General features: G+C 57.1%; 9 protein-coding genes across 10 annotated transcripts in view; 6 read left to right on the forward strand and 3 right to left on the reverse strand.

Moving 5' to 3' along the window:
• Window positions 1–3,255: 3,255 nt before the first annotated feature.
• Window positions 3,256–30,005, forward strand: SRPK1 (SRSF protein kinase 1; the record flags this gene model as incomplete). Its single annotated transcript, XM_084275860.1, has 16 exons — window positions 3,256–3,358; window positions 3,466–3,526; window positions 14,815–14,933; window positions 16,655–16,763; window positions 17,168–17,255; window positions 17,446–17,533; window positions 19,010–19,116; window positions 19,780–19,945; window positions 20,619–20,644; window positions 21,136–21,349; window positions 21,608–22,033; window positions 23,467–23,567; window positions 24,365–24,472; window positions 25,764–25,833; window positions 26,539–26,631; window positions 27,535–30,005. The coding sequence occupies 16 exons, from the start codon at window positions 3,256–3,258 to the stop codon at window positions 27,717–27,719; spliced, it is 2,064 nt and encodes a 687-aa protein (XP_084131986.1). The 3' UTR covers window positions 27,720–30,005.
• Window positions 30,006–31,044: 1,039 nt separating this feature from the next.
• LHFPL5 (LHFPL tetraspan subfamily member 5) lies at window positions 31,045–34,725 on the reverse strand (the record flags this gene model as incomplete). The annotated part of the gene is made up of 4 exons (XM_084275910.1): window positions 31,045–31,143; window positions 31,358–31,388; window positions 31,551–31,787; window positions 34,314–34,725. The coding sequence occupies 3 exons, from the start codon at window positions 34,723–34,725 to the stop codon at window positions 31,372–31,374; spliced, it is 666 nt and encodes a 221-aa protein (XP_084132036.1). The 3' UTR covers window positions 31,045–31,143; window positions 31,358–31,371.
• Window positions 34,726–36,444: 1,719 nt separating this feature from the next.
• CLPS (colipase) lies at window positions 36,445–37,510 on the forward strand (the record flags this gene model as incomplete). Its single annotated transcript, XM_084275990.1, has 3 exons — window positions 36,445–36,540; window positions 37,099–37,221; window positions 37,306–37,510. 3 exons carry the CDS (start codon window positions 36,445–36,447, stop codon window positions 37,438–37,440), a joined length of 354 nt encoding a protein of 117 aa, XP_084132116.1. The 3' UTR covers window positions 37,441–37,510.
• Window positions 37,511–46,437: 8,927 nt separating this feature from the next.
• FKBP5 (FKBP prolyl isomerase 5) lies at window positions 46,438–72,740 on the forward strand. Of its 2 annotated transcripts, XM_084275905.1 has the most exons (13): window positions 46,438–46,461; window positions 52,841–52,933; window positions 53,688–53,783; window positions 58,747–58,875; window positions 60,730–60,874; window positions 61,116–61,258; window positions 62,365–62,479; window positions 66,778–66,934; window positions 67,622–67,712; window positions 68,849–68,932; window positions 69,451–69,636; window positions 70,495–70,734; window positions 72,315–72,740. In XM_084275905.1, the coding sequence occupies exons 4-13, from the start codon at window positions 58,771–58,773 to the stop codon at window positions 72,420–72,422; spliced, it is 1,374 nt and encodes a 457-aa protein (XP_084132031.1). In that variant the 5' UTR covers window positions 46,438–46,461; window positions 52,841–52,933; window positions 53,688–53,783; window positions 58,747–58,770; the 3' UTR covers window positions 72,423–72,740. The 2 variants fall into 2 exon arrangements, with proteins under 2 accessions (XP_084132031.1, XP_084132030.1); XM_084275904.1 differs by lacking the exons at window positions 46,438–46,461; window positions 72,315–72,740 and having other exon boundaries at window positions 52,918–52,933; window positions 69,426–69,636; window positions 70,495–70,721.
• Window positions 72,741–75,333: 2,593 nt separating this feature from the next.
• Window positions 75,334–82,271, forward strand: TULP1 (TUB like protein 1; the record flags this gene model as incomplete). Its single annotated transcript, XM_084275900.1, is given in 15 exon segments — window positions 75,334–75,380; window positions 75,848–75,893; window positions 77,312–77,447; window positions 77,539–77,688; window positions 78,223–78,366; window positions 78,515–78,596; window positions 78,598–78,716; window positions 78,832–78,966; window positions 79,157–79,239; window positions 79,428–79,601; window positions 79,935–80,047; window positions 80,491–80,599; window positions 80,816–80,914; window positions 81,164–81,335; window positions 82,138–82,271. Coding segments are annotated over 15 exon segments (1,743 nt in total).
• A 5,289-nt stretch (window positions 82,272–87,560) lies between these two features.
• On the forward strand, window positions 87,561–110,896 carry TEAD3 (TEA domain transcription factor 3). The gene is made up of 13 exons (XM_084275942.1): window positions 87,561–87,665; window positions 99,274–99,527; window positions 102,626–102,690; window positions 104,706–104,768; window positions 107,605–107,616; window positions 107,899–108,036; window positions 108,276–108,319; window positions 108,420–108,481; window positions 108,826–108,959; window positions 109,094–109,267; window positions 109,448–109,588; window positions 109,824–109,976; window positions 110,770–110,896. The coding sequence occupies exons 2-13, from the start codon at window positions 99,392–99,394 to the stop codon at window positions 110,881–110,883; spliced, it is 1,236 nt and encodes a 411-aa protein (XP_084132068.1). The 5' UTR covers window positions 87,561–87,665; window positions 99,274–99,391; the 3' UTR covers window positions 110,884–110,896.
• Window positions 110,897–115,801: 4,905 nt separating this feature from the next.
• On the forward strand, window positions 115,802–118,818 carry SMPD2 (sphingomyelin phosphodiesterase 2; the record flags this gene model as incomplete). The annotated part of the gene is made up of 10 exons (XM_084275913.1): window positions 115,802–115,851; window positions 116,119–116,215; window positions 116,400–116,476; window positions 116,737–116,830; window positions 116,921–117,010; window positions 117,370–117,452; window positions 117,670–117,802; window positions 117,879–117,983; window positions 118,099–118,255; window positions 118,475–118,818. The coding sequence occupies 10 exons, from the start codon at window positions 115,802–115,804 to the stop codon at window positions 118,816–118,818; spliced, it is 1,230 nt and encodes a 409-aa protein (XP_084132039.1).
• A 1,792-nt stretch (window positions 118,819–120,610) lies between these two features.
• Window positions 120,611–128,604, reverse strand: MICAL1 (microtubule associated monooxygenase, calponin and LIM domain containing 1). The gene is made up of 25 exons (XM_084275912.1): window positions 128,540–128,604; window positions 128,177–128,455; window positions 127,278–127,485; window positions 127,054–127,170; window positions 126,757–126,855; window positions 126,512–126,667; window positions 126,189–126,289; window positions 125,668–125,925; window positions 125,120–125,235; window positions 124,899–125,025; window positions 124,569–124,641; window positions 124,005–124,155; window positions 123,722–123,909; window positions 123,496–123,608; window positions 123,352–123,402; window positions 123,177–123,254; window positions 122,628–122,796; window positions 122,422–122,504; window positions 121,857–122,313; window positions 121,647–121,735; window positions 121,415–121,504; window positions 121,212–121,305; window positions 121,031–121,130; window positions 120,878–120,951; window positions 120,611–120,768 (listed from the first exon to the last, which is right to left on the reverse strand). The coding sequence occupies exons 2-25, from the start codon at window positions 128,435–128,437 to the stop codon at window positions 120,638–120,640; spliced, it is 3,384 nt and encodes a 1,127-aa protein (XP_084132038.1). The 5' UTR covers window positions 128,438–128,455; window positions 128,540–128,604; the 3' UTR covers window positions 120,611–120,637.
• Window positions 128,605–133,498: 4,894 nt separating this feature from the next.
• The window catches only part of LOC311201457 (uncharacterized protein), a 7,342-nt gene continuing 4,860 nt past the window's right edge, over window positions 133,499–135,980 (reverse strand). Inside the window, exons 10-15 of the mRNA XM_084275844.1 lie at window positions 135,707–135,854; window positions 135,217–135,269; window positions 134,494–134,544; window positions 134,278–134,360; window positions 134,080–134,193; window positions 133,499–133,759 (exon numbers count right to left, since the gene is read on the reverse strand). Coding sequence (XP_084131970.1) covers window positions 133,600–133,759; window positions 134,080–134,193; window positions 134,278–134,360; window positions 134,494–134,544; window positions 135,217–135,269; window positions 135,707–135,854 — 609 coding nt within the window. The 3' untranslated portion in view covers window positions 133,499–133,599. The remainder of the gene's footprint in view (window positions 133,760–134,079; window positions 134,194–134,277; window positions 134,361–134,493; window positions 134,545–135,216; window positions 135,270–135,706; window positions 135,855–135,980) is intronic.

Consider the following 135,980-nt stretch of genomic DNA (forward strand, 5'->3'; position numbering starts at 1 on the left):
TCCACCAGAACTAAAGCCCAGGAAACACTTATAATAGTTTTTCCAGGTTTTTCTAGTCCTTTGCTGAAATAATGAAGAATGGAGGAATTTAGTCACTTTGTTCTGAAGAGCCAGGAAAAGTATAGGCTTAGATACAGTTAGCACTGCAGAACAAAACTGAATTGAAGTTATATATTCTGTAGGTCAGCCAGAGAGTTTGCTGCTGTAGTTTCAGTGCTGAGGTGTGAGCTAGGATCCCACTGAACACAGCAGCATGTCGCTGCACCAGCAGTACACACGGCGAGGCTCCGTGCCCTCCTCTGGTGGATGATCCTGTGGAGCACACTGCCTGCTGTGAAGAGGTGAATTCATTTTGGATGGGTGGCCAGCACTCTGTACATTCAGACCCAGTTTTGGGGTGAAGCTTGGATTTAAATGGAGGCTCCTTTGTGCACAGATCCTATGCTCTGGGCTGAGTTCATTAACACATGAGCAGCTCTAACCTTTGGGTATTTAGTGGTTTCTGGATCTGCAGTAACAGCAAGGTGGCTCCTCTGAATTCTGCTGCTCCTGGCTGCTAAATTTTAGCAATAATATAATGGCCAATACGAATATTAATATTAAATTGTCTGTAATGTATTCCAGCAAATTCTAATAGTAATTTTTATATTGTTTTCATTTAAATTCTTCCTGCTTCCAGAGAGTTTCTAGACAAAAGCCACGGTACTGCATGTGTGAAGTGCAACTGGAAAGGATTTTAGTGAACATTACTGTGCAGGGTTGCTTACTGTAGAGGAAACAGAGTCTTGGAACCCTTGTACCTTTTGGATTGAAAGACAGGAAAAACTGAAAGCCTACATGGTATTGAGTAACTCTCAAACCACATATGCTTCCCTACATTGTTTTGGACAGGGCTTCCTGCCAAGCTCCTCTCAGCTGTGTTCAAAACAGAGGAACACAAAACCCACGGAGAGCACAGCCCCGATTTCCAGGTTCTGTTGGCTCTCCTACAGCAGCCTTGATCTCAGATGAAATGACGTTCCTAGCTGTTGGCACTGCTGAAAGTCCCCGTTGCACACTTAAGAGAGTCGGTTTGGGGTTGGTTGGGGGGTTTTTTTTTGGCTTGTTCAGCAGAATTCTGAATCTTTCCTTCCTCCTCCCATGACTCTGCAGAGAGTTGAGCAGCAGAGGACAACTCGGACGTCAGTATGTTCGTGTTCAAATTAGGGGCACTGATATTGCAAAACAAGCATCTTGCTGAGGGGAAGTCCAGACAATCCTGATCTTTTTCCCCTTAGGGCTGTGCGGTGCCTTAACTCTGCTCGTATGTACACAAGGCTTCTGTGTTCAGCCAAGCTCCAATCCCTGGACACAGGCTGTGAAGTGACAAAGCACGTACTTTACGCCCAAGGACTCCACCTATACCCCTAAGAAGCCACAAAAGTCAGAGTTCAAAGGCCTGTCTGTAATCATGTGTTTGTAGACAGCCTGATGTTCTCACCTGACCTACTTGCAACAACTACAGTCGTTTTGTGCACACAGCAGCTTTTTACATGTCCTTCCCCAGCTAAGGAGATGCTGTGGTGTTTTCCTAGCAGGGCAGAAACCCAGGCAGCTCTCCCACTGCTTTGAATTAGAGGATACAGGTCCCAGAACATGCACGTTATCATTAGAGACTGTGCAAAGTGTCTATAATCATCCCTAACCCTGTAGTTGTTTTATTAACATAATAAAAGTGGTGCATAAAGGGCTGCAGAGGACATAAAGCAGCTGGGGAACCTCAGGAGTCGTGTGGAGTGTGGCAGCAGCGGCAGTTCTTGGTGTGTCACGCCGCACAGGAAGCTGGGAGGAAGGACCAGATAAACCAGTTATGTATGGGCACAGTTTGAGGGCAGTTGTCCTGCTTTAATAGTGCCAGGCTGGTTGTGGAAAGCTGAGGGCACCTTAGCTTAAGCCTGGCTTAGCAACCCTTTGAGGGTGCCACCCCAGACTGCGTTTTCCTATCGCAGATGAGAGAAGCCATGGAAGAAACGTGGCAGGAGTCAGGATGCTCAGTAAGACCTTGCTTCTCTGCAGCAGGCTCCTTGCTCACACCAGTGCTGCAGGTGGTGGTGTCTGAGGGAATACTGTACCTGTCTGCACGTTGCTTCGCTGCCTTGCTTTCCAGATCCAGCCACACGCTCTCTGTGGTGACCTCACGCGAAGAAACCCGGCCCAGGCCAGCAGAAGTATGACACAGGCAGTAGTCAGGGCGGGTGTGAGCACACACCTTGCCAGAGCCAACTGCACGAGTCACTTATGACAAATACAGGTGGTGGGCTGCCTATAGATCGAGAGCCTTAGGAGCTTCTGGGGTCTGCTTAAGACTGTGAGTCCTTTGAGGCCTGAAGCTGCTGTGCGATGCCCACAGGAGGATCCCGCCATGACCGAGGTCTGAGCTCAGCGTTACCTTGAGCACAGCAGCTGTACAGAGGCTGAAATTCACCCCCGTCTGTTGCATTGAAATCTTGTGTTTATTATCTCTCACTGCAGGGGGACAGATGTACAAACAGCTCACGCCTGTAGTAACAATGGTGAATTAGGAAAAGGGTTTTTCTGTCTCCCACAGTTGCACACACACACACACACACACACACCCCCCTTTACCTCCCAACGCCAAAGGGCCCCACTCTCAGCAATGCTTTAAAATCCTTCATCCTAGAAATCAAACCCAGAGCAGACACGGTCACTGCTGATGGCCGTGACTCCTTCTGCTGGCTTCCCAGCAGGAACGGGGCTGAGAATCCCTGACAGAAGCCAGGAGAAGGTATCGCGTGTGTGTCACAGCGCAGGGACACCGAGGTGCTGGGGGAAGTGGAGCCCCTTCCTGGTGAGGAGAGGCGGAGGCAGCTGGGGCCGCAGCCAACACCCCCCCCCCCCCCCCGCCCCCGGCCTTCCCGTGACGACGCAGCCCGCGGCCCACGTCCCCCGTGGTGCCAGACCCCTCGGGAGCGGCTGTCCTGACGTCACAGCGCGTTACTCACCCGGCCCCGGTGGGTTCCCGAGCGACGCTGACGTCACAACCGACGGCGCCCTCAACACAAGCGCGACCCGCTCCGCGCCTGCGCCGTGCCGGCCATGGCGCTGCCGGCGGCCGGGGCGCTCCGCCCCGCGGGGAGGCGGGGCCGGAGCCGTGGTGCGGAGCGGGGCTGGGCTTCCCCCCTCGGCTCGGGCAGTTCCAGCAGCGAGCCCGAGCCCGGGGCCGCGGGGTGGCGCGCGCGTGCGGCGGGAGCGCGCATGCTCCGGCCGGCGCTGCCCGGCGTGGCGCAGGGGGAGCCGGCAGCGCGCAGGCGCGCGGGGCGCCCCGTGTTACCGGCTCTGTCGGCCATGGAGCGGAAAGGTGAGCGCGCGCGGCACCCCGCGCCCCACAAACCGCCCCCCCCCGCCGCTCCCCCTCCCCAGCCCCCCAGCCCCGTCCCGCCTCACGCCTCTCTCCCTCTCCCGCAGTGCTGGCGCTGCAGGCCCGGAAGAAGCGGACCAAAGCCAAGAAGGACAAGGCCCAGAGGAAGTAAGTGCGGCCTCCGGCTCCCCTCAGGCGGCGGCTCCCGCCACCCGGCTCCGCCAGCCGCTCCCGCCGCCTCTTTGTTCCCCCCCGGCCCGGCCCGGCCCTGCCCGCGGGCTGCCCGGCCCTGCGGCGCCGCGGGCGCTGCCTCTCCCGGGGCGGAGAGCCCTGGGGGGCCGGGCGGGCTGCTAACGCGCCGTTAATTGGAGACGCGTTTCGCGGCACGGGCGGGGAGCCGGCGCGGCCGCTGGCCCCAGGCGGCGGGTTCCGCCTCCCCGCTCCCCGCCGGGGATGGTTTTCCAGGGGATTCCACCCTTCCTCCCCGTCCCTCAGCGCCTGGCGGGCTGCGGGCGGGGCAGCGGAGCCGCCTGGATGGGTAAGGGGCTTTCCGTGCCCTCCCTTTGCCCCAAAACCGGATGGCGGGGCCACGGTTGTGCCTACCCGCTTCGTTCCTGCCCCGCGCTGTGCATCCCCTGTCATCCCCGGAGCCTCCCGGGCCGGCCTGAGCAGCCGGCTTCTCCTGGCACACACCATCCCCATCCCTGCTATCCCCCCTCGGAGCTTTCGCTTGAATCCTGCCCTAGGAACGCTGTGGTGTCTTGTTTACTCCTTCCTCTGACTTTGATGCTGCCGTGTGGTTTCTCTCCTGCCGCAGGAATTTCACAAGTCTTTATATGTGGTGAGGCTTTGGATGTAAAAATTAGAAGATGTCGAGTAAATGCTGAACAATGGCTCCCACCAGGCTGCTCTCAGCACTGCCCAGGGGCTCCTTTCTGGTGGAAGGTGATCTGAAACCTAGAGCTGGGTCTGTATGCTCAGTAAAATGCTGCTTATTTGAGTAAAGTCTCTGGTACATTGTGAGGTCCTGAGCTCACGGTGCCTAGGAAGCAAAGGCTTTTAGTAGGTAAGGCTGTGGGGCTGGGAGTTGGGTTATTCTTTCACTTCCCCAGGCAAATCATAAGGATTTGAAAAAAAAAAAGACAGACAAACCCAACACGAACTTTCTGGCTGTCTCCAGCAAGGATTCAGTTGGTTTGAGAAGGGGCTGGTGAGGGGTGAAGAACAGCAACGAAGGGGGATGAAGAACAGTAACTTCAGGGGATGTGCATTCTGTTTCTGTGTTGCTTTGCACATGTGTCTGGTATTTATTGAAAGCAGCATTAGGATGATTTTTGAAGAGCTCTCCTCTCTGTACAGCATTATCCCTGTCCTAATTTCTGAACGAGTAATCCCTTATTTTAATTCTGTAGCTGTTACTTATTTTCCTTGTCCAGCTGCAGACAAACAATACCAACCCTGCCAAATAGAGTCTGTGGTTGCAGTTGGAAAGACTGATGCCTGTGTAAATTGGGAGGTTGCTGAAGGGTAGTTTTCAGTGCTGGTGTGGGTTTGGGGGTGTTTTTAAACCCTTTCTAACCCCACTGCCAGAACAGGTTAACTGCATTGCTGGCTAGCTGTTGATTGTGCCACCTAGGCTTGAGCAGAGAACCATGCTATGTGTAAAATGCTGTGCTTATCTCAAACTCTTGTTTTCTGGTAGCATAGGTTTGCTAACGTCGCCTTCTAAGTTTAGGTGTAGTTCCATGACATTCATGCTATTTAAATGCAGAGCTTCTCTAGTTGAATCTTCTAAAATAAGCTTAATTGGATTGTTGCAATTCTTTTTTCCATAAAAATCCCAACTTACAACCACATAGAATGTCCTTTTAACATCTGAACTTCCACAGTAGCTTGGTAGATCACACACGTGTCACTTTTTTCTATATAAAGGGCAGTAAAAACATGAAACAAAAGGTTGAGGTTGGTAAGTAGTAGGAATTACCTCATTATGCATAAGTATTACAATGCAGAGAATGTCCTGAAGGGACTTAACTCAGAGTACCTTTTGCTTTAGAAATGAACTACACCTGCTTTAAGCTTTTGTATCAACCCAATCTGGTTAAAAAAAATCCAAACTAAACACTTGGAAAGGTTAAAATAATGGACAGTGTATAGAACAAAACCCCAAATTGCCACTCTTTTCATCTTTCAGTAGTTAAAATTGCTGCTGTTTTGGTTCAGACAGGACTAGCCTAAACTGATGATAGAAAAAAAAATTTAATAATTGCAGTTCCATGTATAAGATTTTCTTTTTTACAGGAAGGTCAACTAAGTTCCTCATTTCCCCACAGAGTCGGGATGTGGTCCCATCTCTTCCCATCCTTCCTGTCTTAAAAGCTCCATTTGATATCAGTGAAGGAGTGATTGCATTTATCCTAACGTGTTCTTTTGCAGAAAGAGAGCAAGCAAAATTTCTTGGGAACACAAAGATGAGGTACCTGTGTCTTCCTGCTTCAGTAAAGCTACCACAATTTATTTGTAAATCTGGAATGATCATTAAACCAACTGTCTTAAATCATTGGTAACGAAGCTTCTACTCGCCTAGCCTGCTCCTCAGTCCTGTGTCTGCCTCTGTGGTGTTGGAAGAGTATCTGGGCTGTGTACCTTTGCCCAGCTCCCATTTCTGTGAGAGTTGAGGAGGAGGAAGGACAGGGAGAGTGACAGCTGAATGCCTCAGAGGGACAATAAGCAAATGTAGGTAGAGGGAGATCCTGAGTTCTCGTGTTGACTATCATTGGGTTGCTTTGTGGCCTTGAGTGAAGTGGCTGCTTTTCAGTTTGTTCTCTTCTGCTGCTTTCCATCCAAAAGGCAGTGAATTAGAATGAAAATCTCTTTAAATTATTTTTAGAAAAGAAGCAGCAAGCTTCTCCTTGGCCTTTTCCTTTTAAGTATATGTCAGGAAATACACATGTCAAAGCTTCAGTTGCTAATAAAGCGTGGGGGGTTTGGTACGTAGGCTACTGTGATGCGTCCTGCTGCCAAAAGATAGCTTTGCTGTAAGCTGTGTGATGCCTGAATTTTATCATTTCATGAGGTGTGAACGTCTCTGGCACTAACACTCTCTTGATTCCCAGAGACACTCAAAAAAGCCTGCCTTGAAGAAAGGAGCTTGTGTGCTTACTGCTCAGACCTGGGGAGGTGCATTCAGGTACCTCGTTTTGCCCATTTATCAAAAATACAGCTGACTCCTGCAGTTCTGTTTGAGGCAGAAGTGTCTTTGAAGTTGGCAACACGTAGGCAAATGTGTTAGGGATAATATTTCCCTGTGGTCCTTAGGAATGTGGAGGAGCTGAGCAGTGTGTTCCTGGTTCTTGTGCGGGTTTTCCTTGTATGACTTACAGGGAACTGAAAACTGAATTCCTGTGTTCTGGTGTTTCATGAGCTGTGCAGGATGGGGATGCCCATGATGGCAGCAGGAGGAAGGAGTGGTGGGTGTCCCAACAGTTCAGCCCTTCAGCAGCTGTGACCTGGCTGCTCCTTGCTTTGTAGGCACCCTAGCACAGACCAGGCACGTGTGTGCATGTGATGCCATGGTGCAGTGAGGTGGGACGTGTTTAGGAAGCAGTGCAGGCTAGTGGGAGATTACAGGCTTGATTTTGGAAGACTCCCATGTTCTTTTTCAGGGGGAGAGTTGCTTTGAATTAGCTCTAGTGTGGTCAGAACACCCATCCCTGGCTGGGGTGATGCTGTGGACTATGCCATCTACATGCTTCCATTTGAAAGACATTAATTTCCTATGCTGAAAGACTGTTGTGCTGCATGAAAACCCTGAAGTGTGAGGAAGATCTGGCATTTACTTCAAAAGTATGGTTCTATTTGAAAATGCAAGCTTCTATTTGAAGTCAAATGTAAATACAGCTGTACTGTACCAGTGGCTCAGGGAATTTGAAATGGAATCGGGCGCTTGTGACTGTTAGACCATAATTGCCAGTAAAATGCTGTGGCTTTTTTTCTGTCTGCATTGTATGTCACAAACCCTTAGAAGATGAAACTGTTCTTTGTCCTAGGGAAAAAAAAAGTATTCTTTAGATTACTTCTGAGATTAAGACCCAGGCTTTAAAAACTAGGCTAAAACCCTAACCAGTTCCAAAGCAGTTGGAGACACGGAAAAGAAACTGAACAATTATTTCTGTGTTATAGGTTGTTTTCCCTGATACAAAGAAAATCAGCATATTGCCAGAACCAGGCTACAGGTCTGTATGATGTGTAGACAGATGATGGGCACTTCATTGGCAGGCCCAGATGAGAGAACATCATTTCATCTTGCTTCAGCAGTGGCTTTGGTGTTTCAGGAGGAGTTGGCTCACTCATGCACAAACCCAGCAGCTCTGTGTAAGGGGTGTTGAGCTGATTGTGCCTCAAAGCAGAACACTTTATTAACGTAAGCATGAGTAGCTACCAAGGTGGTGGCAGCCGTAGTTCCAGTTCGTTGCTTGTTCTGAACAATGGATGTGATCCAAAGTGCTTTCTTCCAATTCTGCATGCACTGGTGAATTATTAAATCCTTTCTTACAGACTCTACTAAGTGGGAGAGATTTTTTTTTCACAGGACTTTGAATGGTTCCTCCAACTCCCTCTACGTCTGGAGTGAGGACAGTGGCAGAGCTGAGTTGGTACAGTACCACTGTCCTGCTTCCTCTTCCCAAATGTTGCAGTATTCAGTACATTCAAGAAGCAGTTTGACAGTTATCTGTCATTCTTTGGTCCAGCTTTTGACTTGCATTGAAGCCTCGTTTCGTTCTTCCTCAGTGCCAACTGAAATACAATAGAATTGCTATGAAGAGAGATGAGGCAGTGGGTAATTTCCCCATCTCTGCACTCTGGGGAGCAGAAAACTCATGGTAGAGTCTGTTATTTTCCCAGCTTGTTATTGCATCTCTTGCTCATATGGCTTTGCTGCTGTCTCTGAGGAGCCCTGGAGTTCTGACAACCCTCTTGTGTTCTTCCTTGACGTCCCTATTCAAAACTGCTTGGGATCAGGATTTTGGGATTATGTTTTCCTCACTTGTCTTTCATAATTAACATCAGGACTACATCTTTGTAAGTGTTTTGAACAGAACACTTCAGGTGGAGTCAGAGTGTGTCACCCACGGGGGGTTTCATTCAAATCCAGAAGTGATTATCAAACTGTGACAGGACAGAGCTGAAGATCTGCTGGTTTCCATGGAAGTCCCTTGACTTGGAATAGCTGGAATAGCAGACAGTTCTACAAACAGCTCGTTAAGTGCTTGTGTGGGGGAGTGCCTACAAGGAGCAGGGAACTTGATTGCCTTTGTTTCTCATTAGCACCGTTTTCATGTGAAATTCATTACTACTTATCCTGAAACTGAACTCCCACTGATCCGCTAAACAGGAGTATGTCTCTCTTCACATTCTGAGCACTGGTCTTTTAAAGCTGAGTGTGAGTCTGTCTCTCATCCTCTTTAAGGTCTCACCAGTGTTATTCTGGCAGCAGCAAGTTGTTCTACAGCAGTGAGTATGGTGGATCTGCCATGCTGGCAGAAAAATGCCAGTTCCTTCAGAAAAACAGGGATGGAAGAGTGAATGGATTGCAAATCACAAAATAATGTGTGTTACAGAGATTGGTGGGATTTACAAGTCTGATTTATAGTTCCAAGTCCCTTCAAATACTTAAAAATTTCTCGAGCAGAGAAGTGCATGGGAACAGGAGGTAATTTTATACTTTCAGGCCTGAATTCACACTGAAACTTTGAGTGTAAATAGTTGTAATATTTATTGAACACTGGGTTTGCCAGCAGATCCACACGTAAGCATGCTGGAGGCTGGCACCAGGAGCAGTCCTCCTGACTAGATGTGCCTTAACATGATCTTGAAATTGCAGGCACACCAAGGAATAGTGATGAGATGCAGTCTGGCCAGCATGCTTACCTTAAAGAGACATTGTCTCCATGCACAGAGGGGAAAACAGGAGAGGGATTTTGAAATCCTGGCTTTTCACTGTGCCATATGGAACACTTTCCCTCTGAAAACAAGGAATCCTTAACAATACTTGAAGTGAGATCTCGCTGCAGCAGGTGTACAGCCCTGGAGAGCGTTGGCTGGATGGTTAGGATGAAAAGCAAGAGTCCTGGGGTGTGTTACAGTACTCTTACCTGTGTCTCCATTAGTATGAGCTGGATTCATCATTAGTCTTAAGTTCACCAAATTGAATCCTGTTTGGGGATGTTCCACAGGTGTAATTGGAGCTCACAAATGAGCAATGACAGTGGTTATAAAGACTGTGCTGCAGGCAGCTTAAAATCATTTAGGAAAGCAATTGCCTTTGGTTTCCTGCAGACAGGCGTCATCTCTGCAAATACCAAGGGACTGGCAAACAGGTGAAGAGGAGGAGGAAGGAGAACATCTCTTTGTTAGCAAGTATATAAGGAGGATAGCTGTGAAAAGCAGTTTGGGTTCAGTGTATGCTGCACCCCTTGCTTGGTGGAAGGGGTCTGGTCTGTTCACAACACAGAGTTTTGAAGAAGTTGCTCTGAATGCTTTTAAATAGGAGACCCAAACATGTCTCTTGAAGGTTTTTCTGATGTTCTTGGAGTGGAGAGAACAAGTTCTGAGTCTTGATGGTGAAGTTGTGTGTGGAGACTTGGCTGTGGTGATGGCTTCACTAGTAATTTATAGAGAACAGTGAAGGAGCCTGGGCTGGTGCTCCAGAGCACGAGGAACGCTGCCTTTTTCTCACACTGACTGTGTCACACTGGTGTGACAGCCAGTTCCCATCTTCTCATCCCCCTGATGCCCTTGGATCTACCCCAGTGCTAGTCTGTAAGAACACACACTGTGTGATTGGGGTGGCTTAATTGGGGCTTTTTTAACTTATTTCTAGCATGTGGACCAGAGAAGTGATTCCTTAGAACCTGGTGAGAGAACACAGAAGTGGTTTGTTTGTTTTCTTTCTTCCAAACTCTTTGAACACCACCTGTGACTGAAATCTTGGTTCCTGCACATAACCATTACTGGCCCTCCTATGCATTGCAGAGGTGAGCAGAGTTGCTGGGTGATACATCACATGAAGGAGGAGCAAAACCTTGTCTACAATGGAAAATGTTTGCACCTCTAATGTGAAGAGGTTTGGCAATGCTAACCTGTTAAAAAGGCTGTTCAAACTTCAAGGTTTTAAGGTGAAAATATTTTAGATATACGATCAGATCAATCTAGTTCTTCCTTAACCCTTTGGGTTTAAAACTGCAGGGCCAGCTTCAGAGTGTTTGTCACTAATAAACAGTCCTCTGTAGCTCTTATTACTTGGTATGTCACAGTGTTGCTGACTTGTTTCCCCTGTAGCTTACATAAACCAGCAGCATAAACAGGCACAGGAAATGGCTGGTAGTTCTGCATTGTCAGAGGGCGATGTTACGCGCCTGCTGCTGCGAAAAAAGTAGGCAGATCACCTTTTTGAAAGAAGATTTGACTCCTCCTCCTGCTTTTTTTGGTCACTTTTAAGGATAAAGGATAAGTTTTTCTTGTAACTCCGGATGGGGAGGTTTGGAATTGCTTCAGAAAACTCGTTTTTCCTTTGAAGGCCCTTTCTCTCCTGTGTGATTGTGCTGGCACTTCGCTATCAAAAGGGTTGGACTGTTGGCAATTACCATGCTCCTCATCCTCATCCCAGCTTTGAATCCAGTGGGCTATTGAATAGGCAAATAAAACCGGCTCGTTCAGGAAGATGAAACGAGGATCTGACTGAATTTCTAATTTCATTAGAGGGAAGATTTCAGACAGGTAAACATCAAGAGGAGGAGATGAGTCTGTGCTCAACCCCTAACGCTGAATTTGCAGGAGGATCAGCTGTGAGAGCATCCCCCAGCCTTGCTGCAAGGCCCTTTACCTGCAATGCAGTGCTGTGCATCTGCAGCTAGGTGGTGGAGGCAAATCCTTCTTCTCCCTCTCTCAAAAAGCACAAAGCTGCGCTGCGTTCTTCCAGGAGAACCAGCCCCTCTGCCTGCCCTTGATGTCCCCCTGCTCCCTGAACGCTGTGGTGCCTGATTTTTAATGGCTCTTTCGAAAACTATTGGGCTGACTTCAGGAATATCTTTCTCAATGGGAGGCCGTGCTTCATGCAGGTAGGTTACCCTCTTCTTTTCTCAATCTCCTGAATTTACAGTTCTTCAGGCATTCCTGAGGGATTCAGGACTTCTGGGGAGGGTCTCTGGATATGGGATCACACGAATTCCATAAAAGATCTAGTGTTTTACCTTAGCATTGCTCTTCCACATTGTTTTCCTTGAGTAAAACCCTGCTGTATAGTTGTACTGCAAATCCAGTTAATTCTGATGATTAATTAGCACATTGAGAGAGCAAAAGTAAAAGGTGATCAAGGTATTCCTTGGCAGAAAGGAGGTGGCTGTAAAAAGTATCCTAGAACACTTGATTTTCTTAGTGTAAACTATTTTTCATTGCCTCTTCATACATTTTTATCTGCACTTTGCACTGTTGCTGACAGCTGGTTTATCTGTCATCTTTAAATACCAAATATGGGTTTTTCTGCTGTTTTTCACAGCCTTTTGTGCCTTTGAGAGTGCTGGCTGTGCACAAAGCAGGCAGGTGAGGGTTGTGGGTTTCTGTGTCAGTTTTGGTGTTAAAACATATTGTGCTCTGAGTGAGTCTCACAGTCTGTGTCGGTGGGTGAGCTGGTCACTTTGGGAGAAGGAGGTGGTGGGATGTAATAATGTCTCATGAATTCTTGCAGAGGTGCAAATACCGTGTTTAGGAGTTGATTTCATAAGGGGAATGGCACCACAGAAATGTATGTGACCTGAATATGGCTCAGTATCACACTAGTTGGTATAATAGATGATAATACAGGAGTGAAATGCTTTTGGATCCCCAGGACAGACTCAGATGCAGGCTACAGGGTGTGTCGTGTACGAGGCTCAGCAGCACGATTCGTCAGCCCCTTCCTAGGAGGGGTGCAGAAAGCTTCCAGGAAAATGAGGGTTAGTGCTTCCAGTGACTTCTTCCTTGATGCATGAAATGACTATTATTGAGAAAGCATTTGGACTGCAGAGCAGCGTGATGCTTCTGTCTGCGTCAGAGGTTCTAAAGATGAATCTTCTCTTGAATCCATTCTAATCCCCTACATCTTGCACAGTTACAAAAGTAAAAAAAACCCTTGAAACAACATGGGGGAGAATTGCCCTTTCCTTTTTATGCTGTGGGTGTGGTTCCTGGGCTTAAATTCTCCTTTTTATCCAGTTCTGAGCTCTGGTTCTCCTGACCCTGTCTGTAGGATTTGTTCTGTATCACCATCCAATCTCCCCTTGAACCATTCTGTCTGTGGCTCTTTCCTGCCTTTGCTACCTGCTGTATTTTGGGGATAGTTTGTGACTTTATTCATAGCTCAGTTATCTGCAAAGGAATACAGTGCTTATAAAGCAGCTTTTTGACCTCCAAGACTTCCTCCCCACCCCAGTTTACATCTTCCTACCCCCTGAATCGTAATTCTGTGGCTCATAGGGAAAAAAAACCCTAAATACTAAACATTTTGGGGCTGGGTCAAGCAATGGGGTTGTTAATAAATGTCTCATTAGGCTGACAGGAGTGGAAAGGACTGTCATTGCAGTCTTGTTATATGGTTCAGGACCACTGATCTGTGTTGCTTATCTGTTACTGAATTAAAGGACTTACCAGCTCTGACAACTGAAGTAAATGGTGGGTGGTTTGGTTGTGCCTGAGGATGATCTTTGTAGCTGCTCTTTCCTTTAATGAACTTGAGTTCCAGATTGTAAATGGCTACAAGTTTAGTCATGGTCAGATTGGAATGGGTGACTTCTCCCTTTTCATGCTCTGTAGGTGCTTAAGATGGCTGTAGTTTTAATGGAGTTAATGTGTGAAGTCTCAGCAGAGCACACATGTAAATGCTGAGCGTTCATTCTGCTGTAGAACTACTCAAGATTGAAATACTAAGTTTGTCCTGTGGATTAAAATTAGTTAGTAGGGCCGTGATGTGATGCACAGGGCTCCAACTCAGTTACCAGCTATAAAAGCTGCATCTGAAAGCATATATGTTGGTATAGGCACTGGCAAAACCTGGGGCTGGCTCAGCAGCTACTCCTGGGAGGAAAACAGGTCGAATTTGAAATAGGATGGTGGAAAGCATCAGTTGTGTGTGCTGCACAGGAGTTTTGATACAGGAAACTTCATCTAATTCACCCTGGCAGGAAAGCTGACTGTAAGGAGTGTGCTCTCATGCTTGTATGTCATTGTGTCAAGACACTTGTCACCCACCCCTTTGCACAACTCCATCTTTCTTTCAGTATACTTCTAAAAAGCAGCTCTGGGTTAATATCCTGCAGTACTTTACCCTTAAATCTTGGCAATGCAAATGGACCACAGGCCCTGGTTTCATTATTAATGCTCTGTACAAAATGATACTGGGGGTTAAGCTTTGTCGACAGGTAACAGTTTGCTGCAATGCTTTGTAAAGTAAATAACTCCCCTGTTTTAGTGTTCCTGTCCCATGAGCTGTGTGGCTGTAAGCAGCGTGCTGCCATGAAGGAGTTTGGGGCACAAGGGAGAGAGGAATGGTTTAGCTCAGGGAACTTGAACACAGCTTAAATCTGTGAGATCACTGAGGTGGCCTTTGCCAACGTGACCTTCTCAAGTAGGAACTTAGAGAACCACATTTGGTGAAAGGATACACACAAAATTACTGGTTTTATTTATGAATGTGGGAGTGGGGGGAAAAAAACAACCACCTCAGTGCATGATTCAAATCCTTCTGCACGACGAGCTCTCAGTAGGGTTTACAGAATATCTGCTCTGTGTACTCCCACTCCTCCTAGTTCAGACAGCTGTAGCAAACTTTAGACCTTCAGTGATGAGACAAACTAGAAGTGCAGTCTACCACATGAGAAGAGGAGAAATCAAGGGCAGTATTAGGGATTTTAGGATTGTTAAATGTTTGTTTGATCTTGAAGGCGAAGGGGACAGAGGGTTGCAAGTTCTTAAAACCCTGGCTTATTTTTTTCAAAGGACTAAGAATTAATTGATGTTAGTCTTCAAAATAACATCCATTGATGGTTAAATCTTTGGGGTTTATGAGGTAACTTCTTAAAGTCTACATTTGCTTTAGAAAAGTCATTGCAATGAAAGGCTGGGATGGGATTCAAAGAGACTAAAATTCTGGTGGGATCACTAAGGTTTTAACTGGCTGTCTTGGCTGGTCTCCTCTTTGTCCCACTATAAAAGTGAATCTAAGTTGCATTTCTCACTAGTGTATGAAAAAAGTGCTCCTACCTACTTTTATACTAGGAAGAGTGAAAGCGTTTAAATGTGGAATTAGTTTTTCTGAAGGCTGAATATTGCATCTCCTCTGTTACCAGCAACCCCTCCTGTGAAATGAAAGCTCCTGGACTGCAGAGTAACGTGTGTGAGACATGCAGTGTGTTCTCTTTCAGACCCGACACTCAGCATCGGGGCCCCGCTGCTCACTCTGAGAATGACCTTCCAGAGCAAGAGGAGGAAATCCTGGGATCAGATGATGATGAGCAAGAGGATCCAAATGATTACTGTAAAGGTGAGAGCTTGCCTGTATAAGGTGCAGGATTTCCAACACAATCAAGATAGTTCTTCAACTTCTCTATTATAGAGAATAAAAACAGTCTGCCTTTTATTTTATGAGGTTTTTTTGAAAATGTGTGACAATAATATTTTCCAAGCTAGCCTGGAATAGAGAAGCTCTTGTCCAAGATTCCCTCTGTTATCAGTCAAAATTAGAATTGGAGAAGTGCTTTAATGCCCGTGCTTAAAGCTGTTAGCATTGCCTCTGTGCCAAGGGGCTTTCAAAATTGGCAAAAGCAAGTAGGCATTCCATTTCTTCTTGGTTTTCATCAGGAAAAGGACACTTTCAGATCCTTCAAATCAGTTCCAAAACCTTCACTGTTTCCCTGTGAAGATCATCCTACTATCTATGCTTCAGATAACTTTGCAAATTACAGTCTTCCACTGTTTCAGCAGAAACTGAATGCAGAGCAAATGGGAATATCATAATGTATAATTCAGTATGAAAAGGGTCAGGCTCTTCTAACATAGCAGAGTCTTCAAAAACAACAGAGCGCTGATCACTGATTCAAGTGATCAGTCTGTTGAAGCTTGAGTGCCCCCACCTCCCAGCACTTCAAGATTGCTTCTGTGATGCTGTTTGTTGTGTACATTGAGGGAGCAGCATGTAACAAATGCCATATATGTGTAATAAAGAGTGCAAAGTAGGCATAGCACAGGGAACTTAGATTGCAGTGTTTCTTGCACTTCAGAGCATTTACAGTACTTTTAGCATGCTACCCAAGTAGTTGTGGGACTTTGTTTGTTGTAAAGCAAGTGGGAAGAAGAAAATCCTTGTGTGAATTAGCAGCTGGTGCAGCTGTTGCTGTTGTAACTGAAATCTTTACGTGAAGAAAAGGGAGATCTGCCAGAGCTAATGAAGTAATGGATAACAATTCTGTGTCTTGTTAGTGAACCAGTCAATCAGGAGAGCTGAATCTTCCTGGCTGGGCATGCATTTCATGGGTAGCATTTACTGACCACAATTGAATAGTTAGAGCCTGGAATCTAGGGTGTAATTCCAGATTCTGGCAAAAGTTTATGCCTTAACAGCCCCAGATTCTTTCCTTCATTATGCTTTCTGCCACAGTTCCCCTGTGTCTGGCTTTTCATGTCTTTGCTGCCATCATGGCATCCTCCTGCGTAGTCAGCAACTTGAGAGATCCCAGGGGTACAGGAAGGAGACCTTCCTATTCTCAGAGGTGACGTTAAGTGGCAGAGCACTGGTTAGTCAGGAAAGCATTTGAAGTGAAACTCCTTTGGGATCTGGGGTGTGGTACTCTTCCATGTGAGGGGATAGAGCTTTGCACAGAGTGCCAAAGCAATGCTGATAGGGAGCTGTGAGGTTCTGTTACAAGGTGTGTTTGCTAAGTGATCAGCCTTCAGATACTTTCATTGAGTAAACAACCTTTTGTGGCACTGCAGTGATGACCTACATTGAAAAGGAGGAAAAATCATTGATTATAAATGACATTAAAACTTTTCCCTCATCCAGAGGGCTGCTCACAGCTCATCCTCTAACATCCTGTGTGCTTGTTCTAGCAAGATCCAATTAGAGAAACATTTGCATTTGTTCATAGGATTAACAATTTAAACACATCAAATAAGTCTGCCTCAAGTTGTGATGCTTGTTCCACGTACCTGCTCTTCAGCACTTGTGTGATCTCTTGATACATAAACTTCCCACTGTTGTTCTAGGTGGTTATCACCTTGTGAAAATAGGAGATCTATTCAATGGACGATACCACGTGATTCGGAAGCTTGGATGGGGCCACTTCTCCACTGTGTGGCTAGCTTGGGACATCCAGTAAGTCTTTCTGTTTGACCTAGTGTTTCTCATCACAGACATGGTCTGAAAGCAGCTTTTTATTCTTGGATAACAACACCAAACAGCTGTCTGCATCCTAACATGGATGTTTCTTTTGATACTGTGCGTGAAGGGCTGTGGGAGTGAACGGGACAAGCCAGGTACATGGAAGGAGCACTCTTGTGTTCAGCAGTCACTGACCCACTGTTGCACTCTATGAGCAATGACTAACGTGGATGTTCTCTAAAAGAGACCTAAAGACAATCTGCATGGGTGCTTAAACCTTATTTTTCTGTGATGCCTTAAATAAGTAGCTCTCTTGTATGCAAAAGAATTAGGATAATCCTAGAAAATTAGTTCTTTGTATGAGCATTAACGATCTCCAATTTACTTTGTGTGCATAGAGGGAGGAGATTTGTGGCAATGAAGGTGGTGAAGAGTGCAGAGCATTACACAGAAACAGCACTGGATGAGATCAAGCTGCTGAAATCGGTGAGTGCCTGAGAGTGGGGTGGGTTGGGGCTGTTTTCATCATTTTGGGGATGTCACGTTAGTTGTGTGCTTCAATTCTAGCTGCAGAGAGCTTGGGAACCTGGCAGTAGTGCTGTAGATCTGACTTCAAAATGTATTCATGCCTGGTAATTACTGCAAACCCCACAATGAATCCTCTCTTCCTCTGCAGGTCCGGAACAGTGATCCAAATGACCCCAGTAAAGAGAGAGTTGTTCAGTTATTAGACGACTTCAAGATCTCAGGAGTTAACGGCTCCCGTATCCTTTCGTGGTGGAACTAAGGCACTTCTTGGCCTTTAGGCTGGGAGCTTGCTGGGTAGCTGCTGTGTCAGAGCTGGTGAGAGATGCCCAGGCATCCCTTGCACTGCTGAGGAAACCTGCTTGGAGGATCATCCGCCTCCAACCTGCCTGCTAAGCTCAGCCTCAGAACAACCATTCTGCCTGACATAATAGGTGCAAGTCGTGGAGACGCCGCTGCTTAGTCATGCTCTTAGATGCAGCCACTCATCTCTCCTGCTGATTTGTGAGTTGAGGCTGAATGGCTTTAGTGTCTGAGGTACCTTTGTGGTAAGAGAAACCCATCTGTCTCGACCCCTCCCTTTTGCAAGCAGCTTGGTGAAAACCTCTTGTTTAAATGAAGCAGTGCAAGATGTTAACATCAGTAATTAAACATAGCAAACACATGCAGTCTATAGCTTGATAAGAAGGTGGCTTTCTAGTTACAGAAGCATCTTAACCTTGGACTTTACCAACATTGTTGGGATATTTAAAGTGTCTTGCTTTAATCCCCTGTAGTTTTGTGAACAGCCTTCCAATAGACAGTGATTTCTGATTAGTCTTAATGCACCCCTAAAATTTGAAAGCTTCGCTTCATTGTGTGTTTGTTTGTGGTACCTTGACACTTATTTTGGTGAGAACTACCAGAGTGCTTGAGGGAATTGAGCTCTAGGCTGTAAATGCACTAATGCTTTTGGAAAACAGTAACCCCTTAATGTATTTCCTCTAACTTTTTTTCTGGTACTTAGCACAGAATAAATGTCAAACTGATCTTGTATTTCTTTCACTCTTATGAAATGCATGTGTACCTTCTGCTAGTGCAGAAGAAAAGCAGCTTATAAGCTTGTAGAAGTTTGGCTTTTAAAGCAAATACTGAATATGTCACTGGAGTGACTATAGCTGTTGAGATCTAGAGGAAAAGCAGATCATGTAAATAATGTCGAAGTCCAGGCTTGTCAGAAGTTTGTTTTGCTGGTGAAGAGACAAGGAAGGGTGGAGAAAGTGATTTAATTGTTCTGAGGTTGACTTATGAAATGGAAATTTTATTATCTTTTCAGGTAATGGTGGTACAGAGGGATCTGGCATCGAGCTCTGCCTGGGGCAATAGCCCAGGCTGTTCCAAAACATACATGGTTGGCTTGAAGCTGTCTCAGCACAGGCAGGAAATACTAATGCATGCTTGCTTGTGTAACTAACTGGCTCCCACTCAGTGGGAGATCAACACTGCTGCATTAGGATCATTGTCCTAACCAGCTCCATTCCACTGTATTCTAGGTTTGTATTAAGTAGGATGGTGCTTTCAAGGAAGGCAGCTTCTCTGAGGCGTGTCAGAAGGATGAAGGCTGTATGTTATAAAACACACACCTGGTATAGATTTCCTTTGACCTTCAGTCCTGGGAATTCTTGGCCCCATCTGTGGGTCAAGTTGTCCGTCTTTTTCCTTGACTTGAGTTCCAGATATCTGTATGGTGTTTGAAGTTCTAGGGCATCATCTCCTGAAGTGGATCATCAAGTCAAATTATCAGGGGCTTCCACTCCCTTGTGTCAAAAAGATCATCAAACAGGTAAGTTCCAGTCCTGACTGCACTGCTGCCCTCACCGTGCTGAGAACGATTTCACTGATCTTATTCCCACAAAAAAAGAAGTTAAAAATCAGTGACTGGTCTGTCATGCTACAAAATCATTCTTGGATTGATATTTCCTTTCTCTACTGAGAAAACCTTCTGCTACAAACACTTTCTGACACTTAAACCATGATGGGAGGCTGGCTTTCCTTTTAACTCTTCTTACCCTGGTAATTCCTCATAAGTACAAGTATTAATTTTTTTTTAAAAGCTCTGTCACAGTAAGTATGGTGCTTAATGATGGGAAGAGCAAGAGAAACCTGTTCTTCCTACTGGATGGTTGCCTAAGAAGGAATACCTCCATACATATGGAGAGGAGGAGTAGAGCATGATTTTATTTAGACTTTCAACTGTGGTATGTTAAGTCAGGCGGGTAAAGAGAGACAGATCCTGGCTACAAATTTAAAATACTCTGTGGAAAGCTGTATTTTCTGAAGCTGAGTAGTAACCAGTTGTTACACTGGCTCTAACTTGGAGTATTCTCAACCACAGAACTCCTTCAAGTTCACTAGTCCTGGGCAGTTTTGCATTTTTCTCTTTGCTCTCAATTTGCTCATCTGTTGCTTTTTCCAGTGGTTGATGTCTTTCCTCTCCTGCCTGCAGGTTCTTCAGGGCCTGGATTACTTGCACAGCAAATGTCGCATCATTCATACCGACATCAAACCCGAGAACATCCTGCTCTGCGTTAACGACCAGTACATCCGCAGGCTGGCTGCAGAAGCCACAGAGTGGCAGAGATCTGGGGCTCCCCCACCATCTGGCTCTGCAGGTGCTTTTTTGCCATCAAAATTGGTGCTGTTTCCCCTCCACCCACCCAAATCATCACTAATCTCACTAGGGAAAACTTCCTAAATGAGTTCAGTGGAACAATAATGCATGTAACAGCTGGAAAGCCAACTGTAAAGTGTGAAGTCAGGCAGAAATAGTAGACTCAGGTCATTGGGAAAGCAGCTGTTTGTGCAAGAAAACTGGAGAGTGGATACATCCATGCTGTCCCCTCTTACTTAATGCAGCTGAAAGTACTGCAGTGTGCACTGGAAGGCTTTGTCAGGCATAATCTTATGCCACCAACGTTTAAGTGGGCTCATAATAGCTTCCCTGAGGGAATCTCCCTTAACTTTGGTATTTTAATGTTTTGGTTTGCATTTTCTTTTCAGTAAGATGCATAATACATGCAGTAAATGGAGCTGCATGACAGGAAGTTTAGGTCTTTTGATATCAATGGAGCAAGTCTACTATCTGAAATTAGAATTATGCATTTACTCAGTATTTATTTTTATCCTTGCTGTACCCTTGTAGAGAAATGAGCCTTCAAAAAACACTTGCCATGTCATTAAAAGGTTGTTACCAAACCACATAGCAAAAAGCTTACCTTCAGATGAGAATGCAGTTGCAGTTTTTCAGTATAAGCTTACTAATTTCCTGATCTCCCTTTGTTTCAGTGAGCACTGCACCGCAGCCAAAACCTGTAAGTGTCATAGTTCTCACGCGTAAGTAGCGATCTGCCTGTAGTATCTACACCATAGTCTCACAATGCAGTCAGCATTAAGGGGAAATAGTTCTCTATCAGAAGGAAAAGGGTGATTCGTGTCTGCACAGACATAGACATCAGGTTCAGCACCTGAGATCTTGGAGATGTGAGTAGGATTAGCTCGTGTATCACCAGAATGAGTAGCCCTTTGGTGGTCTCACGACGGTCTGTTGTGAAGGTGACTCTGCAGTCAGATACCCTCATTTGGAGAACACTGTACATTTCTCAGCTTAAAACAGAAATGTGCTGATAAGAGCCATAGACAACTGCTCCAAAAACCTTCACATCTGTTTTTTATTTGGGAGAATCATCTCCTATTTTCATCCCAAACTGCTTCCACAACTCTGACGTAGACTAAAACTCCACACAGTTTAGATTTGTTGAAATGTGAAATGCTAAGTCCAATTTCTTCACTTGCTTCTGTGTAGGCTGATAAAATGTCGAAGAATAAAAAAAAGAAGTTGAAAAAGAAGCAGAAAAGGCAGGCTGAGCTGTTAGAGAAGCGAATGCAAGAGATAGAGGAAATGGAGAAGGAAGCAAGCCCTGGGCAGACACAGCCTGAAGAGGAGGAGGAACCTCAGAGCCCTCTGGAGATGCTCATAAAAGTTAGTCCAACGGAGGAAAATAGCAGCAAAAAGACAGGTATGGACCTAAAGCATTGCTGAAGTAGCACGGTGTTGTCCTTTCACTCCTATTGACATGAGTAGAGTCAGCACCTTTAGTAGATGTGGCTGTTGTCATTTAACCCATCTCAAGAGGTTAGGAAATTTCCTGTTACCAACTGAATGGTTGTGTTCAGTTACATTTTGAGACCTGCCTACTTCTGAGGCCTCCCTGAACAAGCTTTACCTACAACTTTGTGTAGATACTCTGCTATCTTCTCCTTTCCCTGTCTTCCAGCTGAAGTCGTTGTACAAGAGCAGTCTATCCTAATGGACAGCAACGTGGAAAAGTGTGTAACAGAAATAAACTGCAATGGAGTGATACAAATGAGGGACTTCCCAGACTCCAGCAGTCAAGGGTCTGTGCGACTCGAGGATGACCTTCACAATGCCAATGACTGTGGCGATCGCCCTCACAAGCAGAAGGAGAACTTCCATACCTGTAACTACAGTCAGCGTAACGGAGACTCGGAGAACAGGCCTCCAGAAGCAATGCTGGACTCCTTTGTGCCCTTAGTTTCAGAAGATTCCATGGTGTGTCAGCCCACGTCCAACGAAGAGCGATCCTTCAGTGAGCAGGAGATTAACCATTTGCAGGAAAGCATCCGGACAGAGATCCCCTCAGAGGATGAGAATGAGAATAACAACCAGTCAGACAACAAAGGTATAAGAGGAACCCTGGGAGAAAAGGGTTCTTCTTTCCTCCTTGATGTGGGAGAGCTGTGTTACAGCACTTCATCAGAGTATTAATAGAAACCTCAGCCTCGTAGGCTGAAATGCTCAGACCCACCTCTTTGAGGCCTTTTCTGCCAGGAGTAATTTACCTGACAGTTTTACCCCAAGACATGCACTCTTTGTAGCTTCCAGGTGTAGTTGTACCTTAGCTGGGAGTATTGAATGTGTAAGTACTCCTGCTTTTAAAGTGCCTGTACCTTCGGGTTCCAGTCTAGGCATGTTCCCTCCTTTGGGTGTTCTTTCAGGATGTTCTTGGTGTGATTTTCAGAAATAGGTAAGAGATGTAAGTCTGAAAACAGTCAGTGGCTGTTAAGTTATGGGATGTGGACTGCTCAGTGTGTCCAGATAGGTTTGTTCTTAACCCTTCACAGGTAACTCCTCATGGTTACTTGAGAACTGGAAATGCAGCCTCACTGAAACAAAGCTTATACAGCATAGGGAAAATAAACCCCCTCTTCAGTGCTTTTGTTTAAAAACAGTTTTGTTTCAAGGGGGAGAAAACTGTAGGTCTCATGGGTTTAAGGTAACATAAGACACACGATGTACAGCAGTTTAAAAGCATTCCAGGTTTGTGTGTGTTAAAAGCTTGAATTGATTGATAACACTGTCCTGTCTTTGCACCTGAGTTGAGGTCAGGTGAATTATATCTGCTTGGAAAAGGAGGGAGACACTGACACTTATACTTCTAAAAAAGAAACCATAGCATTTTCTTGGCTGAGAAAACTGCCCAGGAGTTCTGGGGATGGGTAGTGGCAAGTGGAATTTAAAGGTTTTGAAACCTGAACTGTATTTAGTTGGATGCCCCTGCTAGATTGCTAGCTATGTTTTATTTCTTGCAGTTCTTCCCAAATTGCTGTGGAGCTACAGCTGGATGTGATGTAGTGACTTGGTATTTTTGCTCTCTGCTGTGTTGTTGAGGTCTTCCCAGTACATTTTAGCTCTTGTAATGGTCTGTGTTGCAGCAGTGAGTGATGGCTGTGTCAAAAAGGTGCTGTAACGTGTGGGCTCTCATTCAGAGGCGTAGGAGGACGTAAGGGTTGAGAGGCTTGTTCTGTTTCTGGTGATGCCCTTATTTCAAAAGCCTCTCTGGGTATCAGCAGGCTTTCTAAGGCTCTGCAGAGTGCTGGGAAGCAGTCAGTATTGCCTGTGTCATCTTGTTCTGCATCTGCACCGATGGGTCATAATGGCAGTAGCTCTGTAGTGCAGACTGATGCTGAGTTTTATACCTGGGCTTTGGGGAGGGAAAAGTTCTGATCCTTAAGCAAAAGAGTTCCTGGGTTGGGAGAGTGCAGTAGGATTTGGATGACAGGTGGTGATGCTGTCCATGTAGCTTTAATCAGCTGTCATACATATTGCCTCTAGGAAAATCAGCTGCTGGGAATTTCCTCCTTAATCCTCTTGAGCCCAAGAATGCAGATAAGCTCAAAGTGAAGATAGCTGACCTAGGAAATGCCTGCTGGGTGGTAAGTGTCCAATCTTCACATCCACTGTTCAAACCTGCTAATTCATTCACAATATGCTGAGATGGACAGTCTGTAAGATGGAATCTAAGACCTGCCTGTGGGAGTGATGGTTTGAAACTCTTCTTGGGGGGGGTGCCTCACTGATCATTTGATTAGTTTAATAGGCCTTTAAACAGGATTATGTATGTGAAACCTCTGGAGGAGTCTGTAGTTCTGGACAAGGAGCTTGGAAAAAATCACTCTGATGTGCTCACTCTGCAGTTTATTAGCTTGTCAGGCCACTTCAGTGGATTCATGAGCACATGAAAGAGACTCATAAATAGTTGCATTCTTTGATGGCTGTGCTGCTTTTCAATGTTTGACATTTCAAGTAGGAGAAATGTCTATTTTACTTGGCTTCTTAAATGGGCAAAATACTTCAGCTCTTATGGGAGAGATGAGTGTCCTACTTGGAGCTGCACGTCAGGCTTGCAGCACCTGGCAAGGTGGTCTTACAGTGGTGTTACTGGGCTGCTGTAAGGTAGCTGAGTCATGGCCTGTCGTGATGGGATAGGAGAGGGTGCAGCTTCTGGAACACTCTTCCTTTATTCTGTTTTTGTGGCTCACTTTCCTCAAAATTGCTGGGCAGTTCTACTTGAGGAGTGTCTCATGTAGAGCATTCAAGCAGTACTTGTAGGAATATAAGGAAATACTTAATGAGGATGTAAAATTCAGAGGAAATGTGACAGGAATGAGCTCTGTTGCTTCTCCTTTTTCTAAACAGTCTCTTAACTGTTTCATAAAACACTTGCACCTAGCACAAGCACTTCACTGAAGACATCCAGACGAGGCAGTACCGATCCTTGGAGGTGTTGATAGGATCAGGGTACAACACCCCTGCTGACATCTGGAGCACGGCGTGTATGGTGAGTGGTGGCATCTGGGGGACTTCAGATCCCAAACTCTGCTCTGCCTTCTGGGAGACACACATATGCTTTGCACTCTGGGCTGCTGACCCACTAGCCAAGCCTGGCAAAACCCCTCCTGGGTGTTCAGCCAACTTCTGGGCTTGCTGCAAACCATGTTTCCACACCAGCATTGTTTTCCTTATTTCTCTTGCCACGTGTGGCTTTCCTGATGCACAGCACCAGCAGATTTCCAATATAATCTTACTTTATCATCATGCTTTGTGGAAAACAGACAAGTATGCAGTTCTGAAGACAAAATCTTTGTATAAAAAGAGTCTTTCTGCTGCACCCAGCACTGTTTCACAGATGTCTTTGGTATAATTTCATGGTTTAATCGTGTGCATCCTCTGCGTGCCTGGAATCGTTCTATAATCTGAGTAATCCTGAGATGAGGCTGGAGCTGTTCCTCTGATAGCTGGCAAATGTGGAATGCAGCAATCAAAAAAACGCAGTTACTGGCCTGTGCTGCTGTGGTGTCACCATTCTGCCTTCTACAAACCAAAGCTTGGGGTTTACAGTTTAAGTTTTCAAAATAGTGAGTGAACTAATTTTTGCTGGTTTGGAAAACAAGCTGTGATTTCACTGAATGTGGTGAAAAGAGAAGGCGGTAGGGCTGTGGTGTTCCTGCAGACCACATGGCCAAAACTACCCAGTGGTTACTCTGAGTGCACTTCAGTAGTTTGACAACAGCAGCCTGTGGAGAAAGCTAAGAGTATAGAAGGTCAGGGTACTGTTTGGAGGAAAAGTGAATATGTAAAGGGTAACTGTGTCATGGGATTTAGGAGTGGTAAGTTAAAATCAAATGTTTTTCTCATTCAAAAGCTTGCTGTCATATCTACAGACAATCTTCAGAGATGAACTGCTTGAAAAACTTCCCAAATTCCAGATAGTAAAGAGGACAGGGGACAATCTGTTAAAAAAACCTTATAGACTGGGCATGATGTCATGTTTCAAAATGCTGTTGTGGCAGAAGAGAGGCTGTCTGTGTGAAACACCTTGTACAGTTTGACACGAGCATTCTGTGTGATCCAGAACTCCACAGACTCACCTATCATGTTTTTAATTCAGTCCTTTAAATGTTGTGAAGCCATGGCACATCTTAACATGGTAACTGTGTGCTAGAATTCTGTAGGTGGTTCTTCCCACTTTGCTTCTGGCCCGTGGAGATACGTGGGATCAACCTGCAGTGTGTGTAAGGGTGTGTGAAGTGAGCTAAAGTGATTTAATGTGCTTCTTTCTCTTTGTTTAGGCCTTTGAGTTAGCAACAGGAGACTACCTGTTTGAGCCTCATTCTGGAGAAGATTACTCACGGGATGAAGGTGTGTTTTAGTCTTTAAAATGGGACATGAAATAGAATCCCAGCCTGGTCTGGGTTGGAAGGGACCCCAAGGAGCACAGAGCTCCAACCCCCTGCCACAGGCAGGGACACCAACCTCCAGGCCTGGAGCTACACAAGGTTGCCCAGGGCCCCATCCAACCTGGCCTTGGACACCCCCAGGGACGGGGCACCCACCCCCTCTCTGGGCAGCCCCTTCCAGCCCCTCACCACTCTCTCTGCAAAGAACTTCCCCCTAATATCTCATCTCACCCTTCCCTCCTCCAGCTTCACTCCATCCCCCTTGTCCTGCCATTGTCTACCCTTTTAAAAAGTTGATTCCCCTCCTGTTTATATGCATTCTGAAGTGGGTGCTGCTTCAGAATGAGCCTCCTCTTAGGCGTAGCAATGCAAAGACTCCTTTGTTTACCCATATCAGCACCAGTTGCTGGAGCCTCTGCATTAGACCACCACGTAGTAAGGTCTGTGCTCTTGCTCTGGTGCTGCCCCTTCCTCTCAAACCAATCATGCTCAGACTGCCCTTTTTTCTCCCCTGCTTCTGTTGCTGCTTAGTGGACTCAGATTCCAGGTGGATCTCCCAGTAATTTCTAAGGGAGATGTAACATCTTTGTCCTTTGATGCCACAGAAGGAAACTGAGGCACAGAGATGCCTTGTGTGGCTGTGTCTCACTGTGCTGTTCTCATGCAGATCACATCGCACTGATCATCGAACTGCTGGGGAAGATCCCTCGCAAGCTTATCCTGGCAGGAAAATACTCCAAGGAGTTTTTTACCAAAAAAGGTAAGTGGAAACACAGCAGATGTCACCTGCCCCACATCCCCTGCCCCAGGTACACAAGAGTGCCTTGCTGGGAAGGCCAGTTAACAATCATGTGAGCCAAGGTGCCTCTCTACAAGAATCTTCCCTTTGTTTTATGAAAGGTTTTCTCAGTAAAACTGCAGCTAAACACAAGGCATCCTTGTCTGACTGCTGCAGGTATCCCACCTCCTGGTACCTGACACCTCGGTGTAGATCAAATGCAGCAGGTAGAAAAACAGCACTGCAGATATATCTTCAGACCTGATGTGGCTTTATTTAGCTGATCTTTGACAGCTAGAGGTGTTGACTCACCTTTGAAGTTTTCTCTAGACAGCTTTGTTCCATTTCTAGCACACCAGTCACCTCCCTGGTGCCTTGCATCCTAAGCCACGTCACTCACAACACACTAAACCGTTCTCAGAAAGCCCTGAGTACTCCAGACTCAGTACATTTCTGAAGAACTTATTGACCTAGTTTAAAACTCTTTGTTTTTATAAAACAAACCCTTTTTTTCATGTTAGGAGTGTATTGCTTCCTCAAGCAGTGCTGCATCTGTTCCAAAGTCAATGACACGCTGTTTGTCTGTCGTGTCAGCTGGTATAATTGGTGATACAATGAAGTTAAACACTGTTTGCTCCAACTGAACTAGAAATAGCAGGAGGGATTAAAAAAAGCCTTCAAGGAAGCATATTTCTAGAACAGGCTTCAAAAGTGGGTAGAATAATCTTAATGTAACTTACTTCTTCCTTCATGCTCTACCATTTTATGTTCCTTATGCCCAGCTACTCAGAGCAGTTTCTGAATTCAGTCTTGTCTTGGTTCAGCCTGTTTTACTCAACTGCTGTTCCCATGTCTTGTACTTAACCTTTCTGTCTTGGTTTTCAGGTGATCTGAAGCACATCACCAAACTGAAACCCTGGGGCCTTTTTGAAGTCCTGGTGGAAAAATACGAGTGGTCCCAAGACGAAGCAGCCGCATTCACAGACTTCTTGTTACCTATGTTGGAGCTGATCCCAGAGAAACGAGCTACAGCAGCAGAGTGTCTCAGGCACCCCTGGCTTAACTCCTAAGAGGCTCCAACCCAACGCCACAGCACTACACTCTGGTTTACAGCATAGCGTGCGCGCACCCGACTGCCCCTTCCCAGCTCTGATTTCCTTCCCCCCCCCTTCCTCCCCGTTCCATTTTCAGTGTGAAGTTCTTCCTTCAAGGCTTCCAAGATTTTAGATAAATCTAACCTGCTCTGCTGAGTTTGCTTGTTGTGACTCCATGGGGACGCTCCCCAGGCAGTGGGCATCGGCTGTGTTTTGCCTTGATTGGCCTTCGCCAAAGACTGACTGACAACATGAAGTTCTCCCCGAGTCTCCTCGCTGTTACACACCGTGGGTTACAGCTGTGAGCTCACCTGGGCTCAGTTACACCCCCTTGGCTAAATTTCAACTCTTTTTTTCCTCCTGAGGGGGGTGTGAAGATCTGAATGCCTCCTTATCTCACTGACTCAATTCCCTACTGTTGATGCAGTAGCAGTGGGGTGAGAAGTAACAGATGGCACCAAGGTGGCGTTAGTTCCTTGTAGAGCAAAGACCTTCAAATCCTCCAAGGTTTCCTAGGTGCCTACTGTAATCTTTGCTTTCCAGTCACATAACTCTTCCTTAGTTTCTAGCTGCTTAAATCTTTTGAAGAGCTATTTAAACCTAGATTTTAGTATCCCTTCTTTCTTCCTCCGGAGTGCCCTGCCCCTTTCCTTTGTCCTTCCCCTTGCCCAGATAGTCAGAGTAGTTTCTCGACTCAGTGACATTCTCCATTTTAATGCCTGTGACTAAAAGGTGACAAGCAAAACAAGCAAGAGCTGGAACTGACTCAACGCACAACCTTCAGCACGCAGATGGGTGCACCCTTTGGCTGCAGAGAGGTGGTCTTGTTGCAGGCAGCTCCTCTCTTAACGATTTTAGAAAGCTGTAAGTTGTTTTTGGGAGGGGTTATCTCTTACTGCACTTTCTTGCCTTGCTCAAGGCGGTTGCTGATTGGATTTTCACCTGTGCAGTCTGCTCTGGCTCATTAATTTTTTTAGCTGTTCAGTTGTTCCCAAGGCAGAAGGTGGCAGCATCTGTAGCACAGCCACGCTGTAGCTCCTGACTTTCAAAGTCAGTGCTTGAAGGCCCAGTGTAAAGATCTCCTTTAACTTGCTTCAGCTGCTGGCCTTGAGAAATAACTTCCCAGAATGGGATTGCCTTTTCTTTTCTGGGCCATTAGCACAAGGAGAGCTGGGAGAAGTGGAACAGAACTGACTCTTTGTGTAGATAACTGGTTTAGAAGCTGGTTTTAGTTAGCCCAAGTAAAAATGTTCTGTGAGGTTTCTACATAAACCTTTCAGAAGGGGGTTGGGTATAATGAGTAAATTGATTAAATTTAATTAAAGGTTAAATCACTGTGGCTTTTACTAGTTTTATGATGGCTTCTTCTAGACTTGCCCATCCTGTTGCAGATTCAGTGCATCCTACTCTAAAGGAAGATTTGGCAGCGTTGAGACTTCAGAGGCACTTCCTGACCCTGGACCAAACAGGCCTTTGGATTCGTGGTGGCTCTGGGAGGAGCGTGCCAGAGGCCACGTGGGCACTACCCCAGACAGGTTGCTGAGGCTGCCAAGAGCACTGTTAGGTGTCACTTCCACGTGTGTTTGGAAATCCTGGTTCATAAGGATGGTTCATTGATAAACCCTGATGTATTTTAATCCACTTGAAAATAGTTTTCTCCAGTTTGGTGCCTGATTTGGCTTCTTAATGCAAATGATGCTGCATGTTCCTTTAGGGGTAGTTCAGGTTCTCTATGCATATAATCTAAAATTAAAGGAAGGTAACATACCAAAACAGTTCTAAACTGCTGATTGGACTTCTTTTCCCACCCCTGTCTGGGGTTTTCCAGTTGTGTGTTGCTTCTGTATCCGTTTCAGGAGGACTGCAGGCAGGACTGGCTTCCACAGTACCCCCTGCCTGTGTGCTGCAGAGATACCTTGGCAGGGCAAAGCGATGCTGTTGTCTCCAAAGCTCACCCAGTCTTGAGACTGGCTGGTTCAAGAACTTCTCCTTGAAGGGGGTCTGCACTCTTCAACTCCAAGAGCTCCTTCCCTCTGCCACCCCTGACTGGAGGAGGGGGTTTTATACCACGGTAACCAAGGCTAAAGCCAGCCTGTGAGCGAAGACCCGCAGAAGCAGCTGCCAGGATTCAGTCTTGTCCCGTGTGCTCCTTCACTTTGGGTTTGTTCAACTTCCAAATTGCCGTCAAGTGCTCACACTAAAGGATTTGTACTTGCTGTGTCAGTCTAAAACCTGAAGGAAAATACATTTTTATTCTTTCTACTTGGGTGCTTTGTCTTTCTTTCCTTTGTGAAAGGCGTGCTGTGAGCAGATTCTTTAACTGAGCCCTGTTTGTTATGTTTGCTGTGTAAGTCTCCTCTTAGCTGGCCCAGGGATTGAATTTGCCTTGCTAGTGAGCACTTTGCTTTGCCAGGATGAGATGCAGGGAGGTGGTGTGGGTGAAGGTGTTACTGTGATCTGTTTTAAAAGAGGGGAGAAAAATAGTCCATAGTAGGACATCTATGCTGGAATTTCCCTGTTCTAAAATGTTTTCCTTCAAGTCTGGCATCTCTCTGCTGCTTTCCCTAGTAAAGGACCTTGGAACCTTTTCTAGGGAAGCAGGAAACTAGAAGGTGCTTGTTAGAATGGAATTAAATTGATGCTGCAGGAACCAGACAATCCCAGCATGAAGAAAAATCATGGTGCAGGCTGACTTTTGGGCTCTGACCAGGTTAGGAGCTGGATGGGATGATGTGCTGCCTTGTCCTCTCCGGATGCTGCTGCAGGTGGGTGTGGGATGTGATGAGGAATGATCCAGCTAAATCAGTTTAATAGGGGGTGGTGGGTGAGCTGATGCTGACTGGCACCATCTGCTGCAGGTTGCAGGTACTGTTACACCCTGCAGAGGGGTTTATTTTCAACACCTCCCCTCCTCTCCCAAAAAAACCCTTTTTGAAAGGCGGGGTGTGGGTCAGAAGGCGATTTGGGGCTTTGCTGGGAGTTGGCTGTGGTGTACTTCATACGTGTGAGGGCAAATGGGGACGTGGCTGTGGGCTCTCCCTGCCCCAAGGAGATGAGAACAAATCCCAAATACTAACTTCAGCTTTTATTCAGAATTCCCTCAAAAGAAGGTGTACAAACCCCAGCCTGAGGCAAAATGCCGTCCCTCCCCTCTTCCCCAGGTGTGCTGATGGACTAAAAACCAACCAAACCCTCTGACCAACAGCCTGTGTCCAGTTTGAGCTCTTCCCCTTGACTCGAACTCCACGAAAGCTGTGAGCAGGGAGCCCCACAAGAGCTTTGGGTGAAAAGAACAGCTGTAGAAAAACCCACACAGGTTGGAGAGTCTGAGGCTCCTGGAAGAGTCATTTTAAAGAGAAGGGCTGTTGCCTTGAAGCTGATGAAGAGCTGTAGGTTGTTCCTGGGAAGAGAAAGAGAAGCTCAGCTGTTGGCAGATGGAGCCTGGCTTGAAATACTGAGCATTGGGTGGGGGGGGGCACTTGACAAGGATTTATGGTCTGGTCTTGGGAGGCAAAGCAAAGGCTCCTTCCTGCTCCCCAACTCGACCCTGCGTGTCCACAGACCCCCAAATCCATCACCCAAACCCTCAGTCACCCTCTGTGGGTGCTGCTTACCTGGTGAGCTGCTGTCAGTCGTTGCCCTCTTCTGCAAACCAAAGAGAGATTCACTGTGTTAAGGGGCTGCAGGAATGACACCACCCAAGGAGCCAGGACCCGGAGGAGGAACCCACCCTCCTCCTGACCAGCCCTGGGAATGCTCTGCAGCAGGACAGGGCTGAGGGGGGAGCTCAGCCCCGGCCGCCTTTACCTTTATTTTCCACTTTAAAATCGGAGGGGAGGAGGTTATCCTGCCTGTTCCCCAGCACGAAGGCCAGGAAGGAGAGGATGAGGGCGTCGAGGATGCCGATGATGCAGAGGATGTAGGCCCAGCGCACCGTGCAGGCGCCCAGCGTGTACTTGTCCGTCTTGTCCCCGCACATGCGCCTCACCTCGCTGGAGTCCCAGCCGTCGGGGTAGATCAGGCACCCGATCATCAGCCCTGTAGCTGCGGGGACAAGGAGCTGGTGAAGCAGCTGTGAGTGGCCCACAGAGCCCCAGCATGGCAGGGAGGAGCACGGCCACGCCTCCCTCACCCACCGACAGCGCTGCAAAGGACAACTGCTGCCACGTAAGCTTTAGAATCATGGAATGGTCTGGGGTGGGAGGGACCCCAAGGGTCACAGAGCTCCAACCCCCTGCCACAGGCAGGGACACCAACCTCCAGGCCTGGAGATACACAAGGTTGCCCAGGGCCCCAGCCAACCTGGCCTTGAACACCCCCAGGGATGGGGCACCCACCCCCTCTCTGGGCAGCCCCTTCCAGCCCCTCACCACTCTCTCTGCAAAGAACTTCCCCCTAATATCTAATCTAAACCTTCCCTCCTCCAGCTTCACTCCATCCCCTTGTCCTGCCAGTCTCTGCCCTTTAACAAGCTGAATCCCCTCCTGTTCCTCTGCTCCCTTCAGGGACTGGGAGGCTGCAATGAGGTCCCCCCACAGCCTTCTCTTCTCCAGGCTGAACAAGCCCACTCCCTCAGCCTCTCTTTGTAGGGGAGCTGCTCCAGCCCTCTGATCATCCTTGTGGCTCCTCTGACCCCTCTCCAACAGTTCCACATCCTTCTTGTATTGGGGGCCCCAGATCTGCACACAGGACTCCAGATGGGGCCTCACGAGGGCAGAGTAGAGAGGGACAATCCCCTCCCTGTCCCTGCTGGCCACTCCAGCATGGGATGGCCACTCCAGCTGGCCACTCCCAGGACATGGGATTTCCTTACAGAGAAGCCTAATTAACCAGTGTGTAGTATTTTAATTGTGGGCCCTGCTCTGTTCACGCTGCTGCAGCTGGGGAGGAGCTGGATCCAGCACGCTGCTCCCTGTCAAGGACACGCTGCAGGAACATCTCCCATCGCTGCGTTGCCCAGGCAACACCTCTCACCTCCTGCCTCATCTCTCCTCCTGCCCCCCCACGCGTCCCTGGCCACGTCGCTCCCAAGAAATGTGTTTTCCCAGCAAAACTGGAACAGGTTTAGTCTGGGTGAGGTGGAGAATCTCCCTCACAGCCCATGTGTAGCTGGATTTCAGCTCCTGGTCTGCTAAGGTAGAGCTGCTGCCAACCCTTTGTGGGCACCTGCAGCAGCCAGATGCTCCCTGCCCCATACCAGTGCCTCTTGGAAAACCAGAACCTGCTCTTGGGGCAGCTGCCTCGTGCCTTCCTTGAAGGTTTTTCCTCCTTGGCTTGAGGGCAGGAGAGGGGTGAGGCCAACAGCCAGCTTCCTCAGCGTGCAGAGAGCATTTCTCTTCATTTCTGGGTTCTCCTGTCTGTAATCACTCTTCCTTGGAGGTAACAGGGGGGTGGGCAAAGAAAAGTGGGGAAAGCTGGAGAGAAATGAGTTCTCCTGTGGAGCTGCACCCTGGGGCAGAGCAAAGGCCCCAGCCAGCTCCTCTCCTCACCTGTCCCCTTCTTAAAACAACTCCCAGAGATGCAGCAGCATCTGCCCTGTCCAGTGTCAGCTCAGAAGCTCCTGTGAGCTGGCTGGGGCGGAGCAGTGGGGCTGCTGGGGATGACTCGGGCTCATCCATGTGCCTGGAGCTGCCTGCACCTGGTTCCTCTCCCTGCCCAGACAAAAATGTACATAAAAGCCCCAATTACACCAGCAAAGCCTTTCCCTGCCACTGCTCCCTGGGAGGCTGAGCTGCCCCAAGCTTCTTATCTAAATCTTTGCTTCAGCTCACTTCTTTAGCCAGGAATTGGAGTGACCCAGGGCTCTGCTGCACCCCAGGGGTCTCAGCTGGGGTGTCTGGGGAGGGGGAAGGCTGTGACTGCTCCAGGCATGAATGATTCAGGAGTGGTGAAGGGCTGGGTTGGGTTTCAGCCGAGGTTCTGGATGCAGGAGCTGGGTTACCTGGTGTCTCAGGTGTCTTGCTGTGTTGGGGGAGGGAGGGGGAAGGCTGGAGGTCAATGGGGATGTGAGGATGAGCAGGAAAGCGTGGGTGATGGTACCAAGTCCTACAGCCAGATCCTTCCTCCCCTTCCCCTCCCCCAAGCTCAGGGAGTTTACAGTTGCTATGGGGGTATTGTAGGCACCAAATAACTCAGCAAACGGTATCACCATCCCCCTCATTAGTTCCTGCAGGATCCCTGATGCAGCTGGGAGCTCCGTGCCCTGGCCCTGTGCTGTTTGGTGCTCTTGGATGGATGCTCTGAAGCTGGGACCCTGCTGCACCGTGGGGCTTGGGTGATGGCCAGAGGAAAGCTCCCCCAGGTAAGCAAAGACCGGGCTGGGCTCTCAGTGCCGTGTGGGTTGGGAAAACCTCTCCTGTGTGCAGTGAGTCTGCTGGGTCTCAGCTGCTTGGACGGGCTTTGCTTACTGCAAACTGGTAACCAGTAAGGGAGAGCAACTGGGGTAAAGAGGTTATACTGGTGGCCAGACACCCACTAGCAGAGTCCAGCTGGGGCCAGAGAGGGGAAAGCAGCTCCAGCTGACCACAGGTAGCCCCCAGCCCCCCGTGCATCACCCCCACCCCCGCTCACCTGCTGCCAGCTGCATCCAGGCACAGACTTTATAGACAGTGGCCGCGTTGCAGAAGAAGAAGAGGCTGAAGCAGAGGATGGAGCCGATGATGAGGAAGGTGGAGATGCCGACGAAGAACATGGCAGTTTTGAAGGCGCTGGAGGGGATGGTGCCGAAATCCAGGGGGCTGCCCTTGCAGATGAGCTCCCCGGTCAGCGCGTTCCCGATGCAGTAGGAGAAGAGGCCGAAGTACCCGGCCTGCGGCGTGTCGATGCTGTCGCCGATCCAGTAGGGCTGGATGAAGGTCACGACCATCAGGATGGAGAAGCAGAGGGTGAAGAGAGCCCAGAGCACCCCCATGGCCCGCGCGTTCCTCACGTAGTTGGTGTGGTAGATCCGGGCCGCCTCCTGCGCCGGCAGCAGCTTGGGCATGGCGGGGGCACCGGCCCCGCTCCCCGGGCCCCCCGGCGCTGCCCCCGCTCCCGGCGCTGCCCCCCCGCCCGGCGCTGCCCCCCCGCCCGGCGCACGGCGGCGGCTGCGGCTGGACCGCCCCGGGGGGGCGGCGGCGCCGCATCCCCCCCCCCCCCGCGAGGAGCCGGGAGGAGCCGGGGTGGGCTCGGGAGGAGCCGGGAGGCGCGGCTCGGGATGCGCCCCCGGGACCCGCCTCTGGAGGGGGCCCTGCGCCGCCGGGATAGCCCCCGTGCCCCGAGGATGCTCCCCCGGTGTGGTGCCCGGGGGGTCCCCGTATCCCCGGGATGCTCTTTCGGGGTGAGCCCCACAACCCCAACGCACCCCCCGGGATCAGCCCTGGGGTGCGATTCGAGCATCACTGTGCGCCCCGGGATGTGCCTTGACACCCCCCCCCTTCCCCCCCACCCTCAGTGTGTGCCCCAGGATGTGCCGGGGGCTGGGTGGTGACCCCCTCAGCATCCACCCAGCCTGTGCTGTTGGGGACCAAGGATGTCCCCCAAATACCACATCCCTCTGCTGCTCCCCTCCACTCTCCCAGCTGGTGCCACCACAGTGTCCCCCACGGGAGGGGAGAGCTAGGGGTGCTGCCTCTGCTGAGGGCCCCCAGACCCCCTGGCAGCTCCGTGGCTGCAGACAGGGTCAAGACCAGCCCCACGGCAGAGAGGGAAGGGGCTCATCCTGCACCCCAGGGTGTCACCCCTGCCTCCTGCTGCCAGAGGAGGGTGGGCAGCCCCCCAGCCTGCCCCGACAGCCCGGGGGTGCCTGTGGCCACCTGGGACCTTTCTCCAGGGGTCCCAGCTGCCCCGCACCCCGAGGCACGGCAGAGGCTCAGCTCCTGCTGCACAGCCCAGACACCAGCGTGATGGGCACCCAGCAGCCACCGCCAGCCTCAGCGTCACCCCCGTCACCACCAAAGGCCGGGGCTGCCCAGTGTTAATCACTGCTGGGAGCAGCCAGGCCAGTGCAGGCAGAAAACCTGTGCTGTTCCCAGGGCTGGGCCCCTTTCATCAGCCGCGTCCCCCAACGCTGGCACCCAAAGCAAACACTGCTAGGGCAGGGTGAGGTGGAGCTGGTGGCCCGTGGGCCAGGGCTGGGGACCTCAGCGGGCTCTGGAGCACTGAGCAAGGCTGGTGAGATGCTGGCAGGGGCGTGGGCTCGCTCCTGCCATGCTTTTGGGCTTTCTCAAGTGGGCTTGTTGGCATCTGTGAGTGTGACGTTTGAGCGATGGAGGATCCAGGGGTGGGTGCTCCCCCATGGAGCTCCTGCTGTAGCGTCGGGTCTGCTTCACCCATGAACCCATCAGCAATGCCGAGCAACGAAAGCACCTTGGAGACACCCAGGTGTGTGCTCCCTGGAGATCAGGGCGAAGGAGAGGAGGGAGGGCTGGGGATCCTCCCCAGGAGAAGCCCAGGAGCGCTGGCTTTGGCCAAAGGAGCTGCCAAAGGGCAGGATGGCATCGCCAGTGTGGGACAGTCATCTGGGGACAGGGCAAGATGTCCCCACGGTGGCACAGCCTGGCAGCAATGGCCATCAGTGTTTTCCTGCCCTGGGCAGGATGCCTGTCCCAGCGCTGCCCCAGTGCCACGAGCTGGGGTGTGATAGGAGCAGCTGTGTCAGCTGATGGTGGCACCGGCTATAAAGCACCCGCTGCCCCAGGGCGGGGGCACGAGCGAGCCCACCATGGCCAAGGCGCTGCCCCCCCGCCTGCTCCTGGTCCTGCTGCTCCTGGCCCCCACCCTGTCTGCGCCACAAAACCGAGGGCTCATCTTCAACTTGGTAAGAGGGAAGGGCTTGGGGGACGCCCTGAGTGCTGCAGTGGGGTGCATGGGGTGTTGGGAGGGCTGCGCTGCTTTGGTCTCTGGTGGGAGCTACACTGGGGTGTTGGCTGCAGCTGCCAGAAGCAGGACTCACTTGTGGCTGGGGAAACTGAGGCAAGCATGGATGCCAGGCTGGGTTTTCTAGGGTTGTGCCCAGAGGCTGTGAAAGGGACAGGGGAGCCCAGGTAAGCTCTGAGCTGCCTGCACCAGTGGGGACCCCTTCCCTGGGGGGTCGCAGGGAACAGGGAGGGGAGGATGCTTCCTCTGTGGCATCTCAGCCCTATTCCCCATGAGCTGCACAGGGTGCAGCACCTCAGTGGGAGGCGTTTTGGGCCAGGCTGAGGAAGGGCAGGAGGTTGGGGCAGGCTGGAATGGGTGCTGAGCCCCAGCCCAAAGGCAGAGCTGGTGTCTGCCACCCACACAAACCGACCCTCCCCCCGTGCTCACAGTGGGAAGGATGGGAGGTTGAGGTGAGCCAGGGCAGGACTGGGTGCTCAGGCCCTGCCTCGTGGCGCAGGACGCCGGGGAGCTGTGCCTGCAGAGCGCCCAGTGCAAGAGCCGCTGCTGCCACCGGAACAGCGGCCTGAGCCTGGCCCGGTGCGCGCCCAAGGCAGCCGAGTTCCAGGACTGCTCCCCAAAGGTACGTGCTCCCCTGCTCTGGGGGCTGGGGGGGGGCTGGGGCTGGGTCCCTGCGCTGCACCCAGCCTCGGCTGGTTCCCCACAGAGCCTCTATGGGGTCTACTACAAGTGTCCCTGCGAGAGCGGCTTGAGCTGCGAGGTTGAGAAGACCCTCGTGGGTTCCATCACCAACAGCGACTTCGGCACCTGCAAGGACCCCCGGGACACCAGGTTAGGGTGAAAGAAGACCCTCCCTGAACCCTCCCTTGTGTTCCCCCTGCCTGCAACGAGGGGAGGGGGGGGTGCCAAGTAAAGACCCTCTTCTGCCAAGCTGTGAGCTGTGTTTTCATGTGTGTCCCCCCCCAACCAGCACAGGATGGGGCAGCAGCGCCAGAAGATCCTGGAAAAAAAGCCACAGGGACCTGATGGCTTTTCCATACGTGTGTTCCCATCCTCTGCAATCGTAAACCCTGCTCAGGGGGGAGTGTTAGCAAAGGGGGTGCAGGGGAGGAGGGGAATATCCGGCACCCACAGGACCCCAGGGAGCTGCTCGCGCTGTGCTGGACTCGGGTGCTTTGCCTTTGGCTGGAAACATCCCCCAGAAAAGGTTTGTGAAGAGGGACGGGAAGGTGCTGTGGGAGCTGGGGATGCTGCCGTGTCCACCTCGCCGAGCTGCGCCCTGGGAGCTGGATGTCCATGTCCGTGTGCTGGAGCTGCGGCGCCGGGTGTCCTCCTCGGGCTGGGGAGACGTGGCCAGGACGTGGTCAGGTGGGTCCCCCCTGAAAAGGACCCCGTAAGGGTTGTATGTCTGTGGGGGTCCTTCTGTCCAGCAGCACCTCGCAGAGCAGCTTCTCCAGGAGCTTTGGGAATCCGGGATGGAGCTGGGGTGGGGTGATGGCAGCGAGGGGGTAAATCCCAGCGGTGCCCAGGGCAGGGTGGGCTGGGGGGGGGGGGGGAGACGATGCCCAGCTCAGAGCCAGTGGTTTGGGCACAGAGGAAGTGAAGAAGAGGAGGCACCTGCTTCTCAGAGCTGGGGGGGTGTCAGGAGGTGAGGGGGTCACTGAAGGGGGGAGGGGTCTTGGCTTCTCTGGGGTTGTCTTCATCCCGTGTGTTTCTATCCCCATGGGCAGGATGAGGACCAAGCACCCACAGCACCACTCCCCAAGGGACCAGGCACCCCACGATGGCTCAGTGCTGGGGAGGGGGGCACAGAGGGGCTGTGGGCTGTACCTGCCAGCTGAGGATGCCCTGCAGGAAACATCCCATAACCAGCAGCCTGAGGATCTGCACCCACAGAAACACAAGGGATGCGCTGGGAGAGTGGCCAGGCTGGGGAGGGGGGGTTCCAGCCGTGGGGGGAGACACGGGGGGGGGACAGAGCTGGGGATGCTCCAGTGACCCCAACCTCCCTCACCTTGCCTTCTGGGGGGAGTCCCCAGCCCCACACACCCTTCCACACCCGTGGGGAGCATCCCGGAGAGGCTGGTGTCGCCCGGGATGCACACTGGGGCTACTGGGAGCCCTGCCTGCCCCAGGACCAGCCTCCCTTGCCCAGGGCTCTGCATCCTTGGCACGGGCAGGATGCGGCCAACTCCCGGCTCCAGCCGCGCCAGGACCAGCAGAGGGCACCCGCACCGTGCCCACAGCCCGGGGACCCCCCCGGGCCCCCCCACACCCTGGGGTGACCCCCACACCCAGCCTAGCAGGGACACCCCAACCTCGGGGGCAACTCTGCCTGGGGGGGGGACCCTGAAACGCCCCCCACCCTGACACCCCTCCAGCATTACTTCGGGGGCCACCCCCTCCCTGGGGGGGGGGGGGTAGAGAATATTGGGGAGGGGGGGGCAACTCCTGCTGTGTGTTAGTGATTTGGGGGGGGGGGTGTGCCCGCTTTTGGGGTGTCTTGGCAGGGAGGAGGATGGGAGCAGCAGAGAGATGGGAAGGGGGTGGCCGTACATGAACGCCCCCCCCCCGCCCCCCCCCCCCGTCCTGGCGCTGGCCGGGCTGGTGAAGCGGCAGCTTTATTTTGGCAGCTCCGCGCTGGTAAATATTGGCTCAAACCGAAGCCCAGCCGCCTGACTCACGGCGTCTTAACAAACACAGGAAGGGGCCCCCGGCGCGTGTGGGGTGCTGCCAGCCCCGGGGGGGGGCGGGGGGGCCGCTACACCAGGGTGGGGGCACCCTGAGCTGGGACGGGCATCCTCGTGCCGGAAGATTTGGTCCCCGGGAGAGGGGGGGGGGGTTGTGTGTCCCCCCCCCTCACCAGGTCTTTGTGGATGGGGGGGGGGAAGCCCCCCCCCGCCTCTGGGGAGCCTCACCTCACCCTGGGTGATGGGGGTGCCAGCACTGGGGTGCTCTGTGCTCTGCACGGGGTTCCCCCCCCTCCCCACCCCGTGGTTAGAAAGCAGCGAGGAGGAGCGTGAGGCCGAAGGGGCATTGGAAGGGGGGGGGGGCACCTTAACTTCCCCCCCCCCCGCAGTCTCACCCGATCACCAGGGCTACACCCCCCACTTCGCACCCCCACCCCCTCCTGCTCACCCGTGGGGCGGCCCCAGTGTCCCCCCCCCGCTTCGCCCCGGGTGGGGGTTGTCCCCGGGAAGGTTCCCCCCCCTCCCCCGCCGGCCCCCCCGCCCGGGCTGTTTTTACCAGGAGGGTACAGGATGTTCTCGCCGAGCCGCGCTCCCTCTCCCCAACCTCCCTCCTCCCTCTCTCCCCCCCCTTCCGCCAGCCCTCGGCCTTCACCTCTTCTCCTCCGCAGCTTTAACCCTTCTCTGCCTCCTGCGGGGGGGGGGCAGCCGCTTCTGCACCCATCCCGGGGGGTCCCTGGCCCCCAATTCCCCACGCGCCCCCCCCTCCGGTGCCATCACCAGCTCTGGCTGCAAGGGGGGGCTCTCCAGTGGGGTGCCCACCTGATGCCCATCCTTGCAGACCCCCCCCCCAGGAAAGACACCCCCACAGTACCCATCTTGGGGCACAGATTTTGGTGGGGGTGGTCTGATCCCCCTCCCCCCCCCCCCAGTTTGCTGCACTCACATAGGGGGCCTGATCCTGCGGCTCATGGGGTTTGGGTTGGAGGGTGCTGGGGTGTGGGTGCTCTGTGGGACACTTGTGCTGCAGGAACCTACCCAAGGGGCTGCCCCAAGGAGTTTGGGGGTGTCCCAGGGGTGTTTGGGGGTGCCCCAGAGGCATCTGCAGCTGCCTACTTGCTTTTGGGGCTGGATTCTATCCTGCCCCCTCCATGCACAACAAGCCAGGGGTGGGGTGGCCGCTTTTGGGGTGTCCCTCAGCCCTGGGGAGGGGGGGCTGGAGGGGGCTGCTGCAAGGCAGGAGCCGCATCACCACGGGGGTGGGACACCTCAGCCTGCACCAGGCGCTCAGGGAACCCCAAATCCCTGGGGAGACACCTCAGTTTGTGCCACCCCCTCTACCCCAGGCTGACTGGGGGACACCTCAACCTACCCCCGCAGCAGCGCAGCCCCCACGGCAGGTCCAGGCCGTGGGGTGAAAGGGGGTGCAGCCCCCCCAGGGATGCAGGGGGGCTGATTCCACGATGCCCTGATGGGTTTTCCTGTATCTGGAGCATCCTGGGGAGATGGTGTAGAGCTGGAGCTGGTGAGGAGCCGACCTGGGAGCTGCAGCTGGAGGAGAAGGAGCCTTTCTAGCAACAGCAACAACAACAATTTAAAAGGGAAAAAAAAAAAAAAAGAGAGAGAAATAATTCATGAAAAGCTCTGGTTTGTGTCCTGGGGCCAAAACCAATTGTTGGAAGATTTTTTCCTGGCCTCTCTGGCTTCGCCCTCACATGTCACGGGGGGAACAGTGTCGGATGCTCTCCTGGTTTTCCTCTCTCATGGTTTTTTTTCTTGGGGGTCGGATGAGGGGAAAGACCCGTCCAAAGGGCAAAGAGCAACTCCGGGCAAGCCACAGCCCCCAGGAGCCTGAAACCTGGTGTGGGGGTCCCTGTAGCCCTCCATCTCCAGGGTTGGCTTTGGAGCATGGCCAAGGGTGGGGTCCCTTGAGGATGCTCCCCCAGCCTGGAGCAGCCAGGAGAACACCCAGGGCTGAGGACCGACGAGCTCAGGACATTAGTGGACGGAGACTGAGCAGGATGGAGGGATACAGAGGTGGCCCTGGGGGGGATATCCAGGCACCCTGCTCACCTCCACAAACCCCTCCTGATGCTTTCCAGCAGCTCACAGGCAGAAAAATTCTCCAGCTGAATTATTTGTGCTGCTAGAGGAATTAATTAGTGTGATATGGGGGGATGGAGGGGGGTGATGGGCTGCATCAGCCCAGGGAGAGGTGGGGCTGGGTGCTTTGTGGGGGTGTGGGGGTCTCCCCCAAATGCTGGAGTCTGCCTTGGCAGGGGGAGCAAACCAGTGCTGGGGAAATGCAGGGGGTATATTGGGGTGATGCTGAGGGGGTGCTGGGGGGGATGCTGGGGAGATTACGGTGGGGGGATGCTGGGAGGGGGGAAATTGGAGGGATGCTGCTGGGGGTTGATGCCAAGAGTGATGCCGGGGGCTGATGCTGGGGGTGGGGGGATGCTGGGGGTGGGGTGGGGGTGTGATCCGGTATCCACGCCGTGCCCCTCATCCAGCTGGGACCAAGCGGGGGCGGGGGGGGGGTGTGGGGTGTGGGACGGACACATCTGCTCCGCGGGTCTCGCCAGCAGCAGGGAGGGGGTTTCCTGCCTGCGTGCCCGGAGGCAACGACCAGCCCTCCCTCCCCTCCTGGGGCAGCCCCCTCCCCTTCCCCGGGACAGCCCCTCTCCCCCTCCCCGGGGCATCCTCCCCCTCCTTCCCCAGGGCAGCCCCCCTCCAGGGGCAGCCCCCTCCCCTTCTCGGGGCGTGCTCCCCCCCCATTCCCGGAGCAGCCCTCTCCCCTCCCCCAGGACAGCCGCCCGCCCCCTCCTCAGGGCATCCTTCCCCCCCCCCTTCCCCAGGGCAGACACACCCCAGGGGCAGCCCCCTCCCCTTCCCCGGGGCAGCCCCCTCCCCCCGGGGCACACACCCTCCAGGGGCAGCCCCCTCCTCAGGGCATCCTCCCCCCCCTTCCCCAGGGCAGACACGCTCCAGGGGCAGCCCCCTCCCCTTCCCCGGGGCAGCCCCCCTCCCTCCCGGGGCAGCCCCCTCCCCCCGGGGCACACACCCTCCAGGGGCAGCCCCCTCCCCTCCCCGGGGCGTCCTCCCCCCTCTTCCCGGAGCAGCCCCCTCCCTTCCCCGGGGCAGCCCCCTCCCCTCCCCAGGACAGCCCCCCCGGCAGGGCTGCAGCCGGCCGGCCCCGCGGAGCGCTGCGCTGCGCTGGCCGCGGCAGCCGCTGCCCGGGTGCTGAGTCAGGCTGTTCCCGGCGCTCCCGCGGCCGGTACATCGCGTCCCCGCGCCGGGCGCCTGGCAGCCCGCCCGCCCGGTGCTGCTGCGCCGCAGGGGCAGGGCCCGGCCCCGCCGGGCTCCCTGCGTGGGGGAGGCTGGGAGCGAAGCCCTGGGCGCTGCAGGGTGGGTTTGGGGTTTTATTTGAGGGGCAGGGGGGGATGCATCTGTCGCGGTGGGCTGTTAATGCTGCTGCGTGTCCCTGATGGGGGGGTGTCCCCCCCTCCTAACCCCCACCCTGGGGCTACCCAGGCACCCAGCAAGCATTAGGGCACCCATGGAGGAGCGCCTCGGGGTGTTCTTGGGGTGAGGGTCCTTCTAGCTGGAGCATCCCCGTAGTAAGTGCTGCCTCATGGCTGAACATCCCTGAGGGTGCTGCACCCCCACTCCCTCCCACCCCTGCACCCTTACACCCCCCCCCCCCTCACACCCCGGCACCCCTATCCCAGCGGGGCTGGCAGGGAGCCCTGGACGCCCCCAGCCACCCGCCTGCCCCGGCAGAGGCTGGTACAGTTCGTTACGTCCAGACCGGAATGTACTTTGTGTTAGAAGTGGCCCCAGGCCAGGACGGCAAAGCCGGACTTTATTTATCCTCCCCCCGCCGGCCCCGCTGCATCCTGCGGGGTTTGGTCTCTGAGGGGCCTGGGGGGGCCACGGACCCTGCTTGTGCACCCCCCAAAATCCATCTCCATCCAAGGGGTTGGGGGGATTTTCCCCCCTTTTCCCCAGGTGGGGAAATTAATCCGGGAAAATAATCCAGGAAAAATATTTGTGTCCCTTTCAGGCAGGAAAAGCTGCCCCCCCAGTACTGCTGGGGCGATGGGGGCTCAGGGATGGGTCCAGCCCGAGGTGCCCCCCACCTCCTTGCACGAGGTTATTTACCACGGGAGCTGGTGTTTGGGTTTCCAGCCTGGAAACGTGTGGTTTGGAGATGGGGAATGGGGAAAAAGGGTCATTCCTGGCCAGGCTGGGGGACAGGACGGGATTAGGCCTGTGCTGAAGCTGAAGCTGAAGCTGAAGCTGAAGCTGAAGCTGAGCTGGGGGCTCCCCGTGTGTTGGGGGTGCCTCTGGCTCTTTGCTGGCAAAAGGTAATTGCAGAAGGCATGAGGCAGAGCAAAGCAAGGGGGTCAAAGCCAGGGGAGGGGTCACTCCGGGCTGGATCCCACCCCAACAGCCAGCCAGACCCCATGCGGGCTCCCACCTGCCTGGCAGGAAGATCTGGGGGCTGGGGGGGGGTTTCATGCAGAAAGCAGCTTGCCGGCTGCTTTGCATCCCCTGGGTCGAAGCATCCCCAGCGCTGAGCGGGGGGGCTTAGCCCTGCTGCCCCCCCGTGTCCCCACCACCCGTCCCTGCCGCCGGCGCAGCGGCACCTCCGGCCAGCAGCGAGGACACCGTGTCCTCCTGTCCTCTGCTGCCTGTTGTGCAACCCCCGGCTGCACCTCCGGTAAACACCCAGCACCCAGCGCCCGCCGCGCTGCGGCCCCGGGTGACAAAGTGGCCCTCAGAGGGGTGTGAGCGCTGCAGGGGTGCGGGGGGGGGGAGGGTGTGTGTCATGATGCCACAACATCACCCGGCTGCAAAAACCAGCTTTACTCCCCAAAATGGGTATCCGGGCACCAGGGGGAAGGATGGATTCAGTGTGACCCCCCCCCCCCGGAGAGGTGGGGGGAGGAATCCATCCAGGTTATCTACCCGCAGCCATCGATTTACACCCGGGGCCATCGATCTGTGCCATCGCACGAGGAAGGAAACCAGGAGAAAACCCATTTCCTCCGCTCCCCAGCGCGCTGGAGAGATTCACTGATGTGGCTTTGAGATGTGAAGCTGAGGCGGAGGGGCCGCCTCTCCCCCCCCCCGAGCTCTCAAGGCAGATTAACACCGGTTATTTTTAGCAGAAGACAAGGATGAATAAAAATATCCCCTATTTTATTTTAATTTTCTTTTTTTTTTTTGCTTTTTTCTTTTCCCCAGGATCTGCTGCTCTCCCACCGCACCAGGTACTTGGGGCCGGCACCAGGACTGACACTGTCTGTGGAAGCAGGAGGTGGGGGGGGGTCTTCAGGCTTTGCTGCTCAATCCTGGCAGGGGGGGGGTGAGGCTTTCCCACCCCCTGGACCCCCTGTCCTCTCGGGGCTGGGTGACGGCTGCGTGGCGGGCACGGGGCTGGGGTAAGACATGTGCAGCCAGCTGGATGGCAGGGGGATGGAACAGGCAGTGCCCCTGGCAGCCGCCCCGAAGCCAGGCGGGATTATTTATGGAGCAGATTTCCTCCAGGTTGTGTTACAGTGATGGGGGGGACAGGGCAGAACCCAGCACCAGAGGGGCAATTCGGGTATCCCACCACCCAGGAAAGCTGAACGAGATGGGGACAGGGGGGTCAGGCACTGGTATTGGAAGGTGTCATTAAAACCCCACTCCAGCACTTTCTTCCCATCTCTTTTGCTTTTGTTTTTCTATGCAAACAATCAAATTTGCCATTTTTTTGGGGGGGTGAGAGCAAACTGGGCTGGACCCCCACCCCATGGGATCATTGAGGTGCTCTAGAAGGGGCCTGCCCGGAATTAAGCTGCTGTGTTTCCTGATGCTGGAACCCCCCAATATTTCTTTGGCAAATAGGGATTTAATGCTCCCAGGGGCTGGGAGGGAGGTGATCCAAACCCAAAACACAGGATTCACCTGGTTATTTTAAAGAGGGGAAATGAAATGTTGTGGGAATATGTATTTTTATTAGTATTTTTTCCCTCAAGTGGCCATGAATTTGAAGCCCAGTGAGCTCAGAGACCTTCAATCGAGCGAGCATCCATCCTTAAGCCTGACCCTGGGGAGTTTATTGGATCAAGGTGCAGGAATCGGGGCGCAGGGTGGGAGCTATGGGCACCAGCTCCAACACGAGCCTGGTAAAAACACCCCCTTTATAAAACCACTCCGATAAAATACTTCTAAATCCAGCCAGTGACCCACACCAGCCTGCCCCCAGCTTCTTGTTTGGCCCCTCGTGGCCCGGGTGCTGCAGTCAGTGCACACACAGGAGCAGTGATGGGGTGTTTAATTGCACACACAGGTGATTTCTGGTCTCGGGGGGTGTTTTGAGGCTCTTACCCCTTCCCATGGCACACGGGGACATTGTGCTGTGTCCCAGCATCCTCCAAACCCGCACCTCCCGCTCCCCGGGACGTTACTTGCGTTCTAGTGTGGTGTTTTCCTACAGACCCCAGGGAGGTTGCAGGGGGTTGGGGTACCCCTGGGGTGTAGCAGGGGGTTGGGGTACCCCTGGGGTGTTGCACGGGGCTGGGTGACCCCCTGGGGCTGGGGTGCCCTTGAGGAGGGGTGCATAAAAGTGGCAGCCCCCCCTCCCCGTCTGGGGCACTGCTGAGGGCTGGGGGAACCCTGGAGCGGTGCAGGGGGCCAAACACCCCCTGGGCATCGCGCTGGGCTTGTCCCCCCCCCCCCGGGGCATCGCACGGGGCAGGACCACCCCCCCCGCAGGGGCATCGGGCGGGGCCGGGCGCCCCCGGAGCATTCCACGGGGCCAGACCCCCCTCGGGACATCGCAAAGGACCAACTGCTCCTCCCCGGAGCGCTGCGTAGGGCCCGGCTCACCCCCCGTTCGCTCCCGGCTTCGCCGCCGGTGCCCCCGGCAAGTGCGCGGGGCGGGACGGAGCGAGCGGCCCGGGCCAGGGGAGGGGAGAGCGTTCTGATTTGCATACCGCCGCCACCGCAGCCAATGAGAAGGCGCGGAGGCCGCTTTGCCCCAGACGGGCAGGAGGAACGGCCAATGGGGCGCGGGCGGAGGGGCGTGGCGCGGCACGGCGGCCGGGCAGACTCTGCCGGCGCGGGCGCGTGGTGCCACTCGGAGCCGGGCGGCGGCGGAGCCGGAGGGGCGGCGGCTGCAGGTGGGGCCGGGGGGGTCTCTGCGTGCGGACCCTGCGGGGGGCCGGGGGTCCCTCTGCGGGGCCGGGGCTGCTGGGTCACCCTGCGTGGGGTCCCTGTGTGGGACTAGGGGCAGCGGGGCTCCCTGCTCGGGGCTGAGGGGTCGCCGCGTGAGGACCCCGGAGGGGGGGCTGGGGGTCGCTGCGTGGAGCCGGTGGGCGCTGGGTGAACCTTTGCGAGGTCCCTGCTTGGGGCTGGGGGTCCCGTCGTATGGATGGGACACTGTGTGGGGCCCTTGTGTGGGGCCAGGGGTGCGCGAGGACCGTAGGGGGGTCTGGGGGTCCCCGCGTGGGGCCGGGGGGGGGCTCGGAAGCATCGTGCGTGGGGCTGGGACCCTCTGCGGGGTGTCTGTGCGGGGCGGGGGAAACACCGGAGGCGCGGCTGGGGCTGGCAGAGGTTACCGTGGGGTAGCGTAGGGTTGGAGGCATCCGTGGGGGCTGCGTGGGGGCATTGGGGAGGGGGATAGCCCCCCCCGGGTACTCTGTGGCGTGGGGCGGGGGTCCCCACCGCAGTACGAGGCGTACAGGGGGAGCTACCACAGCACCCGCGCTCCGGGCTCGCGGGGATGCGCTGGGATGCTGGGGACGAGGTGGCACTGGCGGTTTGGGGGGGTCCTGCCGGGCGGGGGGGGGGGGGTCTGTGTCCCATCATTTGCGCTCAGCTGTAACATTCCCCCTAAAACCACCTCCCGCCAGCCCCCTGTGTGTGGACAGGGTTTCCTTGGCCGGAGCGATGTAGCCGGACGGCATCTTTCCAGCCCCGGCACCGATGCTGCAGCCGCCTGTCCGTCTGTCTGTCTGTCTGTCTGTCTGTCCTCGCTGCGCCGTGGTGCTGAGCAGGCGGGACCGAGCCGCCGCTGCTGCTGGGGATGAGGGGGAATAAAACACCTTAAAAAATGAAAGCGAGCCCACCCCCACGCGCCGGGAGCAGATGTTTTGGGGTTCTACAGGTAGTTTTTAAATGGTTTCTCTCTGTAATGAGTATTAAACTGTTGGGTGGATGTGGGGCACCGAATCCAGCCTGGAAACTGAGACTCTGAGCTGTAACAACAAGAAGTTGAAGGCAGAAATCGCTCCTTCCTTTAAAATGGGCAGAAATCACGACCCTCCTGCCCCCTTCCCTGAACCCAACGGGATGTAGGAGGGAGAAAATCATTAAATCCGTCCAGCAGAGTCTGTATCTGGTTTTAAAGGGCTGTTTTTTGGGGGGTGTGGTGGGTTTGGGTCAGGCAGCGATGCTGCAGCCTGGCTGTGTTTGGGCTTTATTACCAGCCTGGTACCCTGGGATGGGACAGACACATGGGGGGGGCACACCCGAGCACCACCAACGCAGAGGGGAGGATGGCTGCCGCTGCCAAGGGGTTGACTGGGAGTGTGGAGCTGGGCAGCAGCAATTTTCCAGTGGTGCTGGGAGTTCTGTAGCCCTTGGCAGGGTGCTGGTCCCGTGGTGTGATGAGGGGGAAGGTGTGGGGTTGATGGAGCTGGGTGATCACAGGAGCCAGAGGTGATGGGGTGCTGATGGAGGGAGGGATGGCCAGGAGCTTCTCAGGGGGGTTTGGGGTGATGAAACAGGCAGGGCTTGTGCTGGAGAGGACGCTGGGGAGCTGGTGAAGTTCCTGCTCAAGCTCCTTGAGAAGGACGATAGTACCTGGCACCTCCTGCAGATTTGGGCTTGGAGGATGGAGCAGGACCGGTGCCGGAGCAGTTTTGGGAGGGAAGGAAGGCTGACATGATGTGTGCTGCTCCCAATGCCTGTCCTGCCTGGAGCAGAGGTGTCTGCTGGGCTGACAGCTTAGGCAACTTTAAAACAAAAATCAAATAATCCTACCTTCCTGAGGCTGTATTTGCCCAGCACACGCTTGAATTAAGTTGAGGTTCTTCCCCAGCGCTTCTAGAGCATCTCCCTGCTGGGATGAGTGAGAAAATAAGGACAATTTACTAGTAAAAACCCCTGCATCCTTTGGGAACATCACTGCTGTGTAAATTAGGCGTGTTTTAATTACCAGCTTGAAGGAGGAGAAAGTTTGTTGTAACGCTGGAGATGCTGAGCACCAAGTCCCACCTCTGGCTCCTGGCTGGGGAGGGAAAGCATTCTGTAAAATACTTGGAGAATAAATTGTTCTTGGTTATTTATACTTTCATATTAGTGAATGTTGTATTGAATATTCGCTCTGGGTTATATATATATTTATATAGAAGTTGTCACAGCCCCTTGGAGGAGCTGTGGAGCTCGTACCGGTCCCACGCGTGTCACAGGGGCAGAATAAAGGATGTAGCAAGGTTGGGTTTTGGTTTTTTTAAGTTTTATTTTAACCCTGGATGTTTGTGGGCATAAAGAAATGACCATGGGTGCTCCAGCATCTGAGTTGTTGGTGTAACTTGTCAGGGAGCTGATGAGGTATTTTCCCCATCACCAGGGATTGTGATTGACAGAAGGAGCTCTGATTCTGCAAGTACTGGAAAAGTGGGGAGATAGTGATGGGGTAACTGTTGGCTGTGAAGAGGTGGGATGGTGGAGGGTGGCAGTTAAAGCATCTTCTGCCTGGCATGTCCTGTCTTTGTAAACAGGAGTATTTTAGCCTCATTAGAAGTGTTCCCATTTCAAGTGTGTTCTGATCTGTTAAATTTAATCACCTGATTCCATTAACAGGCTCTTGGGGAGGCGGTGCCTCCAGAGCTCAGCATCCCTGTGATGTGACCCCCGTCCCCGCGAGGAGCCCAGGTGGGATGGGGGTTCCCTCCCCATCCTGGAGCAGTGAACACGTTTCCACTCCTCTGGGCTGGCAGGGCTGAGGGTCCCCAAAACCGTGGCATCCTCATCAGCCTCCTGCTGTTCCCCTCCACCGCCCCAGGGCTGAGCCCCCTGTGCCGCTCAGCATCCCCCAGCGGTGGCAGCATCAGTCCTGATCCCCTTCCCGTGGCTTTTCCTCCCCAAAACCACCCGTCTTTGGCTCAGGAACACGATGTTATTTCACAACGTGCTGGGAGTTGCCATTTGCCCGATATAATTTCAGATTTATAGACCCTTGGTGCTAAAGGTGGCTTCAAAACAAAGGTCTTGGGCGCTGGGTTCTCCCTGGGTGCGCTGCCTGCCCGAGGCAGCGCTGGGTGCTGAGTTGGGGGGAACCCCCAGCAATTTGGCACCGGGGCTCTCAAGACACCGTTGAGTCTTTATGTCTATTAAGTATAGTAATAATAATATATATAATAAGTATTTGGGCTATATTTAATACACACAAGGGCTTGATACCTCCCTATCTTATTAAAAAACCCTAATATTATAATATTTACTATTATTAATAATTAACACTATTATAATAAATAATAATTTATTACAATACTTAATATTGATACTTATTACTATTAATAATAATTTATAATACTTAAGATATGGAGATATCAAGTCCTTGTGTGTATTAAATATAGTAATATATATGTGTGATATAGAAGTATTAAGCCCTTGTGTTTATTAAGTATAATATGTGAGTATACTAATATACAAATATATATTAAGTATAATAATATGTATAATATATAATAAGTGCAATATAGAGGTATCAAGCCCTTGTGTGTATTAAGTATAGTAGTAATATATATCTAAGTGCAATGTAGAAGTATTAAGCCCTTGTGTTTATTAAGTATCAGTGATTTAATCCAGTATTTCCCCTGCCGGGGGGGGGTTGCTGTGATTTGGGGGTCACCTGGCTGCAAGTTTGTTGGAGAAACCCCTGAGTCTGTGGCCAGCAACGAGATGCTTTTAGAAACGGAAAGAAATAGTAAAAATGAGTAAGTCCAAGTTAAGTCAGCTTTATTCCGGAGAAAAGGCTGAATTAGAACAGCATTGGCAAACAAGGCGTTTCTTGTTGGTTCCTATTTTGTATTTATTTTGGTTTCCCCCCCTACACACCCCAAGCTGTCTCTTGAAATTGAATTGGCTCGGTGTTGGCATCGCTGCCGGCGGGAAGATGCTCTGAGCCACCCCCAGAGGGGTCCAGCTTTCCTGGGGTGAGCTGCACGGGGAGGAGAACTTCCCATTTAATAGCCAGAGGTGGATTATTTAACTTTCCAGTGTCCCACAAAGCCTGGCTGGGTCTGTTCTCCCTGCTTGTTTTGACCAGGAGAGAAGACGCGATGAAAGGAGTCGGCTCCTTTTCGATGGTGAAAAACCCAGTTAGAGGGTGCCAGGGAGTGGGTAGTGGGATGTCAAGTACTTTCTCACTTTTTAAAGATGGTTTATGTAACCTGCTTGGCTATATTATGATATATATTTATTTTTCCCCCCCCATTTTGGTTACATAATCCTGATTTCTGAAAGCATTAGGAAATTGCATTCCCTGCTGTGACGCGTCTGTGTGTAGCGGCCTCGGGGCTGGTTAGGATGCTGTGCTCAAGCTCGCTGCTCACTGTCTCCCAAGAAGCAGGAGTGAAACAGCTATTTATACACTTGCTATTTCACTTCTTAATATATATATATTGTTTTAACCCTCATCTGATGGTGTTGGCCCCACCCAGAGCAGGCTGGTTGTGGGCTGGTGTCTCTCCCTGCTGACAGAGAGCAGAGGCTCCGCTGCTGGCTCCAGCATTCCTGGCTTTTTCCTAGTATTTTCAGGATGTGCCAGTTGTGGGAGAGGCTTGTCGTGATTTTTGTGGTCGGAGAAGCTGAAATCCTTTCTGGGGATGGCTTTGGGGGGCAGGTGAGATACGAGCCACAGAGCATCGGTGTGTAAAACCTGTCCAGGGCACCCCCTCCCTTTGGAAGAGCAACAACCCATAAATACGTATGGCTTTTGCTTTCCCCTTTGTCTCGTGGAATAAAGGAGGGTGGAAAGAAAACCTGTTGGTTTTTTGTTTTCCATGTCACTGTATCTATGGGTACCCACACCAGAGGGGATGGGCCACAGGCTGTGGGTGGGATGCTCGAGTCCACAGGAACTTTATCCCTGTGATTTCATATTTAGAAGCAACCTGGAAAAAAACCCCACTGAGCAAGCATTTCCTCCCTGGTGCCTTGCTAGATAACCAGCAAAGGAGCCAGGTTATGTTTAGTGGGTTTATGTTATAAACTGAGGGAGGCAGGGGGAGAAAGAGGAGGGGGGGGAAAAAAACCCCAACCTGAAGCTTTCCAAAAGTCTTTTCCATGTTGCTGGTGTGGGTGCGTTCGCCTTGCTCTCAGGGGATGCAGACAGGCTGAACCCATCCTGCTTTCTGTTGAAATATTTGTTCTGGCAGGGAGCAGTGAGCCATCCTGCTCACTTGTTCCTCTCGCTGCAGCTGAAACTTGAGGGCAGCCTCTTACTCAATGTATTGAAAAAAACCCCAAATCCCAAACGTTAAAAGAAAAGAAAAAACCCCCAAATCAGTTGTTGTGACTGGGATCTTAACTCAAACCTCTTCAGAAGCTTAAAAATAATATCTAGGCAAAGCAATTAAGCAAGTGTGACGGGAACACCTGCTGTTGTGTGCACGTTAGCTCTGTGTGGTGGTTTCTTCCTCTCTCTCTCCCTTCATTACTCTCTTAATTGCTTAAAAAGCTCCTTTTGCTGCTGTCTCACCTGATGTCCTTTGGTCTTTGGAAGGTGGGTCAGGGTAGAGGCAACTGCATCCTTCTCCGGGCTGTACCGTGCTGGGGGGATGCTCAAGGGGAATGCAGGGGGGATGCAGGGAGAATGCTCGAGAGGGATGCAGGGAGAATGTTCAGGGGGATGCTCAGGAGGATGGTCGAGGGGGATGCAGGGGAGATGCTCAGGGGGATGCTCGGAAGGGGATGCAGGGAGGATGCTCAGATGGTACCGGCATCTCCGTGGGCAGAAGGAGTTAACCCTGGAGCAGCAACTGGCTGCAGATAAAGGAGCTCAGGGCGTTCTCTTTGGTCCCCCATGAGTCACGGTTCGCCCTGGCCATGATGAAGGTTCATCAGGGTGCTGGGCAATTAAAGCAGCTCTGTTTGTGCTTTGTTTTTTTGTTTGAATAAAAGTTGCCATGACTGGCCTGCTGGGATGTTAGCAGCTTGCACAACGTGCACGCTAGGAAGTAAATCAATCCATGTGAGGCTTGTTTGGCTAGTGAGGAGTTACATTTGTGATTTCCCCATTTATTTTAAAGGAGGGGTTGGGGAATATGCAAGTAGCTGGGACTTAAAAAAGAAAAAAAAATAGTGAATTTTTAATTCAAGTGATGATGTGTGTGAGAACTCGTCGTCTGGGTGCACCCCTGTGTGTTGGGATGGAGCTGAGGGCTGCGTGGAGCTGCCTCATCAGCCTTAAGGAGGTCTCCTGGTCTTAGAAAGCCCAATTTTAATTTATCACTGACTCAAACACCGTCTCCCTGGGTCTCTGCCCTGCAGGCTGGCAGTGCTGGCATCCCAAAACACCGGCGTCCCAGGGAAATCCCTGCTCCAGTCTTCCCCTCTCCTGCTGCCTGGGGGCTGGCTCGCTCTGTAAGTGGGTTTTGTATTAGTAAAAGTAGTTTGTGAGCTCAAGGGGGAGGCGAGTCGGTGGTGGGACGGTGGAGGGAGCCTGGCTGCTGCGCTCATGGGGGTTTTATTCGCTGTCTGTCAGTGATGGGGATGGAGGTGCAGCCCTGTGCTGCTGCCTGCCTTGAGGGGCTGGGGTTTGGGGTGATGCTGGCTGGGGTTTGGGGCTCTCCCATCTCCCTGCTGCGTGTTTTGGACTCGCTGGTTCCTAGTTGGACCTTTATGTTCTTAATAAAAACCCCAACGCAGCCCCAGAGCTCTGTCCTGTGTTGTGAAAGTGCTTTGAGCTAAGTGGGTCTGAATAAAACCAACCCCAGAGCAGGGTCTGTTCTTCCTTTCCCATCCTGGTAGTTTTCATCCTGACTTTCAGGAAAGGTCAATATAAAGAATCAGACAGAATACAGCCTCCCCCCTCCCTGCATCCCCCCCTGCTCCCAGTTTTTGGGGGGTTGGTTTGTTTATTAAGGAAGAAAAGCTGATGTTGAGGTGCTAAATGGGGGTCAGAGCACCTTTCAGTGGCTGCAGGGAGCAGAGGAGCTGCCCCAAGGGAGGTTTTGTCCAGGGTCCCACCAGCCCTTTCTGGCTGTGGTGGAGCCTGGTCTGTGGCTTAAACCCACCATCTCAGTTCCCTGAGCCCTCCATAAATCCTGTTACAGGATAAAGCACACTCGTGGGGGTTTTTTTCTTATATTTTAAATTTTCTTTTCTTTTTGCCCAGCTATCTGTGGGAAGTCCCCACTGTGTCTCTGGGTGGCCCCTTCCCCACACTCCCCCTGGACCATCAAACCTTCTCCAGCGATCGCATGGTTGCAAGGTAAGCCCCTTCAAAACCTTCCCTGGCTTCTCTCTTTCCTTCCCCCCCCCCCCCTCTCTCCCTCCCTCTTTCCCTCCCTCCCTCCTTTCTCCTCCCAAGAGCCTCCGGGAGGGATCGGGCGACGTGAAGTTTCCATTTGGAGCTGGCGAATTCCTGGTATGCCGATTTCTAGGAAACACGGCTTGGGATGTGTGCTTGGTGAAACCCTAGCATGTGTGATACCTGTCTGTCCTCAGCCTGGGCTGGGACATCTGCATCCCATTCTCCACTCTGAATTTTCCCCGGGCTGGAAGATTAAAAACATCCATCCAGAGAAGGGCTTGTAAAACAAAAAATACCCCAAACCCCCAAAACACCCCCAAGAAAAGGGCTTATTTTTATATTGTGGATTTCTGTGCCCTGGGTGCTGATGTTGTGTCATCCAGAAGTGGTGTTTTCATGGTGAAGCTTGTTTGAAAGGCACAAGGGGAAGGGGAAAAGGGTTTTCCAGATGCTCCTGTTGGGTTCCCTGGTTCCCTTTGGGTGCGCCCGCAGGGAGCCTGAAAAACACGTGGGGCTCTGAGGATAAGGAAGGTGAGGACGATGCTCAGCTTGGAAAGGATTAAAAACAAACCCAGAAAAAGCCTCTTGTCCTACCTGCTTTGAGAATATATATTAAAAATAAAAGGAGAACGCATTTTTCTGAAGGAACAGCTGAATTTCTGTCTGCTGCTTGGGGAGTGCTGAAAACAGGGTCGGAGCTGTAGTGCTGCCCATCTGTGTCGGGGGTTCCTCTGCCAGGGCAGCTGCTTGTGGGTTATAATCCCCATGGGCATCGATGGCAGCTTTGTGTGGGTGTGGAGATGTCGGGGTCGGTCTCTAGGATGAGAGGGAACAGCTTAAAATTGCCCCGGGGGAGGTTTAAGTTGGAGATCAGGGGAATTCCTGTACTGAAAGGGTTGTCAGGCGCTGGCACAGGCTGTCCAGGGAGGTGGTGGAGTCACCATCCTCGGAGGGGTGGAAAAGGCGTGTGGATGACATGCTGAAGGGCATGATCTAGAGATGGGCCAGGCAGGCTTAGGCTGGGGTTGGACTGGGTGATCTTAAGGGTCTCCTCCAGCCCAGGCAATTCCGTGGCTCAGTGACCCATCCCAGCGACACCCTCTCCATCTGGGGAGGGCAGAGTGGTGCTCAGGACTCCTGGCAGCATGCAGGACAGCGTCTGGGGAGACAGTGGGGCTTTCAAGGAGGAAAGGGAGGCAGTTCTTGTTGCTTTTGGGTGATCTGAGGGGTTTATGTTCCTTTGCTTGGTGCTGTGGGTCGGGATGTGCCGGTCCAAGCGTGGCCGCATCACGTGTGCGTAGGAATCTCCTGACCCTGCCGGCCTCTCTGCTTGCTCAGCTAGAAGCTCTTCATGTTAATTAACCTGAAATAGTTGCACTTTGAAAGGGAGATTGTGTCCAGATGTCAAAACCTCTGGATTTTAAAGCTTCTTTGTTGTTACAGCTCTTAAATTACTATTCAGATGGCTACACCGAATTGTCAGGTCGTCAGGTAGAGCTGGGACTGAGGAAGAGCAGAGAAGTGCACACCCCACAGCCCGTTCTGGGGCTCTGAGCAGTGCCTCTGCCCTGCTGCAGGTCTGGGCAGGGCAGAGGAGGTGGCAGCTCTGGGGCTGCAAGGCGCCCACCTGCACCCAGCCACCAGCACCCGGTCGGTGGCTGGAGGAACAGGTCAGAGCCTGGTGTTGGGTCCAGAGCTGGAGGGGCTCTGGGTTTCTTTAATCACCTTCCCATCGCCTGTATTCTCCAGGCACGGGAATCCCTTCCCTCCTGGTGGCCTTTCAGCGATGCCCTTGTGCCTTGCCGGGTCGTGGCACCTTTTGGTGGAGCAGGACCCCCACACAGGAGGGGGTTTAACCCTTCCCCATCCCCTCTTCCCCTCCCACCGTCTGTATTTACAGCCCAGGGACAGAAAGCAGCGTGGGAGGAGGATGGTTCCACCTGGCTTCTCTTACACATTTACAGTGCTGAGCTTGTGGGGAGCAGTGAGGGGGGAGCAGGGTCTGCTTGGGGCATCAGAAACACCCAGGGAATGAATTAATCCCTTCCCTGTGCCAAGAGCACACGTGGTCCTGCACCAAGAAGGTCCAAGCTCTGACCCCTCCAGCTCCCTGCTATTTACATCTCAGGGGAGCAGCAGAGTATTTTTTTTTCCCTCTACAACTTGTTGTTCCAAATTAATTGGGATTTTGGACCCCAGCCAGCCTCCTCCTGCTCCGATCTGGAGATAAGCAGGAGCAGCATGGTCTTTCTCTCTAACCTAGTTGGAGCTGGGTGGGTTTTTTTTTTTGCTGGACAGAGAAGTCTCAAGCTCTTTCATAACGTGGACCACATCTTAATAGCTTGGTCTTGCGGGCTCCATCCCTCCCACCGCTTCTGACGCAGAGCATCTCCCCTCCCGCCCGCCTTGGCCAGCTTCCCTGGATGACTCCACTAATTGCTTACGTAGAAAAAATAATTAGAAGGATGCGTATGATATATTTTTAGATGTCTCTTGGTGGGATTTAGCAACTGGCGAGCTGGAGCCAGCACCTCCCCAGCCGTCTTCTGCGTCCTAGCAGTGGCTGCTTGATGGACCTCTGGAGGTTCTGCCCCAGGAGGTGGCACTTCTGCTGCAAGCTGATCCCCTTTTTGGGTTCCTCCTGGTTCTTAATAAGTGGGTTATGGATGCTGTGTCCCTGGTGCTGTCCTGGCATGACCCGAGCCAGCGCGTGGTGCCGGCGGCATGCCGAAGCTGTGATGGGCACTGCCACCTCCTCACTCGTCTCCAAGAGGGTGGTTGCCCTGGTGACAGGGCAGCGTGGACTGTGGTGGCTTGGAGACCATCTCAGCACCTGAATCACAGAACAGTTTGGGTTGGAAGGGTCTTTAAATGGCCATTATATGAGTTGGGGAGCTGCTTTGGCAGGGGGTTGGACCCGATGATCTCTCGAGGTCCCTTCCAACCCCTGCAATTCTATGATTCAGCCCCCCTGCTGTGAGTGGGGGCATCTTCAACCAGATCAGGCTTCCCAGAGCCCCATCCAACCTCACCTTGAATGTTTCCAGGGATGGGGTATCTCCCTCCTCTCTGGACATCACACACCAGTGCCTCTCCACCCTCATCCTCCAAAGTTTCTTCAGAAGGAACCGATGGCCTGTTTCCCAGTGTGTGGATACCCACGAGGCACCAGGTCTCACAAACAATTTTGCTTCTTTTCCCTTTTTTTCCTCTTGTTTCCCCATGTTTTCTTTCAGGTGCTCCCACCTGAAACCCCAGCCGAGCCAGGGAGGGGGGGAATGGGAGCAGCTGCATAAACCTCATTAAATGTTACCCCAGCCACCGTGGTGCTTGAGCATCACAGCCAGTAGTTCCCTTCTTTCTATTCACTTCTTCCATCCCAGGGCTCTTTGTGTCTCGGTGGCTTCCTGTGCCGGGGAGGGGTGGCAGGGGGGGGGGAAAGGGAGGGGAGCCAGGCTCCAGCTCTTCCCCTTCCACCCCGGTACGAGGAGCACAATTCTTCCAGCACAACTTATCAGCCCCCAGAGCTGAAAACATCCTTTCTCTGCTCTTTCCAACCCCCCCCCAAACCCCCTCCCCGCCGCCCCCCGAAATGAATGATTCTTCCTACTGGTTCCCAGCAGCTTCCACACCGAAAGCCTTGTGGGAAAGTTTCGCAACCAGAGGGACTTTTAAGAATAGCTCTGGTTTATGTCTCTTCAAAAACCCCATCGCTTTCTAATTCCCCATCACATGTTTCCTTGATTACGTGTCGCGCAGCGGCGCGGCTACCGAAATAGCCCGACACCCTGGAGGGAAGCATCAGGAAAGATGGTTGGGGATGGTGTTTTGAAACCTTAGGCAATTCTTTTTTTTCCCCCAGGCAGCATAGGGAGGGGCAAAAAAAAAAATACAAATCCAGATTTGACAAAAAAATGTGGCTTTTCTGGCAGTTTGCTTGCCTGGGGATGTCAGGAGTGTGGAGCTGTAGTGGTTTGCCCCCAAATTTCCACCCCCCTTTCACAGTTTCTTAGGGCTTTGTTGTGAATTTTCTATCCATCCACCCAAATAACTGGGATTCTTTTGGCGTTGGGTTCACGCTGGATTTTTGCAGAGGGTGCTTGGTGTGTGTCTGGCTCTTTCCATGCAGGGTGATGCTTTGCTTGGCCCAGACTTGGAGCCTGGTCTCCCTTTAACTCTGACAATTAGGTAATTAATTGTGGAAAATGTCCTTGGACTGTATAAAATAACTCAGGAAGCAAATGCCAGCCCAGTGTGGGTATTTCTAGCACCCCTATCCAAGGGGTGCCCACCTTGGTGTGAGCTGGAAGGGATGGGTGAAGCTTGATGGGTGTCAGCCCTCTGCTTCTTGCCCGTGATGCTTCCACCTCTCCTGGCATCACTGCTGCCCTCGCTGCCTGCGGATGGAGGGCTGTCAGGGGCTGATCCTGTGTTGGAATGGGTGCTTGGCTGAGCATCACCGCAGAAGGTCCCTGTGGTTTGGGTGCAGCACCCTGAGACGAGTGTTTTGCTTGGTGTTGGGGGCAGGTCAGCTGGCCTGTGTGTTACCTGCCCGGGCTGGTTTGGGCACAGCTTGCTGGGGGAGGCTCCCAGAGCAACACTGGGGTGCAGCGTTGACCCAGGCAAGCTGAAGATGAAGGCTGGAGACGTCCACTGAGCATCGCTGTGGCTGGGCCAAGCACTGGGGCTGCCCCTCACCCCCAGGCAGTGAGGACTGCTGGTGTCACACTTGGGGGTTTCCTGTGCCCTGTGGTTCACCAGAGCCTGGGTGGCCTCTGGGAAGGGATTTTCCGCTCTGCAGGCTTGCGATGTGCTGGAAGCTTCCTGCCCTGGCTCACAGCAGAGCCGCTGCTTTTCTTTAACCCTTTCCTCTTACACCACCTCCCCTGGCCATGACAGGGTGTGTGCCGTGTCTCCCCAGGTCCAGGGCTTATGCAAGGACACCATGACCACTGATGAGGCCACCAAGAGCGAAGGGGAGGTGCAGGCAGCGGCGCTTGCCGAGCGCGGGGAGGACATCACGCCGGCTCAAGACCGAGGAGTCCTGAAGGTGAAGGGGGCTGCTGGGAGGGGTTTCCCTTTCTCCCCACGTTTTGGGGTGCATGATCGGGTTGGGGGGCTTCTATCCCCAGCCCCTCAGGGTCACATAGTACTTCCAGGGCTGTAGGAATGAGGTAATTCTTATTTGAAGAGCACAGGAGACGAGCATCGCTCGGAATCCAGAAGGCTGGAGCGGTGTTTCAGACAGAGGGATTCAGGCTGCTGACTGAATTTCACCACTATTGTGTTCCTAATCAGATTATTAGCTGTAAATCCACAAAGCATTCTTGTGTGTGACTCAGGGACGTTAGAAAGAGCGTTGCTGAGGTCATGGAGTCTGCCCCACAACTCCTTTTTCATGCTCCAGGCTGTTTCTGGATAGTTCTGCTTCCCTGGCGCTGGGGTTGAACAGGACCTTTCCTCTAAGAATAGCATCCTCCCCTGTTCCATCCTCAGCTCCAGAACTGCCTGTTCCAGGCTGGAGCATTCAAAAATAATAACAAAAAAAAGAAAAGAAGTGTTGACAAGAAGCGAGTAGTGAAGTGACACACCCCTGCCAGTCAAGTGAAACCCCTCCCCAAACCACGCAGGGACAGACAGACAGACAGACAGACAGTAACTGCCTTCGCTCCGGGTTTCCTGCTGCGGCGCCACGGGCAGGTCTCTGCCCCCAGCCCTGGGCTGTGCTGGTGCTGAGGCTCCGTGTTGGGGGCTGTTTTTAGGGGGTGATGGGAGGACAGGTTGAATGACTCCCCCTGCCCATCGAGCCCTCCTTTGGTTTAGAGCAGCACCAGGGTGCATATGCATATGTATATATGTATATTTATATATATATGCATGTATATATATTTAATATACCCATGTATATATTTATCCATATGCATGTATATATTTGTGTGCATCTATACAGTTTATATATTGTACATATTTTATAGATGCACACACATATGTTTATGCATATATTCTATATGCATGCATATATAGAATATATACGTATGCACATGCATATATTTACATGCATGGATGTATTTTTATATACATGTATATGGTTACACGTATATGGTTATATATATGCATATATTTAAATGTATGTACATATTTCCTATGTGAATATATGCATTTTATATATGCATGTATATGGTTTTATATGTGCACATATAGGGTTTTATATATGCAAACATATGTTTGTATTCATGTATACGTTTTATATATGCATATATATGGTTTTCTATAGATGCACGTGTATCTATTTTTGTGCATGCATATATTTTATATACATGTATATGGTTTTCTATATGCACACATCTATTTATATGCCTGTATATATGTTTTTATATATAAGCATGCACACCTGTATTTTTAATATATTCATGGGGGTGTGTGCATATATAAAAACATTTATATATGTGTATATAGAGAAGAGGAGAAGGCTGTGGGGGGACCTCATTGCAGCCTTCCAGTCCCTGAAGGGAGCAGAGGAACAAGCAGGAATGGGCTTGTTAAAGGGCAGAGACTGGCAGGACAAGGGGATGGAGTGAAGCTGGAGGAGGGAAGGGTTAAATTAGATATTAGGGGGAAGTTCTTTGCAGAGAGAGGGGTGAGGGGCTGGAAGGGGCTGCCCAGAGAGGGGGTGGGTGTCCCATCCCTGGGGGTGTTCAGGGCCAGGTTGGATGGGGCACTGGGCAGCCTTGTGTATCTCCAGGGCTGGAGGTTGGTGTCCCTGCCTGTGGCAGGGGGTTGGAGCTCTGGGACCCTTGGGGTCCCTCCCAGCCCAGCCCAGGCTGGGATTCTGTGATGTATCTCTCCACACAGACCCTGAGCTGTGCATTCGCCTCCCTTCTCACGGGTGGTTTCTCTCCCTCAGATCATTAAGCGCCCCGGGAGGGAGGATGAGTCCCCCATGATCGGGGACAAGGTTTATGTCCACTACAAGGGCAAACTGGCCAACGGTAAGAAATTTGACTCCAGCCGGGATCGGAACGAGCCCTTTGTCTTCAGCCTGGGGAAAGGTGAGCTGTGCTGGGGAGGGTCCAGCCGTGGGGGTGCCTGAGGGTGGGATGCTCCTGGGAGGGTGAGGTGGGCTTGGGGAGGATGGGGGGGTGGTTGCAGGATAGGTGGATGGCCTCAGCCCTCACTGACATCAGTGGGTGGGGTTTTTTTTTTGGGGTGCCATCCTCTCAGCACCCAGACTTTGGGAGGAGGGGGGGGGGGGGGGGGGTTGCTCCTTCCTGACGCCCACCTCTCTCCTAGGCCAGGTCATCAAGGCGTGGGACATCGGGGTGGCAACCATGAAGAGGGGAGAGATCTGCTACTTGCTTTGCAAGCCCGAGTACGCGTACGGCTCCGCTGGCAGCGCCCCCAAAATCCCCTCCAACGCCACCCTCTTTTTCGAGGCAAGTACCGCCGGCGCGTGGACGAGCGCCCTCCCTCCCTCCATCCCTCCCTCCATCCCTCCCTCCATCCCTCCCTCCATCCCTCCCTCCATCCCTCCCTCCATCCCTCCCTCCATCCCTCCCTCCATCCCTCCCTCCATCCCTCCCTCCATCCCTCCCTCCATCCCTCCCTCCATCCCTCCCTCCATCCCTCCCTCCATCCCTCCCTCCATCCCTCCCTTTCCTGCCTTGCCAGCCAGCTCAGAAATATTAAGAAAGGAAAAAAAAAAAACCCCAAAACCCCAACAACAACAACAACAACAAAGAAAAAAAGAATCCAAAGGCCGAGAAACCAGCTCGGATTCCTGAAACGTGTCCCTGCGCTCCAGGAACCGCTGCCAGGGCTTTCTCAGAAATGTGTGTCTGAGCTGGGAGGCCGGGACTGAAGCTGGGGTTGGGGAGAGCCCTGGTGCCAGGGCAGGGATGGGGGGAGCTGGGAAGCGGGCAGATTCCCGGTTTGAAAACACCCGAGGGAAGGAGGAAGCAGCTGGGAGATGCCTCCTGGTGCTAAAAACCGATTAGTGCCGCGGGGCCGAGGTTTTGGCACCGTTATCTCCTTGGGCAGGGATGAGGTGGGGGGGGCAGGGGAAGAGCCCAGGAGGGAGGGTTCTGGCCTAAATTAAGGTTTAGTCCTTCCAAGTCAAGCAGGGACTAAGCTGTGGGTCAGAGCTGGTCCTGCTGGAGAACGAAGGGGGAAAGTCCAGCCTGCGCTGGTCCCGGGCAGCTCTCACAGCATCTCCCAGCTCCGGCCGTCTTGTGCCCTTAAGAGCTTAATAAACTTATTTTTACTGTTACTTTGTGTTACGCTTCAGGTACTGGATGTGTCCCAATTTCTAATAAATCGGGTGTATTATGCTGTGGCTTGGAGCTGGCTTTTATGGGCGACTTCTGCTCCTCAGCTGAATGGAGAATTAGCTGGCGTGGCGCTCCAGCTGGAGGATGAACTGCTGCTTTATGGCTCTTCTGTTGTTTTTCTCCTCTCCTTCCCCCCTCCCTGAGCTCTGAGCACCTTTTCTTCATTATTTTTTTAATATATTTTTTTTCTTTTCCTTTTTTGTTGTTTGTAGGTTGAGCTGCTCGACTTCAAAGGCGAGGATTTGTTTGAGGATGGAGGGATAATCCGGAGGATCAAGAGGAAGGGAGAAGGTTACTCCAACCCAAATGAAGGTGCTACGGTGGAAAGTGAGTGCTGGTCCTTTCTGGGGGGAGGCTGGAGGGATGACCCCACCCTGAGGGAGCTGCTGGCGCTGTACAGGGTGTAGGTAGCTGCGCATCACGGTGGGATGCAGTTACATCCAGGGATGGGGAAGGACTGACTGGGAGAGCAGCAGTTCAGTGCTTGCCCAGGGATGCTCCTTTGGGCTCTCCTTGGCACAGCCAGAGCCTCTGGCCAGGAGCAGTGGCTGGAAAACCTCAAGCCACAGGAGCAGCCAGATGCTGCTGGAGTGGCGGCTCCAGTATAACCCGCGCTGCCTTGGCTGGGCCGTGTCAGCACACACATCCCTGGGAGCCCCAGCGCTGCTCAGCCGGCTGCTGGGGGGAGGATGGAGAGGGCAGACCCCTCCATGGGGTTTCAGGGCTTCTCCTGTCCTCTCCCATCCATCATGCTGTCCGAGCTGCTCGGGATGTGCTGGCTGCTGAAACCCCAGCTCTGCCCTGCCTGGGACACATTGGTAGCTGGGATGTTCTCCCTTGCTGGGATGTCCTCCCTCGACAGCATCCCTCGCTGAGCAGCGATCCAGGCGCTCAGCGGTTTCTTGGCCTCCTCCCATCATCAATCAATGGCTTGTGCTGGGCTTTACTGGGGAACAGAGCCATTGCAGAGGGCTGCTGCTGATGGGGAGGGGGGGCGGAGGAGATTAATGCAGAGGGTTTGCTGAGGTCAGGGTGGTCTCAGCCAAAATGAATCCAGAGGGTTTGCTGAGGTCAGGATGGTCTCTGCCAGTGCTGGAGGATGAGCAGCTCGGGTCCCGTCGGGCTCCCCTGGTCCCATCTCTGGAGCAGATGTTTCACAGGGCTGGATGGAAGAAGCCAGGCTCATTTATGGGTTGGTTTTTTTCCTCCTTCCCGAGAACTACTCAGCCAGAGCCACAGAGCTCTCCCCATACGAGAGGCTTTTACTTTCCTTCCTCCCCTTCCGAGCTCCTGTGCACAAAGATTAACTCCCTTTAGCAAAGGAGAAACCGGATCTGAGCTGTGACAGCTCATAAACCTCGTTGTCTTCAACAGCCAGTTCTTTTAACGAGGGTTTTTTTAAGGATAAATGAGTTTATGACTCGGACTCTGCTGCCTGTCTCTGCTGTGGTGGGAGCATCGTAGCTGGGGACCAGCCACGAGCTGAGCTTCAAGCCGCCTCCGCTACCCCAGAGGTTACACTAAAAGACTAAATAGAATGGAAATCCTCAGCTCCAGCCTTGCTTGCTGTTTTGACTAGGTCCAAGGGCGTTACAGGCAGCGCCGTGCCCGGGGAGAACCCTGGTCCCTCTGTGGTTGTTCCCTTGGCAGCTCAAGGTTTTCTGTGAACGTGCCGATGCTTCAGCGGCTCTGGCGGGGGCTGAGGCAGGAGAATGGGAGGCACCAGCCAGGCATCACCTCCTGGAAGGACGTGAGGAGCCAAACGAGGCTCCTCAGATTCCTCATGCCCTCCCCAAAACCCGGTGATGCTTCACCTCTTCCAAGTGAGCACGTCCCTGGGAACAAACACTGCAAGTGCACAGCAGAGATTAACTCCCCATCCAGCCCTGCTTGTGGGCAGGCAGAGGTGGGCAGCACGGTGCTGGTCCTGCCAGCAGCTCGTCCATCAGGCTGGCTGATCTATCCACAGCTTCATTTGGACATGTAGGGGCAGAGACCCTTAAATACATCCCCATGAGAGAGGGTGAGGAGAAGCAGCACCTCACAGCCTTAGGAGAGTGGTTTGGGTGCAAATAGGCTTTATTTTTGTTTGTTTTGTTTTCCTTTTAAATAAAGACAGTGCTGGTTATGATGGGCACTGGGCTGGGCTGGGCATGGAGCAGCCCTGGGGACAGTGTACCAGCCCACCCCAGAACAAGGCTGTGACCTAAGGGAGCAGCCCCTGATTAACTCAGCTGCGTGTTTGAGAGGTGCATCGCCGCTGGAAGAAACCAGGAGTGAGCATCTCCAGCCTGGAGTTCTGAAAACAGCTTTTTATAGGTTTAAAACATTTTTACAGCACCCAGTTTTTCAGTTCCGGTCCCTAAACCCCCCCAGCCCCCCCAGGCTACGGTGGAAATCTGGCATTCCAGCTTTTGTTATAACCTTTCCCCCCCCTCCTGCTCTTCCCCACCCCTCCTCCTTCTCCGTTTTTAATCTGAGTACAAATTGCTGTCAGCACATCAAGTTCGTGTGCCAGCCGCACTCGGTACACTCTGTTCTCAGCTCTTCAAAAACAAAATCGCTGCAGGCACTGGGAGAACAATAAGTCAGGGCTGCAACCAGAGTGATGTTCCTTCGGCAGCTTTCCCCCCCACACACACCCCACCCCCCCCTTTCCCTGTAATCCAAGAGTGACTGAAGCCAGCTGACCTGCTCCTGGAAACCCGAGTGGAGATTCCCACCCCCCCCCAACACACCCCCCCACCCCCCCATCCCGCCTTTGCCGGTGTATTTTATGTGCAGTGAAAAGAGGAGGAAGCCATCCTGGAAGGGAGGGATTGCAGCATCCTCCTGGGCATCCTGTTCTAAAGTGGGATCTTCCCGTGGCTGCCGCATCCCGCTTGGGGATGGGGGGGACCTGGGACAGCTGCAGTGCTGCTTTTGGGGGTCAGGGGTTGTGGTCATAAGCAGGGGTGGGGGAGGTGGGGTGGTGCTGTTGGGTTACCTGTGGTTTAGGCTGTGTTTTTTCTGTGCTTAAGGAAACAGCCAGCTTGGGTTTGGGTAGGGCCAAAGTGGAGGTCAGTGTGGAGGAGATGGGTTTGTCTTCTCTCCTCACCCTGAGCAGGCTGAGCACACACCAGCCTGAGCCTCGTGCTTGCTACGCACCACTGATGGATGCAGGATGTGTCCTGGGGTGCTGGCAAGAGCATCAGCATCCTCTGCTCTGCCACGCTCGAGTCCCAGTGTGGCCTGGTGGTCTGTCCCCACGGTGGGGAGAGCATCCTCGGGCTGCATGGCAGGAGGGAATGGGGGTCTTCTGCAGTCCCATTTGGTCTGTGTGTCTCACCCCAGGGACTTTCAGTGTGTCACAGGGCAGGGAAGTGTCTGTGGGGTGGAAACAGGCATGTTTCCTGCAGCCCCTGCTGCAGCTCACCCGTACAGAGCCCAGACCCTTGGCTGTGTCCGGCACAGCCTCTGCTTGCCGGGGTGTTTGCACCACCCAGGGCACGATGCTCTGTGCCCTGTAGTAGCTCAGGCCGCACACTGTGGCCTTGTGCAGTGTTAGGGGGGCTCCAAGAGCAGCCCTCTCAACCCTGAGGGTTGTTTTCTTTCCAGGCATCCCTCCTCTCCCCCCCTTCAGCAGCCATTGCACACGCGACGCCTCCTCTGCTCCACAGCGAGCAAAGGTGAAGCTTGTGTCCTTCCAGGCTGTGAAGTCCTGGGCACACCTGTGACACCTACCAGGAATTTTTCCTCTTCAGAACCTTTTTATCTTGTTTATTTTGGCTTTATTTTTAGCTGGTACATAGGAGTTCCTTGTGTGAAATCACTTCTACTTCATACCTGCCCACGTGTGCATGCCTTGTACCCTGCAAACAGAGCTCAGAGAACATAAAACCAGTCCCCAAAGCCCCCAACATCTTCAGGATCAAATATAATAAAGAATAATCTTGCTGTGGAAACCCAGCCAGGAGTACCAGGTGGTGAATGTGCCAGGTACCCGCTGTCCGCTCCGGCTGTGCTTCTTGCCAGCATCTGGGGCTGGAACAGCACGGCCATTGGTTGGAGATTAAGAGGGAAAGGGGAAAAAAAAATCGTAATAATAATAATAAAAAAAGAAAGTTTATCTTGTACTTTGAGTTCTTAGAGGCAGGAGAAAATAGCCTTGTTTTCGAGGTGAAAGGCAAGGCAGTATAGGGCTGTATAGGAGATTTGTAATCGCCGCGATAGGCGCTGCGTGGCAGCGTGCCAGCAGCCCTCTCAGTTCCAGTAAGACTTGACTCGTGCAGTGGAGTACGAGGGGAACATATTAGTCACGATGTTTATCTGTTGTCTGGTCCTTGGTTAGATGAGATATGCCTGTCCTGCTTGTCAGCAGTGCTTCCGAGCCCTCCCCATCCCTCTCTGCTCGCTGGGGGCTCTTTGGGTACCCCCCCCCAGTCCTGTGTGTGCCCCCATCCAGGGCTGGGTTTTGGGAGATGTGATTTTGTGAGATGCTTTATAAGATGCTTTATAAGCTGCTTTATGAGGTGGGTTATAGGATGCTTTATGAGGTGCCTTTTTGGAGCCCTTGCCTTGGTTTGGGTGGCTCCAGGTACAATCCTCCCCTGTCCTCTCTCCCCCCACCCCCCCCACCTTTGCAGTTCACCTCGAGGGCTTCTGCGGCGGCACCAGGTTCGACTGCAAAGACGTGAAGTTTGTGGTGGGCGAAGGGGAGGACCATGACATCCCCATCGGTATCGACAAAGCCCTGGAGAAGATGCAGAGGGGAGAGCACTGCATCCTCTACCTCGGGCCACGGTAAGAGCATCCCCATGGGCATGCCGGCTGGTTTTAAGCATCCGAGGTTGTTTTAATGCATGTGGAAGACAGCGGGACTGAAAGTGGGACTTGAGAGCCTTGGGTTAGCAGGGATGGTGAGAGCGACTGGTGGGCAGGCAGGCAGGGATCATAGAATCCCAGACTGGTCTGGGTTGGGAGGGACCCCAAGGGTCCCAGAGCTCCAACCCCCTGCCACAGGCAGGGACACCAACCTCCAGGCCTGGAGCTACACAAGGCTGCCCAGGGCCCCATCCAACCTGGCCTCAAACACCCCCAGGGATGGGGCACCCACCCCCTCTCTGGATCTTGAGGTGCTTTGAAAAGCCAGGGAAGGGGGGTTTGTCTGGGTCCTGTGGCTGAGAGGATTGAGTCTGCCTGGGAATCACCAGGGCTGGGTCCTTATGCTGGGGAGAAACCTGTATAAACCCACCAATTTAATGCCTCTGGAGAAGATGATTCCTGATAAATATCCATGGTCCATTGCTGGGTGTCTTTGCTCATGGAGAATAACATCACCCTGGCCCCAAACCAGGAGAAAGCTGCAGGCAGGGAGGGGGGCATGGACCAGAATTAACACCCTGGCTCTGTGTCTATGGCCAAAGGTGGGGGAAACGATGTGCTGGGGTGTGTGTGTGTCCCTCCAACAACCCCTTCCTGCCCGGTCAGGTACGGCTTTGGCGAGGCGGGGAAGCCGAAGTACGGCATCCAGGCGAACGCCGAGCTGGTGTACGAGGTGACGCTGAAGAGCTTTGAGAAGGTGAGAGCAGGGACGCGCCGGGCCCTTCCCAGCCTCCAGTGCCCTGGCGTGACTGCCGCCCGGCCCTGCTCCGGGCGGATACGTCACCGAGGATCTCGGTGTTCTTCTCTTGTTCTCCCTTGGTTTGGTTTATTTTTCTGGCTGGGGTCCAAGGCTGGGGCTCTTATTTGTTCCTGGCCTTGTTCTTTTGTACTTTCCCTTTTTCCCCCCCCACCATTCCCCCTCGCTTTTTTTTGTCCCCCAACCTTTCTGCCACCCTTCTTTTTTTTTTAATTCCCTTTTTTCCCTTTTTTTATCTCCTTCCCCCCTTTTTCCTATTTTTTTCTCTTTTTATTCGCCTTTTTTTCTCCTTTTTTCCTTTTCCCCCTTCCCCCCTTTTTCCCTTTACCCCCTTCTTCCCCCCCTTTTTCTTCCCCCCTTTTCCCTCTTTTTTCTCCTTTTTTCCTTTTCCCCCCTTTTTCCTGTTTCCCCCCTTTTTCCCCTTCCCCCCTTCCCCCCTTTTTCCTCCTTTTCCCCCCTTTCCCCTCCCCTCTTCCTCTTTTCTCCCTGCCCCGCTTTCTTGCCCACCCCCCTCTTCCTTCCCCCCCCCCCCTTTTTTATTGGGGTGCCCAGCCCGCTGGCCACAAGGACCTCAGCAGCCCCAACAAACCAGCTGTGCCTGTCAGGAGTTCGGGGACGGGATGCAGGAGGTGCCTGTGGGATGAGGCAGGTGCTGCTGTGCCACATCCCCAGCTGGCTCCCCACCCCGGGATGGGAACCAAGACCCACCACATCCCTTCTGCTAGGGGATGTCTCTCCCCCCACACTCCTCTTTCCTCTTTGGGGTTTATTTTTGGTCAGGGTTTTCCATCCTCGTGGCGTTGTGGACAAACCCCCTTAACTCACTGCCACGTCCCGACCGCGACAGGGGGGGTCTCTGTGCTGTGCCAGGGCTCCAGGTCCACACCCCCACATGTGCTCTGGGTGTCTCTTCGTTCCCAGCCCCTCAAATTAAAAGGAGCTGCTGGGTCAGCCCTGTGTAACAGTGCCCTGACGAGCCCCGCTCGCTAGCGAGCAGCCCCGGGAAGGCGCGTGGTCCTGCTGGGTGCGGTGGGTTGCCGTGCTCCCCTGGGATTCCTCCCAGCGTTTCTTTGCAGGCCAAGGAGTCGTGGGAGATGGACACCAAGGAGAAGCTGGAGCAGGCTGCCATCGTCAAGGAGAAAGGCACGATGTACTTCAAGGTTTGTAAACTTGGGGGTGGCAGAGGTGGAGCTGGAAGGGAATTCGGGGTGACTCAGATGGAGGACTCGGCAGTTGTCAGTGTCAGAGAAGCCATCGCCCCTCCCTGAAAGCACTAGGGAAGGCGACTCCTTCCCTTCCTCTTCCTTTTTCTCACTCCCTGAGTTCCCTCCTCCATCCCCAGCATTTCCCTGCCAGCCTGTGCTCCCTGCAGAGCAGAGCAGCAGGTTGGACCCTTCCCAGGGGTCCAAGAGATTCCGCAGTTCCCCTTCCAGGCTGGGGCATCCCGATGCTCCCCTGTTCTGCACAGAGGAGGAACCTAACCCCTGCTACAGCCTGTCACAGGGGCTGCCCACCAGCAGCTCCAGTTGAGCCCCGCTGTGTTTGTAGATCATTCAGCATCCTCCTTCCCTCCAACGCGCCGCGTTAAACCCATGACCTGTTTGCAGGATGCTTCGGGAGCAGACCGAGCCTTGTGGGCGCAGGTTCCTCTAGCCTCTTCTTCTTTGCTCCATCCCAGGAAGGCAAATACCTGCAGGCGGTTATTCAGTATGGGAAGATCGTGTCCTGGCTGGAGATGGAGTATGGTTTGTCAGAGAAAGAGTCAAAAGCCTCCGACTCCTTCCTCCTGGCTGCCTTCCTCAACCTGGCCATGTGCTACCTGAAGCTGCGGGAGTACACCAAGGCCGTCGAGTGCTGCGACAAGGTGAGAGGTGCAGGGGTTGGAGCATCCTCTCTCCTTGCATGTTTTTCACTGGGAGGTTTTTTTTGGGGGGAAGGTTCGAATTTCTTCTCCTGTAAGAAAGAGTTTTTAAATGGGGAGTGGGGAGGTGGGGTTCCATCTCCACCTTGGTGTCTCTGTGGGTGTTGTGTGCTCCGACACCGTGGGAGCAAAAGTGCTTTTTGGGGTTCAAAGTCCACCCAGCCACGTGCTTACAACAGCTTTACCTCCAAAACCAGACCCATGTGTATGGGCCTGCAGCTGGTGGGTGCTGGTCCTCTTTGGGTCTGCGTTAGGGCTGATGGGGTACGACAGGCAGCCTCTGCCAGAGCTGCAGCAGGTCTCAGAGTCCTTTGAAGGATGGGATGGGGCTTTGGCAGTTCAGGAAAAGGCCAATTCTTTCATAAAAAGCTCAGATTTAAGTGTCTTGCACATGGGAAAGCAAGTTAAGCTGAGCTGCTTTTACCTGAACGTGAAATGGTCTCTGAGATGCACGTGTGGCTTTTGCTGAAGGAATAGCAGTGTCATGGCTAAAGTGGGGACACAAAAGCACGTTCAGGCCATTAAGTCCCTTGGCTCTGAGCTCCCTGTGCTGCTCCAGGCTCAGGTTTGGTAGTTACACCCTGTTTCTTGTGGATTTTGAGCAAGGAGGAAGAACTGAACCTCATTACTGACCTGCCACCTGCTGATGGAGACGAGGCAGCTTTTGTAGAGCAAGATGGAAATGCTCTGGAGACTCAAAGCCACCTTGTCCCAATTTTGATAGATTTAACGAGGCTTTAACCCTAGGTGGATCCTTGGGGGGTCCCCAAGTTTCTAACGGGGGGACCTTTGTGTTTCCAGGCACTAGGGCTGGACCAGGACAACGAGAAGGGTTTGTACCGGCGGGGGGAAGCCAGGTTACTGATGAACGAGTTCGAACTGGCCAAATGTGACTTTCAAAAGGTGCTGGAAGTGAATCCACAGAACAAAGCAGCCAAATCCCAGATCTCTGTCTGCCAGAAGAAAACCAAGGAGCACAACGAGCGGGACCGCAGGATCTACGCCAACATGTTCACAAAGTTCGCTGAGAGGGATGCAAAGGTGGGTGTGGGTCTGAGCACCCCAGGGGCTGTGCTGAAAGGGGGGCATGGCCCCAGCTGGAGTCCTGTGTCCAGAGCTGGGGCCCCCTGGACAAGAAAGATGTAGAACTGCTGGAGGGGGGTCAGAGGAGCCACAAAGATGCTCAGAGGGCTGGAGCAGCTCCCCTACGGAGAGAGGGTGAGGGAGCTGGGCTGGTTCAGCCTGGAGAAGAGAAGGCTGTGGGGGGACCTCACTGCAGCCTTCCAGTCTCTGAAGGGAGCAGAGAAACAGGAGGGGAATGGGCTTGTTCAAAGGGTAGATAATGGCAGGACAAGGGGGGTGGAGTGAAGCTGGAGGAGGGAAAGGTTAGATGAGAGATTAGGGGGGAAGTTCTTTGCAGAGAGAGTGGTGAGGGGCTGGAAGGGGCTGCCCAGAGAGGGGGTGGGTGCCCCATCCCTGGGGGTGTTCAAGGCCAGGTTGGATGGGGCCCTGGGCAACCTTGTGTAGCTCCAGGCCTGGAGGTTGGTGTCCCTGCCTGTGGCAGGGGGATTGGAGCTCTGTGACCCTTGGGGTCCCTTCCAACCCAGACCAGGCTGGGATTCTATGATTCTATGAAAACCAGTTAAATTACAGCTGGGATTGAGGATGGCGGGGTAGATCCTGCTGGCAGTGGGGAGAAGGGGTTTGTTTCTCCACCTCCCTTATGCAGAGGCTGCCATCAGGTGCTCAGTCATCAGTAGGAGCGTTTGCAGCACGAGCTTCCCAGGGCGGGTAACGGGACCGGCATTTCTGCTGCATGTTGCTGCTCCCAGCGAGGGGCTGGCGGTGACCTCCTGGCCAGCAGCAATGTGAAATGTCATCCCTGGTCTCTGGCAAGGCCGAGGGTATTTTGAGACATGATAGTATGGATTTCCTGGACCTGGAAAGGGAATAGCCTGCTGCTCTGCTCAGCTGGGGAGATCGCTGTCTCGTAACAGGCTCCCATCCAAAATTCCTCTGAACAAAACCCTGTGTACTGTAACAAGAGAGGACTCAGCTTTGCAAACCGTCTGCACGGGTCATTTTTAGTATAATCTCTTCTGAACCGGTGCCTGGAGGTTGAGGCTGTGGAAGAAGTGGCTGGTACAGCCCCTGGGGAGCAGCGTGACGGGGTAGCTGGCTCTGGGCAGGGAGCGGAGCCGGCTCAGCTGGCTGCTGGCACTGTGGTGCCTTGGCTGGTGCAGCCAGTTGTGATGGGGAGAGTCGCTGCTGGAGCAGATGTAAGGCTGTGCTGGACCTTGGTGCTTCCCTCCTGCTGCCTTGTGTCCTCATCCTTCTCCCTGTCCCTGTATCCATCCATCCCAGCTCACTCTGTGTCAGTGGTGGGTCACGTTGTTCCCAGGGGAAACCCATCCTGTCCCTAAAAACTCTCTGAGCCGAGGAGGTTTAACCCCCACCAGCCAGTGAGCCAAGAAAACAGGAGCCTCTGATGGTTGATAGGAATGGGAGCCAAGGTGGGGGGGCATGTGGGGTGGAATTTTGCCATCCCCCCACCCCAGCATCGCTATCAGCTACCTACCACCTCCTGTTCCCAACTCTGCGCTTCCTTTGCTGTTTTGCAGGAAGCAGCTAGCAAATCCGGGCTGGAAAAGTCAACAGAGAAAACAGGGAGCGAAAAGGGACCGAAAACTCGAGGGGCTGAAGGGGAAGAGCCCGAAGGACACGTATGATGGAGGAGGAGGGCAAGGGAGAAACCTCCTGCCCTTGGCCCCACGCAGAGGAAGGGTTGCTGCCAGACCTTGAGGACTCGCCAGTGTTTCCTTGTAAAGCTTGTTACAGTTCGTGTGATCGTGGAAAAAAGCACCTCACGAAGAGAAACCGACCCCTGTCCCCCCACCCCGGGTGTGCTCGGGGAGGGGGCAAGAGCGGGAGCGGCGGCACGCCGTGGGACCACCGCACGTGGAACAAACAGCTCCTAAAGAGAGAGAGGAGAGAGAGGGAGAGAGAGAAATTAATAATGATAATAAATAAAAATTGAAACTCTTGGCTCTTGGGAGGTGTCAGCTTGTCCTGGCTCCCTCGGCTTTGTGGCGGCTGCCGGCGCAGCGTCCCGGCTCCTTGGAGATGAGTTGGGATGTGGGAGATGCTCTGTGTGTGCTGCAGTGTCACAGCCATGGATGGGGCCCTGGGCAGCCTTGTGTAGCTCCAGGCCTGGAGGTTGGTGTCCCTGCCTGTGGCAGGGGGTTGGAGCTCTGTGACCCTTGGGGTCCTTCCCAACCCAGCCCAGGCTGGGATTCTGTGATCCAGCTCCAGTGCCACGGTGCCTCCCCTGGCTCCAAGTGTAGAGGGAAGCGCTACTGGTGGGCTGCTGGAGCCTGGGGCTGGCCCATGGGGGCACCCAGCCTCCTGGAGCACCCAATGGGTGCTCGTGGGCTGGGGTGGGGGAGTTGTTTTTCTCTCCCATTGGGTTGTTGGCTGTGGCCAGAGGGGTTGTGATGCAGAGCTGGGTGTGAGGGTGAGGATCCCCATCACCTCGGCTGCAGCCCCTCCATGCAGGGATGTCATTTCCCTTCCAAGCACTGGGTTGGTTGGGTTGGGTTTTTTTTTTGGGGGGGGGGATTTCTCTTTTGGAGAAGCTGGTTTGTTTTTCCTTTGAGAGCCAGAAGCCCCCTGCCCAGCTATGCTGCCCACAGGCACTCAGCCCACAGCCTGTACCCCATCCCTCCCTTCTTTTACCGGGGAGTTTTATCCCTTATTTGGGGTTTGGAGGAAGGGGGGGATCAGAGAACCAGAGCAGATTGTTCACATTGTGATTCAGACAGCCAGTGACTGGGTCTGAGCCAGAGCTGTGGGTTTATGGCTCATTGACCAAGACCTTTCCCACCATGGTGAGGGTGGGGGTACCTCCACCGTGTATGGGGGGACATCATCCTGCTGCCACCTCGGCTGTCACCCCCCTCCCTCCTAAAGGGATGCTGTCAGTGTGGGAACAGCTCTCTGGTTGTTGGTTTTCCCATCTGTTGTTTGTAATGCCCCTCTCAGGGCTTGGAAATAAAACACCTGAAAGGAAAAAAGGCCAAAGTGCTTTTTCTCTGGATCCTGCCCAGCAAAACAGGGGGTGCCTGGGGAGGGGAATGGGTCTGCTCTCCCTCAGGTGGAGCTGTCCCTGTTACTGGTGTCCCTGAGGATGCTGCTGCCCTGTTTAATCAGCATTCCCTGGAGAGCTGGGGCCAGGCCAGCACACCATGCCTGGCTGAGGGAGGCTACTTGGGGGTCTCAGCTGGTTTTTCCAGCCAGGGTGGGTTTATCCTGATGCTTTCCCCCCACCTCCATATGCCATTGGGAGGGGGGACATCACCTAGGTGGGTGGAGGAGGCATCTGTGCCCCTTTGGGTCCTGCTGGGTGATGCTTTGCCCCACTGCTATAAAGAGCATGTGGGGGGACACAGACATGGGGGAGCACCAGGGATGCTCACGCTGCTCCAGCTGTTCTGGGGGGGGTCCCATAGCCAGCAAACCATCCCAGTGGGTGCCACCCGAGCAGGGTGCTGGGAGACCCAGGGGCTCTGCGAGCAGTTGGAGGGGGTTGGGGGGGGGTTACCTTGCAGGGCAAAAGAAGAGACATCTGGGGGCAGCCCAGCGTTTTCCATATGAAACAGCCCCGATTGCTCGACAGTCAAAAACCCCCACCCCGACTTTGCCGATTCTGGGCTTTTTACGCTGTTTTTAAGCAGATTTTGGGGCTTATTTCGGTTCGGTGCTTTTCTCCCCCTTGGAAAAGAAATTCAAGTCGGGCAGGGGGTGGGATGCGGGGTGGGGATGGGGTGCGGGGTGGGGATGGGAGGGGGGTTGTGCCGGAGGCAGCGAAAGCTTCGCGGTGCCGCAGGTCCCGGGTGTGCGGTGCTCAAATGCCATCTAGTGGCACCGGCACGGGGAGGGCGATGGGGGCGACACGGGGATTTTGGGGTGTGAGCGGGTGGGATGAGGAAGGTTGAGGGGTCGGGTGGGGGCACTGGGGTCACCCGGCTGCGCATGTGGCGAGGGGAATGTGGTGGGGTCTGATATGAAGGGATGTGCAAGGGGAACCCCATCAGCTAAAGGGAGCTGGGGATGGGGGTCAGAGCAGGGTGGGGGGTCCCTAGGGAAGCCCGTGGGCTGCGGCTGCACCCCAACCTGTCTCCCACATCTGTGTAGCTGAGAGGATGCTTTTGGGTGGAAAAAGTCACATCCAGGGAGGGTAGCATCCTTCTACCCACACCAGGCTGGAGCTGGGGACCCCACCCAGCATGGTGAGGGGACCCAACACCACCACCCACCCCCCCCAAAAGGCACCTAGGGTCTGCCTGCCCCCCCGCGCTCCGGCAGAGCCCCCTTCCCCTGGGATTACCGCCCTGCCAGCTGCTCCCCCGGCAGCTCCTGAAATCCTATTACCCAGTTTCAGAAGAAATAAAAAGTTAATCATCTCCTTCAGCTTCTCCTCCTGCAGCACAGGGGCTCTGAGAAGCGGCCGCGCCGATGCCGAGAGGCTGCTCGGACAGTGGGTGCCCCAGCTGAGCCCCTGGGGGCTCTGGGCTCGTAGGGGCTGCAGCACCCAGGGGTCAGCGGGGGGGGGCAGGGGCCCGCCCCGCAGCGCTGGGAGCCATGCCCCTGGCCACAGAGATCCTGCGCGAGGTCTGGGCTGCCGACAGGTGAGTGTCGGGGGGCAGGATGCGACCTGGGGGGTCCCTGGGGGGGGACCCATCTCCTCCAGCACCGTTCTATCCTGTTACCGGTGTAATTGCAATTTATTGAGCTGGTTTATTAGTTTTGGGGTGGGGGTTTTTTTGCTCTGGGGGTCGGTGCAGTGATGCTCATTGGCACATAGAGAGGAAGAGCGTCCCTTAGAGGGGGGTTCCCCCCAAATTAACGTCGTTGCTGCCACCTTTGGCCAAGGCAGAGGCTGCCCCGTGCTGCCCATCGGCTGAGCACCATCAGCTGAGCTGCACCGGGTCGGGTTTGGGAGGGGGGAACCCTTTGGAGTCAAATAAAAGGCTGACATTCCTCCCCCCTACCCCAAAAATCGGGGTGCTGTTCAGCCAGAGGGTCTCAGCCCCCCCCCCCCCCAGGACCTGTGGGAGGTGAAATCCCTCACTCCATTGCTTTCTGTGCCCCACAGCCCCAGCGAGGAGCCAGGCAGCCCCCAGCACCCCAAGCCCAAACAGGTGAGAAAACATCCTTCCCTCCCTGTCCCCAGTGCCCCAAAACCCGGCTGGGGACATCAGAGACCCCTAAACCCCACACTGGCACTGAATTGGGATGAGGCTGGCTGCTCTGTCGGGGTCTTCCAGGGGAGCAGGAGCTTTAGGGGACACCCCCATTCCCCAAGCAGGTGAGACCCCACAGCCTCCCCTGCTCCTTGGTGCATCCTTCCAAACCCCCTCTCCATCGCTTTGAAACACCCCATGAGCCGGGCTCTCAGTTCCTAATTAATGCCTTAATTAAGCCTCTCAGTTAAGCCGTCAGCCGTGACTCACTTTCCCCAGGCTGTGACCCCCAGGGCCAGCCCCCCACTTGCTGCCTTTTGGCAGAGCCCTCAGGTGCTGCTCAGCCTCTGAGGGGTTTCAGCAGGAATTTCACTGGGGACCCAATTTAATCAGCAGCCCCCCCTCCCCTCGAAGGGCTTCGTTAAGTAACGAAGGGACCGGCTGTCCTTCCCCCCCCAGCTGCTTAAGGGATTAAAGGATGTGGAGGAGCTTCTTGGTGTGAGCTGATGACAGGGAAGAAACTGGTTGGTGTGTGTCTGTCCCCCCCTCTCTGCTTCCCAAATCCTGCATGCTGGGAGAGGGTGAAGGGTTGCTGCTTTGGGGGAGGGGGGGGCTGGACACCCTCCCCCCAAAACACCTTCACCCACCATGCATCCCAGAGGGATAAAACCCCTGCGAGGCAGAAGGTGCTTTGATGGGTGGTGGGTGCCCTGGTGCACCTGGGTTTGCTTAAATCACTTCCCGGGAGCCCCAGAGCTGACACCTACTCCCCAAATATCTCCTGTCCAGAGCCAAGTGCTGCCCCAGATACTCTGTATGGGGTAAATCGGGGTTATTTTTAGCCCCAGCTAACGGGGATTAGGTGTGCTGGACCTAATCCCCCCACTGACCTCCATCCCAGCACGGCCCCTTTGGCTCCTCGCCTTCATCAAGAGCCTTCTGCGTGGGTGGGAGGGGGTGGAGGTGTGGAGCTGGGCTGCTGGCCTGTCCCCGTGTCCCCTGTCCTGGCTCTGGTCCCTCTGGATGCCCCTTGGGAGGTGACCTGGTACCCAGGGTGGCTCCTGGCCAGGGTCCCTCTGGCATCATGTGGCTTGGTGCCAGTGTGGTCCATGGGTCCCTCATCCCAGGGGCTGGCATGTGGTTGTCTGTCCCAGTGCAGACACTCTCCTGTCTGTCTGCTAAGGGCCCTTTCTGTTTCCCTCCCTCTGCCTCCCCTGGATGCCTGCCCCATGGTAAGTCCTTGCGTGTCCCTGGGACGCGTCCCGCACGGGGCTGGGGCAAAGCCCGGCTGTGTTTCGGACAGGGAGCTGGTGATGTGTGAGTAGGGGGTGCTCTGCAAAACAAAAAGGGGGTTAAGGCTGGCACCATCTCCACAGCGCTGGGTGCTGGGGCAGAAGCTGAAGAAGAAGCGGCAGGAGCCCGGGATGGAGCCCGAGGCCAAACCCCGGCGGCTGCGGGCGAAGAAGCCGGGGGAGGCGGGGGCTGCGGAGGAGCCCCGTGCCCCAGCCCAGGGTGAGCAGGGATCCCCCACCCCCAGCTGCCATGGCAATGAGGGGTCACGCTGGTTCCCCCTCATGGCCTTGGTGCTGCTTGGGAAATACAGGGGTGAAGAAACTGAGGAAGAAGAAGGAGGAGAAGGGGGAGGAGGAGAGCGACAAGGAGCCCTGCTCCAAAACCACCAGGGAGCCTCGGAAGAAGAAGGAAAGCCCCGTGCCCCGCTCCCACACGGCCAAGGGGCCCAAGAAGCAGCAAGGTGGGGGTGTGGGGGGGGGAGTCACTGTCAGCACCCTGCCCATGGCACCTTATGTCCCGATGCACCGCATCCCCCCGGTGCTGCCGATGCTCCCGGTGTCCCCAGGGGTGTCTGCACATCCCGGGGGGGGACATTTTTTGGCCATGACCCAGGAGGAAAGGGGGATGTGATGAGGGAGCTGCGCGCGTGGTGATGGTACCCAGTGCCCCCAGCTCCCCGGGAATCTTTCTGGAGCCGAAAGATGGGGTGGGCAAAAAAAGGGGGCTCGTCTGCCCACCACCATCACCCCCCAACTCCGCACCCCGGGATGCTGCCGCGAGATGGCGGTGTGACGTTGCGCGCTGTCCCCAGCACCGGCCACCGCGGCTGGACCGGGCAGGCACCACCCCAGCACCCTGGGGTGGGCACCCCGGCCCCGGCACCCCGGGATGGGCACCCACACCAGCCGGTGCTGCTGAGGGGGGGTTCTCTGCTCGCAAACCCCCATGCATGAGGTCATCACGGCGCTGACATCATGGTGTCCCCTCTGGGCAGAGCCGGAGGAGGAGGACTGGGAGGATGAGGACTCGGAGGAGGAGGAGGAGGTGGAGAATAAAGACCCACCGAAGAAACTCAAGAAGAAGCTTCCCAAGGAGCCCCCCTTGGGTGAGAGCCGGGAGAAGAAGCTGAAGCCAAAGGGTAAGTGCTCATGGGATGGGGATGGCTGGAGCCTGGCTCCAGTGCCACTGCCATCCATCCTGGCTGGGACACCTGCAGCCCCACCGCTGTCCTGGGATGCTCAGGGAGCTGTGGGGCGATCGCCCCTACCCTGTGCAACCTCCCCGGGCTCACTCCTTCCCACTGCCCCCACCCTGCCACCTCCCCATCCCTCCCCATCCCTGTCCCCCTGTCTTGCTGGCCCCGTGTCCTGCCAGGAGACAAGAGCGACCCGGACAGCAAAGCCAAACCTGCCAAAGGCACCAAGAAGGAGCAGATGTCCATGTTCCAGGTGAACGAGGAGAAGAAGGAGAAGAAAAGCAAGAAGAAAGGTCTGGGCCAAGTGTGTGTGTGTGTTTGGGGGGTGGCAGCTGTCCCACAGCATCACCCTGAGCCAGCAGCACCCTGTGCCACATGACAGTGTCCCCTGTGTTCCCCCCTCTCCAGCCACCACCGGGAGCGATGAGGAGGATGATTCTGACTCCAGCACCAAACCCATCAGGTCAGAGAAGAAGAAAAACCCGGCGTCCCTCTTCCAGACTGGTGGGAACCCCCCCAAGGAGAAGAAAACCAAAAAGAAAGGTGAGAGCCTGGCACTGGTGATGTGCTGGGGGGGCTCAGGGAGGTACGGGTGAGCCTGGCCATGGAGACAGGGGTTACGATCTGTGGCGTTGGTGTGGGTCTACGCCAAGGTCAGTTTTGGGGTTCAGCAGAGTCAGGGTCTCCACACACACACAAACCTCCCTGTGCCCCTGCCTGCTCCTGCCTGCAGCTCCTCCCAAAGCGGCCGAGAGCGAGGAGGACACCCCACAGAAAAACTCCAACAAGAAGGGGAAAGGGAAGAAATCAAAGAAGGTACAAAACCCCCTGGGAGTTGAAGGGGTCCCCTTGGTGGGGGCAGCAGTTCCTCTCCCCCCCAGAGTGGATCAGGGGGCTGGAGCATCCCTTGGGGATGCAGGATGCGGGTGCAGCCCGGAGGAGGAGGAGGAGGGGAGTTTGGGGCAGGTTTGGCTCTGGGGTCACCATCCCTCCTCGTGCTGCAGGCGAAAGAGGAGCGTCCCCCATCCCCTGTCATCGAGGTGGACAACCTGGAGGAGTTCGTGCTGCGCCCAGCGCCCCAGGGGGTCACCGTCAAGTGCCGGGTGACGCGGGACAAGAAGGGGATGGACAGGGGGCTTTACCCCACCTATTACCTCCACCTGGATAACGACAAGAAGGTGAGTTGGAGCTTGGGGCGTGGGGACCCTTGGGGCTCTGCACCCACCCTAGGAGCACCCTCGGGGTTTTGGGAGACGCCAGCCTGCATCCCGCTGTGCCTGGTGGGTCCTGGAATTCCTCTTGGGGAACGACCCATGGCGATGGTGGGCGATGAGAAAACATCAGCCCCAGAGAAACCCCTCCTGCCCCACGGCCCCACAAGCATTTTGGGGATCCTCTTTGCTCCATGACTTGCTCAAGGTCGTGGTGGTGACCTCTTGGGCCAAGCCTTGTGCCGAGAGGTGATCTGGGGATGGGAGTGGCGAAGGGCGATGGTTCCTCTGCCCCCCCAGGTGTTCCTGCTCGCTGGGAGGAAGCGCAAGAAGAGCAAAACCTCCAACTACCTCATCTCCATCGACCCCACCGACCTGTCACGGGGGGGAGAGAACTTCATTGGCAAGCTGAGGTAGGGGCAGAGAGGGGGGGTCCCCCTGTTCCAGCAGCACCCTGCTCCTCGATGGCCGGGTCAAGCAGGAGCTAAATTCATTCCCCGCTGCTGGGTCTGACCCCGGGGAGCGTTGGGGGGGCCGGGAGGGGAAAACAGGCTCATCTGGTTCCTCCCAAAAGACAGGTCACAGCGAGAAAGGCGCCCGGCAAGTCCTGGCCTGCCGCAGAGCCGGCAGCCAGGCAGCGATGCTGGGGGGTCCCCGTGGCAGCAGCGCCTCATCACACCCCAGTTTAGGGGGTGGGTGCCCTGAGTCTGAGCCACCGGCTGAGGGGTGGGAAGGATGGTGCTGGCTGGGGGCTGCATCACGGGGTGGGGAGGGTAAAGCCACAGGCGTGGGACCGGGGAGGTCAGAGGGGACTCGGTGGCACCAGCTGCAGCCCCCACACCCCCCACCCCCCCAGATCCAACCTGATGGGAACCAAGTTCACCGTGTTCGACAACGGAGCGAACCCCGACCGGGCCAACGCCGACTGGTCCAACGTGCGGCAGGAGCTCTCAGCCGTGGTCTACGTAAGCAGCAGCACAGAGAGCACCCCCACACCCCCACCCTGGACCCTCTCCCCAAGTAGGCAGTGAGGGGGGTCCCCACCTGCAACCCTTCTCTGGTCCTGGGGGTTTCAGTGATGTGGGATGGGTTGGGTACATCCCTGAGCCCCTGTTCAGCCTCTGGTGAGAAGCTGCAGCCTGTGGTGGGTGCTGGTTTTAGGGAAGGGGTTTCTCTCGCAGGAGACCAACGTTTTGGGGTTCAAAGGCCCCCGGAAGATGACGGTCATCATCCCTGGGATGAACTCTGACAACGAGAGGGTGCCCATCCGGCCCAGAAATGTAAGTTAGGGAGCCAGAAACTCTTTAGGGGTTGGGTTTTTGGGGGTCCCCCTTGGATTTTAGTGCTTTCTGGTGTCCCTAAAATTCAAGTCACCTCCCTGGGAGGTGGGAGAGGCAATGTCCAGATCTCTTTCTCCATGCTGGATCTCATCTCCCAGCCAGAGACCTACAGAGCATCCCTCTGGGCACACCGTGTGTGTATGGGGGGGCTCACCCCAACTCTGCTCTCCCCCCTCTGCCCCTCCCCAGGATAACGACGGGCTCCTGATGCGCTGGCAGAACAAAAACATGGACAATGTGATCGAGCTGCACAACAAGGCGCCGGTGTGGAACGATGAGACCCAGTCCTACGTCCTCAACTTCCACGGCCGCGTCACCCACGCCTCTGTCAAGAACTTCCAGATCGTGCACAGCAGCGACCGTAAGGAGGGGGGGAGTTATGGGGTGGGGGGTGATGGGTTGAGGAGCACTGCTCTCAGCTGGCTCCATGCTAATTTGGGGGTCTGCCTGCCTTGGGGGCGGAGGGGATGCAGCTGGATGGTGTGTGGCATCATATGGGTCCTGGGTGCCGGCAGACGGAGCGTGTGGGTCACCTGTTGCCAGGCAGATTAGGGCAAGGACCAAATCCTGTGGGGTGCTGAGCTTCCCTCACCATGCTACAGCCACCCGCTCACCCCAGTGACCACCCCAAGCATGCACCCCCCGTAGCCAGCGGGCTCACCCCGCGCTGCATCACGCCTCGGGGACGGAGCCGTCCCCGCGCGAGTGGCCGGACGCGGCCGTTTGTCACCTGTCCGGCGCAGTCAGAAGCCCTCGGCCTCCGGGGTGTTGGGTTACGGGACAGAAAAAACCCCCCTCGGGGGCCCCTGGTTATTTTTACAGATTTCCTGTCACCCGCCCTCTGGTAGCAGCAGTGCCAGGGTGGGGAGGGGGGGGGGGCAGTGGGGTCCCTCTCCCTTGGGGGGCTGTGTCCCTGGGGACACTGAAGGGTGCTGTGGTCCTGCTCCAGAGTGTGCAGTGGGGGAATGAGGCTTTTTTGGGTAACATGTGGTAGTATGGCATGGCCGGCACATGGCAGCAGAGCTTGGGGGTGGGGGGGGTGGGATGGAGGTCGTGGGGGGGCTTCTTCAGGATGTGTGTCCTCTGGGGAAACAGGCAGGATGGGTGCACAGGTGACATCCCGTCCCAGTGCAGGTGACATCCCAGCATCCTCCCTCCCGCAGCTGACTACATCGTGATGCAGTTCGGGCGTGTGGCAGACGACGCCTTCACCATGGACTACAACTACCCGCTGTGCGCCGTGCAGGCCTTCGCCATCGCCCTCTCCAGCTTCGATGGGAAGCTGGCCTGCGAGTGACGCCGGGGCTGCTGGTGCCTGGGGGATGCTCCCGCATCCCTGTTCTGCTCCACTCTTTCTGCATCCACCTTCTGCCCTGTTACAGCCTCTCCTGGGCTGGCTCCAGGCGCACGGTGCCCGCTTTGGGATGCTCATCTTCTGCAGCCCCCTGCTCTGGGCTAACTGGGGACAGAGCGCTGGTCCGGAGCTGATGACAGAGTCAGGCCCGGGGTATATTTAGCAGATGAGGCTGACTGTGATCCCCATCTCATCCTGGTGAGGTGTTTTTTGGACTTGGAGCCTGGAAATTCACCCAACCACCCTTTTATTGTCTTTTATTTTTCCTGTTTTTGGTTAGATGTGGGTTGGTACTTTGTAGTGCAGCCCCTCAGAGATGGGGGGGGTGATCTCCTTGGTTTGTACTTCCTCCTCCCTCTCTGAGTGTCACGGAGCCCACGTGTGGCTGGGCACTGCCTGAGCTCCTGGTGAGGGTCCCCACGCCCAGTTTGACGCCCTCTGGGCACCAGACCCCTCTTTTGCCCCATTTTGCCCTGGCATAAGCTCCCTATGGTGTCTTTGCATCCCTCCCCTGGGCTGGATCTAACTCCACTGCCTGGATGTGGGTGCCCAAGGAGCAGCCTGGCACCCAGAACACCAGCAGCACGTGGGCACGTGCCGAGGGACGCCGGTGCCAGGGGTGGAAGGCTGGAAGCCGCGTGAGGCAGAGTTGGCGTTGCCGGCACGGGGCCAGGCTGGGTCAGTGCTGCCATGAGGGACCTGGAAGGGAAAAAACTCTGGGTGCACCAGGAAGCGCCGGGGGTGACTCACAAGGTGTGGCGATGAGTCACGCTCAGCGCTGGGACGGGCCCCGCCGAGCCCCCCGTGCCCCCCGGCGCTCAGCAGCATCCCCCCAGCCCCCGCCACGCTGGTGGTCCCTCGGAGCCCTGCGCGTCCTGGGTGATCTGTGCTCGTGGGGAGGGGGGGTGAGAGGTGTTACTGGGGGGCTGTGGGGAGGCACTGGGAAGGGGAGATGCTGGAGAGGGGCAGTTGGGAGGGAAGGGCGGACCATACCCCCCTCTCCAGCACAAACCTGCCCCCTGATAACGCTCCTCTCACCTGCTGAGCTCATGTACTGACCCTAGAGGAGGAGGAGGGGTGCTGATCCAGTTTGGGGTCCCCTTTCCAGGGTGCTACAGCTCTTTCCCCCATCCTTGGGGGGTGATGTGAGTCTCCCCAGTTGATGCCAGAGCAGGAAGGGGCAGGAGGTGGATAGAACAGTTGTGTGCACAAAGGATGCTTGTGCTCACTGGGCAGTGTTGCAGCAGCCCCATGGCCCAAGCCCATCCCTGTGCAGGGCTGGGGACAGATGATGGTGCCAGTGGGACCACAAGCTGCAGTGGGACCCCCCCAGTGAACATCTGCCCCAGCAGCTTTGCAGATGGAGCTGAGGTTTCCCCATGAGCTGTGTAAATCTGGGCTCTGTGATTCATCGGCCGATGCTCATGGTGGGGGCAGATGGCTTGGGGACAAGGGGCTGGGTGGGAACGTTGTCCCTACACCCCTGCAAAGAGATCAGAGACCTTCTTGCGAGCTGAAGGGAGCACAGTGGTTTGAGGCCAGCATCCCCTGGCTAGGTATGGCCAGCAAATGTGGGGAAAGCAAGAGCTTTCTGCCCAAATCCAGCCCCGAATCCCACATCTGGTAGAAATTGGGAAGAGCTCAGCTAATGCTTGTCCCTGTTGCCTCCCATGGAAATAGGAAAGTCAAAGTGGGCCAAGAGAGAGGGGTATGGGTTTCCTGAGCTCCTACTGGAGCACGAGCTGCCCTTACTGGGAAGTTTCTCCCTCCCTGCCCCCAAAACATCTCCATGTTGCCCGTTGTTGCTTACAAACCCCCTCAGGTTCCCAGCCTGGAGCTCGAGTGGAGCAAAATAATCTGCTGTGGACATCCAACATGGTGCTGCCCCATCTCAGGCCAGTAGGATGCACCCACCTCAAGTCCCTTCCGTGCGCCCTCTCTCCCAAACCAACTGCGGTGCAAGAGGAGGATGAGAACAATTTAACGGGGTGATGGAGCTCTGGGCCCGTTGCTCATGTTGGCTGTTAACACCAGAGGGGCTGAGGGATGGAAGCAGTTGAAATGTGTATCTACTTTGGCCGACGGAAAGTGTGACGGATGCGCCGGCAGCCCGATGGCTGGGGATGCTGGGGTGTGCGTGGGTGGGAAAGGAATGCTGGCTGCAAGGAAAGATCAAAAAACAAGAGAGGGAAGGAGCCTTATCAACAGGGTTTGAGCCCCAAGTGTGTGTGTGTGTCTGTTTGTCTGTCTTCCTTGGAGCAAGGGATTTCCTTCATCCCCAGGGATGGTGTTTTCCTCCATCCTGGCAGCATTGAGGCTCTGAGGCTCCCTGAAGCTTCGTTTCAGGGGGGTGGTGTGAGGGGGGTGGTGGTGGTGGAGGGATGGATTTCACCCCATGAAGCGCTTGTGTGGGAGCCTGAGCATGGCCAGTGGCCGGAGGTGACCGTCAGTGATGTGTCAGGGGAAGCTCCTGGGAACCACTGTGGATGCTGGGATGGTTCTAAGGCAAAAGGGGGGGACAAAAGAATGAAATGAGATCCCACCGCGCTGCAGGGTGCAGCGTCCTTGGGAGGAGCCGTGTGGCCGCAGTGCTGCTGCCTCTTGTGGGTGCTGGTCGCTGGCATCCCCATCCCGCTCTGATGAGTGGAAAGATGCTGGTCCAGGGCTGAGCAGGAGGATGGATGGGGGGAGCTCTTCTCTGACTGCTCGCATCTCCCTCTGCCGCAAACCCCCTGGGGGGGCCTACACACCCCCATCCCCGAGCACAGGCTCAGCCCCTGCGCCCTTCAGGGGGCTCTGGGGTATTTTTACAGGACTCCAAAAGGGAAATGCCCCATCAGCTGGGCAGCTTGTGGAGCAGCTTCATTCCAGCAGGTACAGGAGGGAAGCCCAGTGCTGATAAACTCCTCGCCCAGCAGTTGAATTGGTCCCCATCCTGGGGGTGAGCATCACCTCAGCCTTAGGGGGGCTTTGAAGTGGCAATATGTTAATTAATTAAAGAAACAATCTTGACAGAGTCTTTATTTTTCCCCTTCTCCCTGTGTATTAATTTTGGGGAGAGTTTCTCAGGGCAGGCAGGCTGGTGGCTGGCGAGCCGGGCTGTGGCTGTGCCGGACGGGCTCTGTCTCTGCACAGTAAGTGCTGGGCATGCCAATATTTTTCAACTGCTTTTAAAGAAAGAAAGAAAAAAAAAAGAATCATTTTTTAATTAGCTGAATCCATTCTGGAGAAGTGTTGGAGTTTTACAGGGTTGTAGCTGTTCTTGGTGTCTTGCCTAGACTTGGATGTTCCGGCCGAAAGAAAATATTATTTATGGCATTGGTGCCTGCAGCTCTTTTATATTATAATTTGGGAGAGGAAGTTGCTGTTCCCACCAGTGGACGAAGAATAGCAGAAAGGAGGATTATGGACTTCTGAAGGAAGGGGGGAAAAAAAAAACCCAAATTAAGATAATTAAGAGGCAGGACGGAAACGAATCACGGAGCTGGGTTTGAATCACCAGCCTCCAGAACGAGCTCACCCTGCTATCACCAACGGTGTGGGGCTGATGCTCTAAGCCATCCCAAACCTCACCCTTGGGTCAGCCTGGCGCAGCGATGGACACCCCCCCCTGTGCACCCCCCCAGGCCTCAGTACTCCCCTGTGCAGTGTTACACGTGTTCCTAAACATTTGCAGCTCGGGCTTTTTATTCCTGGGCTTAACACACGCTTGTTTGCTCATGCCTTACTCAGCCTAAACTCCTATTGAACTCAATTAAGCCTGTCATCTCCAGGAGCAGTCAATGTCATTTTTGCCCAAGTAAGGGATGAGTAACGAGCTCTCCAAAGGGCCCTTGGAGAATAGGAGCCATTTTGTTGCAGTTTTTGGTCCAGATTTCTTACAAGTTAGCATCGGGGCCAAGGGTGGAAGAATGTGATAGGGCTTTATTAATCACACACGATTGCTGAATGCGCTGGATGCGCCGGAGACCGTGGCTTTCTGGGCTGCAGCGTTGGCTGTCTTGTCCCAAAATGTTTGAATCCCACCAAGCTCGGCATGAAAATTAGAACAACATGTTTCTCAGAGGGATTGGGATGCGAAGAGCATCGCTGCCCCGAGCGGGCCGGCGGGGCGATCCCTCTCCCCAGTTCATCTCTCTGGGTTTCGGGTACCGTGGTGTGGGTCCTTGATGTGTGTCAGACCCCATGGCTCCCAGGGGCTGGGGGTTCTGCCACACGTTGCCCATGTTGGGGTTGTAGTTCCCGACAGGCGGGCTGGGATGTGGCCAGGGACTCGCATGCGATCAGCCGACTGCGGCTTAGCGCGTTACCACCCATCGGCTCGCGCCGAGGAAGTGACCCTGGCTCCTGGCTGGGTTCCCCTGGGAAATGGCAATGGCGTGGGATGAGATCCCTGCTCTGGGTACCGTGGGGTGGGGGTCTGCTGGAGATGGGGAGTCTGCATGGCGGAGGGGCCGGGGGAGTTGTGGAGGGGGATGAAGGTGGGCAACAGGGCATGAGGGTGTGAGGAAGGGGATGAGGAGCAGGATGAAGATGGGCAAATGGCCATGAGGGTTCTCAGAGGACAGTGAAGGTGGGTGGAAGGGGATGAAGGTGCGCAGAGTGGAATGAAGGGCTGTGGAGAGGGATGAAGGTGATCCCGGGGGCGTGAGGATGTGCAGGAGGGGATGAAGGTGTGCATGGGGGATCCAGCTGGCTGCTGACCAGACAGGGCTGGGCAGCAGCACCCTCATGCCCTGGCTGAAAGCTGCATCCCCGAGGCTGCGTGCCAGAGGAGGAAGAGGAGGGTGAGGAAGGGTCCTAGAGGCCGTTCCCAGAGCCAGGGCCGAGTCGGGCTCCAGGGTTTCCCTTTCCACAAAAGAACCCTTCCCGGTGGAGGGGAAGCCCCGCATCCCGGTATTCCCAGGGGAGCGGGGCTCCCTCCTCCCCGGAGCGCGGGCAGGGAGGAGAGGAGAGGAGGGAGGGAAGGAGGGAGAGAAGGAGGGAAGGAGGGAGAGAAGGAGGGAAGGAGAGAAAGAAGGAAGGAGGGAAGGAAGGAGGGAAGGGAAGAGGGAGGGAGGGAAGGAGGGAGGGGAAGAGGGAGGGCCGGCAGGAGGGAGGAGGGCAGCGGGAGGAGGGAGGAGGGTCGGCCCGGCCCCGCCGCCTCCTGATTGACTCCCAACTTTCTGCTCCTCCCTTGCATAAACTTTCCCGTCCCTGCGCCTGGCTCCGTGCGCGGACCCGGGAGCCCGCCGCGCTCCCCGCATTCCTGCCGCCCTCCCCGGCCCGGCCCCGGCCCCGGCCCGGTCCCGGTCCCGGTCCCCACGGCCGGCCCAGCCCCTCCGGAGCACGGAGCAGGTAAGTGCTCGCTGGGAAGAGATTCCCAACCCCCCCCTTCCTCCTCCCTCCTCCTCCTCCTCCTCCGGCGCCTCCTTCCTCCCGGCCCGCAGCCCTCCGGCTGCACGAAGCCCCGGCGGAGGCTGGGGGGCGGTGGGGTCGCAGCAGCCCTCGCCTCTCCCTCCTCTCCCCCCACTCCCGGTCCCTCCCCTCGGGGTTCCCCCCGCGACAGGGTGTACGGGTAGAAGGGAGCAGAGCCGAAGTGTCCCCAGCGTGTCCCCAGCCCCTTCCCCATCGGGTCCCACAGGCACCGTCGGGGCTGCGCTGCCCGATATCCTCCCCCCTCCCCGCCCCAAACCCACCTCCAGCCCCTCTGCTGGGACCCCCCCGCTGCGGCGCATCCCGGGGTGCGGGGCGGGCGCGGGCTATGGGGCTACAAAGAGGCCTTGTGTATGCGTGTGGATGTATGTGGATGTATGGCCCGTACGTCGGGAGCGGGCGCCAGGCGGTATAGAAAGCGATAAACCGCCCCGTCTGCCGTCGGGACCCGGCAGAAACCAACCCCCCCCCCCCAACTCCCTCCATTCTCCTCCCCCCTGCCCGGGAACCAGCGTCCCGGGTGGGGTGTGGGGGCCACACGCGTGTCACGTTACATATGTGTCACACGCATGTAGGGGATGACCATACGCTGACTGTATGCTAAACACTTTGTGCCTCGTCATAGGGGCGCATTGCTAACGAGGCAGCAATTAGATGTATAATTTTCAGCAGTGTGTCATCTTTATTATTATTATTATTTTATTTTTACACCCTTCTTGGGTTTGGGGTTGTTGTTTTTCCCTTCTCCCCCCATCCCCCCCCCCACCCGATAACCCCCTTGGAAGGAAAATAAGGCCAAGCCCTCACAGTGCTGCCCAGCCCCCAAAACCGCTCGGGCCCTATGCAACTCGTTTGGCCTGTGCCAAATGGGGAAAACCCCCTGTTTTTTGGGTAGAAACCACCTGGAATTGTTAGCAGAGGATCTGCTGGGGTGGTGGTCACCCGCTACCCCCCGTCGCTGTTGGGTGGTGGGCTTGGGGTGGCAGAGGGAAAGGCGATGGCAGAGGTTTGGGGGGGGTGGGTGGGTGGGGTTTAGTGGTTCTTTGTGGGGAGCCAGGGTGAGCTGTGCCGGGGGGACCGTCCCACTGGCAAAGCGATAATCTCCGGTGTCAGGCGCGCCGGGGTATTTTGGGCTCCGGCGTCCTCTCTCTGCTCCTATCGCTTTACCCCGCGCGGGTACGTGCACGCCGTGAGTCAGGGCTTTGGCACTGCCCGGCGACCCCTGGGGGGCCCTGCCAGCTGGGCTGCCAGCCCCCCGTGGTTTTGGGGTGCTCACGATGATAGGTAGAGAACTGGGGGTCTGCTAGGCTGGTGTCGCCCTCCCCACCCTGTGCACCCGCCGGCCCTTGGGGCCTCCAAGGCCCCAAAGCTCGTCCCTGCGCCTGGATTTTGGGGTGGGTCGTTGGGGTGGGTCATTTGCCCCAGGGATGGGAGGAAGGTCCCCAAAGCAGATGGGAGGGGTGAGGGCTCACCAAGGTCACCCGCCCATAAAGTCGGGGTGAAATGGGTGGGGGGCAGCAGGGCCGGGCCCCAGCTGGCAGGGCAGGTGACGGTCACCGTGGCTCTGCCTGGGTAGCGTTGCTGGCAGTTCCCCACCGGAGAGGACTGGCATGAGTGTCCTGTTGGGAGAGGGTGCTGGCTTTGGCCCCATGTGGGTTTGGAGGCCACCATTCCCATGGGAAGGGGCTGTGAGTGGGTGCTCACCCCACACCCACCTGCAGTCCTGTGTGTGTGTCCCCTCCCGCCGCAGCTGGGTGACATGGGGGGATGATCCTATTCCTAGGGGACCTCGGGCACCGAGCTCACTCCCTGGGGCAGGCACGCGGCTGGCACCGCGCTGGCTTTTCTAACAAAAATAACCCTTCAAAAGCAGCGGGTCCGTGACAGGCTCCAGCCACCTCGAGTAAGGGGCCACCGGGTATTCCAAGGACCCTCGCCCTGACTGGGGTCACTGTGGCATCAGGGCTCAGCTTGGAGTAGGGGGGATGCTTCAACCAGGGTGTTTTGTGGGGGGCAAAGAGGCACAGAGATGAACCTTCCAACAGCCATCCCAACCCTGAAATCCCCTTCCCACAAAGCAAACCCTCACCCAGCCTCCACATCCATCAATAAAAGGGACCTGCATCCGTTTCCCGTGCCATACAGCCGCTATTTATCACGATACCAGGAGCAGCATCTCCTTTTAATCCCCATTCCATCCCCATGGTGCCGAGCGGGTCGGGAGGTGGATCCCGGTGGCCCTGGCATCATGCCGAAGGAAGGATGGAGCCTTTTCCCCAGCACTGTGCGAGCAGGTCGTGGCTCTGGGGAGGTGCGGGTGGCAGTGGTAATCAGCTCTAATTAATGTATTAAAAAGCGAGTAACCGCGCGGCTCCCGTCACAACGCGCGGCGGGCACGAGGCTGGCGGCAGGTGAGCTTGGCAGGGGAGCAGTGCGGGCATGCAGGTGATGGGAAGGGGGGGAATTGGGTGATTTTGGGTTGTTAGCAGGGGAGGAAAATGTCTTTTCTTGCCCTGGTGCCTCTTCTCCCACCCGTGAAGAGTGGAGGATGGAGACTAAACCCTAAAATCTTGGGTGCCACTATTTGCATGGCAAGAACCATCCCAGGGCTCTTTGTGGGGTTGGGATGCCGCTGCCCGTTGAAGCACGGGATGGATGCTGTCCAAAACACGTCCCATCTCCAGGAGCTTCTCTCTCTCTCTCTCTCCTTCAACCCTTGGTGGTGTTTGCAAGGGGTTGGCAGAGCTGCCACAGTGTTTGCACCGCTCTGGGCACTGCTGGAGGGTGGGATAGAGCCGAGTAACTTTGATTATTCTGGGGAGCTCCCATCCCTGGGGAATTTGCCAGGCAGCCAAGGTGCGCTCTGAATCTTCTCACCCGTGTGTCCAAGGAATTATTTGGGGTCGGTACCCAGGTTTGGAAGGTGCTGGGGGCTGTGGCAGCCGAGCCCAGGCACCTGCGTGTTGCGGTCGGGGCAGGCACCTGAAGCGTGTGGGCGTTCGCTGTTGCCACCGTCACGTGGCGGCTTATGAAATGTTTTTTTGGAGGGAGGGAAGGTAATGATGGGGTGAGCCGGCAGGGCCGTGCCCCGTGCCAACCTGCAGCGGGCATGCGGCAGGAGTGGCCCCCCCCACCGCCCTCCTCTCCCTCCACACACATCCCCCCCCCCCCCTCCTTCCTCCCCATCCCCCTGTTCCCCGCTGCGATAACGCGCGTCCGGATCCTGCTGCGGGTCTGGACATGCCGGCACAGCTCCTGGTGCTTTGGTTTTCCCCGCCTGGGAAATGGGAGCGAGGGGCCCTGGCAAAAAAACCCTGTGGCAGAGGGGAAGAGGGGGGTCACACAGCGCCACGTGCTGTTTTGGGGTGCCCGTGCAGCTCGGTGCAGGGGTTCATGGCTGAGCCCTTTGGATGTGACAGACACCCCATGGTCTCATCGCCGGGGTGGTAGCTGGTGGCTCCATGGGGATGGTGTTCACACAGGGCTCTGCGCTGGCACAGCCAACAGCATCCTGTGTGTGAAGGATCCAGAGAAACCACGTGTGTCCAATTCTGTGGAGCACGTCCCATCCTGGCGGTGCAAACCCCCCTCACCCACCCCGGAGTGTGTCCCCTCACCTGGTCCTGAATGGATGCAATGCCCCAGTGTCCCCAGCATCCCCAGATAGGTGCCATGAGACAGCAGCGGGACCGAAACACCGGTGCCCGCCATACGTAGCACTACCACTGCCTTCCAGCTGGGTGCTGGGCATGTCATGAGATGCGCCAGGTCTCAGCAGCTGATCCCAGCTGATCCTGGGCCATCCTCATTCAAAGCCAGAGGCACAGAAGGTGACTTCAGCCCACTCCAGGGCTGTGCTTCACCCTCTAATAAATAAAGCTGGGAAGTGCTTGCACGCAGGTGGCTGGCGGCTGGTTCGTGAGATGTGAGCGATGGAGGAGGCTGGCTTTTTCCCCTTCCCCCTTGCTGCTGGGGGGGGATCAGTGCGGACCCAGAGCGTGTGCTGGCAGAGCTCCCCTGGCTGCGGGGGGTAGCTGGGATGGGATGGCAGAGCCGGAGCTAATTTTAGGAGGTGGGCTGAGCCTTGGGAGAAGCAGCCGGCCGGAGGGATGTGTCACACCATGGTGCCCACAGCCACCGAGAGCGAGCGCTGGCGGGGGGTCCCTGTGCCTGAAGATGCTGCCATAGGTCAAGGAGGTGGCTCTGCATCCGCAGCCTGGCATTCTGCTCCAGGGAAGAGCTGTGCCACTGCTGATGCCTCGGCTGCTGGAAGTGTGCCGAGCTGGGGGACACACATAGAGACAGTGCCCTGGACCCCACGCTCCTGCTGTGCATTACCCAGGCCGTGTTTGAGCCCAGCACCTCTCTGTGCCTCAGTTTCCTCACGGCCGTCTCGCCGGCGCTCCCCCCCCGTGGGGTGCGGTGGAGGCGGGAGGGCTGGCCGGGTTCGGGGATCCTCGCCTGGGAGCGCCAAGCCTTATTATTTCCCCACGACTGTCTCCTCCTCGCTCCTTGTAAAATTAGATCCAGCTGTTCACAATAGCCACTAACTTCTCTCCGGAAGATGTTCAAAGTTTACAGACGCGGAGCGGCGCGGCGTGCGTGGAGGATGGGCTGCCGTTCCCATGCCAGCTCCTCTCCGCCCGCCCTTCCCCCAGAGGCAGCCAGCTCCTGCCTTCCCCCCCCCCCCCCCCCTCCCCATCCTACTCCAGCTTAGGCAATTCGGGGTTAGGAAGCAGCACACCCGCACGATGGCACGCGAGCCCCCCACCCAAGCGATGAGCGTCAGGAGTTTATTAGTAGGAAGATCTGGGTGCTTCACAGTCCGGGAGCAAAGGTTGGGTGTGAGACCCCACTTTTTCCCTGCCTGGTGTCTTGCCTACGTGTTTTGGGGGGATGAGTTGGGCGGGATGCTCTCTTGCCGGTGCTTCTGCTCATCTATGGCACAAGTTTGGGCTCCATCGCATGGAGAGGAGGGTCCAGCTTTGAGGTTGGGTGTGCTGGGCAGGGGGTTAGCAGCCCGTACCGGGCTCTTGGGCCATGCTTCTTGCTGGAGCTCCTTCTTTTACCCAGAATCCAGCCTCGGTGTATTTTTAGCAGCTTTCCTCCCCGAGGATCGCAGAGCCATTTTTCAATCTGCGGGAGCGGGAGGCTCTGTGCCCACTTCCAGCTCTTGGCTCCGGGCGGCAGTGAGAGGCGCTGGGAGAAGCGATGCTCCGCTGCGGGCACCCAGTGTGCTCCTGGCACGCACAGGGGTTTACTCGCTGGGCTGGGCTGGGGCGATGGCACTAAAGCCAGACAGTGTTAAAGTGTAACATCCCTTTCTGGGAACAAATCCCCGGCACGGTTTGTGTGGGGCAGAGCTCAGGCAGCTCCTGCGTGGGTTACAGCCGAGTGGCATCGCTGTGTCACCCAGACTTTGGCAGCCAGGGATGTCATTGTGCCCCAAATGGGATGGCAACACCCAACAGCCCCCCACTGCCTTGCATCCTGGGTGCCTGGGAAGGGGGGGATCAGCTCTTGCACCCCTCTCCCCCGTTGGGGTTTCTCTTCCTGGTCGCCCAGCTGGCGGCACGGCGGTGCTGGCCTCGGGCTCCGGCGGGTGCTGCGGCACGGGCAGCGGGCGCAGCTGCTCCCTGGGCAGGGTTGGGTTTCGCGGGGGTGGAGGCGGCTGGGGGTGGGTGTGAAAATGCATTGCAACCTTCCTCCTCCTCCTCCTCTCCTGGCAGCCAGCGTCCCCCGGAAGACTTTTTCCCTGGCCTCGCTGCAGTGGTATGAAACGGGGTCAGCAGCACCCAAAAGGCCTCCGTGGAGGGTATTTCCGCTCCCAGGAGTGGGTCCGAGGGCTGATGGGGTACCTGGGATGTCCAACCCACCCAGGCAGTGGGGCACCATCCCACTGCGGGCTGCCTGGCCCTGGGGGTCCTAAGGCTTCGTCCCTTTTGGGGGACGAATGGGGGGTGGTCTGCTTGGCCCTAGGGGTCCCCTGGGACTTCCTCCCCTTGGGAGGAGTGGTGCTGGGTGTCCCTGGGGACGGTGGCCACCCATCCAATGGTCGGTGGGAGACATCCTTGGACGGGCGTGTTTGGATCAAAGCAAATTCAGCAGACCCCAGTGTTGACACCCCAGCACCAGGGGTGTCACGGGGCAGCTGTGGCCCGTCCCCAGCAGGCGACTCCAACCCTGTTGTTTCCATCCAGCTCGTTTCATAATGCAGAGAGCAATTAATGCTGCAAAAGCTTTCTATTTATGCGCTGCTGGGTGAAACGCCCCGTCCTGGCTGGGCAGGGCAGCTGTAATTGGGCCAGGGAGGGAAGCCGGGTTACGGTGTCCGTCTGTCCCCTGCCCTTAGGTCTTGGAGCTGGAGGCTTGAGCAAAACCGGCTCAGATCCTTCAGCAGCCGAAACCCAGCGCTGGGGCTGGAGGAAGAGGAGGAGATGGAGGGGTTGGTCTGCTTGCCTGCGGTTCTGCCGTTAGGAGGGGGCATCTTGGGCTGTCCTGGGGTTTGCTCGATCCCTTCCCTCCTCCCTGCCCAAATTTTCTCTGGGCAAATCCCTCAAGTTCTCTGCTTGCTTGGCCGTGGTCCTTCGGGATGGAGGCTGAGCATCCCTTGGCCATGAGCCACCGCGTGAGGACCGGCTGCATCCCTTCTGGGTGGGGGCTCTAGGCTGGGAGCTGGGGGAGACCCTTTGGCTGTGGGGGTCCATCCAGACCCCAGTGAGGCACATGTCTGAGGCAGCCCTGGAAGCACCGTGGACCCCGGTGGGATGCTGCCACGTGGCCTCCTGTGGTTTCCCTGCTCCGATTGCTTCCTGAGCCACCCGCCAAGCCGGAAGGGACAGGAAGCGATAGAGGGGAGGAAATTAGCCGGGCTGTCTCACGGGGAGCCGGCATGGCACACGGGGGGCTCTGCCACAGCCCCTGCCAGGGTTTCCTTCAGGGAGATGGTGGCGGGTCCTCTCCGGCTGGGAGCAGCAAACTCGGGTGGGAGGGAAGGAGGGAGCAGGGCAGCCGCCCTTCCCTTCCCAAGCGGGGAATCCCTCACCACAGCCTGAGAGCTGTTTGGAAGAGGAGCAAGATGTAAACAAACCTTCCACCGCCCTCCTCTCTGAGCTGGGTCTGGTTCGACCATCACTGCCCACCCCGATGGGCGCTGGATGTCCCCGGGACAGCAGCGTGTCAACCAGGACCGCGTCCCATGCGGGATAAGGGGCAGAGTTTGGGGCAGGATGTGTGGCCAGCGTTCCTGAAGGGTCCCTGGGCGAGCTGCCAGGGATATGGGCTTCCTGCAAACACCCCCCCTGCTTTGCTATCACAAGAAAAGTGCTGTAGGGTCACACTCAATCTATCTGAGAGCGTCCGGGCTGCGTGCATGGTGCTGGCACTGACAGCAGATGGGGCAGCATCTTCCCTGGCATGTCATGGCCTTGCTGGGGTCCCCCAAGGGACCCCAAGACTTTTGGGTTTGCTTTGAAGGGCTTTGCAGAGCTGGTGGTCGTGTCTGCAGTGTGGGCAGTGTCCCACCAGCCGCCTCACAGGGTGGGCACAAGCAGGCACATCACCCCTGCCCCAAACAAGGAGTTAACGTTAACAAAGGCCTCTGCCTGCCGTCAGATTGGTGCCCGGTGTCAGACCCCCGTGCCACGTTCTCACTGAGCCCCCATGTGCTGGCACGGCACGGGGAGGAGGTAGGTGCCCTTGTGCCAGGTGGGTGCCTTGGTTTTGGGGTTTGCTCCGTGACAGAGCAGCACCGCTCAGCATCCCCACAGGAGAGCCATCCCTGGGGACCTCAGCCCCCAGTCAAGCTGGCCCCAGCAGGGACCTCCATGCTCAGCACCAGGGAGGCTGAGGGCTCCTTTCCCCCATCGCCCCCGGAGTGCAGGTGCCACTGGTCACGGTGCTGGGGAGTTGGGGGGTCGGTGGCCTCGTGTGTCCCCCCGTTGGTGCCGGTGGCGGGGCGGTGCGCTGCCTGCGCTGGAGGCCGCGCGGTGCTGTGCCGCACCTGCCCGGGCTTGTCGGTGAACTTTTATCCTTTCGCCGTGGGGTCCGGGTGCAGGGGGGGAAGGGGGGGAGGGAGGAGGGCTGGATCGCCCCGGGCCCCCGCATGGGAAGGTGGGATGGAGCCAGGGTGCAGCCAGACTTCCCCCTGCCCCACTTTGCGGGGTGCGCTGGCTACCCCCAGTGTCCCCAGTGTGACAGGGGATCCTGATGCTGCCCCATGCCAGTTTGGGGGAGCCCAGTAAGGAGGGGACCCCCACAGCTTGTCCCCACAGATGGTGTCACGCTTTGCGGCAGGACCCCTCATGCAGCAGATGCCAATCCCTGCATCCCCAGCAGTTCAGGGGGGGATGCTGTGGCCATAGGCACCCCCCCCACACAACCCCCTCCCACAGTTCGCAAAGGGTGAAGGAGCAACAACCCTGGGGGCTGTGCCCAGGGTGCAGTGACACGAGACCATGTCAAGGGGCTTTGGTCCCAGAGCTGTGACACTGTCCAGGCAGGGCTGGGTGGTGTGTGTGTGGGTGCTCAGCCAGGCGGGTGGTGGGGCATCGCCCCTCTGCTTTGGGCACACCTGGGTTTGTGGCTGCATGTCCTGGCACTGCTGGGACAGTGGATTTTTTGGGGGGGGACATGAGGGTTGCCACTTTCAGAGCTGAGCATGCTGGAGAAGGTTGCCAGCATGGGACAGGAATGGGGACAGGGATGGGGACAGGGTGCTGCCCCACATGCCCAGGAGGGGCTTGGCACGGGACGGTGGGCACCTCTGCCCGTGTTGTGGCCCCGCAGCCCGCGGCTCTGAGCGGTGATGTCCCTGTGCTCCCTGATCCCTATCATGACTGGTCACACTGGTCCCGGCAGCACCCCGCTCCTGACCTCGTCACCCGCGCCCAGCCCCAGTGAGGTGCCCACCACAGCCACCGCCTCCAAAATATTTCCTTCCCCCACCCACCAGCAAACACCCATCTCCCAAGCACCCCTCCCTCCTAGCAACCCTCCCCACCGCTTTTCCAGGGTTTTCAAGAGGTTTCTTGTTGCTTTTCCAGCCTCAAACAGCTCTTTGCCAACCAGGCAGCTGCCTGCACAAGCCCAGGGTCTCCCTTTGTGCCCCCCCGCATGTGCTGCTGGGGGCTGAGCTCTGAGATCCCGTGGGAACGCTGTCCCCATCCCCGTCCTCCAGCACAGCCTTGGCCTTGCAGGGAGATAAGGGCTGTCCTGACAGCATCCTCCCCTGCCCACTGTGGGCACCTGTCCCATGCCCGCTGAGGGACCTCGCAGTGCTACAGCTCCCCACACCCCCCCCCTTCAACACCCTCTAAAGCCTTGGGGTGCATCGTGGCACCCCATAAATGCTGGGTGCATGTGGGGGGGGGATGGCGAGCGAGCTGGATGCAGAGCATGGGTGCTGGGGAGGATGGCTGAGCACAGATGGGGGAGTCTCCCAATTGTGGTTGTGGGGTCCCCAAGCCCCAGAGAGGTGCCTGAGCTGTGGGAAGGGGCTTCTCCCCCCCGGTCCCCAGGGGATCAGCCGGGAGGCAGGAGCTGGTGACACGTTTTCCGGCAGGTCCGGTCCCCTCCCTGCCCGGAGCAGGTCTGGCTGGCGGTCCATCCGCAGGCCGGCCAGCCGTGCCGGTTTCTTAATTGCTCCTGTTGTTGGTGTTTTGTAAGGGCTGGGTGGAGCGCGCTCGGCTGGGCCTTGCGTCAGCACGGTGCCTTGCACCCTCCCTCCAGGAAATCCAATGTCTTGGCCTGGCCAAAAGCAGGTTCGGTGGAGGAGGAGGAGGAGGAGCTGCTTCCTCGCACCTTGGCCAGGGCCTGGCATCACCCTCCTCTGCCTCCCCTGAAAAGGCTGGGCTGGGGTTTCCTTGCTGGGGGAAGGTGGGGGGTGCGTAGGGGTGCTGGGGAGCTCCTGAGGAGATGGGGGTGGGTGGGCAGGGAGGGTGTGTGGGCAGCTGTGCTGGTGTGTTCAGTGCCTGGGACTGGGACAGGGACCCAGGACATTGTCATGCAGCCTGTTCCAGGATCCCGCCTGCAGTGATGTGGGCAGCCCCATAGGTCTGCTCTGGATCCTATAGATCTGCTCTCAGCCCTAGAGCTTTGTCCTTGGCCCTATAGCTTTGCTTTGCTCCAAGCCTGGCTGAGGCAGCCCTGCACCCCGTTGTAGGCGCCACGTTGGGACGGAGCCCTGTTGTGCTCGCTGGGCTGGGGGTGGGGAGGGGAAGCAAGCAGGGGGGTCCCACCGGGGCCTTTGTGCCACCTTCACTGTCCCTGCCTGGCCCCGGTGTCCCCCTGCCCTCCCATCCCCAACACCCCGCTTGGTTTGGACAAGGCATCCCTCCTGGGGGCTGCCCCGTGGAGCACTCCAGCAAGCAGGCTCAGCCAGGGTGCTGTGGGACACGGGGTGCTGTGGGACTCGGGGTGCTGCGGGCCCATCCGGCACCGCTGCCGCCATCCCTCCCTTGGCCGGCTGGCTCGATCCTACAATCCAGTTCTCCTTATTTGGCCACAGCGCTCGGCAAGAGGGGGAGAGGCGGGCGAGCAGGGGGGGAGACAGCGGGCAGGGGCGGGCGGCAGGGACCGGAGGGGCTGACATCACATCACGGCGAAGGGAGAGAGGGATGGGGAGAGGAGGAGGAGGAGGAGGAGGAGGAGAAGGAGGAGAGGGAGGGGGGGGAAGTTTCTTTTTTTATAAAAGGAAAAAAAAACCCACCCAACCCCAACCAAAGCCCAGGCCTCGCAGCACGCTTGAGCCAGCGGGCTGCTGCAGTTCCTTTAAAAGGAGATGTCTGCGCTGGAGACCTTTGTACACTCCCAGCCCGTCCGGGAAGCGCGGCGGCGGCGCAGGAGACACCTCTCCGCTCCCACCGCCGGCAGCTGCCGCCAAACATGTTATTGCAAAACACTGTGCCGGGAGCTTGGCAAAGGCAAGAAGAGGTGGAAGAAGGTTGAAGGCTCCCCGGCATCATTCCACCAGCCGGGGAGCACCCAAGGCCCTGGTTGAGCATCCTTGGGGCAGATTTGGAGGGGGGGGGGGCTCTCCAGTGCCAGGGGTAGGGCTGTTGAAGGGCTCTGGCCACATGGTTCCCATTAGCAGGGTCTGGCGTGGAGCCGCCCAGCGTCTCCCTTCAAATCCCGGCTCTGTCTTCGCCAGGCACGGCAGAGCAGGGGTTTTTTGGGGGGGGAGGTGGGAGAGAGGGGAGGGCTGCTTGGGGCCAGCTTGCCAGAGTGGCAGCGTGGTGCAGGGTCAGGGCTCGCAGGCTGCCCCGTCCCGAGGTGTCACCCATGGGCTCCTCATAGAAATACTTTTATTTGGGTGGACCCTACGTGGTTGCTTGTGGCTCTGGGAATCGTGGCTCTGTCCCAAAGGAAAGCCCGTTTCTGGCTTTGATGCCCCCCACCAGGATGCTGCTCACAGCCCCGGGACAGGGGGTGGCACTGGGGACCAGGCAGGGACCACGCTGTCACAGCAGCTCCAACCCCCCCCCGCAGGAAGGGTCCCCAGTTCTAACGGGTGTCCCTTGTGTCCCGGCAGGTTGTCGCGTGTCCGTGGGGGCTCGGGGTCGGAGCCCAGAGCAGCCAGCACCATAGCGTCCAACAGCTGGAACGCCAGCGGCAGCCCCGGGGAGGGGCGGGAAGATGGCCAGGACGGCATGGACAAGAGTCTGGACAATGATGCCGAGGGCGTGTGGAGTCCGGACATCGAGCAGAGCTTCCAGGAGGCGCTGGCGATCTACCCCCCCTGCGGCCGCCGGAAAATCATCCTCTCGGATGAGGGCAAGATGTACGGTGAGTGATGGGGGGCAAGGATGGGGGCGGTGGGATGGGCACTGCGCCGCCTGGACTGGGCGGTCAGGGCTGAAGTGAAACCTCCTGCCCCGAACCCACGCTGGGGGCCTCGCCCTTGAGCACCCCCCAACCCTGAAAGCAGCTGCCCTGGGTGCGCCTGGGAGCTGGACCGGGGAGGTGGCAGTGACCCGCGTCCCCTCCCTCGGCGCTGGCTTTCCCTCCCGCTCCCTCCCTCTCTCGGCCCTGCCGGACTGACTGGTTTGGTGAAGCCGTCAGGCAGGGAGCGGGTGCGGGCAGGGAGCGGGCGCAGGACTGCGGGGCCAGCACCAGCCCTCCCGCTCCCAGGCGCCTCAGCACCACCCCCCCCAAACCTTTCCCCCAGCCAGACCCTGCCCTGGGGAGCACCTCAATAGGAGGGCTCACCCAGAGCCACCAGCCCCCAGCTTGGATTTCAATGACTTAGTTTGTAGCAGCAGGGCTGGTCAGCCCCACTGGTGCAATGAGTTTGAGGCAGGTCTCAGCCTGGTTCCTGGTGTTTCCCAAAGTGCATCTGTCTTGGGGCTTCTCTGCAATGGGGAGGAAGAAGATGGGGATGGATGATGCAGGCACGGGGTCAAGCTGCCACCAAAGAGTGGTGGAAGGTGCCACAGTGTCCCCATCCTCTCCAGGGTAGGGGCTGAGTCCTCCTCCCTTCCACCTCCCATGATGTCACCTATAAAGTGGAGACCTCAGAGCCAGGGATGGGTTCCCATGTTACTATCACCTCATGGAGACGAGGGACCAGAGCCAGCACCTCCACCCCAACTTCCAACTAACCCTCCCAGGGAGCTGCTGTGAGAGGGGCAAAGGGGCCAAAGCTTTGCCATGAGCATCGTGCCACCGTCCCCACTCCGGCTCCCCGTGCCACCCCGCTCGCTGGGGCCCCCAACCCCGGGCCACTGGGGCTGCCGGCTGCGGGGAAGGGGGGCGGGGGGGGAGCACAGGGCTTCCCAAGCGGGTGCATTTTTTGGATTTCTCCAGGAATAGCTGAAGTGCCGCCGGGAGCCTGGCCCTGCCGGGAGCCTGGCCCTGCCGGGAGCCTGGCCCTGCGCAGCAGCACGCTGAGCCCCGACCGGTTTTTCCAGCCTTTCGGAGACATCTGGCAGCTGCTTAAAGAGGCAGCAGCCCCCACCGGACGCCTTTCATCTCCCCCCACCCTCCCCAGCATCTCCCTGCTGGGACCCTCAGCCAGAGGTGCTGAGAGAACCAACTCCCCCCCCATGCCACCGGTGGCACAGACGATGCCAGTGTCTGGCATATAGGTGTGGTGGTGCCACCGCTCTGAACCAACACCCCTTGTTTTGGGTGGGGGGGATCCCATGGGATGCCCATGGCCACATTGGTTCCGCCCCCAGTGATGCCAGCGGCGCAGGGGCTGGGTGAGGGGCACATGGCCTGGGAGCAGGTGGGAGCTGGGGGAGTGGAGGGGGGGGCACGCTGGCCCCCTGCTCTCCCTCGCTGCCCGCCAGGTTATTTTTAACCCAGCCTGTCCAACTGGTTCACGTGGTGGTGTCAGGGGAGAGGAATTTGGGGAATGTGGTAATTTGGAGGAGGACGTGCCCTCTGGAGGGAATGGCACCGTCCCAGTGAATCACCGGGGGACAGGGACGGGGCGCACGGGCACAGGGACAGTTTTGGGGAGACTGTGAGGGTGCAGCCCCGGGGTGGTAGCCAGGAGGGATGGTGAGGCAGGATAGGTGCAGGGGAGATGCTGAGTGCTGGGTGCTGGGCACTGAGTGCTGGGCACTGGGTGAGGAGCTGGCACTGGGGTGCATGAAGGCACCCAAACTTAGTTCCTGTATTTCTTTCCCAAGGGAAGGGAGAGGATGGGCCTCAGGGACAGGGTGCATGAGAGGGATGCTGCAGCACCCCACACCCCCCATTTGGGGCTGGGTGCTGGGGTCCCCTCTGCCTGCCCCCCACCCTCCCTTGACAGCACCCTGCCCCGGGTACCATCTCACCTGGGCGTAAAGCACCCCCCTCATTAGGCCCTAATGAGCCAGCGCAGCCTGGGGTCAGCAGGAGCCACGCTCAGTGTTTCGGGGTGGCACCAGCCACCCCAAGGGGTACCCCCACTGCTGGGGGGGTGCCGGTACCTCCCATGGCCCTGCCTACCCACCCACCAGCCCCCTCCTGGCAACTCCAAAGCGCAGCCGTCCTCAGGCAGCACCTGGCCCTGTCCGTCCCCATGTGTCTGTCCGTTCCCCCCACCCCAGGAGTTCCCAGTTGCTCCGGGGCTGGGAGGGAGGGAGTTGGGAGGGGGGGGGGCCAGTTTGGGATGGAAGAGGGGGACGTGTGTTTTATATATATTTATTTATATATATTTTTTTCAAGCTGAAACCCTCTCCAAGGGCATTTCGACAAGTTCCAACCGCGACCATCTGGTCCATTAAAATAAATCTGGCGTGCCTGGCCGCCCCCGTGTGCGGGGGGCGCGGCGGCAGGGGGAAGGGGGGGGGGGGGGGGCCCGGGGCCGGGAGAAGAAAGGTCCCAGCTGCTCTGACGTTTGAAGGCAGATTGGCCACAGCTGGGCCCCCAAATGTGGCGCAAAAGCAACTTCTGCTTCGAATTAGACCCAGGACGTTAGGAAATACTGGTGGAAAGGCCAGCGCGGCTCGCAAACGGGAAGCGGGGTGCTGGGGGGGAGAGGGGGGGTTATCCCTGTGACCCCCCCGTGGGGAGGGGGCCGGTCGGTCCCTCTGTGGGTGCTCCAGCTGGGGGTGGCTTTTGGGGATGGGTTGTGGTTGCGTGTGTTCGGGGATGCTGCTTTGGCTGTCACCCCTCTCTGAGCCCCCCTCCCCTCCCTCCGTGGTGCTGTCAGCCCCAGTGAGCTGGGTCACGCTGGTTTCAGGGAGAAGGGGGCTGGCTGCATCCCCTTGGGCTGCCTCAGTGTCCCCTCATCGTGGCAGCGCCATCTCCCGGCGGTGCCTCCTTCACTAAGGACCCGCCTCATTAAGGACCAGCAGCATCGGGCTGGGGTGGGGGCCGGAGGTGCCGTTGGGGGCTGATGCCCCCCCTCATCCCCCCTTTGCCGGGGCTGACCCTTGGCTCTGCCGCAGGTCGTAACGAACTGATAGCCCGGTACATCAAGCTGCGGACGGGGAAGACGCGGACGAGGAAGCAGGTGAGGCCATCACTCTGCTTCTCCATTTGGGGGGCTTGGGAGGGGGCAGGAAGGGGGTGCCAGGTAAGCTCGGGGTGGGGGGAGTGGGTGTGCGGCGGCGTTGCCTGTCCTGGAGCCTTTCTGGAACCGCTGTCACTGCCAGCAGGACCCTCGAGCTTCGTCTGCGGGTGTGAGCATCCTCGGGCTGGTCTGTCCCAGCCTGACCTGAAATTTGGGGTGTGGGAGCAAGCAGCACCCTGGCCTCCCTGCCTGTCACCCCACCAGTGGCAGGAGCCTTAGAAATCTCCATCCAGACCTCTCCCTGCTCCTCCACTGAGGCTGTTCCCACCTCTGCCCCTTGCCGGGCTCGATGCCGCTTGTGCCCGACGCTGCAGCGAAGGCACCCCCAAAACCCCTTGGGTGACACCAAGCCGTCCCCATCCCAGCCAGGGACAGGCTGCATGGTCTGCGGTGCTGCAGGGAGGTTCTGCAGAGCCCTCACCCCGACCTGGCTGCTGGGGTGGGTGGTGGGCAGGCTGGGATGCCAGCAGCACGTGCTGGTCCCTGTTTCCCTGCACAGTGTGGGGCAGGGTCACATCCATCCCAGCTGCAGACCTGGCTGAGCACCAAACGGCGTGGCTCTGGATGTGACGTGTCTGTCTGTCTGTCCATCATATGTCTGGCAGCTCTCCCTTCCCCTCCCCAGTGCCTCCTGGCCTGGCAGAGCTGGTGGTCCTGGGTGCTGGAGAGCGGGTGCATCTCCCACCACGACAGGACGGATGGGTTTTGGGGCATGGGGACACTTAGGTTTGGACTGTCCCATGCCATGAGTCCCTGCAAGGGAGGGATGCTGGTCCCCAGTGCCAGGTGGGACATCCCAGTGTGACTGATGCTGGAGGGACAGGGACCAGGGTCTGGCCACCACCATTGTGTTCAGCTTTATTTCTGGCTTAAAGCCTTAACTGGATCCCATGATCCCACCCCCACCCCCCCACCCCCCCCCACTCCCCCATGGGGGGAAGGATGCAGCGCTCAGGGAAAGCGATGCTCTGGGGGACACCAGGAAGAAGCTCGGGGGGGACACACAAGTGGCATTGTCCCCTTTGTGTGGTTGTGACCCACACAGCCTGGTGAGGAGGAGCTCACCCAAACCAGCACTGGAGCCCAGGGCAGGGGTGTGTAAGGACCCCCCTACCCTCCCTGGGGCTCAGGGCAGGCACCCCTGCCACGCTGCGCCTTTCCTGCCTCCACATCAGCCCCTGTGGGGGTCTGGACACGTAAAATCCTGTTCTTCACCTTTCCCACCTTGGAAAATCCATGGGAGCCCCAGGAAATAGGATGGTCCCTCCTGGATCTGCCCTGGTCACCCAGACACACCCCCTGCACCCGTCTGGGTGTACCCTCAGTGCTGCATGCGAGCAGCTGACCACTGCGCTCGCAGGGGCACAGGAGGGGGGGGGGCATCTGTTTGGGAAACCCCAAGAGATGCTAAACCTGGATCCCCCAACTGCAGCAGCGTCACCAGGAGCTTCACCCCAACCAGGGTGGGAAGGGGCCACAACCCAGCATCAACCAGCGCAGCGCTGGGGTCCTCCCTACCCCCCCTCACCCCTCCCCAACCTTCCCACCTTCCCCCCTCCCACCCCCCCAATTTTTCCTCCCTCCAGCTCGCAGCAGGCAGACGACCACCTCCAGGAGCATCACCCCGGACCCTCCCCCAGCCCTTTACGTTGCCCCTTCTCCCCCTTCCCCAGGAACAACATCCCACCCCGTGAGTGGGAGCCGCATCTTCACGCTCTCTGTGTTTTCCTTTCCGAACGGCGTGGCGGGCGCTGTAGGTGTCCAGCCACATACAGGTTCTAGCTCGGAAGAAGGTGCGGGAGTACCAGGTTGGCATCAAGGTACGTTGGTGCCCAGGTGTCTCCCCGCGGCGGTGTCTCTGTGAGCATGGGCAGCCCCCTCTCCTTCCTTCTCCTTTCCTCTGGTTGACGGCTCTGCTGTTCCCCCCCTCTCCTCCTTCTGCTCTCTCTCTGCAGGTCTCTAGCCACTTGCAGGTTCTTGCCCGGCGGAAATCTCGTGAGATTCAGTCCAAGCTGAAGGTACGCGCCCCGTCCCACCCTGCCTGGCACCCCCCACCCCACACACACCCCCCCCAACCCCTCCCCAGCTCGCTGACGACTAACGCACTGGGCTCTGCGGTGTGCCGCTTGCTTTCTCTGATACCTCTCTCTTGGGGTGGTTGTTTTTTCCTTCCCCCTCTCCCTCGGCTCCTGGGACCGGATGGATTTTAGTGGGATCACTGGGGGATGCACAGGGAAGGGTGAGGAGGGGTGGTCAGAGCAGCTCGGAGGGCAGCTCAGAGCCTGGGTGGGGACACCGGAGCCTTTCCCTCTCCCCCAGGAAGGGTGAATTCGGGTCAGATCCCCTCCTTTTGCCCAGGCAATGGAGAAACGGGGGGTTAAACCCTCCTCCAGTGATGCGTGGGGGCTGCCCCCATCTTTTGAGCCATCAGGGGTTCTCTCAGGAGAGAAAGGCCCCCCCACACACACACACCCATAGCAGCCAACAAGGCAAAGTGAGGTTCAAGCAAGGGCACCCCCAGCTGAGACCTGTCCCCACTCGTGACAGGTGCTGGTGGGATGTGGGCAGAAGCAAGGGGAGTGTCCTGGGGGGTCCCTGCGGGCTGCCAGCCCAGTGGCTTGTGATGGCCAGGCTCTGGGTACCACCCAAGGTGGCACCTCAGGGATGTGGGTGGCAGCGGGTCCGGATGGGGCCGTGCTGCCAGGGAGGGGACACGATTGTCCTGGGGTGGGGGCACGGTGGTGCCAGGCCAGCCCAAGGTTCCAGGGGCCAAGGGAGCCGACTGAGGAAAAACTGGATCATCCTCTCTTCTCTGGTTGGCTTTTCCTTCCTTCCTTCTTCCTTCCTTCTTCTTTCCTTCCTTCCTCTGAACTGGAGCCCGACTAACCCTTCCGTAACCGATCCCACCGAGCTTTGGGGCGGTGGTTGGGTGGGTGATAACAGCTGGGAGGGGGTGGGTGGGCAGGACCAGGAGCATCACTGAAGGACCCCTCCCCACGGTGCAGGGTGGGGGACGGAGTGGTCCCTGCTGTGCGACCACCCGCTGGGGACCCCCCGGGTGCTCCTGGGTTAAACCGGAGCATCTCCGTGGGCAGCACCCTTGGGATGCAGGTGCCCACGGTCCCCTGCTATGACCCCCAGGTCCCAAAAGCATCACCAGCTCCTCATGCCCCATCCTGGGTGCTGTGTCCAAGCTGTGGGCGCTGAGGGACACACTCAGAGCTGGCGCTGGCTGCCTGGTCCCCAAAGCTTTAAGGAGCTCCAGTTCCCACTACCCTGGAGCCCACCCAGCCAGGGACCCACGAACGGGGTGCCAGGAGGGTGCCAGCGTCCCTGCAGGGCTGCTGGGAGAAGCCAGGAGAGGGCACCCAAAACTGCTCTGGGAGACTCCTTCAGGGCTCCTACATCTCCAATCCCAGCTCCCAGCCCAAGGTGGGGCAGCCAGGGAGGGCTGGGGGCAAGCAGGGTTAGCCCCAGGCTTTGGAGGAAAATAAAGTATAGAAAATCAATTAAACAATGAAAATCAGATGTAAAAATGGAAATAAAGTAGGGGAATGAAAATAAGATAGGAAATGAGAATGAAACATGAAAATTAAAATAGAAAACTAAAAGAAAATGGGAATAAAATAACACAGAAAATAAAATTTTTAAAAGAATTAAAATAAAATATAAAAATTAAAATATAGAAATTAAAATATAACAAGAACATAAAATATATACATTAAAATGTAGGAAATAAAATATGAAATATTATATAAAATGAATATAAAATTAAAATAAATATAAATATTAAGATAAAATATAAGAATTAGACCTAAAATAGAATAATTAAAATATAAAATGAAAATAAAATGTGAAATAAAAGTAAATATAGAATTAAGATAAGAACATGAAAATTAAAAGAAAATACAACATTACATTAAAAAATGAAGGGAAATGAAAGAAAAATAATTAACATAGGTTCTCCTTGCTGCATAGCACAGGGAAGAGGGAACAGGATGCAGGAGTGACCCTGGGGCTGGAGGCTGGGGTCGTGGCTGTGATCCCCATCCCTGACCCCACTGCCTGTGGGAATCCTCCTGGGCAGAGCTGGGGCAGAGATCCCCCCGCGACACACTGTGGGGGCAGAACATCCCTTCAGCCCTCTCCCCTCATGCCTGGAGGGCAAAGCCCGGCGCCGGCAGTGCCCTGCCCTCACCTGGCTGATGGAGACCCCCCCATGAGCAATATACCTGTATAATATTGAATATATCTGTGTGTATTTAAGCGGTGGTCCTGTGCACATCAGGGCTGGCTGGCGTGTGGCTGCGTGCCCACCCTCCTCACCCATCCCAGGGGAAGGAGAATAAACGAAGCGCTGGATCCCTGAGGCTCCCTGAGCATCCCCGGGGGTCCTGGAGCTGTGGCTGGAGGAGCAGCCCTGGGGTGATGGGACCAGTGGAGCTACAAGGGAAAGGGATGAATAATGGGCAGCGTGTGGTGTAGGGGGGGTCCAGGCTCTTCCCCCCAGCGCCGACATCCTGGTGCCCTTCGCTGGGCAGGGTGGGGGCCTGGGGGGCTCTTCTCCCTGTATTGCCAGCCCTGGGGGGCTGCTGGGGCCGTGGCAAAGGAGGTTCAAGGCTGGAAGGGATGTGAAAAAGTCCCCATGAGGTGCAGGCCCAGCTCTCCACAGAGAGCCCCGAATTCAGCCTGGGCATCAGTGCCCACCACGTACATCCCCCAGCCAGGCTGAGGGGTTCGCTGCCCAAATCGGGCTGTGGGGATGAGCTGGGAAGGGGGGGAACACACCGGGCTCCCACTGAGCTCTAACCTTTTGTTTTTCTTGTTTTTCCCCCTTTTTTCTCTTCTGGACAGGCCATGAACTTGGTAAGTAGAGCTTGGGGTTGTGCTGCCTTTCGCTCCTCGTTGCCTTCTGCCCCGTCCCTGGGGAGCAGGGCCACCTTCCAGACCCCACAGCTCCTGCCCAGGGGACACTGGGAAGCTTAAAGCATGAATTAACTGGGTGAATTTGGGGCAGGGGGGGCACCTTTGCTGGGCTACATAACCAGCTCTGTGCTTTGCAAAACCTGCCAGGGACGCTCAGATTGGGGGCGTGGGGGGGGTCTCCATAGTGTGCCTGTGTAACCTGTCTGCTCCTGTCCCTCCCAGGACCAGGTCTCGAAGGATAAGGCTCTGCAGAGCATGGCTTCCATGTCCTCAGCGCAGATCGTGTCGGCCAGCGTCCTGCAGAACAAGCTCAGCCCCCCCCCTCCTCTTCCTCAGGCCGTCTTCTCTGCTGCCCCCAGGGTGAGTGCGGCCCCGCACCCCCCGCCCCATTATAGGGACACTCTGGGGTGGAGGGGGACCCAGACCCCATGTGCTCGCTGCACCGGGGACAGTGAGGGATGTTGGATGGCCCCTTGGCCGTGGTGGCAACGCATGGGGGGCTTTGGGGCTCCCCAGAGTTTGCAGGAGGTGGGGAGGGGAATTGGGGGGTGGGGGTGTGTGCTCAGAAGCCGCTGACTCTTCCCTGTGCTGTTCCCCAGTTTTGGAGTGGGCCTATCCCAGGACAGCCTGGACCCTCTCAGGAGTAAGTATGAGACCCATCCATGGGTGCCAGGACCCCCTCCTTGGCGAGGGGCTGGGGTGACCCACGCCTCGTTAACCTAACGATGCTCTTTGCCTTCCAGCATTAAACCTTTTGCACAACCAGCTTACCCCATCCAGCCACCCATGCCTCCATCACTAGCCAGTAAGTGCTGTCCTTGGCCCCTTGCAGGGGGGACCCTGCACCCCTCCTAGGTCCTATTTGTCACTTGCCCCATGCCACCCACCTGTGGTCCCCTCCCCAGCCTTCCCAGGGGGAAAGCCTGGGTCTAAACTCACCCAAAAGCCCCACGGTGAGTGGGGACCCTACTGTGTGTCCCCATCTCTCCACCTAGGAGTGGGACCAGCACATCCCACGTTTTGGAACTCCCCCCCCACCCCGTGCTGGGAGATATGGGAGGGTGGGGGGTGCAGAAAGGACCATGGCGGTGCAGGGGGCGGGGGCTCTTGCCCCAGCTCACAGCTGCCCCCCACCCTTGCCCTCCCCAGGTTATGAGCCCTTGGCTCCGCTCCCACCAGCCGCCTCGGCCGTACCCGTCTGGCAGGACCGCACCATCGCCTCCGCCAAGCTGCGGCTCCTCGAGTACTCCGCCTTCATGGAGGTGCCACGGGATGCCGAGACGGTAACGGTCCCCTCCCTGTCCCCACCTCTTGGGCTGGGTGCTGATCCAGCCATCCCTGGGCTTGGTAGCATCTTGCTTTCATCTGACCTCTCTTTTTTTACCCCCCCCATCCCATCCCCCCCCGGCCCTTACAGTACAGCAAACACCTCTTCGTGCACATCGGCCAGACGAACCCCTCGTACAGCGACCCGCTGCTGGAGGCCGTGGACATCCGCCAGATCTACGACAAGTTCCCTGAGAAGAAAGGTGGCCTCAAGGAGCTCTATGAGCGTGGCCCCCAGAACTCCTTCTTCCTTGTCAAGTTTTGGGTACGATGCTGGGAGGAAGAGGATGGGGAGGGTTTGTCCTCGAGCCACAGGCTCGTTGCTGGTTGGGTACCCTGCCAGCAGAGTGGGAGCAGCTCCGTATAAGCCGGTGTCCCCTGTCCCCACTGGGAGGTGGATGTGTTGGCACCCAGCAGGACCTTCTCCCTGCTCTCATCTCTGCAGGCGGATCTGAACAGCACAATCCAGGATGGGCCGGGGACTTTCTACGGTGTCAGCAGCCAGTACAGCAGTGCAGAGAACATGACCATCACAGTCTCCACCAAGGTGTGCTCCTTTGGGAAGCAGGTCGTGGAGAAGGTGGAGGTGAGTCCCGTGCCCCACTGCGCTGGGAAGGGGGTTGGATTTGGGTCTTGCTGCGAGTCCCAGGACAGATCAAAGCCCCAGGGCTGGGTGTAGGACATATGGGTGCATGGCCATCCCGTGGGTGGAGTGGAGAGGACATCACCATGTCCCAGCTGGCCACCATCCACCCGCACCCACATCCCCCACGGCGTTTCGGCTCCCGTGGGGCAGCCCCTCACTCTGCCGTCCCCCGCAGACAGAGTACGCGCGGCTGGAGAGCGGCCGGTTCGTCTACCGCATCCACCGGTCCCCCATGTGCGAGTACATGATCAACTTCATCCACAAACTCAAGCACCTCCCGGAGAAGTACATGATGAACAGCGTCCTGGAGAATTTCACCATCCTGCAGGTATCTCCTTCCCTTTGCCACGGAGCATTTCCCACCAGGAGCGTGGTGCCCGTGCTTGTGCTGCCCCTGCCATCGCTGCTGCACGGTGCCCATCACTGGGGCACCCAGTCTGGGGAGGGGGAATACACTGGCTGAGCCTGAGCCCATGCAACACCCCCCCCAAAAAAAACTGGGTAGCAGATTCCCCCCTCAAAATTGGGTAGCAGATTCCCTGTCCCCCCAAAATTGAGTAGCAGATTTCCCCCTCTTCCAAAATTGGGTAGCAGATTCATCCCCCAAATTTGGGTAGCAGATTTTTGGTGGTGCACGTAAGGTGGCTGTGCCTGAGCCCCTGTGAGTCTCCCAAATAATGGGTAGCAAATTTGGGGTGGTGCAATTAAATTGGCTGTGCTGGAGCCTATGTAACACCTCCCCCCTGCCCCCCCCAAACTGGGTAGTAAATTTTTTGGTGATGTAATAAATCAGCTGTGCAACCCCCCAGACCTCCCCCCAAATAATAGCAAATGTTTTCATGGTGCAATTAAACTGCACCATGAAAAAGGGGAGTGGGGGGGATCTGCCTGAGCCCATACAAACACCCCCTAAAGAAAACCACCCCCATGGAGGATATTTTGGCAATGCAATTCAAGTGGCTCTGCCTGAGTCTGTGCAACCCCCTGAATTGAATTACAGGGAACAAATCCTGATAGTGTAAATGACAGCATCCCCCAAATGACAGCATCCCCCAAATGACAGCATCTCCCCTTGGGCACAGCCCCCCCCTCATAACACTGTCCCCTCTGCTCTGCCCCAGGTTGTTACGAACAGGGATACCCAGGAAACCTTGCTCTGCATCGCCTTCGTTTTCGAGGTCTCCACCAGCGAGCACGGCGCCCAGCACCACGTGTACAAGTTGGTCAAGGACTAGGGGGGCTCTTGGGGACGGGGCAGGGGTGTGAGGGGCATACAGGGGAGGGAGGGGGCCGTGAAGAAAAGCCACCTGTGCCCGTTGCCTCCTGAGAAGTCATTTGAAGAGAGGAGGAGGAGGAAGAAAACCAATAGCCAAAAAAAAGAGAGAGAGAGAGAGAGAGAGAGAGAGAGAGAGACTGCCTTTGTGGCTGCAGATGTTTCTGTGTAGGAACAGCTTCGTTCTTCTTCTTTTTTTTTAAATAAATTAAAAAAAGAAAAGAAGGATGGGAAAGGAAATGTAGGGAGAAAGGAAACCCACATCTGGAGTTGGATGGGGAAAGACCGGCCCTTGGTACCGCCGATGAAGGCTGGGAGCCTGCCATGCAGCGGGACGTCGGAGAGGAGGATGAGCTCCCCCCCCCCAGCTCCTTTCGGCTTCCCCCTTGCTTGGATGCAGTCCCTGTGCTGGGCAGAGAGAGGCGAGCATGGATGGGCTGGAGGCTGTGGTGTCGCACCAGGTCTGGTCCAGACCCCGTTGGCAGCGGCACTGGTACTGCCCGGCAGAGCCCGGCACAGCGGGGATGTGGGGATGGACGTGCTGAGGTGGGAACAGGTAGGAGCAGGGCAGGGTGGTGGAAGGGGATGCTGCTGCAGCCCTAGGGACCGGCGTGTGGGATGCTCCTCCGTGCCCAGCCGGGACCCTGGGAGCCGGCAGCGCTGAAGGCAGGAGGGTGCTGATGATACAAACCAATTTTTTAATGGCTTTTTCCCCTTTTTTTTTAAATTAAAGTGCTTTTTAATACCTTTTAAAAAGACACCATGCTTGTAATCAGGATTATACCCCCTCTGTGGTATCTGGGATCTGCTCCCCAGGATCTGCTCCCCGGGAGGTGATGCAGCCGGGTCAAAGCTGTGCAGCAAAACTGCTGGGCACGGGGAGCTGATGTGTGCAGGGAAGGCTTTGGGGAGGGGAATCTCCATCTCCAGAGACTGGTTTTTAATGGTGGCAGTGGGATGCCCCTGAGCTCTGTGTGTGCCTCCAGGGATCCCATTTGGGGGTGGCCCAGGCTAAATGTACCCCACCCCCTGGTTGCTTGCGGAGGAGTGCTGAGGATGGAGCGGTGAGGGTGGGTTAGCTGGGTTTATTTTGTGTATGTACATTTTTCAGGGTGTTTTTCTTTATTGTCCCCAATTTTTTCCTGTATTGCTTATTCTGCTCCCTGCAGCCGCTCTGGCTGGCTCACCCTGCATCCCAGGGGAAGCAGATGATGCCGGGAGAAGCATGTTGTGCAATGTAGGGCCAGGCTGTCAGCAGGCAGTTTGGGACAGGGGAGACAGAGGACATGAGGGACGCCAGGACTGGGGGGGACTGGGTGTGCTTGGAGGTGTTTTTGTGGCTGCATCCCAGAATAAGCCAACGCAGCATCCTGAGGCTGCAGCTGCAAGGGCAGCGCTCTGGGAGAGCATCCCCAGGGTGCAGGATGGATGCAGAGGGGCTGAGGTCGGGTTTTGTGGCAGTGGTGATGGAGCAGGGTGGCAGGAGGCTGGGGGGGAGGTGGTGGGGGGGCGTGGGGAGCCCAAGAGGAGCAGGTCTAGGTGGGTTTCTTGTGCTGGTCTGGGTGGGTTTGAAGGAGATTGAAGGCAGTGGGAGGTGCAGAGCGAGGGCAGGAGCAGTTTGAAGCGTGCTGGAGGCTGGGATGGAGAGGAGCAAGGTGAGGGGGGGGGGGCGGGTTTAGGCTTGATGCTGACGGGTGCAGAGGAGCAGGACCAGCCCCAGAGCTCAGGAAAGGCCCTTGGCTGCCATCACGCTGCCACGTGTCCCACGAGGCACAGGGACTTCGCCCTCTAACTGCTGGGAGAAGCCATCCACCTCCACGGCACGGGGCAGAGCCACACCAGCACCGTGCCCAGGCGAGGATCCGGTGCTGGGACCAGACAGGGGCAGCTGCTGTGAGCTGGGGTGGCTGGAGCAGGGGGTGGGACAGAGAGAAGGGGGAAAAGCCAGGGAAAGGCATCAGCATCCCACCCAGGGCTGTGCCAGGGCCAAGTTCTCACATGTAGCATGTTCGGGGGTTGTTTCTTGTGGTTCTTTTTCTTTCCTTTATTTCACTCACTGATCTAAACCTCTGGGAATTAAAACCTTTAAGCTTCCCCACCACAGACCCCAGGCGTGCCCTGCTCCTGGCCCCACCAGGACAGGGCTGGCCAGGCAGGGGGGGTGAAGCTTTTTAACTGGACCGGTTTGTGCCTCCATCCCTGCATCCCTCCATCCCACCTCCACCGAGCCTGGGGGGCACCCACCCACCCCACACCCCACGCACAAGGTGCCCAATGCCCCCAGTAGCCCCCGGCCGGTGTCACAATCCCAGAGACGCTTTCTCAAACCCCCCCCCCCCTTTCCCCCCTCCCCAGCCCCTCCGTTCTCCTCCAGTGTATTTATGAATTTCACATGAAGTACTGTTTTATTTTTTTAAAGACTTTGTAAAGCTTTACCAGGGTTACAATCACCATTTTTAGAGCTGTGTCAGTCCACAATGTTAAAAAAAAATCCCAATTTTTTTTTATGTATTATATTTTTTGTGTATTTTTTTTTAATCCAGCTGTGATGGGTTGTATCATATATTTGTTGTGTTTACTGTATCTGTCCAACTTCAAACAGAGGAGACTGTGGAGCTCTGAGAAAAAAAAACTACGGTCTGCTGAAAAAAACAAACCCAAAACCCAAACAAAAACCAACAGCAACAAGAACATTAAAATTATTTGTTCATGGGTTGGCTCAAGTTGTTCTGAAGTTCAGAGGGTTTTTTTTGATTTCTTGTGGGTTTCTTTGACTTGCTACAGCCTAAAAAACCCTTGCCTGGGTACCACCTCTCCTGGCCCCCCAGCTTGGGGTATTTGGACTCCGTGCCCACTGTGGTTTGTGATGTTTTTGCATCCCTGGTGCTGGGTTTTACTTGGGAAAGATGACTGCTGGGTCAGCCTACCCCAGGGCAAAGGTTTCCCTGCAGCATCACTGGGTTCAGGGACACACATTTTAGGGGGTTGCATTCTTGTCCACACCAGCATCAGGTTCCAGAGGGCTGAGTCTGTCCTAGCAGTAAGCAATCCCCTTGAAGCCTCACTTGCAGGGCTGTGGCTGCTCTGTACAGCCCCCCCATCCCACAGCCAGGGCACCCAGAGGATACAGGGCAACACTGACCACATTCCCAGGGCTTTTCCCCTTCCAGCCCGGCAACCGCCTTTCCTGCTGCTGTCCCACAGGACACTGGATGGCATCACCAAATGAGTTGGGGGAGCATCCTCTGGGTGCTGAGGACACCGCTGCTCCCAGAATATGGGGTGTGCATGGGATGCCCGGGTGTAAGGCAGGAGGAGAACTGGCCCCAGTGTTGGGAAGCTGCTGCCTTTCCCAGCCCGGGCACCCGGACAGGACCGGCTCCCTGCGGGATGGAGCGGGGCAGTGGCCTGGGGAATGCTCCGAAGGTGACTGGGAGAGGATGTCCCGGGACGAGTGGGAATCAGGGAGGATCCCGCGTGTCTCCGAGGCGATGGAAGGGGTGGGGGGGGGTCTGTGTGAGAGAGGGAAGGGGCACCCCCACCCCAGGGGAAGAGCGGTGCAAAGCCACCCTCCTCCCTGGTACCCCTCAGTGTCCCTGGGTGCCCCCGGCCTGCCAATGCGCCCCATCCCACCCACCCACCCCCTCCCCATCTCCCCCCGCCGTGTCCCCACCCCCGGCTCCGTTCCCCGCCCCGCCCCGCCTCCCGGGACCGGCCGGCCCCTTCCCCTCCCGTTCCCTTCCCCTTCCCTTTCCCATTCCCTTCCGTACCGGAGCGCTGCCTGACGGGACCTGTAGTCCCGCGGCCCCTCCCGGCCCCCGCCAGGTCCGCTCCGCTCCCGGTCCCGCTCCCGGTCCCCTCCCGGTCCCCTCCCGGTCCCTTCCCGATCCCGTTCCCCTCCTGGTCCCCTCCCGGCCCCGCTCCCTCCCCGCACCCCGCTCCCCCAGCCCCGCTCCGCCTGTAACTCGGCTCCTTCTCCCGGTATCGCCTGTTGCTCGGCGCTCCCGTCCCGGCTCCGCGCTCCCGTCCCGGCTCCGCGCCTCGCTGCCCCCCCCCGCTCCCACGGGAAGCTGGGGATGGGGAAGCGCTGCCAACGGGGCGGGGAGGGAGGGAAGGGGGAGAAAACCGACCCGGGAGGGCTCAGTCCTGGTAGGAGACGCCGGTAATTAGAGCGGCGCAAGGACGGGATGAGCCGCTCGGTAATCCCGCTGGGGCAGGCAGAGACCGGCTGCCCGTCCCCGGCTGCCCATCCTCGCACCCCGCTGCCCGCCCCCCGCATCCCTCCACCGCCTCCTGGACCCCCGGGTTTGCTCCTTTGCCCCCCGAAGTGGACGGGATGGGGCTGGGGCTGGGGCTGCGCCGGGCAGTGCTGGGTTCCCCGGGGTTTGGGGGCTTCAGAAGTGTCCGGGGGGCTTCCCAAGAGGGGAGGTGGGTGGTGGGGTGTCCCTCGCGCTGTGCCTGACGGTGCCGCTGTGAAAGCGGGGTTTAAAGTCCGCCCAGGAACGCGACTCGCTGACAGACAAAGGGGTTGAGCCCTGCACCCCGTCCCTGTCCCACCAGTGTCCCCACCTGGGGGATGGAGCAGTCACCGCTGTGGTTCGGGCATATGGATTCCTATCTGGGGGCAAGTTGGGGTTCAGGGATGGGCTTTGCAGGTGGGAGAGGAAGGGACAGTGGGAGCCACACCGGAGCACCCCAAGTGCTCCTCCCTCCTGTCCTTTGCCTTGGCTCAGCCCCTCCACGGTGGCAGCCGGGCTCCCCAGCACTGTCCTGTGCGCTGCTCTGGCTCCCCGGGGTTGTCACCCCAACGTGCTCCCCACAGGACCCCCGCTTCCACCTGGTGTTGCCCTCCAGCCCCTGCCAAGTCCCAGCAGCCAGCGATGGAGGGAGATCCCACCCTGCAGCTCCGCGTCTTTGACCTCAACTGCTGGTGAGTCCAGAGTCTGCTGGAGCCGCGCTGGGCTGGGCGGGTGGGGAGGGGGACACCTGCACCAGGAGAGGGCTCCCCCCTCAATGCTGCAGGCAGCTAAAGGTGTCCCCAAACACCTCCGCACGTTCCTCTTGTCCCCATGGCCCCTCTCCTCCTCCCTTCCCATCTCCCCCAGTCTGCATCCTCCCCATCCCGGTAGCAGAGCCCTCTCTCTCCTGTTTTGTGCCCCGACAGCCCCCATCACCCCCATTTCCCCCTCCTCGGCAGGGCCATCCGCTACCTGAGCAAACGGCGGCAGGAGCGTGTCCAGCTCATCGGGGACACGCTGCGCCGGGAGCACTTTGACCTGGTGCTTCTCCAGGAGGTGAGGGCAACTTGTGAGATGAGCCTGCCGGTTCTCAGCCTGCGAGCTGTGAGACGAGTGCACCTGTTCTCAGCCTGCAAGATGTGAGATGAGCGGTTGAGAACCAGCACAATGAGATGAGTGTGCCTGTTCTCAGCCTGTGAGATGAGTGCACCTGTTCTCAGCCCATCCTACTGTTCTCCAGGTGTGGAGCGAGCAGGATTACAGTGACCTGAAGGCCAAGCTGGGAGGCTGCTATCCCTTCTCCCATTACTTCCGCAGGTGAGAGGGGTCGGGCCAGCCCCCCCGCTGGGGCTATCCCTGGGGTGGTGTCAGGGCTGTGCTGTGTCCTTGGTGTTTGCCACATGGAGAGACAGGTGTGGGTGCTGTAGGTCACCTCTGTCACCGTGGGAGACCCAACACCTGGACAGTGGGATGCTCACTGGGACCCAGGCGTGTGAGGAGTGCTCAGGGCTGTGGGGAGGCAGGAAAAGGGGGGGGGGGGCACCACTCTTCCTCACTGTGCTTTTCCCCTCCCGCAGTGGGGTGATCGGCAGCGGCCTCTGCGTCTTCTCCAGGTTCGCCATCCTTGACACCCTCCTCTACCAGTACTCGCTCAACGGGTACCCCTACATGGTGAGTGGGGTGGGGGGGGCTTGTATTGCCACGGTGCCTGGACCCATGGAACCTCACCAGCCCCAACCTGCTTCCCTCCCCTTCTGGCAGCTCCAGCATGGGGACTGGTTCTGTGGGAAGTCCGTGGGCCTCGTGGTCATGAAGATCTCTGGGATCATCTTCAACGTCTATGTCACCCATGTGAGCACCCGGGGAAGGACCTGGCATGGGGGGGCAATGGGGAGGAGGGTGACAAGTGGCCCTACCCCTCCTTTCTTGTCCCTTGGTTTGAAGTGCTCTGCGTGTCTTCCCTGGGATCACACACTGATTTAATGGGGTTGGGGAGACACAACGGTGACCCCACAACCTGGCTGTGCAGCAGGCTGAGCCCCCCCCAGCCTGTCCCCAGCAGCATGGGGTGATGACAAAGGGGTCAGCCAGACCCCCAAAGGGTCCATCTAGAGGCGCTGGGTGGGTTTGCAGGGAGCCTAGAGAGTGGGGCGGGTGCTGACATGGGGGTCACCGCTGCTTTGCCTCCCCTCCCGCGCCCCCATCACCAGCTGCACGCCGAGTACTGCCGGGAGAAGGATGCCTACCTGCCCCACCGCCTGGTGCAGGCCTGGGAGCTGGCCCAGTTCATCCGGTGAGCAGCCTTGGGGTGTCCCACAGGGTCCCCCTGCCACTGCGGGTCCCCAAGGTGTGCGTGGTCACCCCTGGGACTCGCCCTGCAGAGAGCTCCCATTTGCACCAGTCCCAGCCAGGATTAAAGCTGGGGATTACTGGGTTTCCCCCCCAAGTAATCCCAGTCTGGCACAAGGTGAGGTGGGGAAGGGGGGGTTTAGCTGTCCTTGCCCCCACAGACACACCTCGAAGGCAGCTGACGTGGTGCTGCTGGGAGGGGACCTGAACATGCACCCCGAAGACGTGGGCATCCGGCTGCTGCGCGGCTGGACGGGGCTGCAGGACGCCTTCACTGAGGCTGCACGCTTTGAGGTGAGCAGCAGGGAGGGCGAGCGGGGTTCTGGGGTACACCATGAGCCCACCCACCCACCCAGACGCCTGCTCTCAGGGCTGTGAGGATGGCTGCACCCTCGTCCCCAACAACTGCTTCACCATCAAGACCGAGCTGATGCCCTTCCCGCTGGGCATCCGCATCGACTACATCCTCTACAAGGTAATGGAGGGGCCCTGGGGCAGGGAGGGGAGGTGCTGGCATGACCATCCCATCCCATCCCATCCCATCCCATCCCATCCCATCCCATCCCATCCCATCCCATCCCATCCCCCAGGCTGTCTCCGGCTTCACAGTGAAGTGTGAAGAGCTGAAGACCACCACGGGGTCAACCCCAGGCATGGGCATCCCCTTCTCGGACCACGAGGCTGTGATGGCAACACTGCACATCCAGAGGCAGGAACAGGCTGCAGGGGCCACCCTTGGCACAGCTGGTAAGGTTGGAGGGTGCTGCTGGGCTCCTCCATGAGCTGGGGCCTGATGGGGTTGGATGAAGATGGCGATTTTGGGGATGTTTTCCTTGCTTAGGACATCCCTGAGGGGGGTGGTGGTGCATAAACAGCACAGAGTGTGGGGGAGGAGGAGAAAAGGGGTGCAAAGGAGGGGGATGCTGCTGATAAGGGGGGATGCTGACCAACCCCTGTCCCCTGCAGACCTGACGCTGGCAGACGTGGTGACAGAGGCACGGACAGAGGTGGCGGTGGGGCTGCGGGCAGCGCGGCGGCAGCGCTACTCCACGGGCAGGATGGCTGTGCTGGCCCTGCTGCTGCTGCTGCTGCAGGCAGCGGCCGCGCTGGCTGCTCTGACCGGGCTGGCGGCCGGGCAGCCCTTCCCCAAGCTCTCCTTCTCCTTACTGGCCTTCCTCGCCACCGGCGTCCTCCTCCTCGCCACCGGCCTCCACATCTTCCACACCATCGAGGTGAAGATGCTGCAGGGCACCGAGGAGCAGATGCGGCTGATGCTGCGGGCGCTGCAGGCATGTCCCAGTGACGGCTGAGCCGGGGCCACCACGCGTGTCCCACGTCACCCCCAGCCCCATCCCGGCACCTTTGAGTCCCCTTTTCTAGCTGACACCTGGTTTTAGGCCAGCAGGCCGTGGCCAGCTCAGTAGCATGGGGTCTTACAGCCGCCTCCCTGGGTCAACTAAGATTTGGGGAGGGGGGTGCAGAGTTGATGCTGTCACCTCCCTGCCCAGGGAGCCACGACAGAGGCAGTTTTTAATTGCTGGGGTTTTTAATACTCTTTTTAATGCACCTGTCTACCCAGAGGAGCCCATCAGCATGGCCAGGGGGCTCAACAGGCTCAAAGTCCCCTTGCCCAGGGTGGGGGGGGTCTCAGGGGCTCCTGGTAAAAGGTGGTGACTGCTCTGGCAACCTGGTTTGACTCAGAAAATAAAGATGATGTTTTAGCCCTTGGCGCTGGTCAGGAAGGGGTTACTGGGTGGGGAAGGGGTTATATGGGTGAGGAAGGGGTTATTGGATGAGGTAGCAGGATAGCAGGGCTGGCACAACCCAAAGGCAGATGGGAGGGGGTAGGGAGGTGCTGAAGGGAGCACGAGGGGTTTATGGGGTGGGTATTGCCAGCAGAGGAGCCTGTGCCTGATCCCCCCATGCTCAGCGCGGCCGAGGCTGCTGAAGGCACCATTTGGCCCCTCTGCAATCACCAGGGATGCTGGAAAGGTCTATGCAAAGGCACATGGCACTGCCAAGCAGGAGGAACCCCAAAGTGGTGAGGACATGGCTGCTGGCATCCCTCATCCTCAGTGTCATCCAGTGCCAGCCTTGGGTGCAAGCCCCTCAGGCAGCTGCTAGGAAAAAAGCCCCTTCCCCAGCCCCTGGCAGGGAGGTGTCTGACCCTGAGGTCCTGCAGCAGCTGGGGACAGCATGGCTGTGGCACACAGAGCAGCAGGATCAGCCCAGGCTGGCAATGGCCCTGAGCATGGAGCAAGATGGCCCAGGAAGAGCTGGATGTCCAGGCTGGGCTGGATGTCCTGGGCTGGAATGGATGTCCTGGGCTGGATGACTGTCGGGATGGATGACCACGTTGGGAGGGATGTGCTGGGCTGGGCTGGATTTCCAGGTTGGGATGGGATGGATGTCCCCAGCTAAGGAGGACATCCTGGCATGGCTTCCAGGGGCCAGCCCTGACTCTGCCCCCCACGTTTGGCACCTCCACGGTAACTCGCCTGTGGTGGCTGCAGTCGTGTCCCTGCTGTGCAGTCGTGTCCCTGCTGTGCAGTCGTGTCCCTGCTGTGCAGTCGTGTCCCTGCTGTGTCTGGAGTGAAGCCCTTTGGTGGCCGCCAGCCGCCTGTCCCAGCAGGAAGGACCCTGGCCCGGGGCAGTCTGTGGTGCAGCTCTGGCTCTCCCGATGCCGCGCTCAAGCCTCGGGGCAGCATCCCCTCTGGGCTGTGGGACCTCCTGTCCCAGGCCAGACTCCGCTTTCCTGTGGGGCTTTTTCCATCACACACCCAGGCAGAGCTGCCACAGCCCCCCCCCGTTCCATAGTCCCCCAAAAATCTTGTGTAGAAGCAAGCACAAGGCAAAGGCACCCCAGCTGAGCGTGGGGGATGCTGTCACTGCACCCCAAAGCTGGGTGCTCCTCGGTGTCTCCCCACACAGGCATCCACCAGCGGGTCTGGCCCCTCCATGGGAAGCTTTGGGAAGCGCGGAGCTGGATTTGCCACAGGCAGCTCAGGCACCACCACCTTCAGCAGCAGCTCAGGGTGATGCTCAGCTGGTGGCGGGGGGGACGGGGATGACCACTCGTGTGTCCTGTCCCCCCCAGGGAGGAACCAGCAGGTCCCAGGGCCGCAGGGATCAGGCCTGCAGCTCGCTGAGCCGCTTCTCCTCCTGCATGTGGATGAGGAGGTTGCGCTTGTCCACCACGTCCACCAGCTGGGTCAGGATCTTCTGCTCAGCTGCACGATCCTCGGGCGTCTTTAGGGATTCTGTGGGAGCAGGGGGTTGGAGTGGGGCTGGGTGGGCCATAACCCCAAACCCCCACCCCCCCACTGTGCACAGGGACACCCCCCGCCCCTCCCATGGGGTGGCACTCACCTTCCATGTTCAGGTACCACCTGAGCGTCTGGTCGAGCTGCCACTGCTGCTCCTCCAGCTTCAGCTCCTGCACCCTGCAGAGAGGAAAGAGGGGTAAGGGGGTGCTGGGCTTGAGGAGGCTGAGGTGAGCTGAGCATCCCCAAAAAGCCTTACGTGATCATGAGGTCTGACTCCTCGGACATCAGGTTGTTCTTCTTCTGGACCAGGTACAGCAGTTCATTCATCCACCGTGTCTTCTGGTCGGCCAAGGTGCCTGTGGGGCAGTGGAGGGGGTGTGAGCAGAGCACAGACCCCACCATCCTCCGTCCAGACACGGGGACCAGGGTGCCCTTACCCTCCTCATCCCGGAGTAACTTCTCCAGCTCGATGCCCTGCTGCTCCAGCTCCCGGAAGGTCACCTCGATCTCCTCCAGCCGCCTCTGGATGGCCTGGGAAGGAAAGGATGCTCTAGCCCAGGGGCTGGCACCTCCCAGCAGCGGGACAGAGGGGACAGGGCATGTCCCCAGGCTGGGGACGCTGCTGTCCCCGTGGGGCTACCTGGGCTTTGCAGAACCTCTTCATCTGGGCTTCCCTGGCCCGGCGGGTCAGCGTGCGCTTCCAGGTGGGGTATTTGTCTTCCTCCAGGTCCTGCGAAGGGATGGTGGCACAGGGAGGGGTCAGCCCCCGCGCTGGGCACCTCCTGCTGCATGGCACAGCCAGACCCAATGCCACGGTGAGAGGAGACACCAGCAAGAGCCCCGGCCACTGATGCTTGGGGTAGAGCACTCACCAACTCTGCCATGATACCAAGGGCTGTGCCTTCCTCTTCCTCCTCCTCATCCTCCTTCAACTCTTCCTCACTGTCAATCTCCTCCAAAGCTGCCCCAAGACAAGAGTCCTTTTGGGCTGGTGCCCCACAAACACGGCATGGGGCACAGCAGGGTACCCAAGGGAACCCGCAGCCCTGCTCAGCTAGAGACTCCAGCTTGCAGCCACCTACCTTTCTCCACAGCTATTTCCTCCTCCTCATCCTCCTCATCCCAGGCATCCTGTCCCTGCCATGCAGCTGGCCGGATCTCCAGTGGTACCTGGAGGCGCAGACGGGCCGGCTTCGGCGGTGGCTCAGCCTCTGCTTCACCGGTGAGGTTCAGCGTGGACAGCTTGAGCTTCTCCATGGGCGTGAGGACAATCTTCTTCCTGCTCCTGCCCTCCTCACCCTCCTCTGCTGCCTCTTGGGGCTCTGGTCCAGGACCCTCCTTCTCCATAGCATCCTCCCTGGGTTGTACCAACAGCTCCTGCTCCTCCACATCACCAGCATCTGCAGCATCCTCTGCTACCCCCGGCTCATCCGGGGGCTGTGGGGCTGCTGGCGGGGGCTGTGGGGGGACAGGTTCTTCCTCCCTGACGGACACAGACGGGCTCCCTGTCTCCGAGGGTGGGGGGGCGGCAGGAACATCCTGGAGGAAGAGGGGTGATGCAGCATGAGGCTGTGCCCAAGCATCCCCCCACTTCCCCAACCTTCTGCTTCCCCCCCTCCCATCATCTACAGGACTGTGGTGACTTACCCCATCGGGCAGCGCTGGGGGCTCATTCTGGGGCACATCCATACTGGGCTGACTGGGGTAGTGAAGCGAGCAGTAAAAATGACCTGTGGGGACACCCCCCCCCCCCCCCAAAAAAACCCCAAAATCCCATGTGACAACCTGCAAGGTGACGACACCTTGCCCCTAAACACCCCATCGCGTGTCCCCCTCCCCAAATCCCACCTCACCCTGCTCCTCGTGGAAGGCGTAGTCGCCCAGGCGCAGCGTGGCCCCGCACTGCCGGCACTGGAAGCAGCCGCGGTGGAAGAAGCGTCCCTCCGCGCTGGCTCGCTCCAGGATGTAGACGCGGCGGCCGCAGAAGTAGCAGGCGTCACTGCTCTCCCCACGGGCTGGCAGCTGCAGGGGTACCCAGGCAGGCTGGGGTGACACTGGGGTGCTGGCACCCACCCTGCCCTGGGGCTCTGATGGAGTCGGGAGGGGGGGTTTGGGGGTGTTTGACCCCCCCACCCCCGCCTTGGAGAAGTGGGTCTGGGTGCTTGGGACAGGGTTGCTGGCACCAGCAAGGGAGTGGCAAGTCTTGGCTCTGGAAAACCAGTTGGGTCAGGAAACAGGCAGGGAGGAGCCAGGATCCTGTAGGCGTTCGGTTGTGCAGCACCAGTCCCAGCCCTTGGCACGGCCCCCAACAGCCGCCAGTGCCCCCCCATGTGCCCACCCAAGCTGGAGCTGGAGCTGGACCACCCCCAGTGCCCCTGCCCCAGGGTGACACAAGGACCAACCTGCCCTGGGTCCGTTGTGGTGGTTTGGGGTGGCTCACAAACACCGTCCACAGCGTCTCCAGCCGGCCCCGCATCCAGCTACGAGCAACCCGAGGGGAGGATCAGCCCCCCGCTCCCTCCCCGGGATGCAGCACCCCGGCAGAGCATCCCTTGGGGGTACCCGGGGCTGACCCACCTCCGCATCCCTGCGGCTCCTCTTGGTCTCAGCATCCTTCTGGGCACTGTCCTGTAAATGCAAAAGGGGGAGCTAGGATGGGGGCGGGGGGAAACAACATGGTTTTGGGGTGTCTTGAGGGTCTGGAGGTGGGGGGGGCCTCACCTGGGCACGCTTGAGTGTCAGGTTCTGGGTCTTCTGCAGCTTGCTGAGAAACAGGATGGCCCCTCGCGTGCCCCGGGGAGGCACTTGCTTCTTCTGGCTGACCTTCTCTGCCTCTGCACAGAGGAGACACAGCCACGCTGGTGGGACCCCCTCTACAAAGGAGGGGGGCACCCAGCCAGCCCTCGGCGTGGGGTAACACCCCCTCCACCCCCCCAAAATCCTGCACCTGGAGGAGTCTTGAAAGCTTCATAGAACTGGCTGAGGTAGGTGATGAGCCCCAGGCGGTCAGGCTCTGCCATGGTGGCCATCTCGGCGCTGGAGAGGACGGGCTGGATACCCAGCTCCTGCTCCGCCGTGTCCAGCACCATCTGGTGGGTCTGGATCGGATCCCGGGTGCCCACGGAGTCAAAGTCCCTGTGGGGAGAAACGGGTGCAACTGAGGGTGGGCTCTGCAGGGTGAGGGATCTGGGGGGGAGCCGGGGGGGGATCTGGGGGTGCCGGGCACTCACAGCAGGTCGGGGCGGAAGCGGTGGATGAGGGCGCAGAGGGCCAAGCCGCTGGTCCAGGAGGTGGTGAAGTCGGTCACGGCCACACCGCGGTACCCGGCCGTGCTGGCCTGGCACCAGCTCAGCAGCTCTTCATAGGCATCTCCAGAGACCGCTGGGGAGGTGGGACACGAATCCGCATCCCAGAGAGACAAGGGACAACCCCTCCCTCCAGCCCCAGAGCCCGCTGCCCCCTCCCAGCATCACTGCTTTAGACGGGAAGGGGTCCCACAGGAGTGGCGTGGGACCCCCCACCCTGTGACCACCCAGAAGGGGCCATGGGCAGAGGGGACAGAAACCAGTGGAGCCACTGGGATGGAAACGCAGCTGCTGCTGGGAGGAGCATGGTGGGAGCGTGGTGGCCAACCAGACACCACCCAGGGCTCGAGAAAAGAGGGATGGGGAGGAAAATCATGGCAGGAGACTTTCCTGCTCTGACATGAGCTGCCGGGAGGAATTGGGGGTGAGGGAGGGGTGGGGGGGCTGTCACATAGCCAGGGGACCCGGAGCAGGACCAGCAGCTCCTACCTGTGCTGAGCCGGTTGTCGCTCTTCCTCTTGTGATCCACCTCCACCATGCCCACGAGGTAGAGGTGCCGGACCTGCCAGTGGGGACACGCTGGTGGGGACACAGAGCCAGCACAGGGAGCTGACCCCAGCGAGGGGGACACCCAGAACCCCCCCACAACCTCCCCCACATCTTCAAGAGGCAACACATTAAATGCCCTGGGGACCAACAGCTTCAGCATCACACCCTTTGGGGACAGGGGACTGTGCAAATTGGTGTCACCCCGAGCCCCAGGGTGGGGGCACACGCTGGGCTGGCTGGCTGCCCCATGGCAGGACCTGTGCTGGGTACCTGGCTGGTTTTGATGGCCTGCAGGTTGATGTTGGGGTAGCGCGTGGCCGGGTCGATGCTGTACTGGCTGATGTTCTTGTTGATGTTTTCCGAGGAGGTCTGCGAGAGGAGCTGGTAGATGCTCTCCCTGGGTGCAGAGAACAGGGCTGAGCTCAGTGCCACCATCCTCACCCAATCTGGGACAGCCCCAGTGGGACAGGGACAGACAGACGGACACTCACCGCTCAGCCAGCACCTCCAGCGGCGACGTCCCGGCCGCCCAGCGCCGAACCATCCACGCGGCATCAAAGGCAGCGAGGAAACCCCTGGCCACCCCGGTGCCCAGCGGCCAGAAGGGCTGCGAAGGGAAAGGTGGAGAGGGGATGGGCTGGAGACATGCAGCCGGTTGGGGCAGCTGGGAGGAGACTGGGAGCTGCTGGGCTTGGCTGGGGATGAAAGCGGGGAGCGGCAGCGGGACGCGCAGGGAGAGGATGGGCAGCCATCTCCTCCCTGGCCCCACCGCTGAGATGCTGCTGACGCTGGCGTGGACGCGTCTGGGGAGGAGCTGGGGTGCTCCTCCACCCTGAACCCACCCCATCCCAGATCTCTGGTGGGGCTGGGGAAGGGGATAACAGCACCATCCTGCTACTGGGACCTGAGGAGCATCTCCAGCGGGGAGGGGGCATGTGGGTGAGAAGCGCTGAGGGAAGGGGACTATATCACAACCAACACGCTTGGCAGGGAGAGGGGAAACTGAGGCACGCATCAGCACTGCAAGCTTGACCCTCACCTCCACCAGGCAGTCTCCCACCAGCCCCAGGAGCAGCCGCCTCCCGTTGTGCTCCCGCACCAGCGCCGCGTAGTCCGAGCGCATCATGCAGGTGAAGTCAAACATGTCGACGTCCGGCAGGTTCCGGTGATTGAGGGCGAACTCCAGCTCGGGCAGGCGATAGTTGGTGGAGAAGTTGGCGGCTTCTTTGGCGTAGCTGAGGAGGGCATCTTGGTTCACGTTCTCCCAGGACAGGAGGCTCTCGATGTCCGCTTTGTCCTGTGGGGATGGGGTGAAGCTGGCTGGGATGCAGGAGGTATTTGCACCCCCACCCAGCCAGCTTTGGGGTGAAGCTGTACTGCCAGGCTCAGGGCTGTGAGCCCCCCCGCCCCAAAAGGAGATTGTCCCACATGTGCAACACCAGTGGCACAGGCAATGGGTGGGGAAACCCCCCCATCCCCAGGACGCAGTGGAACCAGCACCCGTGGTTTGTATCCCACCCCTCTGTATGGGATCCCGGGGCCGGATCCTGCCCTCCCCACCTGGAGGATGACCCCCTTCTTGAGCAGGCTCTGCTTCTTGGCCGTCATGACGAAGTAGTGAGTGTCGTCCTTGTAGTAGACGATGTTTTCGAGGTCGATGCCTGGTGATGGGGAAGGAGATGGGCTGAGCCACGGCGCAGAGCTGGGGCGGGCATAGGGAGCCCCCTGCATAGGGCTCAGCCACCCAATGTCCCCCTTGGTGAGGGACCACACGCTTCCCACCACACTGGGGACATCCCAGGGCTGAGCCTCCACTTGCACTGGGGAGGATGGGGACCCACTGGGCACCGTCACCCCCTGACACAGGGACCAGGACCACCAACCCGTTTTGTTGTAGAGGTTTTGGAAGAACTTCTGGTTGTAGATTCGGGCCACACCACTGATCTCAGCCACCTCCACCTCGGCCCGGCTGTGGCGGTTGATGAAGTTGGTGGTGATGCCGATGGCCAGCTTCCCCCGCGTCTCCTTCCGCTTGAACCCTGCGGGCAGAGAGGGGCGTGACCCCCCCTTTCCCCACCCAGATCCCCCCTCCTGCTCCCCCCGGGGTGCAGGGACCCTCTGCTGTCACCTTCAGGGACAAATTTCCCGCCGCCAGCTGAGATGAGGACGTCGAACTCGTAGTGGCTGAGGGGTGAGGAGCTGGGGTGCAGCACAGCCCGCCAGCCACCTGCGGGGAGAGGGACTGTCATGAGCATGCTGGGTCTCAGCTGAGACCATCTCCGGGGTTCAGGGAGAGGGTTGCACCCAATTCCACCAAAAAAAAGGCATGCCCCATGCTAGCAGAGGGACTGAGGGGCTCAGAGCAGCCACCCACAGCCCTGTCCTTGTCCCCAGGGGTGCCGCCCGCCCCATAATGACACCTTACCCTGTCCAGCCGCTTCGCCTGTTGGGGGGACGAGGCCCTTGAACTGCACACTGATGTGCACCTCCACCCCCAGGAGCAGAGCCACCTTCAGCAGGATCAGCTGGAGCTGCCGGATACCTGCGAGAGGGGGGGGCACTGAGGGCTGCGCACCCTGGTCCCTGGGTGCCCACAGCAGGTGGACCCTGAGGGTGCAGAGCTTGGTGCCTCCCCCCAGAATAACTCACTGATGTGGTCCAGCGTGCCGGTGCAGAAGCGCCCATAAAACTTCTTGGCTCCCAGCGCCCGCAGGTCGTGGATGGTGAAGGGCCAGAGGTGCAGGACGTTGTTTCGGGAGAAGGAGTCCCGCTTCTCCACCAGCACCACACGAGCACCCAGCAGCGCCAGCTCGATGGCCGCCCGCAGCCCACAGGGACCAGCCCCCACCACCAGGCACTGCAAAGGTGGATGGAGACACCCCCCCCCCCCCCCAAAAGAGTAAATCCCCACGGAGCTCAGCACCTCCAAAGGGAGCATCCCTCTCCTTCCCCCATGTCAGGATCTGACCCTCCCTGCTATTGCCCCTTTTGCCCTGGGCTGCAGTCACTGCTCCTCCCTGCAAAGCAGGGTGCCTCTGCCTCCCCCCGCTGCCTGAACCTTGCCTTTGCCGAGGCAATGGAGCAATTAAAGTGCTCAGCGAGATAAGGCGAGCTTCCAGCACAGGGCTGGGGGGGCCATGGGGCATCTGCAGCAGGGACAAAAGCCATCAGCTATTGGGATAGAGGGGGTAGAAATGGGTCCTGACAGCCCCCCCCAGGGACATCCTTCCTCAGCATGCTCCTGTCCCCCAAAAAGGGTTTAGCAGGTCCTGCTCCTCTGCATCCCCCCCCCCCTTCCACCATGGGACATCCCTGTCGAGGAGCAAGGATGCCTCTGGTGAGGTGACACTGAGGTGGCATCACCCCACTGGGGACAGGAGCAGTGCTAATTAATTCCCTATCCCATTAAACCCCATCAACATCCCACCCGGTGTAGCCCACATCCTCCCAGGGTGGGGGCCAGGGTGCCCCAAGGGATGCTCTCACCCTGGGGACAGGGATGCAGGGGCAAGGAGGGACCCAAACCCCACACCCTCCGTTCCCGGTACCTTGGTGTTGGCACAGGCTGTTCCCTGGTCGTAGTCCTTGTGCCCAGCTTTCTTATCCAGCTTGCTCCACAGGGCCTTGGCACTCCAGTAGTTGAGGGAAGCCTTGATGCCATGGTAGAGCTGCAGCCCATGACCCTGCAGCCCCAGCTGCTGGCACAGCTCCCCAAAACAGCCCAGCACCTCCTGGCACTCCCCAGCACGCAGGAACCTCTCAAAGATGTCATGGGCTGGGTTGCCCGGCTCATCGGCCGGCGCACTCATCCTGCTTCACTCAGCAGCCTGGTGAGGGACAGCAGAGGTAAGTATGGAGGGGGGGGTAACACCCCTTGGGACCCCCATCCTCACACCCATCCGGTACGTGACCTGGTGTCGCGCCGTGAGGTTGCTCCAGCCGGAGGTGTTTTCGGGTGACGGTGCTACCGAAAGCGGGGCCCTTTCCGGCAAGCAGCTGGCGGAGCCTCCCCAGGGTGCTGCGCCCAGCGAGCCACGGTGTCACCCTGCTGTGGTGACGTCAGGGGAGGGACAGGGAGGGCTGTGGTGGCAGCAAGCGGCTTCCTCCGTATGGCGCGTACCTGCAGCAGCCGGGAACAGAGCAGAGACGCTGCTTCCTCCTCTTCATCATCACCCTCACTGCGGGAGGGATGGGGAGGAGGGAGGGGGGATGTCTGGCTGTGGGGACAAACCACAGCTGCCCCAAAGCCCAGCAAGCTCCAGCCCTGGGGGCAGGAGGGAGCAGGACTGGCTTTTGCAATTGGACTGGGGTGACTTCCCCCCCCCGCCCCCAAACGCATCACCAGATTAGCACAGAGGAAGCACCGGTGGGGAACCCAAAAAAGGGCCAAACCACCATCTAAACAGCACACCGCACCAGGGGACCCATGGGAGGAGGGGTGCAGTGCATTCCCCCATGAGAACCCCCAAAAAGCATCCCCCCAAGCCCTTGTCATCTCTCAGGGGACCAGCACCCCTTGCATCTGCCTCCCACCCCCAGCATCATCCCTCTCTACCCTCTGTCTTGCCAGCCCAAAGCTCTGCCCTTTCCTGTTGCCTCCAAGTCCTGGAGCTGGGAAAACCTCTCCCAGGCCAGCGAAGCAGCTGGAAGGGGAGGAACTGGTGTTAAAGCTTCAGGGATCTGGTTTCCTACCTTTGAACCGTCGCTCTTTGCCCTCTCGCCGCTCGGTGTTACCATCAGGCACGTGACAGCACCCCGAAAGGCGGCAAAACAGCCCCGCAACAGGATGCCAGAGAGGGAAGGACACCCTGCCTGAGCTAAGCTGCCCTTGGCGGGGCAGGGGACCCAAAAGCATTTAAGCCTGAGCTTAAATTTCACCTGGCAAAGCCCAGATTTTAGCTGGGTTTCAGGTTTGGTCATGCTCCAGCAAGTTTCTGACAGCTGCTTTGCAAAGCCAGGGGATGCAAAACACTCCTTGCAGTCACCTTCCCTGCCCAGCACCGTGGCCAGGAAATCCTGGCATTTTAATCTCTTCCTTTCTGGATGGACACAAGGATAAAGCACCCAGTGTGAAGCCACCGGTGCCCAGAGTGGCAGCACGGGGACAGAGGATGTGACCGATGCATTCGTGGCTGTAAGACCCAGGGAGAGATTTCTGCTCTTCCCTGGCACAGTGCCAGCCCCCTGACAGAATGAGGAGCCTGGGAAACTGAGGCAGTGCTGCAAACCTCACCAGGGAGTGCAGGCCTGCTGCCCCCCTGCAGCTACCCTACTGGGCTCCGGTGCCCTGTGCCGCCCGGGCACGATGGGGTTTCCCCCTGGGAGCTCATGACCTTGGGCAATGGGGCAGAGGCAGCCACCCAGGCTGGGACCAGCCTCTCCAGCCCGTAGCTCCAAAGTAGCCCTGCATCCCAACACCTTGATTCCCACAGCACACACTGCCCAGGAAAGCTTTGGCAGGCAGGCTCAGGGGAGGCAGAACACCACCCCTTGTGTTACACCACATTTCCTACGGAAAGAACCACTCAGTACCGGCACACCACATCCTCTTCGGCATGCTGGAACACCCCTGAGAGCTGCAAGCAAGGACAGAACCCCCCCCCCCCAGATATGCAGTTCCTGCAGGTTTGATGCAAATAAAGAGGTTTCAGCCCAAGAAAAGCCAGTGCCCGTGAAGGAGGACACAGGACTGAGCCCAGCTGCCTCCGACTCCCCTCTCCCCATGGATGCCTTTTGCATTTCTTCCTTTAAAACCACTCCTTGGCGCTGGAGGGAGGAGGTTGGGGTGTGGGGGGGTTGCAGGCAGCTGTGACTCAGCTTGTGACAGCTCTAGTTGGGGTGGGTGCTGACATTCAGCCTCTGAGGGCATCACTGGGGCACGAACACCCCATCCTGCTCTGCGGGGCAGGGTCTGTCCCCCTGCATGGAGAGGAGGACCCCCTCAGGAGATGGTGGAGGGGAGAAGGGGATGATCTGCCCTGGGGATGCTGAGTGGCTGGTGAGCTCACCCGTCTTCCAGGCACATGGAAATGGGGTGGGAAAGGACGTGGCTCCATACGGAGCTAATGAAAGCTGGGAGGAGTTCCAGGAGCAGCGGATCCCCTTCCAGCTGAGCCTCTTGCTGTGCCAGCTCCCAGCATGTTTGGGATTCAACTGGGGGATTGCTAGGCTGGACCCCAGGGAAAGTCCTTCCAGTAACTTTGGGGATGGGCCCAAGGCTGGGGGGTGGGATGGAGGGTTTCTTGGCCAAACATCCTGCTTTTGGCTGAGCTGGGCCAGTGCCGGCCAAATTCCTTCCCCTCACACACCCCCCAGGGGTGCAGGTCCCAGGCTCAGCTCCTGCAGCAGCCAGGACATTTGCCTGGGACCCACAAGCCCCAGCCCCAGACAGAGACAACACTCGGTGGGGGGCAAACCTCCCCCACCCCATTATTTTGGCTGCTCAGTTTTGTCCCACTGCCCAGCACCGACCCCGAAGAGGGGGCTGCCTCTTACAAGCCGAGTTTTGGCTCAAGGGGAAGTCTGCGTGGGGCCGAGCTGCGCATCCCGCATCCTTTTCCTCCTCCTGCTGCTTCTCCTTCACCCCCAGACCGAGCTGTCCCCGCAGGGGCGGCTGGAGATGCGTCACGGGATGCGGTGGTGGCCAGCCCCAGGTTTTGAATGCACTCGGGTCTTCATCCACCCCTGGCAGTGGGGGTGGGGAACGTGTCCCCCCCGCCTCAGCCCTGGGATGGGGCGCAGTCCTGAACCCCCACGGGGCTCTCACCATGGAGCATCCCTCCCCCTGCGCCAGCTGGAGCGGCTGGGATGAGGGAAAAGCACTTAGCAAAGCTCTTCCCGGCACTGGGAGCACTGGTGGTACTGGGAACGGAGCGGAGGGGGCGGGGGCTGCTCGCTTTTCCCTTCATCCCCTGGGGAGCGGAGCCAGGGAGGGGAAAAGCAGCGAGGGCGGGGGACACGCCGGGGGAGGCTCAGGGGAGGGAGCAGCGGGAGACAAAGTGCTGTCCCCGCCACCGAGCATCCTCGCTCGGCCTCTCAGCGCCCCACAACCCCCCAGTACCCCAAAATCACCCCTCGGTTTTGGGAGCCCCCCCCATCCACAGCGGGGCCCGGTGCGATGCTCTCGGTGGGTGGAAAGGACCGGCCGGGGGATGCTCCCCTCTCCGCATCCGAGCTGGGAGGGGAGGGGGCACACGAGGGGTGGGGGGACAGCAGTACCGTGACCCCCCCCCCGCCGGGGTGCTCTGCCCATCCCTGTCCCCTACTCACCTCCAGAGCCTCTCGGAGAGGGAAACTGAGGCACAGCCTGGGGGTGGGGAGGAACCCGGAGCTGCTCGCAGCCGACGAGGGCGAGCAGGAAACGGACTCCGGCTCCGCAAGCAGCTGCCGGCTGGTCCTCCCCTCCCCCCTCCTCCTCCCCTCCCCTCCCCCACGGCCGAGGGGACCCAGGCGTCCCGGCTGCTGGAAGGCGGTGCCGGGGCAGCCCCGTCTCCTGCCGGGGGTGGGGTGGGGTGTGATGGGGACGGCCCCAGGGTGCTCCGGCTTTGTGCCGTTGTAAACATTGTCGGGTTTTTGGAGTGCCGGAGGCTGACCCCCTCCATCCCCACCCCCCCCACCAGTGGCACCCGGGCCCTGCCCTCCCCACACGGTGCCGGAAGCTCGGAGCGGGGACGGACAGACAGCCCCGGCTGGGCGCTGGGTTCATTTTGGGGTGGGAAAGCAGTCTTTTCGCACAGCGAACTAAAAGAAGCCGGGGATGAAACCAAACGGCTCCGCTTTGCGCTCCGGCTGCTGCACCCCCCCACACACCCCAAAGAAACAGAGGCCAGGAGGGAGCTGGGGGCGGGCGGGGGGGACACACGACACCCCCTCAGTGTCCCCTCTGGCCCCCCACCAGTGTCCCAGCCCCCCACCGCCCTCGTGGAAACATGGGGGGTGCTGTTTCCAGCTGGGTGCCCTGGGTGGGAAGGTGCCCTGGGGGGGGGTGAAGGTACCTTGGGGTGAGGATGGAGCCGCCGGGGGCACCGCAGGTCGCTCCTGGGCAGATGCTTTTCCGGGTCCTGGGCTGGCAGCGTCCTCGGGGTGCTGCTGGGCAACTGCCACACGCCGGGCGGGATGTCCCGGCAAAGGGGCTCGCGGGTCGGTGACACACCGGGCTGACCTGGGCTCGGGGCGGTGACTCAGGGGCACGGGGCAAGCTGGGACACGGGGCGGGGGTGGCGTTGGCCAGTGAGTCACCCGCGGCACGACCGGACACTGCAGCCAGCCAGGCCCGCACCTCCATCCCTCCTGCCCCTGGGCCCCTTCTCGAGGAGCCCGATGCCAAACCTCCCTCGGCGGGTCCCTCCTCCAGCGCTTTCCGAACCCGCCGGCCGAGCTGCTGGGGGGGGGGGGGGCGGGGGCAGAGGGAAGCCCACCCGCGCTCTGGGACCGCGGGACCCCCGGGCCGGACGTGGAAACTGGGCGTCTGCGTCAAAGCGGAGCGGCCGGGAACAGCTCCCTCTGTTTGTGAGCTCTTTGTGGTGCCATGGGAAAGGCTGGGGATGGAGCGGCTTCTTCCAGACCCAGCTCGGTCCCCAGGCAGCAGCAAACGAGCGTTAGATCTTAATTACAGGGATGGGGATATGGGCTGTGGTGGAGGGAGCCTGGCCAGCACCCCGGGACATGGCTCCAACACAAACCTGGAAGCCTGGGCACCCAGTCTCCATCCCCAGTACATGAGCCTGAGATGTGCCCAGAGAACAGGCAAACTCATAGCACTGATGACTACTGCAGCTCCCTGGGCCCTGTGGGGCTGTGGCTCCAGCCAAACCTCAGACCCCAGCACAGGATGCTCCCCTCAGCCCTGGTCCAGCATTACAAATCCCCCATTCTTCCTGCAGTTTTATTTCTCTAGGGGTTTTTGGTGGTTTATGGTGTGGGGAAAGAGCCACGAGGGGCAGTGGGTGGCTTCCAGCTGCCCCCACTGCAGCTAGGCCTTGGGGGATGCTGCAGGCTGCAGCCGCTGCAGCTCCAGGATGCGGATGAGGAGGAGGAAGCCGATGCTCAGGAGGAGCAGCCAGAAGAAAACCCAGTAGTGGTGTGGGAGGAAGAGCCAGGGACGCCACAGCTCCACCAGGGAGCCCTTGGACCTGGGGAGAAGGGCACCACAGACACCCGTCAGCCAGAGGAGGAGAGAAAATCCCACCTCCATCCCCTAGAGAGGAGGAAGGTGTCTATCTCAACCCCAAACCTCACCAGCCCTTTTGCAGACCCAAATGAAACAACTGAGGGAGGGTGCAGGTGAGACACCAAACGTAGGGGAAACTGAGGCAGGGCAGGGGGAAACTGGGGCAGCCAAGCAACACCTGTGCCCTCCATCCCCATACCCCCAGCCCGTTTCCCAGGTGGGACCACCAGAGAGTCCAGCAGCTGCGGGGGGGATGCTGGGCACACAGAGGGCACTGCTCACGTCAGCCCAATCTGCTCCGGCTCCTCAGCCCCTGTACTGGAGCCTCTGCCCTCCACCTCGGCTGCTGTCTCTCCAGTCACATCACTGCCCTGGCTCTGGGGCTCCAGCTCGCTCCTGGGGAGAGAGAGGAGGGGGTGCTGTGCCCCGTGGGGCAGCGGCAGCTGGTGTCGTGGCATCCCCAGCCCCTGGCATGGTTACCTCTGGGTGCTGGGCAGGTGCTGGGCCCCCTCCCTCTCTGGCTCGCCAGTCGGGGCTGCTCGGCTCTCAGGGCTGGCACCTGGCTGGGCACCAACGGTGGGAGCATCAGTGGGGACCCAGCCCCCCAGTAGCACTGGGGGTGCAGGTCTGCCAGCTGGACACACAGCTCCTGTCTGTCTGTCTGTCTGTCTGTCCCTCCCCCCGGCCCGTCCTTACCAAGAGCTGCTTGGGGATGACGGCGATGCTGACTCTGCGGCGCGCAGACCCCTGCAAGGGAGGGGCTGGAGGTGAGCACCACGCCGGCTGCCTCCCCGTGCTCCCCCTCCCCTTCCCTCCCCTTCGCCTCCCCAGCGCAGGCAAGGGACACCGAGGAGGAAGAGGAGGAGGAGGGACGCTGCCAGCCTCCCACCGGCTCTGGCACTACGGGGAGAAGCCAGAGAGCTGAGGTGAGATGGGGGAAGGTCAAAGCAGAGGGGTTTGCCCCTGTCCTTACTGCTGCAAGCCATGCTGGGGGGGCTGCCCAACCCCCTCCCCGAGTGCTCCCCTACCTCTTGAGCTGTAGGGAAATCAGTGCCGAATTCGAGCTGGTGCTAGAGAACGGCCAAGCCTGGGGCTCTTGTGCCATGACCCTGCAATGCAGAGGGACCTGCCTGAGATCTCCTGGACAAGCAGTGCCCAATCCCTGGCATTCTGGCTCCCCAACCCCAGGCATCCTGGCTCCCAAAGACCGGGCACCCCGATGCTCTGCAGCCCTCCAAGGCCGTCCCTACACTTTGCCCCATGCCCAGTGTTTCTAGCAGAACAAGGTCTGCAGCAAGCAGCTGGCAGGAGTGGCATCGCCCAGGGACTAGCAGGTGCGTGGGGACAGCCGGTGAGGAACAGTGGCAGGACACACGGGGAGGCGGTGGCTCCAGGGGCCACTGAACAGGGACCAGTTACCTGCTGGAAGGTTCGCATCAGGGGGTGAGGCCTCAGCCGCGGCTCTGTGTCATCTAGGAACAAAGAGAAGCAGCCTGCCATCACGCCCAAAAATTCACATGGGGCTCCTCTGCAGATGGCTGTTGACCCCCCTCCCATGAAGAGCTGCCCCAGCCCCATGTTCCGTACTTGGCACAAGTCACAGGGTCACCTCGGTGGGGGGACCCTGCTGACATGCTGCGATGGCATGTGTGGGGTTTGGCATCCAGGGACTGAGCGTTGTTCATGTGCCCCCTGCCCCCCTGCCCCGCATTCCCAGCTGGGACCATGGCTCTGGCCACCAGCACCTGCTGCTCTTACCCCTGCACCCATCATCAGGGCCCAGCTGTCACCCACCCCCAGTCCCCAGGCCCCGTGCCACCAGTTTTGGGGCACAGGGAACAGGCTGACCCCCTCAAAGGGGGAATTTGGGACCAACCCGGTGTGGGCCCCACGGCAGAGCCCACCTCACCCTGGGTCTCTGCCAGCTGCCGGTTGCGGGAGTTCTGCTGGATCAGGCGCTTCATCTCCTCCAGCTCCGCGTGCTCCCGCAGGTGGTGCCGCTTCAGGTTCTCCACGTGCTGGACCATCACCTCTGCTGCTCGGCTCATCCGGGCTTCCTGCAGCAGGCAGGATTGGGGAGGGGGCTGTCAACCCCCCCCCCCCCCCATTATCCTGGTCCCTAAGGACCCAGGTCCCTGCCAGCCCCTCACTGCATCCCACGGTGTCTAAATGCCCCCCAAGAG

The sequence above is a fragment of the Gallinula chloropus genome, assembly GCF_964237585.1.
Source record: "Gallinula chloropus genome assembly, chromosome: 27".
In the NCBI taxonomy this organism is placed as follows: domain Eukaryota; kingdom Metazoa; phylum Chordata; class Aves; order Gruiformes; family Rallidae; genus Gallinula; species Gallinula chloropus.

Bases quoted from the DNA above. Each gene is read 5' to 3' on its own strand.
- FKBP5 (XM_084275905.1), top strand. From the start codon at position 58,771: ATGACCACTGATGAGGCCACCAAGAGCGAAGGGGAGGTGCAGGCAGCG. The intron at 61,259-62,364 runs GCAAGTACCGCC...TGTTGTTTGTAG, and splicing joins ACGCCACCCTCTTTTTCGAG to GTTGAGCTGCTCGACTTCAA. The intron at 70,735-72,314 runs GTGGGTGTGGGT...GCTGTTTTGCAG, and splicing joins TCGCTGAGAGGGATGCAAAG to GAAGCAGCTAGCAAATCCGG.
- TEAD3 (XM_084275942.1), top strand. From the start codon at position 99,392: ATGGACAAGAGTCTGGACAATGATGCCGAGGGCGTGTGGAGTCCGGAC. The intron at 108,320-108,419 runs GTAAGTATGAGA...TTTGCCTTCCAG, and splicing joins CAGCCTGGACCCTCTCAGGA to CATTAAACCTTTTGCACAAC. The intron at 109,268-109,447 runs GTACGATGCTGG...TCATCTCTGCAG, and splicing joins TCTTCCTTGTCAAGTTTTGG to GCGGATCTGAACAGCACAAT.
- MICAL1 (XM_084275912.1), bottom strand. From the start codon at position 128,437: ATGAGTGCGCCGGCCGATGAGCCGGGCAACCCAGCCCATGACATCTTT. The intron at 126,290-126,511 runs GTTGGTGGTCCT...CCCCATCACCAG, and splicing joins AAACCTCTACAACAAAACGG to GCATCGACCTCGAAAACATC. The intron at 121,736-121,856 runs GTAGGTGGCTGC...GTCTTGGGGCAG, and splicing joins GGAAATAGCTGTGGAGAAAG to CTTTGGAGGAGATTGACAGT.